This window comes from Crinia signifera, chromosome 6 (assembly GCF_055691185.1).
Source record: "Crinia signifera chromosome 6, ASM5569118v1, whole genome shotgun sequence".
Lineage (NCBI taxonomy): Eukaryota > Metazoa > Chordata > Amphibia > Anura > Myobatrachidae > Crinia > Crinia signifera.
Genome location: NC_139222.1, coordinates 247220376 through 247352869, shown reverse-complemented (window position 1 = coordinate 247352869; position 132494 = coordinate 247220376). Strand labels below are relative to the sequence as shown.

Sequence of the window (132494 nt, the reverse complement as noted above, 5' to 3'; positions counted from 1 at the left end):
GGCTTTGGAGAGTTACACTGCCAACATCTCTGTTGTGCCAGCGTCAATCACATTTGTTATATAAATTCAAATTAAAAAATGTGTTAAAAAAAATGATTTCCCTATTTACAGGGTTTGTATAAAAAGTAATGAGACCAAATTGTGGAAAAAATATTTATTGAAGATATCGCTACAAACAATTAAAATTCTTCAAAATAAGTCCCTTGTGCATCGACACACTTCTGCCAACGAGTTGTCCATACTTGGAAGGCGCCCTGGAAGTCCTTTTCTGGAACGTCCTTCAAGCAGCTCGTCAAAGCCGCTTTGACCTGGAGGTGTCCTTTGAGGGCTGTCTTCACTTGAGGGAACAGACAAGTCCGCTGTAGGGGGGGTTTGGGGAAGCATTGCAATGCCGTTACGGGCTTGGTAGTTGTTGACTACGAAGCTGGTGTGGCTTGGTGCATTGTCATGAAACAGCAGCTTTTGCTATGCTTTTACTCCCGAACACTTTCTGGATTATGGCTAACGTCTCCATGGCAGATATTCTGAGTCCCACACATAGTTTAATGGTGTAGCGCTGTTCTATAGAACCTTGCATTTTTAAGCTTCAACTGAGCCTAGGGACAGGGGACCACTAAACCGCACAGAAATACGTAGGTGACTGACGCTCGGTGAGTGTTGACTCCCCCCCCCCTCCATCGAAACCACCAGGGCGTACAGTCGCGTCAGTAAATAAGGTAAACACTACAGGTCGTTCTAATGAATAACAATGTTTCCTTGCCAATTTTCACACCAATATTGACAAATTAACTTATCATTTAAGGGGTTAAGCAAACCAGGGACCTCTAACAGTAGGATCAGGGCCAGATTAACAATTAGTTAACAGTATTGTATACGATAATTGTAACGTGTATGGGCACCTTGAGTATTAAAATTGTGTTCCTATTTGACACATTTATGCCATTTGTGTACTTTTATATATTTAGGGAAACATTGGTGGTTATAGTGTATGGTCCTACATGCCATTGGCCTCACCTCCTCCATTTCTCATAATAGGCCCTTGAACATTTCCATCTCCGGCCCCATTAGGCCCTTAATCGGGCCCTGAGTGGGACAATTTGTAATGTCTGTTTGTCACAGAGTTGCCCATCATTTGCAGTTTCTTAATTGGAACTTGCAAGACATCAGAACACTTACGAGGGCCTATGCTATAACTATATAACATACAAAAGGTTTTCAGAGCCTTTATTTTTGTTAATTTAAACCGCCTGAAAACAGGAGACTTCCCAACCCTGGAATGTGAAATATGGCAGCTCCCACATTCTCAGCCCTGATAAAATGCCTGTCTCGCCAGAAGGACCTACATCAGTGTATTGCGGAATGTACCCGTGTCAGCCTTGCCAGCTGGATGGAGACAAGGTAGCGGGGATGAGATGTACAGTGCGGAGGTGCTCATCTGGCCACCAATGAAGCTTCACGCTCCAGATGTCGCTGTCCCTTACATTATTTATAGCTGACTTGCAGTTGATTTTACTTGGAGAAATCTTTGGTACAGATGGAGCCCCTTTCATTCACTCTCAGCGCTCACCAGAACTTCCCCGCTGGCGAGTACACGTGCGTCTCACATGCACGTGCGTCCCAGTCACTCGGTGGCTGGGTGGCGTAATCCGGCCGTCTCCGCTTCAGGGAGACGGGCAGGATTAGGGGGGCTCGGGGTGGCGATGGGGACCGACTATGGCGACGGGGAGCTCCATCGGAATGAGGCGCGCGAGCGTCCCCTTCCGACGGCTGGCGATGGCATGCAAGAGGGGCACTACATCTGTTATTGGAACGCAACTGCTATTTCATATAAAATCATCTAAACCTATATGTCTAGTGTGTCTAGGAAACGTTGCCATCTGTTGGCAGGATGCGAAACTACATCGAGTGAAACTATCTCTTTCCCTCTCATACGAGCATAAACACAGAAGGTATCAGACTGGCTTTCGAGTGGGCGTACTAGTAATATATAATGCCCCCCCCAGTAGTGCTGCTTACACACACAATGCCCCCCAGTAGTGCTGCTTGCTCATAATGCTCACGGTAGTGCCACGCACATAATGCCTGTGTAAATGTCTGCGACCGTGAAGCCAAGCCTCATTTTGATGCTGTGGGTGCATGGCCAGCACCCTGATAGCTCCAGGCCATGCGCCCAGCTCCTCCGTCTCCTGTGAATAGATGCTGTGTGTGATTTACTGGTCTGTCGGGGATTCCCAACTACCACCCCTCAACGCAGGACACTGCCGGCCTTGGATGGGATGCTGGTCATATAAAAATTGTGACTATCCCGTGAAAATTGGGACAGTTGAGAGGTATGTCTACCTCTATCATGGTATAGAGCAGGACTGGCCAACCAGTCACTCTCCAGCTGTTGTGCAGATACACTTCCCAGCATGCCCAGCCAAAGTTTTAGCATGCCCTAATAGCAAAACTGCGGCAGGGCATGCTGGGACATGTAGTGTCACAAATCTGGAGAGCTACAGGTTGGCCAGGTCTGGTATAGAGTAATAAGTGTAAGCTACAGCACAAACAATTCTTCATATGGAGCAGCCATTACTCAATTTGGAAAACACATTTTTAGCTTCACGTTGGATTTTGGGTCTAACGCCACGGATGTAATATTCCAGATTTTTGCCACTGTTGTTCAATTGCTTTATTGCTGTATGTATGTATCTGAGAGTTTTACACAGTATGTCCTGCAATTTTATTGCAGAACATATTGTGCTCTGCATAGTAACAATATTGTTATTAACGGTTATCTATGTAGAAGATTATCACATATTCTGATGATACGCGTGGTAATAAAGGCCCTGTGCTTGAACTTTCAAGGCCTTGGACAGCGAGAGATTAGGGTACTTGGTCAAGGTCGTAAGGAGCAGAAGCAGAAATTGGCAGGAGATCACTTGGGCACAGTGCTGTACCACTGGCACACGAAGCCTCTCACACAGAACTTTTTCTAATCCCTGGCTCTAGAGCAGAGTTAAAGTATTGTCTGTAACGGCATTTGTTTGTATGACCCTGAAATCATTGTTCTAATAAGGTCACCACAGAGATCATCTTCCAGCGACAGCTGATGATAGAGTGAAGCTTCCTCACAACCAAATATAGAGGTTTGTGACCATGGTGCAATTGGCTGAAATGCTTCTGCTCTGTGTGTAAACCACTTATGAATGAGCTTTGTCATTTCCATGCTGACTACATCACTAACTGCTTAAGATTGATGGCTTTGAGGTTAGGGTTGGGGTAGCCAACTCCAGTCCTCGAAAGCTACCAACAGTTAATGTTTTCCAGATCTCATCACAGAATCACAAGTGAAGTAATTAGCTGCACCTGTGGATCTTTTGACATGTGATAGTGAGTAATGAGTGCACCTGTGCAGCAGCTAGGTTGTCTGGAAAATGTGAACTGTTGGTAGCTCTCGAGGACTGGAGTTGGCTACCACTGGGCTAGGGTCTGTCGATATGAGATAACAAAAAAAGATGTGGCCCCATCAGTGGCGTAACTATACATTTTACTCCCCCCTGCCAAAAAGTTTTGTGCCCCCCCCCCCCCCCCCCCGGCTCCTCTCCAGCGTGTTTCCCCAGCGCGTGACGTGATGATGTCTCATGCATAATGGAGAAGCTGAAGCAGGATAGAGGAAGAGAGTCCAGCAGACACTGCTGCTTCCCTTGGCTCCGACGCATCCCAGGCCGCCCCAGCACACCCATCCGCCCGCCCATCCTGTACACAGTAGCCAATAGCTGGCTCTGTGTACAATCAATTGAATCATTGGAGGGATTTGTCGTCCCTGCCATGGCCGCACCCGTGCTGCAGCTGACTCGCCTCTGGTGCTCAGCCAGTGGGCAGTGGCAGGCAGCAGCATGTCAGTGCGTCCAGCGGGTGCCGGCGCCCACACAGACCCTGCTGCGGCTTGCTCCCCCAAGCGGCAGCTGGGGCTGCCTTACAGTAGTTACGCCACTGGGCCCCATGGACTCACCCCCGGCCTGACTGACTCTCGTACTGTCTGTACTGTCACTGTTTTAGGTGTTCCACCCTGGCTGTTGCACAGCAATCCCAATCTAATTCCTAGTGTATGCAAGTATACCTGGCCAATAAAGCTGATTCTGATTGTACCACTGGGTTATATATAGATGGTAGCTGAAATGAGTATTTATGCAACTCAGCTGTGGCTCTTACCTCTGCGGAAGAGGGTGAGCTGCCATGATGCGGGGCCCCCCTCCACTGTCGCCGTGCTCCTGGTCCCCGCTGCAGAATGCATCGCAGCATCAATGGCAGAAGACCCATCTGTATTAGCTAGGAAAAACTGTACATAACATGTTTCTGCAGATTACTCACAGTATAATTAAAAAAGTAGTCCGCTGGGGTGATGATAGGGATGCGGCCTATCTCTGGCACCAGCACATTGGCTATCTCTGTCACAGGAACCCTTTTCATCCAGTGGCTGACTTTGAGGTAAGTAGATGAACTGGAGGTACAGTGTCCAGCAATGTCCATGTCTCCTGTCACACTAGAATGCAAACCATGGACATAGTTCAATATTCACCTGGGGCTGCATACCAATACCACACAATGCCACTCCCCTTAGTAGGTGCTCTGCCTGGAAAGTACTGGGGGTGGGGCATTCCAGCAGGTACTGAAAGCTGGCACATGACATCTGGATGAGCTGCATCCACTGATCTTCCTAAAACTCTTCCACAGTGGCCCAGAACGCATTGTGCTTGGCTTGAGGATGAATATACAGAAACACTGACCAAAATAAATGCTCTCCTCCAAGGCAAGTAATGGTGTCCAGTATGGACTCTCTCTGCCATAAGCTGCACCCTCCTCCTTCTGAAATGACAATGTAGCAACCGCATCAGTCTCCTGTGAAACTGCAAATAAACTATATACACCTAGAGCTTACTGAGTAGTAACTCGCCAACCATATCTAACGATGCCTCCCTACCCATTAGCCACCAGCCAAGTCACCATACAGTCTTATTCTCTTATTATTGTCTGCAAAATCCCCAAATTCCTGGGTTTAGTGTGAACGCATCTGACCTGGAAAGTTCCTGGGTCCAAGGTGTAGTGTAAAAGGTCACCTCAGGCTGGGTTGACAGGTCTGGGTTGTAGCTGGCCATTTTCCAGGACGCATGTATGAAAGGGGTATTAGTTACTGTCTATGGCAGAGTCACCTGTGAGGTTCAGGACTTTCACTACTACAAACTGGAAGTTTACTGGTGCCACTAGACACATCCCACAGTCAGACCATTACCAGTGTGACTGCATTATGTTATCACAACTGGTTGTGTGTGGTGCTGGCTATATTGCAATCCACATAAGACTGGCTTAGTAAGCAGCTGTCTTAGCGAGACAGCTGGTTTATATAAAAGATTAATTATACATAACAGGCTGGGCTGGCAATGTATTCAGCATGATACACTAACAATCACAGACCCTACAATGTAAGCTGCAATGGCTCGGCCAGAGGGAGATTTATCCAAGGTCACTAGGATTAAAGAGCAATTGTCCAAACTTGGCTCTGCCAGAAAATGGTTTTGTCACAGGACTACAGATGACCTTGATGCTAAAGCAATTCCCTGTGACATATATGCTGGTAATCTTATTTTAAGTGCTACCATTTACTTGCCATTGTACATGTAACTAATGTGTGTCCACCTAATTATAGATCTCCGGCACATTGTAAACAAAATAATGAGAATATTTTAGTGGCCATGAACTCCAATTTCCCCTACACCCCATGTCACACTCGGAGGAGGATGTGAATTCGATTCTTGGTGTTGGATGGAACCAGGAGCTTGGAAGGTGGCTGGTGCTTCCTCGTAGTGCAGAACTAGACTCCAATGGTTGAAGAGACCAGAAACATGGCCACTGAGTCTAACTCACCGGTGGTCTTCTCCAGGGATCCAACACAAGGAGGTTTGGATTTTATGGCATCTGATAAAATGTTCTCTTGCCCTGGACACCGGGACTAGTTGTGACTAGTGTTCGGTTCTGAAACAGTGGAGGTGAGCTAGACTGCAGAATCACAGTGGGATGGAGGGAACTGGACTAATGAAGATATTAGGGCTGCAGATAATGACAAGTTGACTACTGAGTACTGATCTGATCAGAACCAGATTGGACCAGAGTGATCCTGCTTGGGGCAGGATACTTGATACTGGAACTTGCAGTGTTTGAGGAGATGAGTACTGAATACTGAACCAGCTGTAGCCGGACAGGACCGGGGTGAACCGGACTTGCTGAGCAGATAAAAATTCAGAAGAAGAAGACCGGAGAATAACTAGATAGACTGCACCAGGACTTGCTTTGGAGTTAACAATTCTGAAGATGAAGAAGAAAATTATGGAAATGGAAAATAACCATATGGCCTTGCTGAAAAGATAACACTGAAAAGAACCCAAGGTGTACAGACAAACAGGAAACATGACGTGGGATTCAAATAACACGCACAATCGTGCTTAACATTGTAATGGCAATTTGGCGAACTTGGAAGGCCCCCTAAATACCTGCAGGAGCCTGCTAATTGGCCAGTTAAAGTAAATGGGGAAATCAGGCTCCATGCAGAAGTTGGCACCCAGGACCCCAAAGCACACCCTCAGGGGCGTAACTAAAACTTGGTGGGCCCCATAGCAAAATTTTGAAGAGAGAGGGGAGGAAGATGTGTTCACCATCTGCATTATTACTGTGGGTTTGCAGAAGTTCTGCATTATTATACTTCCCAACTTTTGTGCCTGTGCAGTTGGAACCTAGCAACGCCAGCCCGAAAAAGGCTATAAAGCATACTTGCCTACCTGACCCTCTCCATGAGGGAGAAAATGCTCTGTTCCTGGCCTTTCTGGTAATGTATGATTGCCATCACCTGTGGGGAGCTAGCTAATTGATAAGAAAGGTGTTTGACCACAGGTGATGGCAATCATACATTACCAGGAAAGTCCAGGAACAGAGCATTTTCTCCCTCATGGAGAGGGTCAGGTAGCAAGTACATCTGCAGTGAGCAAATGAAGACTTTAGTTATACACTTGGCGATTTTGCCCAGCGATGATCGCTAGAATTGCTGGACTGAAAATCACTCCGTGCATACACACTTGCCCAGAGATTTTCACTGCAATGGAAAGCCGTTCAATCTGCTGGTAATACCAGCAGATGAGCGGGGGGCGCCGGTGATAATGAGGGATTGTGAATCAGCATTCACCCCTCATCACTCGCCCATACACACTGGGCGGCTTTCAGCTCAAAATCACCCAGTGCGTATGGGCCTTTAGTCATTGGGTGGATCCACTGTATAATTTTGGAAGGCGAAGGGACAAAGGAGCAATAGTATAATAGCAGAAGGGGATGTAAATTTAGAATTAATCAGAGAAAGAGAGGGAAATGATTTAGTTGTGTAATAAAGTATGAGAGGAGACCAGGATTGGGTGGTGAACACAAGACCTGTAACTAGACATTTTGGTGGACTCTGTGCCAGGAAGAGTATTGGTGCCCACCTCCCCTCCTAATATTTAAAATAGGGACAATACATGCCGAAAGCTCACCAAAAATATAGGGGCCTGGCTTAATGGGGGAATGGGCATGGCCACAGAATAGTACTAATTCACATTACAATGCACCGTCGGTGGAATATTTATAATGGGTGCAGTGTGTGTAGTGCACACAGGCCCTTGTGTCCAGGGGGGCCTTCACCACACACGCTGCACCCTTTTTAAAAAAAAAATACTTAATGTCTGTAACGCTTTTTTTCTGGAGATCGGTGGATGCAAATTAAAATCTGAGCCCTCTAGTGCTCAGAAACTATAGCGCTGTTCTGCCAGCAGAGTGGAGGGGGCCCACACAGAGGAGGCTGCACACAAGCCTCTTCCAATCTTAAAATGCCCCTGCAGAAGGTTGTGTCCATTATTCACATTATACCACACAGTAGTGTCTATTATTCACATTATACCACACAGTATTACCCTTTACACAAATGATTCCAAGTAGTGCCAAAACATTATACCAGGTAAGCTTAGCTACCCATATAACCCCAATTCGCTCTTCTACCAAATTACTGCCCCTGATGAAAATTCAGGTACTTATGTATTAGCAGGGCGCCCATTACGTAGTTTGCGTAGTGGTATATTGAGAATACCAATACACCACTATGCTAACTACGTAATTTACATAACTGGAGCTGTACTAATACAGAATGGATCATATCCCCACTATCCACGTCATACCCCCATTATCCACGTGGGCGTGGAGTCAATTTTATAAAGTGTGGCGCGTGCAGCGTGGCCCGCAAGAGGATGCGGATATGCGTCTGCTCGCCACACTTTATAAAATTAACTCCACGCCCACATGGATAATGGGGGTATGACGTGGATAGTGGGGATATGATTGTGTTGTGTGTATGTAGTGCATTAATACTTACCCTCAACGATGTCCCTGGCGCCAGCATTCACACTCCGTCCCCGGCGGCAGCAATGTACGCAATTTGCGTAGTGCCGCTGGGGGAGCCGGGACACCTCTCCTCACCGCCGGCTCTATCCCCCCTCTGCCTGCCCGCCACTCCAGCGCTGGCCGCCCCACCGACCCCGCTGCCTGCCCGAAGTAGGGCACAAAGTAAGTGTAAGATGCCGCCACATATTAGCCGGGCGCCCGGCTAAACTGCATGGTCCCTCAGTCTGCATTGTGAATTGTTTTGTTACTTGGAGCCTGCAACTTCCCCCTTCCACTAATTAGCCTGTTGAGGAATCTGTGCAAACACCAGCCCCTCCCCCTGTACCAGCTGACCCAAACTTTCCTTTAATATTGGAAATGTTTGCAAGCCTGCTTTAAAGGCTTTGCCTGCTCTTAGCCTGCATCGTAAGCATGACAACTGAAGCATGAGTTTGACTGGAGTTTGGACTGGATTTGGACTTACACCCGCACATGGCATCATTTTATTTTTCACCAATTACCATCTCTCTCAGCCTCTAAGCCGATGAAAGCTATGTATTTTCTTTGTTTACTGTCTCTTTACAATGATTTGTACCATGTACCTCCGTAACCACTGTTTGCAAAGCCTGTATGCTGTACCATCACTAGTTGCACACCCGTTGAACAACAAGCTGGCAGGGTGTGCCAGCTTTGGAAGAAAAGTGCTGCATCCGGTTGAACTCATGCTTCCGTTGCCATGAAAATAATATTATTACTGCTGCCTTTGAGCAGCATGATCAAGATGGCGCCGCTGATGGCTGCCTAGGAGCTGTGCAGCTCAGCCAAATATGTTCCATGTGTGATAACTGTACTGTCTCTCTGCTTGTATTGTTACCTACCTGGCTGTTTCTGTGACCAGTGGCGCCGCTGATGGCTGCCTAGGCGCTGTTCAGCTTGGTGGGTATGTGCTCCCTATGTGATAACTGTACTTAATGTTACCTTCCTGGCTGTTGCAGCGACCAGTGGCGCCGCTGATGGCTGCCTAGGCGCTGTGCAGCTCAGTGGGTATGTGCTCCCTATGTGATAACTGTACTTAATGTTACCTTCCTGGCTGTTGGCAGCGACCAGTGGCGCCGCTGATGGCTGCCTAGGCGCTGTGCAGCTCGGAGGGTATGTGCTCCCTATGTGATAACTGTACTTAATGTTACCTTCCTGGCTGTTGCAGCGACCAGTGGCGCCGCTGATGGCTGCCTAGGCGCTGTGCAGCTCGGTGGGTATGTGCTCCCTATGTGATAACTGTACTTAATGTTACCTTCCTGGCTGTTGGCAGCGACCAGTGGCGCCGCTGATGGCTGCCTAGGCGCTGTGCAGCTCGGAGGGTATGTGCTCCCTATGTGATAACTGTACTTAATGTTACCTTCCTGGCTGTTGCAGCGACCAGTGGCGCCGCTGATGGCTGCCTAGGCGCTGTGCAGCTCGGCGGGTATGTGTTCCCCACATGTAATGTCTTAATGTAATGTATGTAATGCCTTCACCCCCCCACCTTCATCCCTGCTTGATGCTGCACTGTAAATCCACAAAAAATTCCTAGTGTGCGCAAGCATACATGGCCAATAAAGTTGATTCTGATTCTGATTCTGATTCTGATTGTCAGCGTAGCCTAGCCGGGCGCCCGGCTAATACATAAGTACCAAAATTCATTGCACGAATTGAAAAGTTAAGCACTGAATATGCATATGTGGTTAATTCTGTGAGTGCCGCCGCCACCACCACCACCACCACTACCAGTTATCTTAACTCTATTGGAGGGCACCCTGAGCCACTCAAATCTTAAAGTGAGTGCCGAGACTTGGGAGTAGGGTCCCTGTCTTTCTGCTGCAACTTTATTACTATTTTGTTCCCAAAACCGTACAATGGAATATTCAGGGTATATATGGTTACATGTAAATAAAAAAAATCATGTTAATACTGTAGTTAATGCAGTTTTGGATCATGAGACAGCCTGGGCAATGCTCTAAAGTTGGTTTACAAAATATTAGCATTTAGCGCCACCTAGCGGGAGTTTGAAGAACTATGCATAGTGAGAACAGGGATTATATAAACCTGGGTGTGGATTATTAGATATGCAGTGTCTAGAGATAGTCAACAAATGATTGACATGTAATAGGCTGTCACGGTTAAAAGGTCGACATGTGAAAAGGTTGACATGTTTTTGGACCCCCAATTAGTGTAACACTTAAGGTCACCACGTTTCGCGCATGGTCCCTCCGTTTCTCAGTTGTAGTCCACGTGGAAGGTAGTGTGAAAAATCCCCCCCCCCCCCAAAAAATAAATAAAAAACTAATCAAACCTTTTCACCACATCGATCTATTGCATTTTCACCTATTGCCTGCCTATTTAGACATTGTAGAACCATACAAGCCTTTTCCGGTGCTTCTGGTGCATTGGACCAGCTAGATGACATTGGCCCATATTCTGGTTCACTCGCAAAGGAAAATTCCTTCTCAAATAGACAAAACCATGTGCACTGCAGGTGGGGCAGATGTAACTGGTGCAGTATAGCTGTCATTGACTATATCTTCAGATTGAGATGCGTGTACAGAAGACAGATGACATCCTTAACGCCACGTGGGAGCGTGCATCATTAATCATATACGACCTTATTCAGGTTGATTCGTTTGCACGCACAATCGCACGCACCCATGCGCGTGGCAAGCGCACACACGCACTATGCAAAGATAAGCCCATTCCACATGCAAAGGTGATGGTAGCCAAATGGGAGTGGTCTGAAAGAACCTGCACATTTGTCTGTACATACGGACATTCTAAGGGTTAATTCATTCGCAACTCTAACACTACGCATGCAGCCAACCCATTCTCAGCCCATTAATTAATGGTGCGATTATTAGTCCCATAAAAAGTTGTTTATTGGAAATCATTTAGTGCTCAATTATAATGAGTGTTAACGTTTGTTTGATTGCATGCCTGCTTAATGTCAAATATCTTAATTCCACAACTAAAATTAAATAGATGTGTCCTACACACGTTTTTGATATGAATGTTAAAAATGGGTTTTTGTTATTTTTTGTTTAGATTTAATTCAAACGTTTCTGTTTTGAATGTGTACTGCCATGCTTTAATGTTTCAATTTTTTATTTTGTTATGTGTAAAATATAATTAACTTATGCATTAATTGCCTTCAAATACTATTTATTTACTATTCGACTTTAGTGTGTTACAGAGCATTGTCATATACTGTACAATGCATTCACGCACTTCAATGCATATACGTTTAGTACATGCACAGGCGTTTACTTAAATATGTGTCTCTGTACATGTGTGTACTCTTTAACATACCTAGGACCACAGTGCATATGACCTTACGGTATGTCATGTTACATTTGTGTTTATGCCTGGTTGTGTTATCCTGTGGATGTTGCCAACGCTGTCAAATGAAAACATTCACCAATATGTCCTTATTTGGGTGCATCTCACACTACCCTAATAATATCTTCTACTATTTCTAATCCATTTGTACATTTCCCCTCATACAGTATATAACAATCTGCAAAAATGACACCCACACATACAGCCTACATGTACTCATAACATTAACCCACATTTTTTAAGGAGACATACACATTTAAATTAACTGAAAGGATTTATTTTGAGGAAAAAAAAACATATTTCAAAGTAAAAGTGAGTTCAGCTGAGCTATGCAATTTACAGCATTTCCAAGGTGGTCCTGGAGGTCCTCCAGATCCATTTCTATGGCCTCTGTCGGGAATAGAAATGTGTGTTCAGATTTACAGCAGGTTTTACTTTTTTACATTTCTACAAAGGATACTGTCGAACGGGTTGGGATCATATGGTCTACAGCACAGGTCTTCAACCTGTGGCCCTCCAGATGTTGTGGAACTACATGTCCCAGCATGCCCTGAGGTTTTTTGGCATGCTCTTATAGGAAAAAATGTGGCAATGCATGTTGGAACATGTAGTTTCACAACATCTGGAGCGCCACAGGTTGAAGACCCATGGTACAGCATGATGGTCGACAGTCATTAGGTCGACACCATTAGCATACCCTCCAACATTTAAGGGACAGAAATCGGTACACAAATGAAAAGGGGGCGTGGTCACTGTGAAAGGGGGCGTGGCCAACCTATACTTTCAATGGTACATGATGATTTAATGGTCGATTCTGCACATCCTGGGGGCACAGCATTAGTCGTGTTGACAATAGCCCAGCGTGCCTCCTCCTCCTGGGCAGCAGCACGTCACACAGCACCCCCTGCTTGCCAATTGCTGATCTCTGTCACCGAATATGCTTAAAATCACCTTACCTGCCCTGCCCCACGTCCCCCGCCCGGCGCCGTTCCTAACTTAATCTTCTGCTGCGCGCCGCGCATCGGGTGATTCATGCACTCCCCACAGGTTCCATTTTATTCCTCTCTCGATGTTGTGCACTTCACCCAAACTATATCACCGGCTAGTCAGTCAGTCAGGCGAGATGACACACCCTGGCAGTACCTGTGCCTGTCACTGCTGAAGCCTCTCCTCCCCCTATCACCACCACTACAGGGGACAGCTAGACAGCAGCGATCCCAATGACTGGAGCTCACACTGAAGCAGCCCGATCATCGCATGTGTGAGACCAGGCACAGCCGTCACGTGACTCCCCACAGGTGCCATTCATCTCGCCGCAGCCCATCCATGAGCAGGGGGAGGCGGGGATTTGTAGTAATGTAGGCGGATCCCCCTCAAGCTCCCGGGGTAACATATGGAGGTGTCGATACTACACCTCCAAGAGTCCCCGCAACTTCCTTGTCTGAGATAGAGGTGAAGATGGGAGGAGGTGCCTGAGAACAAGTGCTGCAGCTCGAAAAACCGGTACAATCGGTACAGGGGGTTTTAGCCGGTACAGGCCGTTAAAAATCGGTACTGTACCGGCTAAATCGGTACTGTTGGAGGGTATGCATTAGGTTAACATGGGAAAGGGTTGACATGGTTATAGGTTGAAAGGTCATTAGTTCGACAGGTCATTAGTTTGACAATGTCTAGGTTAACACTCAAAAGGTTTTTCACCGTTTGTTTACCTGAATGTCAACACAGTCAACATGGACACCGTTTAAAGTGCACAGCTGCGCTCGGGCACACTATTCTCCCACCACGCCCTAGTGGATGGTAGGGCATGAAATACCGCCTGTCGGCACATGTTGGCTCAAAAAACAGTGAAAAACCCCATGTCGACCTTTTAACTGTCGACCTAGACATTGTCGAACTAATGACCTGTCGAACTAATGACCTTTCGACCTAGAACCATGTCGACCTAGAACCATGTCAACCTAATGACTGTCGACCATCATGCTGTAGACCAAATGACCATATCCCCTGTCGTACATAAAAAAGAAAGATATACGTGCACAAGGACGAACAGTGGCGCATAAACATTGTTTTTAAATTAGTAAATTCAATTAGTGCTCAACTGCCACAATAAAGTCACTGATCTGCACGCTCCCCTGCTGGCAAGGTGGTAATGTAGTGATTGGGCCTATGTTGTAAATCAAACATTTATATCCATATTAATGAATATTGTAAATACTGTACACTTACGGAATGAATTCTGATGTCTAAAATGTAAAAAATAATAAATAAATTTACAAGTGTTTACCAATGCCGTATAAAGAAACAGTACAGGGATAAAAAAAAAAACTGACTATGCCCAGTGTGTATGATCGGTATCATCACTGGGGGGGAAAGCCGCTCGGTGCATACACACTGAGCGGCTTTCCCCCTGCCCATCGCCATCAGTGGGGAGAGGACGGCTTTCCCGGCGATGATGCGGGAGAACGCAGCAGCACCGCTCACCGCTTATCGCCGGGGCATACACACTGAGCGGCTTTCCCCCTGCCCATCGCCATTAGTGGGGAGAGGACGGCTTTCCCGGCGGTGATGCGGGAGAACGCAGCAGCAGCAGCAGCACTCACCGCTTATCGCCGGGGCTTACACACTGAGCGGCTTTCCCCCTGCCCATCGCCATCAGTGGGGAGAGGACTGCTTTCCCGGCGATGATGCGGGAGAACGCAGCAGCAGCGCTCACCGCTTATCGCCGGGGCATACACACTGGGCAGCTTTGAGCTGAAAGCCGCACAAACATGGTGTTTTGAGCGACTTTCAGTTCAAAGTTGCCCAGTGTGTATGGGCCTTTACATTACAGTAAAAAGATTACACAAATAGACTACCAGTAAATGAATGTGTAGATTCAATATACATTACAGCTTCTATGTAATTAGTCAAGATTTGAGAATTGTGCTCCTAGGGGTAGGTGATTGTTTCTGTATGGGAGAGGTTTGTTGAAAATGTGAAGAGAAGAGGACTTTCAGAAGGAGGGAAGAGGGCCCTACTCTGAAGAAGTTACAATCTAGTACAGGCCTGGCCAACCTGTGGCTCTCCAGATGTTGTCAAACTACAAATCCCAACATGCCTTGCCACAGTTTTCCCCTAAGGGAGTGTTAAAACTGTGGCAAGGCATGCTGGGATTTGTAGTTTCACATCATCTGGAGAGCCACAGGTTGGCCTGTCCTGATCTAGTAGGAAGGTGAGACAGACACATTAAATGAGGTGCTAGCAGGTTGGAGGTGGCTTAATCGCAGGATCTAAGCAGGTATAGATAGTCAAGGTATGAGACAGGGATTGCCGAAGGCTGAGGAGTAATTTATGCAGTGGAAGGACACGCTTTGATCAATACATGTTTTTTCATAGCCTGTTTCATGGTTTGCAAAGTGTGGGACAGTGTAACCCACTCAAGGGTTGAACCATGGCCAATGTCCACAACTGTATAATGGGAACCAGTGATCATGGAGGATGAGAGACAAGAGTCCTTGGCGGACCGTAGAGGGTGGGAGTACGAATGGAGATGAGGTTGTAGATATATGTTGATTTGTGGAATTACAGATGGCCCTGTATGTGAGTGCAAGGCATTTTAAGACTTCTCTGTTGGGGAATGGGAGCCACTGGTGAATTTGTGGAAGGGGAGTGTTTGAAGTGGAGCAGTGTGAGGAAGATAATGGTGGCTGCGGAATTAATGACAGATTGGAGAGTACAGATTTGGGATAGAGAGAGCACAGTGAGTAGAAAATGCCATACGTACATTAGTAATATGTAATACATACGGTTCTCATCACCTTCCATGGCGTACATGTTGGAGGGGTGCAATGTGGAGGGACTTGGAAGAGGGGGCCAGGATGGGTGGGTTTGGAGGGAATGGGGACTTTGAGGAGGGGGCCAGGATGGGGATTGGAGGGTTTGGGGACTTGGAGGAGAGGGCTAGGATGGGTATTAGGATTAATGGGGTTGGAGGGTATGGGGACTTGGAGGAGGGGGCTGGGATGGAGACTGGAGTTTGCAAATGGTGGGCTTAGGGGAAGGGGGGGGGGTGTTCCTCCTGTTGCTACTGCTGAGGTCTTCTGCAATGTCTTGTGCTGTGGTCTGTCATGGTTGTTTTCCTGTCCGTGCAGAACTGCGGGCTTCCACATAAGCACTGCATTTGGCAGCATTTGAAATGTATGGGGCGACCTGCCCCACCCATCTGTCCAACATTTCTGAGAGGAGCCACAGCTCCCTCCTGGTAAATGCTGCCGCTCTCATATTGGCAATGGCACAGCAAAAAATAGCACTTATATATATCACCTATGCTACACTCTGATTGGTCGTTTACCTGATATTTTTAATAAACATTAACAAAATTCTGCAAATCAACATTCACATGCATATATTCCCCCGTATATATATACGCAAATATCAGACTGCATATACGCTCAATAATACAAGAATATATGTATGCACATATCCTGTTATATGTATGATCGATATATGCATGTGGGATGCGGTCATTTGGTCTACTGCATTATGGTCGACAGTCATTAGGTCGAATCCATTAGGTCGACATGCTAAAAGGTCGACATGACTCTATGTCGACATGGGAAAAGGTCGACATGATTCTAGTTCGAAAGGTCATTAGTTCGACAGGTCATTAGTTCGACAAGGTCATTAGTTCGACATTGTCTATGTCGACATTCACAAGGTCGACATGGAGTTTTTCACTGTTTTTTTCATGCCCTACCATTTCGGTATTTCATGCCCTACCATCCACTAGGGCGTGGTGGGAGAATAAAATAGTGTGCCGAGCGTAGCGAGGCACCGTGCCCGACGCATAGCGAGCGCAGCGAGCGATGCGAGGGGATGCAGTGCACTTTAAACTGTGTCCATGTCGACTGTGTTGACATTCAGGTAAAAAAACAGTGAAAAACCCCATGTCGACCTTGTGACTGTCGACATAGACAATGTCGAACTAATGACCTTGTCGAACTAATGACCTGTCGAACTAATGACCTTTCGACCTAGAATCATGTCGCACTGCGGATGATACGCATGCGTAGTGACAAAAAAAAATGCACTGTGCATGAATTCGCATGGGAAGGAATCAACCATGATAACCTCCATAGTGCGTACACACCAAACAATATTCATGAAAATGTTATGAATCGTTGTTCTCGAGCATTTTGTACGAAATATCATCTAATGTGAGAGCTGCACACCAATTAGACCAGTGGTTCTCAGATTCGGGCCTCAGGACCCCCCCACAGTGCACATTTTTCAGGTCACCTTGCAGGTGCACTCATTATTCGCTGACACATTTTAAAAGATCGACAGGTGGAGCTAATTATTTCACCTGTGATTCTGTGTGGAGACCTGGAAAACGTGCACTGTTGGGGGTCCTGAGGACCGAGGTTGAGGACCACAGCATTAGACAATGGCCCTTATTCAGATCTGATCGCAGTACAAATTTGTTCTCAAAATGAGCAAAACCATGTGCACTGCAGGTGGAGCAGATGTAACATGTGCAGAGAGAGTTAAGTTTGGGTGGGGTGTGTTAAAGCTAAAAATCTAAATTGCAGTGTAAAAATGCAGCCAGTATTTACCCTGCACAGAAACAAAATAACTCCCACAAATCTAACTCTCTTTATACATGTTACATCTGCCCCACCTGCAGTGCACATGGTTTTGCCCATTTTGAGAACAAATTTGTACTGCGATCAGATCAGCACATGCTCGTCGCCATCTTGATACTGTGCTATAGGTAGATACACACTGCACACCCAGGGGCAGATCTAGACTTTCTGGGGGGGGGGGGGGGGGGTCCCAACTTCTACCCTTCCCAGTCCCCTACCAACAATTATATATTAATACCATGTTCTCACTACCCTGTATTGAGGTACTCTGTCTGTTGTGGCGTCCAAGATGTACCTGGGAGTGCCAGCAAGTTGCTTGAGATGCAATATGGATCTGAGCTCCACACGTCATATATGGTGGCCATGCCCTGCCCCCATTCTGGGATGTTATTTTGGATATTGTGGAATTTTATTCTGCCTTGATAATCTGTGTACTCTTGTTGTTTCTACACTGTCATTTTTGGTAATGGTTGCAGGAACGTGTGTCTCAATGTGCAGTTTATATTTTTAATTCATATTCATCTTGTTACACAGAAACTTTGTTACCATGCAAAAAAAACTTTAATATTTCTTGTAAAAATATTTTTTCCCGTGAGCTTCTTTGAGAAGCTGTAACACAACATCCATTATAACCCCTTGTGAATATGGTGGAAACCCCTGTACCAGCCAGGTATTTGAAGTACTTGGTTTAATAGCCATTTCCGCTTCATCAGTACAACTGTCCAACACAACAGCATGTGTCCCAGCATTACATAAATGGTAAGTAGATGGGATGCCAAACCCCACAGTAAGAGGGCAAATGTTTTATAGTTAAGCTTGCCGATCATCAGGAAATTAGCATGCTCAGGTAAACCCCCCCCCCCCCCCCCATTAACACTTCTAACTATGATGAATCAATTGCTCACACCCGCAAAAAGAGGTGCAACCTCACTACAATGCATTGCAATGCTGCAAGGGGCGTAGTCTTGCGGGAAAAGACCATCTTACTGTACACACCCTAATTTTGCAGCTCAACAATAAACTTTTCTCCAACTGTATTGTTGAAACCAAAAGGTACTCCATTTCATATTAATATGTTGACTATTTTAGTTGATTCCACTGTAATAAGTGATCCAAACTTGGGTGCAGGCCAGGCAAAAAAAAAAATAAAAAAAATTAAAAACTGCCCTAATCAAAATGTGAAATTTGTTTTTGGTCTTACAAAGAACAATCAAGTATAATGAAAAATTGAATCTAAGAAAAGAAAACAAACACACAAAAAGGATACCAATCATTGTTTATCTAAAAAGAATAAAAGAATACCAAAACCAAATAAAATACATTAAAAATTGAAATCACAACATATACAAATGATATAAAATAAATAGGATAGATTGTAAATCTACAACACAATTTGAATAATTATAAACTTAATTTGAATAACAATCAGCTCATGAAAACTCGTACACATCATTTGTAGATTTTTGTGCTTAAATTAAAACATATGTACAACACAGTCTTGGAAACAACAATGTGGAATATGCAACTCTGGATAGGAAATATTGTACATTATACTACAATGGTCAATACCGTAACACATAACACTTCTAATAACACAGTATGTTTGAGGGATAACAGTTCAGATCAGGGAAGATTCCTGAACATTTTGTGAAAAAAAAAAAAAAAAAAAACTAGTCCGATACCAAATCACATTTATCATGGATTTGATGAGAGAAAAAAAATAAATAACCAATAACAAAATAAAAGCAAATTGTTACACTTAGGCAATAAATCATGAACTCCATTTTATATATTGGAAACATTATTGCAGCCTTTATATGCTCTTCCGTTATTTTTCTTAGGATACAAACATTCATTAAATGCTGAATTTGCAACATGCCAAGAAAACGTAAAGATACAATAATATAAATATTACTTTATGATAGACCAAGTTATTTCTTGGATTACATTTATATTGCATAAATAGAAATTTTGTAAATAGATCATTTTATTTTAAGAAGAAAACTACTCGTTTTAGAACTCAATCATCTACCTTAATTGCCCTTATTTAATACATAATTGCATATTCAGTTGCAACCAAGGTAGAGAATTTCTTAAAGGCACATACATTATTGATAGCATTGATTAAAGTAAAACTTACCAAGCATAAACTTGCAATTCATTTAAAAAGTTTGAGGAACTAAAATTAAATTGCATCATTATTGGACACAAGTGCTCGATAAGTGCAATGTTGACCTTATGGAAATTTTGTCTGTACTAATGAAATAAAAGGATTAAGTGGCATGTGCCTACAAACAATATACAGTAGGCAGATATTGTGTGGACTGAACTATTAACTACAAGAGGCCAGCCAATGTAGGATCCTATGACATCAAGAGGCACTCAATGTTACCAATCCCTAGTCAATTGCAGCCGAATATTGATATAGCCAACAATATGACTGCCTTCGCTCTTGCAGGTGACTTTAAAAATGCATTTCTTTTCAGATGGGAATTTTTTACATCATAGGTTCACTTCTTCCCTGAACCCAAAACGAAATGACAAAACTACAAAACTCTCTCTACAGGCCAGTAGAACTTTGTTTTTTTTTTTTTTTTTAAATTATACCTTAATACATACCATAAAATGTAAGACTAAAAATGTATAGGGACTTATTAGACAAAATAATATCTTTACCGCCAGCATGGTCACCAACTTTGTCATCAACATTGACAGTGGGTGCAAAAATATATTTGGTCACTGTCTCTGTCTCCTTCATCTGTATGTATATTATAATTATAGCACACTAATATTACCTCAAATATATATTTGTTCCTTTTTGGAAAAACAACAGTCTGAATTCAACAAAATTGTACAAATCATTGTACGCATTAAATTTATATTTTATATGGCTTTGAACACAACTCAATAAGTGGAACTAACAAATGCCCCTCCATAATAAAATTCTACAATTTACATTATATTCAGTTATTAGAACTTTGTTTTAAAGATCTCTTCATTTCAATGGCATGTTATATTTAATCACTGTTTAATAAATAACAATTAAATAAAATATAATCAATAACTGAAATAAAAAGATTTTAATTTAGATGCTAATAAAGACCAAATTTATTGCTAGAAATTTTCTTTGGGCTTTTATGGTAATTTTGCCATGGTCACTTTTAATACATTTCTTAAAAAGGACAAATGCTGGAAATTACTACTTTAAATTGCTACCTTAACTCCCTTTCTTGTCAAGTGTTCCCAACCTATTTTATGCGATTTAATAGCACAAACTTATTTGTGTGTATAACGATACCCGTAAAATACAACATGTAATATGGTAATGTTTTAGAAAAGATAATATTATAACAAGAACGCATGTAATACATTTACGAATGCCACTCTATGAAATCTTTTAGGTATCGGTGTAGTTTTAATAGAAAAATATGGTTAATTGACAGGTGGATATTTAGAAAAAAAATCCAAAAATTTCATTTGGGCCAAAACCTAAACAAAAGACATGTCTTTTAAAGTTGCAATCGGTGGAAACACAGAGGGAGCAGCTATTTTGTAAGCAAAATTATAATTCATATGACTAAAGTCTCTTTATTTACTAACAAATAGCGATTTCACTATGTCTGTGTGGAGCAGTGATGTCACAGTTTCCTAGAAGACCATTTCCGAGAACGGTATGGAAATGCTTGGTACAAGTCATGTCAGGCTTTTATGAAAGATTGTTTGGTGCAGAAAAATAAGTTGTATTTTTCTATTATGACTGGTCTAAATATATATATATATATTTGGCATCTGAATTTTTTTCGCCCATTTTAATTTTTAAAACATGTGCCACTATTCAGCAGCCATACTCCAACAAAACAGTTACATAAAGAAAAAAAAGCAGAAATTCAACTTTTATAAAGAGAAATATAATACAAAGGTAACTTTATTAAATTTACACTCCTTCATAATTAAGTATATTACAATATTTCAATCAGAAAAAAAAACAATAACATAGAAACCTTTGCATAATAAAATTAGCTCCTGCTTCATTACATTCCGGTTGTCCAAAAGACACGTATTTTATTGGTTATATTGACATAGCGAACATCCAGAATAACAAGATCAGACAAGGGTTTTTGTAAGACATGGGATGTGTTCCTTTGAGATATTTCAATCACCTTTATAAGTCATAAGAGGTCTAAAGCATTGAATGTTTTTTTTCTCTCAGTTTCTACCAATATTAGACACAAACGGCATTACAGCATCTCTAACTACTAGTAATTACAGGAATTCTAGAGTACTAAATACTTTGGCAATGTCCAGTGTTCACAAAGTGTGGCTGACCAGCGTTCTAACCCTCACCAAACAGATAAGAAAACAGATCTACATAGTCTCTAGATTCCAAAATGAGCCAGTAGTGTAGAATTCATTCACAGTGGTGACCCTGGCATAACTAGAATATGTATTTTGTGCAAATAACAAAAAAATGAAAAAATAAACCCACAGCATACTGTTTATACATCGTTTGGGAGATCATTGCATGAGGAGAGTACCATATGCTGTAAGACCAAAAAAATATAGATATAATAAAAGAAGAGAAAGAAGTAATGTGTTCTCTTACATGCAAGAGAAAAAAAAAGTACCAAATCTGGCAAGACCACAAAAACTGTCTCAAATACAAGGCAGTTGTTATTTTACTACTTTGTGCCACTGCCTAGCTAAATGTGGACGTAAAATACCATATTAAACAGACTACAATTTAAGTAGGAAACAAAACAATTTTCAATGTTGAATTCTTAGACTGCGGCTAAATATTGTGCATGCTATCTTTGCTTTAATAAGTTAAATATATTTAATAAAATATAAACTCATTATCCCCAACTTGTTGTGGTCAGTCTCCCATTGAATAGTAAGCACAGGTAAGAATGTAAAGAGTCTACTTGTAAATAAAATAAGACTTTTATTGGTAAACCAAGAAGTCTGCTATAGTCAAATATAATTAATTAGTTTAAAATTGTGGTTCTCCTTGGACATGTCAAAGATTCTCCACATATACAGCACGTGTTTGAAAGCATGTTTTCTTTTACGCCCTTTAAGTATTCCTGTCTATTCAGACAGACTATAGTTACTGCTTATTAAACAAATTATAGAAAACACACCACAAATATACTTCAACCAGTATATCTGCAGAATGCATATCTAGGAATTTTGACCTTTAGCACCAATCATATATTAGAATACATTACTAGAAACCTACTTAAGGTTGTGAGAGGTTGTGGTATATTACTACAGCTTTACATTTTTCACCACATTGTGAAGATAAACCTCCATTCACTAACTTTTTGTGAGAATAAAATTAAGTAATGGCTCAGATTTGATTGAATTTTAGCTGCCTTAAGTCTAGAATTAAATTTGTAATTTGAAATGCAAAATGTTATTGAAATGAGCAATGATTTTTTTTTTTAAATAATGTACACAATTTAAAAACAGAAAATTAAATATTTGTAAACCGCTTCCCCCCCCCCCCCCCCATCATAAAAAAATCATTTAAACCTAATTTCTATTAAGGGAAAAGAAATATTAGTAGACTGAGCTGATGAAAGCAAACTTAACCAACCCAGAAGATTTGCTAGGCTCTTATGTGTTAATGGCACATGGAAGCCATTGACTTGTCTAATTGAAAAGTGCAATGGTGTTTTTTATTACACACACAAATACAACACACACATATACATGATGTAGCGCAAGGCTGGACCTGTCTGAATTCTTGTCACCCAAATGATGGGCAACAGGGGGTCCTACGAGCCTTCACCATCAAAGCCCCCCCCCTTCCCAAAGCACACGCACTGCATAAATGAATTTGAGAGTGGACGGTTCACTATATGCATGGCCAGATCATTCCCTCCATGAAATGGTCTTTTTTTAGCAGAGCGGAAAAGATCCATGGCGTGAGAGTGTCATACGAGTGCTGTGAGTGTGCACCTACTAGTTTCAGGGAGGTGTATGGAGAAAAGACACCGGTTTATGGTGGTACGTTTGCATTCAGCATACGTTAGGTCTAAGTGCCAATACTAATCAGAAGCAGGAAAACAAATGCCAGCCTTGGCCATATTCGTACCTGTTTTGTGTCCATGAAAGCGGATTTTACACTACAAGTAACAGCAAAGATATTAAAAAAGCAAGTTTAAGGGAAATCAGTTTCACTTAGTAACTATCGTCTTGCATTTACTATCGATGTCCATTACATCTACTATTGTACTGCTGACTGATGCCATAGTGAATGATAGGTGATTTCAGCAACTGGATAGTATAACGACAGCAACTGCTAGGATTGCTGGAACGGTCAACAGCTTTCATTTATTTTTGCTTTAAATTTAAAAAGGATATCAAAAAAGAAAAGAACTTATACTTTTAAGTTCCACTCCATTTTCAACTAAGATTATTCAAGGAGGTTTGGGACTGCTCTCTGGGCCACTCGTTTTGGTTCTTGTTAGGTGCCCTCAGTTACAAGGGGTAGTATTTTTAACTTTTCTAGGAGGTGGATATCACAGCTATGTTTCTTTCTGAAAAGGTACCAATATAAAATACAGTATATAAAAAAATAAGGTTTACGTTTCCATGACGACATCCACAAACCAAAATATAGGAGGGATTTTAATATAGTGGGCGTTTTTAAAAGTGCAGATTTTTCCATCCACCAATAGCATTCTTCCTAAAAGTCTGGCCTGTGATCCATGAAAGGGATTCTATGAAGTGTGCAATTGCTTTCTAATACAGTGCAATATCAGCTACAATTGCTTAAGCGCATATGTAAACCAGATATTATGAAGCAATGGTGCAGTAAGTGTTTTAAAGGGCATGTCCGCTTTAAGAGAAACCCACACATTCCATTTCTTTGTAACAATATTCATCTGTAACTTGTAAACTAAAGCACTAATATGTACTCTGGACAGCTCATGAGCCACTGACCAGGCACAGCACTCCTGTAAAGTAGCAACAAGTCAATAAGCGGACAACTCCCTCTTCCTGTTTAAATAAAAACACTTCAAATGCACAAACATACGACGTTTTCAAATTACAATATTTATAATGACAAAAGAGATATTTAAAGTGGCAGCAGTAAAGTTACAGTGGCTCTATTTGGAGGAACGTTCTCCATTTGTGAATATCATCCATTACTTTCAACACCAAACTCCCAGGCATTTTTTGTTGTTATTATGCATAGAAGATCCTTATGCAATATTTTTAGGTTTTATTTTTATTGCTTGTTATGTCAACACAGCAATCCCATGAAAGAAATCTATGTCCATAGCAACCAATCAGAATCGATGTATTTATTGAGCACCTTGTAAAAGCAAGACCGTCTGAGTGCTCCTTGTGGACTTAATAAGTTCTACACCTGAGCTATAACTGGAACATACACTATGTTACCTTAGTGGAGCACCCCATATGTTGATAGGGGCTGGCCGTGAGTGCGGATCCTCCCTAAAAATAAAAAAATGTAAAACAAAAATAATGAAAAAAAAAAAATCTATAGATAGATAGATGTAGAGGGAGAGAGAGAATAGAATTTGATTGGTTGCTATGGTAAACATCCCATCTTCAACAGAACTCCCATCTTCGTAAATAACCCCTATGTGCTACATAAATCACATCATAAGAAGAATATTGAGATTTACAAATTTCACTTTGTTTACTTTTTAGGCTACTAATGGTTTATAAATCTACTAATTCTATTATTAATATCATGGCATTGTCACATCCTCTACCTCCTTCCCCATCACATGGCATACTGAGAGCTGTAATGTTGCATCAATGTACCAGCCTGGCTATTTTTGGCAGCCATGCTGGTTATCCTGCTGAGAAATTTAAAAGAACATGATGATTGGGGAACAGTTAAGACAACAGATTAAGGGCCAAATGCACAAAGCTTCAAAAGTGATAAAATGGAGAGTGATAAACAGCCAGCCAATCAGCTCCTACCTGTGTCACAGACTGTGTTTGAAAAATGTCAGGCAGGAGCTGATTGGTTGGTCTTTTATCGCTCTCCATTTTATCACTTTTGAAGCTTAGTGCATCTGACCCTAATTGTTTAATACAAGTACTATGTGTATTGGTGCTTTAAGTGAATATCCTCTTTATATGCCCATATTAATGCACAAATCCCATTTTTTAAAGGTAATACACCATTTAGCACTTGAGTTCACAGATAAAAGGTATTTGATTTTATCATATGAAGTCTTTTTAAGGACTAGTATGTTTTATTAAAGTCTAAAGAAATTAAAATTGTATCCACAATAACCGGGTGGCAAAATAAAGGCTGCATTGGCTCAGGTGAACATATATACTGTACATACACAGATTGGGTGGTTGGGTCTAATTCCAAAAACATCTTGAGTAGGGTCTAATTCCAAAAACATCTTGTGTAATGGAATGGGAAATGAAAAAGGAATAGGTCAAAATTCTAAGCACCATAAAATATAATTGTGAGATATAAAGAATGCAGATTATACATACTGTATCTGTAAGGACAATAATACTGCCGTTTTATTTCACAGTTAGACCACAGAAAGTGTTACTAATTAGTGCGCATTTCTCTATTTCTTTGCCTGCTTTGTAGAAACAAATATGTAGACAATATACCTGTACGTAAAATCTTATTGCAAATCAACAGCATGAATAAATCTGTTGAACATACGCATCATACAACGGTTATCATTGCTGGCACAATCAAGAAATTATATTGGTCCGGGAAATAGGTAATAAAAACAAAATATTATGCCAAACATCTGTACAGTGCCATGAAGTGAATGAGAAGCAGCTGACCGAGTGAACCATCCTATCCGCATCAGTGCATATTAAACATTATTAGGTGTTATATATACATACATACATACAGAGTAAGCACTAGAGCAGAGGGTGCCCCCCTCAGGCGGGGAGGAGGAACTGCACTGGATGTTACAGGTGCATGGTACTAGGATGACAACTATTTATACATATACACGTAGCCAAACTTAAATACACACTGTGGTCTTACCAGGCTATAATAGCATAGGAGTGTCATACAAAGTAAGACAAATGGTTATCATCATTTCGGCATCTTAAGAAAATATTGAACACCATTTATATTTACATTTTTTGAAAGCCTGGCTGAGTTGTAATTTACATAGCAATGAAATGTCACAGCTGGGAAATGGTTAACAATAATTCTAGGCATTATTTAATGGTTAAACTTATGAAATGAGGAGAAAATTCTACAAGGAGACAGGAGGTATAGAAAAATAGCAATCTAGGCACAGGCGTCTGTTTTACCTCTATTACATCAGCATTTCTTCTCTGACATAATACATTATAATGGCATCTAGGAGGAAAGTAAATATAGAACATATCTAAACTGATTAGCGTTCTCTCCTCCTATACACAGTGACTCAGTGAGTCTTTTTATTTTTATAATTTTTTTTTTTTTTTTTTTAAAGGCAAAAATGAATTCACTGGAACACAAGGAAATCTTATGGCTAAAAACTTGCATTGATTTTGCCGTTCACCTAAAAGGCTAAATACATCACTAGTGAAATATTAATGTGTGGGAAGAGTCACCATAAAGATTTTGGGAGGAAAAGATGGATTCATGCTAGGTATACGCATTGGGAGATGCATAACTTTTTTTTCTATTTGTATACTTGCAATAACAGTCAGCACCATTACGCTATTGAAAGGACAACCATCACCTGCACAGTGGAAGCGGCCATCTTGTTAGCTGCATCACTGAGGCACTGGTTCTGACTTAAGTCGATAGGCTGCATCCGGACAAATATTGCTTCAGCCCAAATAATGAAGGCTTCCGGTGTGTGCCGGCAATGGGTGTAATGGAGATGGGGGGGGGGGTCGTTGTGAAAAGATTGCCACAGATCACATCGATATATAGCGTCACTCAAGACAAGTTACTTTTAAAAGGAACGGAAATGACTTCTCATAACTCACAAATGCAGTATATCTTAATGTCAAAAGGAGCCTCGCTTTAATTACTTTGGAAACAACTGTGGCCTTGACTCCATTACATAAGGCTGTCTGGGAGGCATCAAATCCTGCTTGTGTCTATTTTACAGTTAAACAATTAAGCACAGTGATTCAGGTCGTACTTCAGACCACCTAGTGAGTCAACTAGCTTGTGCAACTGTGCAATGCAATCCAATATGTAGGTAGCCATATATTTTAAATGAACAATTACTTTAAGAGTGAGGTGTGTTCTGTAATCTCTAGCCTCACAAAAGATACACACCACACAATAAGGCACTGAGCTACTTGATGAGGCTATCTGATGAGCATATTTAAACTCTTTCTATCACTTAAACATATTGCAGGCCACAATCTTGCAGACTAAGCTAGTATTCATAATTATGCATGCCATAAATGGACTTAAACCCAGTGACATCACAGAGGAAGCCATTATTAGATGATGGTCCTTCAGTGATGTCATCAGTTCTAAGAAAATTGATGGCTGCAATCTCATTGGCTCAGCATACAAGATGGCTGCCAACTGTGTGAAAGTGACCGCTCTTCTTAATCAAGGGCTTCTTATATTGATTCAATTTGAGAACAACATTTGTGGCATCACTTTAAACAACTTAGCAAAGGATTTTGCGTACATGGGGTAACCATATTAAGCAAGCAATTTTTTCTGTAAAGACCACCTCGATTTCTACAAATACTGAGTCTTGGTTGTAGATTCCTTCACTGCCGTACTTGTGGTGGATTATTCAGTACAATGTATAAGTCATTAGTATTTGCTCTAAGCTTGGTGGATCAGAATGTAACAGAAATCTCACTGCTCATATAAGAATAACTATCTTGGGGTAGAGATATTGTTCAACATGTATGTAAACTTGCTGTTTGTGAGGCTAAGGGTGGTTAATAGGACAAATATGGTAATCCTCTAACTCAGAAATGGATAAGCTAGTGGGTTGCAAGTATATTATAAAATACATAGCCTACAGATGTCTATTCTTGGGCTGCATTAATTTACTAAGAGTTTGCTAACACTTGCAATCGTTCCTACGCAGTTGAAGGGGACAATGGGAGATTGAGAAAACGGAGTGACAGAGGACTTCCCTTTAATGACAGTGTAGTAGACAAATCTAAATGATGCCATATGTTCTTTTAACATAGGTATCTACTGTAGCTTGGGCATTTCCCAGAACCTGGGGGTAACAATACAGTGTCCATAGCAGAAACAAATATGTCACACTTGGACTGCACCAATCAAACCAAGTTTTGATTAGCATGAAAAACCTGACACATTTTGAAAGCAGATAATATGGCAAACAGTCTTATCCTTCAAGAATCAATTTCAACCCACTTGGTAATTATGTTGACAATGTTAGAATCCAGGGAAGGGCGTAGGCATCTCCATACTTCTCCATTCAAGGATTACCAACAGCTTCCAAAAACATGTAAAATACACTGAATGGTCAACGTAGGTAAACCTGTGCCGGGAATTCCTACTGGTAATGGCTTATAGATTAGAAAAGCGGAAATGACTCATGCTGGACTCCTAATCAGCATTAACAAGGCTAAAGTTTGGGCCTATCCATTTGTAGTGTAATTATTAAAATTATATATTTAAAAAATAAAAACCAGAGGTCAACTGGAGTGAATGCGGTCTCTACATATAATGTAGATCTTAATTAGGACACAAGGAAGAAAAAAAAAAATATTCCTTTCCAAATTCTCATCTTAAAAGGTTTATCATTTTTGGTCTCATATTTATATATCAATCTCTATCTTATTATATACTTTTTTCTATAAACATCTCTCTCGTACTCTAGTGTTAAGCTCTTCATGTCCTGCCGCCGCTGGGCTCAGAATCTTTGGTCTCAGAATGCTGGATGATACGCGTCAGTTGTTGTACTCGGCGCGTTTCGGTCACACAGACAGGAATCCAGGAATGAAGCTGGAGAATGGAGTGAAGATAAGTCCTGAATTCTAGCAAGCTGCTTGACACTGGCTCAGATGGGCCCTTCATTGTGCATACTGTGATTTGACTTGTTGTGTGAAACACAGTTCTGTTCGTTTAGCAGAATTGCTGTTTCCTCAGCTAAACCGTCATGTAGCTCATTTAGAGTCATTTCAATTTTTGTGTTTTCACTGTCTGAGGATTGGGGGGTTTTGTCCATTCGAGAAGCCATTAGGGCATTTTGGTACTGCTGTCTTGTAATCTATTGAGCAGGCAAAGCAGAAAACACAAATGTTAGCGTTTAAATGTATTATCTATTCTTGTTGCTAAGATCTACTGCTTCACATTGTTTAATGTGGCTAAATCAAAATGTTTTTGAAAACCAAATCATAATAAAAATCAGCAGTTTAAAGCAATTTGCACAAGTGTCATTTAAAACATTCAACAAAGGGTCCAATTCAGACCTGACCGCTACTTAGAGAATTCATAAAATCGTGCAATGAGCGAATGACCGCGCATGCGTTCTGTTCGCATCGCACATGTGTAGAGGAAACAGCGATAGAAAATGCATATGGAGCAGGACTTAACAGACAGGAAGCCGCCCGATGTTTGAGGGTTGCAAAGTGCAGTTTTCTGTCCAGGTGGTTTTGAGAAGAGTCAGTGATGTCACTGATGACCACTTCCACCCTGTCTCAGTCGCAGATTAGTGGAAGCCTCAGAGCTACTCACAATAGCACAGATGGCAAAAACGGTTTGATGGTTTGGGAATTGCGTATGGATTTGTGATACAATCTATTCACAATTCTCTAGCAATTTTACAAGGGGCGTTTTCTCTTTCTGTCTGGGAGGCAGCTTTCGCCTCACAGTCCACGGACAATTCTCACATTAACAGACAGATCGGAATCAGGCCAAATGTTCACAATAATTTGCCCTCCCCTGTCTTTCCATTTCACTCACATCACTGGACCAGTCTTGCACCAGGTGTTAGCTAAGGAAGTTAGCCGGCAGAGTAAGCACCAATCAGGGTGTGACTAATGAGAGCTACATTATCTTTGTTATAGCATCAAACAAACCTTTTGAAAAAACGATGTTCTTTCCAAACTCCTCTTTCCACGTATTGTTGACAAATATCTAATTGAGAACCATTTCTCTTCTTTACCAAAATTCTCTAAAACTGGGAGAGGAATCTTGGCTTGGACATTAGTGCTACAGATTGGAAATCCAACTTTGAAAAGTCTTGGAGTAGGTTCCACCAATGTGCTTACCCTTGAGATCCCAATGGTATTGTTAACCAGGACATATCCTTGGGTATCAGCAGGTTGTTGGAGGTGTGGGGCAGACTCCACTTCATATATGTGGTCTTGCTCGGCTCTGGTGACTTTTTGTGTGACCCAATATTGACTGAACGCAGAATACTAGGCTCCGTTGTATCAGAAGGGACTGGATTCTGGAGGTTAAATGTTGGACCACCTTACCTTAATCAGTCTACAAGTAACTCCTGTCCAAATATTTCAACAGTGCAGCTAAGGCAGTTACACAGTATGTTAGAAAGCAACCTCAGCCCAACCATTGCGGATTGGTTTAGAAGAATAGAAATGTGGAGATCTATGAACAGCGTTCCTAATAGCCGAATGCAGCAATGAGAAAATACTTACCATTAAAAACTGTATTTCTTTTTAGTCAATATATTATGGTAAAGGTTTAAACAGCCAACAACATGAATGTTGTCCGTTTCCATCTTGACCGAATTGAACTAAAGTGACCATGTCTTGATTTATTAATTTGAACATGTTTTAATAAAAAAAAGTTTTATATATTAAGAAGTGTTTTACACTGAAACAATTCATCTATTAAGGTGGCGTTAGCGCACTTTACATCTATCTCTAACAACATGACTGTGCTGAACTGACAATGAAGGAACAATGAAGATATATACCTTGACAAACTGCATGTCTGATATGGCTCTCACAGAGTAATCTGGGATATACACTTGCAAAAACGAAGCATTTAGCTGATTGTTACTGCTCCCCAGTGTTGGAGTGACGGCATCGATCCGGTCACTTCTATTTAGAGAGTCTGAATGATTTAATCCACAAGGACGAGGTGGCGATTTATTCTCAGCTAATAGAATGTAAAGACAGAGTTCAAATTAGTTCCAATTCAAAATATATATATATATAAATATATTCCTTTCATCTAATAACATATTGCAGTTTACAAGGCAGTCAAATATCTACATACAGCACTACATCATGCTTGTAATTATAGCATGGTCTTGTATTTATTCTCTATTCAAGACAAATCAAAATCACCCATAATTTTTTAGAACCACACCTGCGCCTTGCCCATCAGTATCACATGATCTACCAACCATACAGGTGTCATTCTCTCACAGGACTTGCTACTAGCAGGTTTAAAAAAAAATCACATTGTACATAGAGCCTGCCTATGGGCATGATTACAAAGCATAGAAAAACTTTTTTTTTTTTTTATATATATATATAGCACCACCATATTTTGCAGCAATGTACAAATAATGGGGGATATTCAATCCTGGGTCACGAATGTCGGACTGGCACGACAGCCAGACAGCCATGACCCTGTCTCGCTCTTGGCTAGCTTAACATTGAAACGGCAAGCGGGAGTCATTGTCCTGCTGGCGGAATATCGGAAAGGGGGCGTGGTCGCGAGATACGGCTCGACAATCCACGGCCGTTCTCGGCAGAACGGACCCGACTGCTTCTAAAGTCGGGCCCATTCTGCAGATATCCCTGTTCAATGCTGTAGGGAAATATAGCATTGAATAGGGACCCGCCGCTATTTCCCCCGCCAGGAATACGGTAGCGGCGGGAGATTGAATAACCCTCAATGTCTGCTATTCACAGTCTTTATTCCATTGGAGCTTACAGACTAAATTGCCCAACACACAAGCACATACGCAATGCTGTTTCTAGGGCCGTGTGGTTAGTGTCTGCAGCAGTCTAGCCAACCACGTGGACTTCTGTTAAAAAAATGTCCCTCCAAAATGGGCAACATCTCAGAAGACCAATGTAAAAGGACAAGAAGCACCTGTAACAGAGAAAGGCTCAAACAGGGATACCCGTAAGTGCTGGGACTGCTGAGTCAAAGGGGGAGATCCAAGTGACCGCGGGTGCCAAATGGGAGGTGGACTGCAGCATGAACAAACTCCTGATGATGAGCAGAAATATAGTAGATAGCCTTAATGTGGGGCATAATGTGGTGCAAGGGGCCGTACTGTGTGGGCATAATATTGTGAAAGGCGCCTTACTGTGAGGGGCACGGAAATAACGTGGTGTCCTGGGTATTAAGGTGTGGGGCATAATATCTTCAGGGCATAATATGGTGTATGGGGCCTTACTATGTGGGGCATAATATGGTGTCAGGGGGCCTTACTATGTGGGGCATAATATGGTGTAAGGGGAATAAACTGGTGTCATGGGAATTACGGTGTGGGGCATAATCTGGTATCAGAGGGCCTTACTGCGTGGGGCATAATATGAGAAAGGGGCCTTACATAATGTGTAAGGGTCCCCCTCCTTCTAGATCAGGACAGGCCAACCTGTGGCTCTCCAGATGTTGTGAAACTACAAATCCCAGCATGCCTTGCCACAGTTTCAACACTCCCTTATAGCAAAACTGTGGCAAGGCATGATGAGATTTGTAGTTTGACAACATCTAGAGAGCCACAGGTTGGCCAGGCCTGTTCTAGATGGTAAACTCCTTAGAGCAGGGCCCTCTTCCCTCCTGTTCTCACAGCACCCTTCTTGCATTTCAATTACAGCTCTCTTCCATACAACCTACACCTGCATCTCTTCTCCCTCACTTCCCTATAGCTCAGTAGTATTGTGTACTAAGATTTGTGCTCTTAAGTGTGTTCTGTTTTTGTTCTTTGGTCGCTGTTATGTCTAGTATACCCTGTACTGTTCTCATGTGTTCTATTTATACGGCGCTGCGTACCACTTGTGGCACCTTATAAATAAAAATATAATAATCATAATGGTGTACAGCAAATTGTGTAAAGAGCATTACTATAAAAGGAAGAAAAATGACATGTAATGGGCATAAATCAGGAGATTTTTGTTATCCCTGTGGTGGCCAATGTCTAGGAGTGCTGGGTGCAAAACTGTGGCGTAAGTTAGCTTTTCCCTACAAGGACATGCCCCTTGCAGCAATGCAACACCCATTGTAAAAAGGTCATGCCCCTTATTTGGAGTGTGAAAATGTTTTATTTTTAAAATGTCCCTGCGGGAGGAGCGGATATTTTTTACTGTTCGCACTGGGAGCCAGTGTACTGTATAGAACCAGCCCTGCACATATGAACAAACTCTAATGTACATTTAAGTCAGCAGCCAATCACCATACTGCCAGGAGCATAGCCATACTTTAGGGGCTTCACATCAACATTATGCTCCATAGAAGTAGTGACCTACAGTAGTTCATTCTCAGAACCACAGGAGTGCCTTACATAATGTTATGTCTCATAGTATTTTCTTAGTTTATTTTCAGTGCATTAGTAGCGTGTACGTCATGTTATGCCACATTGCAGGGCTGACAGCACACATTATGCAACACAGTATCACTAAGTCCCAGTTATCACCTATAGGGGGGGCATTTAATAAGATGGGAAATCTATTTCACATAGGATGTTGCTATGGGCAACCAAATCAGATACTATTATCTTCTATAATGTGCTAAAGTTGATTTTGATTGGTTGCCCAAAGCAACATTCCATGTCAAAGAACTCCCATTTTACTGAATGTTGGCCATAGTGTACACAGTTCATATTATGGGCCCTTATTCTGATCGGTGCGGATTTTTCCGCATGCGGTCGTACCGCCGATGGTTTTCGACTGCGCATGTGCAGAGGTCACTCTGCGCATGTGCAAGCGGTTTCGCCGCACGTATTCTTTAGACGCCGCACAGGGGGCGGAGAGGGGCGTGAAGGGCTACTTAGCCTCATTACCCTATGCATACGCCCCGCGTTTCATGGGCGTTCCCATGCAAACGCAGGGCGTATGCATGGTAATGAAGCCGTGACGCATGTGTAGGGGGCGGGCATCTGACATCGCCGGATGTCAGCTGCCCGCCCCCATACATGATTTCATACGGACAAGTGTCCGTGTGGTCTAGGGTGGCGGGCGCTGGTGGAGCGTGCGGCCCTGCATTCGATGTTCGGCGACCATCGAATGCAGGGGCTGCTCCCAAGATGGAGGAGGCGTATCCCCGTCCACTTTCATGCGGACCGCCACATATCCGCGTACGGACGGAGGTGGCGATCCGTATGGAAGGCGGGGATTCGCCTGCACGGTCCTGGCCACATATTCTGATCTGGCCGCACAGATCAGAATAAGGGCCATGGGCCGTATTCAATGCGGCCGGGGATCAACGGTGGGGATCGCCGAAAACAAGCGATTCTTGCCGTTTGACCCCTTGCGCCGGCCGATTACCCTATCCAACATGCCAGGGATCCTCGCTGTCAGATGACGCCGAGAATTCCACCAAACAACGAGGCTCGCGGCTAATGCAGAGAAGCCTTGACGTGGATTGGGGGCATATCCTACACCTGCGCAGGTATATGTAACCAATATCTCTGAATTCTATTATCATGTAGAGTTCAAGATTGGTTACTAATACTACTCAGTGTGCCGGGGGAACCAATGTCTTGTTTTACTTACTCAGTATTAAACCCTCCCTCATGCACCTGAGTAATATTACTGAACTAATTGAGCATCTACCACTATCTGTATGTTCGCGGTTAATGCAGGGAGCCTGCTGAATTTAGCCGCGAGGCTCGCTGTTTTAGGCCCATTCGCCGTTTCCCCCTTGCTCTAAAAACCTAGAGAGAGGGAGACGGCGTAAGCAGGGGGTCAGTTGAGTACTTACCCTGCTCACTGTCACAGCTTGAAAAAAGCATTGAATAAACCCCTATGTCACGTTACTGTGTCCCCAGTTCATACTATGCCACACTATTGTGCCTCCACTTCCTATCCTGCCACATTACACTGCCCAAGTTCATCCTATAGATCTTGCTTGTGAGCAGGGCCCTCCTACTATTTGACTGACTGCAACAACTCAGTTTCTTTTACCCCATTTCCAATTGTAAAGCGCAACGGAACTTACTGCGCTGTATAAGAAACTGTTCATAAATAATATTACGTACAGTCACATTCCAATGAGCAGGACCAGGGGCATAACTAAATATATTGTATGCCCCAAGGCAAAACGTTAGCAAGGGACTCTATGTACCACACAAATTTGAGAAATGTAAATAACACATGAAACCAATAGGGAAAGTGGGCCCCTCTCAGCTAGGGGCCCCAAAACAGTGAAACTATCTGCACCTAAGGTAGCTTTGCCCTTACATACTACATTCCAGTATGTTATGGAAGGACATACAACCTACACACAAGTTTGTATGTCCTTCCTAGAGGCAAGCGTATACTTCCAGTGCTGTGAGGTTATCTGAGCTCAAACTGAGTGACAGTAATCTGCATTGGAGCATGAACCATTATGAAGGATTCTATATTCTGGGGAAAGTGCATTATGTACATGCTTATATTAGAAGCGCAGGAATCTTGGAAAGTGGGTTATAGTAGAGTAATAGACTAGTCATGGTTCTGTTTTGCCTCTGTACATTACCGATGGACTATTTCGTCACCCTTCTACGAAACAGGTCACCTAAAATAATCAAACTAGTTTCCTTTTTTTAATTAAAGAGAGATTATAGCATGTTTATGTGTTACAGAAACACACACACAAATCTGGCAAGTTGGTTAACTCCTAGGAGGCCAATATCTTACTGTACATGACGCCTGGAATATGACAATGCTGAAACAATCAGCTACAGACTATGTACAATCACTGTGTAAAGTCCCCTTCTAGCAGGTAACACTTGGAAGTGTGCATGCCATCTTTTAAGGAACTACTCAAGAGTGGGGAAAGTATTTCTCCTTACACATACGAGCGTATTCGTGCCAGAGTTTCCCACAAGCCTGATGCTGTGTACACACGGTGAGATTACCTTGCTATTCAACTTAAGATTGGAGTGCTATGCAATCTTTGCTATCTCTGTACTATTTACATACAATTCATACAATCAGCATTAGATGTGCACTATATAGTCATTGCTGCCCTGTCTATCTGGGTTTTGATTTGTGCTGCCACAGGAGCACGCATCGGGATCGCAAGGTAAAAATCCCGATGCGATTTTTGACTATATAGTCCACCACTCCTCTCATTCCTGTTGCCTTCTCTTGTAGAATAATAAACCCTCTCTTACCCATGATGGAACCCAAAAATTCTGTTTTTTCTTTAATTCCCAAAAATATGAAGTCCATGCTTTACTAATACTGATAGCATCTACAAGATTTCCACTGCTTTGTTCTATGGAATTTCCTATCTGATCAAACTGATGTGAGGAACACACTGCAATTATAGGCCCAATAAGACAATTGTCAGCTGGTTAGTAAGTAACAAACCCACCAGATCATCTCCAGAAATCAGAAACACTACATTTGTTAGCCCAGGGTTGCCTATCTGACCTTCTTCTTCAGGGAGAAAATGCTCTGTTCCTGGACTTCCCTGGTAATGTAGGATTGCCATCACCTGTGGGGAGCTAGGTAATTGATAAGAAAGGTGTTTCACCACAGGTGATGGCAATCATACATTACCAGGGAAGTCCAGGAACAGAGCATTTTCTCCCTCATCGAGAGGGTCAGGTAGGCAACAATGTGTTAGCTCCAATGACCAATGTCATGCAACAAAAGGTAGTGTGTACCGTACAGAGATCGTCTGACAAACTACATGTTAAAAATAATAATGCCATTTCCACTGTCAGCCTACTCCCGCCTCTCTTCTAATACTTTGTAAACACTTTCACAATCAGGGCCCTCCCACCTTTTCTGCATTTTTGCGTTGACCTTATATGACCCTATTTTACTCATGTCTTGGTTTTCCCGCTGACCAGCTCTGCAGGTCACTATAGCGCCTGACAAACAATAATAGGTTTACAGAGGATTGTAGTGAGGTAATTAATAAGGCTACATACACTAAGTTTTTTTTTTGAATTAATGACTAAACTGACTATACAAATGAATCCAATACAGGTTGAGTATCCCTTATCCAAAATGCTCGGGACCAGGAGAATTTTGGATAACGGATTATTCCGTATTTCGGAATATTTTAATATTTCAATGATGTATTTTGAAGTATCTTGCATTTATGCTGTATAAACACATAATATACACACAAATATATTTTATTACCACATAAAATACACACAAATATATTTTATTTGTTCAAAAAACAAGGTTTCAAAACGTGAAACAAAATGTGTGTACTATCTCAGCACTGAATTTGAATGCCAAGAAATCATTGTCTTGCTCATATATAGTGCCAGTTACATATCATGTCCCCAGTGATGCTGTTACAAATGTCCCCAGTGAGTTTTTAGCAAAAAAAATTTTTTTTTTCACTTTCTGGAATGTCTGGTTTTCGGAATAATTTGGATAACGGATATTCGGATACGGGATACTCGACCTGTATGAATAAAATGACTTTTTTCCACATTAAATTCATTTGTATAGTCGGTTTAACCACTTGAGTGGTATGCCCGGGAATTTTCCTGGCATACCACAGCTCTGTGGTGGGTTTTCTGTACTGCCCTGGTAGGTTTCTCCTGCCCCAGCAAAACTCACCACTCAAGGGGTTAATCATTAATATAAAAAAAAAAAACACAAAAACTTGCAAAGTACATATTTGATTTAAAAACCAATCATACAAAAAGCGCTGAACACATGAGCTCAGAAACAAGACACACATACTTCCCAATATTCCTAATTTTGGAGGTTATTCAGACCTGTTTGCATAACTGTGGATTAGCAGGCCGGGTGATAAGGACTGCACATGCGTACAGCTCGTAGTGCACATGCGCAGGGCCATCCTGCGATGAAATTCTGCTCCTTTTTTTATCGCGGGCTGTACGCAAGTTGATTGACAGAAATGTGGTGTTTGGGGGAGGAATGCGCCCATATTCTGGGATTGTCAGTGAAAACACAGGCGTAACCAGGTGTCTGAGGGGAAGTTGTTTAACGTCAGCTCTGAACCCGATCAGTCTATATCACACATGAAGAGTAAGTCCTGGTCCACGCACAGACTGCACACACAGTACAAATCATTAGATGGGGAGCGAGTTGCTAATGGATTTACAGCTATATGCCAATCAGTGTCGTTTTTGCCAGTCATTCCCCAGCCTTGCACAGGGCGGGATTTCACTGTGGCTGGGTGGCGATTACCTGATCACAAGGCACTGCAAATTAGCAGCCATGCGATCAGGTCTGAATAACCCCCTTTGTCAGGACTATTCGATATGCTCGCCTTTACAAAAGTGGCGATAATAGGAATCCAACATGACCTTCGTAAAACAAGGGGCAAGTCAGGGGTGAGATTTGGGCATATCAAAAGTAGGACTTCTTTTGTTTGTTGGGAGGTATATACTGCTTGTCTAAATTATGTTGGAGATTCAGGAGATTATATACACACACACACACACAGGTTGAGTATCCCTTATCCAAATATCCATTATCCAAACTATTCCGAAAACCATAGTCTCCAACATGTACTTTTTTTTTGCTAAAAACCTACTGGATACATCTGTAACTGGCACTACTGGGGAAATAACATGTAACTGGCACTAAATATGTGCAAGGACATGACTGCTTGGCATTCACATTCAGTGCCCGAGATCGTACAGAATTTGTTTCATGTTTTAAAACCTTGTTTCATGCACAAATATATTTATATTTATAATATAATATAAAAATATTCCAAAATACGGAATAATCCATTATCCAAAATTCGGTACTTGTTTCCTAGCACGGCCACACCGATTTTACATCGGGGTGGTCGTGTCGGAAAAATCGGGTCGATCGCATCGCATGCGATTTGGTCGCATGCGATGCGATCGACGCGACCGACCCGATTTTCGACCCGATTTTTTAATTGAATGAAATGTAAATCGGGTCCCTGGGACCCGATTTTACATTGGATTCAATGTAAAATATTCCCTACACCCCCAAATTTAACGACATAAACCCCACCCCACGATAGACGCCAACCCGAAGCGTGGCGGAGGTCGGAGGACGCGCAACGCCGCCCCTCGCGGGCTCGCTGCGCTCGCCACGCTTCGGGTTGGCGTCTATCGTGGGGTGACGACGGGGACATCTATAATGTGAAATGGGTCATATTGGCCCATTTCACATTTTTCACATTTTTTTAAAGGTGAGATGGACTTAATCAAGTCCATCTCATCTTGTGCCATTATAATGGCACAAGACCGACGCGATCCTCACGATTTCAATGTTAAAAAATATTTTAACATTGAAGCCTATGGGGAAATCGGGGGCATCGCGTTGGTCGCGTCGGGACCAATGTTAATGATCCCGACCGACGCGATGCCCCCGATATTGTCCCTTTGCCGGCAAAATGGACCTGATTTCAAAGGAAATCGGGTCCATCGTGTGGATCGTGTACCTTAACTTAAAGGTACACGATCCACAAGATTGTGGCCGTGCTAGGAAACAAGTACCCAAAATTCTTGGGGATACTCAACCTGTACATATATACATACATACACAAGCACACACACACACACACACACACACACACTAGCAAGGGTCCATAAAGTTAAATAGGAAAAATGCATAATAAGTGACCAAAAGTCCATTCATTGACCTACAGTATTTTCCAATTGGTATGTAACCTTTTTGGTCACTTATTACGTATTTTTTCTAATTACCTTTATGGACCCTTGCTAATTTAGCTGTACCGCTCTAATAGATCCCTTTCAGTTTCTAGTGAAACTAGATTCACAGTCTGATCTACACTTATCTGTAAATTCAGTCTGCCTACTGATCCATTTCCAATTGGTATATAGTCCTTCTGGTCATTTATTAAGATTTTTTTTTCATTTGTCAATACCCTAAGGAGTTTTTTTCCCCTTTTAAATACATTTATTTAGATTTGTACCTAATAAGAACATCTATACCGGCTTGTTTTGATTCCAACCGGTCTATAGAGGAGATACGTTCTCTTACTACTAATCGGTATGTAATTCATTCTTCCTCATTAAGTTAATTGTTGAACTATATATATTTAGGACTTCTTTTGTTTGTAGGGAGGTATATACTGCTTGTCTAAATTATGTTGGAGATTCAGGAGATTATATATATACACACACACACACACACACACACAGGTTGAGTATCCCTTATCCAAATATCCATTATCCAAACTATTCCGAAAACCATAGTCTCCAACATGAACTTTTTTTTTTTTTTGCTAAAAACCTACTGGGTACATCTGTAACTGGCACTACTGGGGAAATAACATGTAACTGGCACTAAATATGTGCAAGGACATGACTGCTTGGCATTCACATTCAGTGCCTGAGATCGTACATAATTTGTTTCATGTTTTAAAACCTTGTTTCATGCACAAATATATTTATATGCTCTTCCTTTTTTCACTTCTTAAGGAAATATTATAATAGTCGATTTTAAGGATATTGTATTAGTCACTTCTCTCTGTATCTAACCTGTTCCTTTGCTTTATATGCATTTTATATGTACTTAGATGTATTTTTTATGTTATTACAGTTTTCTGTGTAACAATCAAATGGCTATGTACTTTTACCCCTGATGAATCATTGTTGACGAAACGCGTTGGTTTCACCTTCATGTTGAAGTCTTGTATAAGACTTGAAAACAGTTGCTAATACAACTGAAATGTTGTCAAACCTTATGGTGGTCGTTTGAGTTTGTGTCATCATTGCTCAGAGTGTGAATAGCCTCCTTGCACATTAAACAGCCCTTCTAAATACCTCTGGAGTGACTCTGTATCAACGAACATCTTTGCATGTGATGATTTCTGATCAAATGCTGATTAAAAGGTATATGCGGCATGATTATGGCTGTATCTGCATATGTTTTCTAGTAAAACGTAGCATCTTGTATGCAAATAAAACTGCAGTCAAACACAGAATATAGGCATGCTATAAACTATTTTAATCAGCAGAAGCTGCTTGTGCGTCCTATATGCACAGTTTTAAGATGCACTAGACAGCAAAAAATTGCACGCTAAGATGCTTGGCACTATTGAGTCACACTGAGCTCACGTGTTGTGTAACGTGACTTGTAGTGCACAGAGGATAGATGTATGTGGACACATCTGTACATGAAAACATTAACAATAGTGGAAAAAAATGATAATCTAAAGCCCATGAAACTATAAATGTAACATTGCCTGTAAATAACTTTCCATTAAATTAAGAATTGTATAAAAATAGTTACATCAAGTAGTTACATCTGATAGGAGCTGTACAGGAGAAGGGACCATTTCTCAGGGTAAGTGATAGAACAAGAATGGACTCCTCAGATAGGAGTAGTACAGGGAAACACAAAGATTGGTGGGAGAATAAATGAATTTAAACATGCATGATTTACCTGGAGACCCAGCTAACGATTCTGTTCTGCTGACAACAAAGGTACGAGACAGGGACAAGGGAACTGTAACCAAGGAAAGAAAAGATAAAGGAACCATAACAGGAGTAAAACTAGGGAAACGGTCTACACCAAGAGCTCTTCAACTGAAACCGCATTGAAGCCACTGATTATATAAAGTAGTCAACCTTGTTAGGCCAAAAATGTTTGGAATAGTAAGTTGTGAGCTACAGGTGTAGATGGTCCCCTAAGTAGGAGGAAGAGGAGGAGGAGAAGGAGGAAGAGATTGGTTGTAAAATTACAAAACAACATTATCATTTAATACAGATATTTGTTCACCTTTTGTATGTTTGTTTAGTTTGCACATATTTTATTATTTACTTCAATGACTCAAGAGATTGTGACATTGTCTTATCAAATTAAACAAACCAGTGAGTCTAATAGCTCACATGGAGCGATTTGGTCGCTTGAGCGATTTTTTACTTAACATCGCTAAGCGACTAAATCCCGTTTTCCTTAGTGACCAGCGATGAAATGGAGCAATTTGGTTGTTTGAGCGATATTGACTTAATATCGCTCAGTCACTAAATCGCTGAGTGTGCCGTTTTCATCAGTGACCAGCGATGGTCGCTGATGAAAATAAGAGTCACCGAAGGAGAAAGCCGCTGGTCCCAGGAGCATGCTCCGCCGACCAACAAGCAGTACTGCGCTGGTTGCGGGAGCGCACTCCGTGCGACCGCCGCCCCGTATACACAGGGATATGGTCGCCGGTGATGTAGGCTTAAATCGCCCAGTGTGTGTGGGGCTTAATTTTATTTTATTGTTGTTTTGTGGGTTTTATATACATTAAAATACAAAAAAGGCTAAAAAACAAACATGGGCAAACTATTAACATGCAACATATCACTGGAACAAATATGCACTGTACTAAAAGCACACTGGAATACCAATATGGATTTAGTTAATCAAAGATTATTATTAGTATACTAAAAACTATTGATGATTAAAACAGTGCTTAGCTTCTAAAATGTGCAAATAAACAACATTTATATTATCTGACTGGGAAAGAACAAATCACAAAGTTGTATTAACAGATATAGAAGATTTGACTCTAAACACACAAGAAGAGAGGGAACACTTGTATACATTCAGCAGAAAGGAGAATGCACAATAGGATAAGGACTCAACACATGACCGAGGGTCAGACCTTAGCCTGTCCTTGTTCGACAGGGCATATTTCAGTAGCTAGTAACACTAGAAATCCGTGTTGCATGGGTTTAACATTCTTGCACACAGATTTCTAACCGTGTGCTGGCTGGCTGAAATAGCCATCATTCCCAGCTAAGGCTTGGTTGAAGGATCATTTGATGTTGGAGCACATCTACCATGATCTAATGTTAGATAAGGGGACAGTTGTCACAAGTCCAAAGGATAACATTGACAAAAAAATAAAATCGTGTGAAAATATTTACATAAAGTACGCCAAGCATTGGTCCACCTAACTGTACTTCAGGTGTGAAGACATTATGGCAGTGGTTCCCAAACTGTGTGCCTAGGCACCCTAGAGTGTCGTGAAACTCTTGCAGAGGTGCCACAGGTTGGAAGTCCAGGACCAAATTTAGTTATTTATGGTCAAAGTGATTGGCAAAACCAGTGCTATTTTAGTTCCTGCCAATCATACAACATGTGGACAATCAGAAGCACAACTGTAAAGCACCACACAATGGCATGGAAGGATGACAGGTAGGCACAATTTACTTCTAGATTAATCATTAAAAAAAAATAAGGGGTGCATCGTATACAACGCCGATACTCTGGGGCGCCATGATTCAACAAAGTTTGAGAATCACTGGAGTAAGGTCTCACTATGCAAAGCATACTTCTGGCTAAAGAGTTAACATTACAATATAAATGAATACCCTTGCATGCTACTAAACATGACCTTACTGGTGATTCTGGAAGTTATTTTGTTGAAATTTAGGTTGGTACATTTTTTTTCTACAATTTTAAGATGGATATACACTAAATAACCAATAAAAAGGCTATGATTCTTTTATAGGTAAGGCTATGATTATTCTATAGGTAAGGCAGCTGTCTTGGGCCACTAGCCTCTACTGAGATCAGCAAAATGATCCATGCATGCCCCATTGAGCTCTGGGAAGGTCATAAAACAGTGCCATCCAAAGTGTCAATATATGTTTGTCCACAAGATGTCGCTATTATCACTCCTTAAAAGGGTACTATAAATACTGCAGCTTGCGGGCATGAAAAAGAAGCTGTGCTCAGTTCATTGTTCTTGTGTTACAAATACCTGAAGTAATGTGTGGCTTGTTTATGTAATACATATGGATTTTGTGTCTTTAAGCAATATGCACGCAAGCCTTTCCATAGTATTACAGTATTTATGTAAAGGGAATTTTAGGTGCTTCACTTGACATTGCTGCTAGCAGTTTAAAACACATTAGAAATGTAATGCTATATATTAACATTCATGAGATTCCTATAATTATATCGAACACATTATAAGAAAGGGTCCCAACCGGTCAGCCAGGTAGGGCAGGAAGGCTGAGGATAATACCTGTTGGGGGTGTGATACAGTATAGAAAACCATTGTCTTCATGTTGTCCGAAGGAAGGGAATGCCATTTACAGTAATTATACTTCACTCGGACTGCCATAAACCACCCCATACAGCTATTCTAACAGCCCCTTAGAACAGACTAGTCAGAGACCACCTGTGGAAACCTTCAAAGTGTAAGTATAAAACAAATTAACTGCTCAGAGGATTTAATTCTCTCCTACAGACTTTCAGACTTATTTGGTAAAACACAGGAGGGGGCCTCATGATTAGGTATGCAGTAGGTTATTAATGTTATATATATATATTCCCTGGCTTTCTGAGCACACGAGGGGGGGGGGGGATGAGGGGAGAAAAGCTGAACCTGCATTTGTGTAATAGGGCCCTGCGTGTCATCAGTTGTGTGATACCGGCCTGGCTGACGTTAACCAAATGAGGGTGTGACTCTGCAGAGCTAGAGGAAATCACATGAGCTCTATTTGCAGCATACTATTGGTCCTCGGGGACACACCCCTGATAGGTGCGCACAGCAACTGCACTTAGGCCAAACGCTTGTAGATAACCCTGGTAAATGTAACTGCCAGACAGTTTACAATGACATGCATTAATAGGATCAACTCTCAGAATTATTATATACACACACACATATGTATACATACATACATACATACATACATACATACACACATATATTGTAATCTTGTATAGATTTTGCTGCAACCCATTAATCTCTCCCTACAGGTAGCATACAAGATGTACACCTCTACCTATGTTTGCAGCAGCCTTTAACAAAAACATGTGTGCTACAGTATATGTAAGTGGTTTCTCTCCTATAGGTCACCAATGTCTTACAGTTGTACACTCATTGCATGAGGCTTCTTGCTTCTTTCTTCACTGATCAGCCATGCCTGTAGGAGTACATTGGGAACATAGATGTACAGTAAGGCTGGGCTGTATACCAGGGCAAGGACAATAACCCAGCTACCTGCTATACCAAGTCCTACGAAGGCAGATACGGGTGTAGTCAGGTTGATGCAGACTGACATACAGTACATTCACCAGATGAAAGAGAAACGGACTACCTGGGGACGCTGTGAGTGCCATCACTCCATAGTAGGAAAAGGCACCGGCTTCAAACTTCATCCCTTCCTTCCCGGCTTCCACTTCTGCTTTCCCCTGCAGATAAATATGGTATATGGTCATATTAATGATGTAATGGCTTCCAGCTACGCAGAAACACAGCATTGCATTCTGTGCTGGAGATGGTGCAGGTCAGTGCTTGTATGACAATCACATAAGAACAAGTGTCACACAGGATAACGGACAGAATACGGAGTGTTGGCCCCTTAAAGAGTGAGGTATGGTGCCTGGAAGTGGGGTACCTAGGAGTACAGAGGCATTCTTTACAGATGGTGTAATGGTTAGCATTACTGCCTCTCAGTGCTAAGGTCATGGGTTCCATTCCCACCATGGCTCTAACTGTACGGAGTTTGTATATTCTCCCCGTGCTTGCGTGGGTTTCCTCTGGGTACTCTGGTTTCCTCCCACAATCCAAAAATATACTGGTAGGCTAATTGGCTCCCAACAAATTAACCCTAGAATGTCTGTGTACATGTGGTAGGGAATATAGATTGTAAGCTCCACTGGGGCAGGGACTGATGTGAATGTTCTAATATTCTCTGTAAAGCTTGCGGAATCTGTATGCGCTATATAAGAAACTTAATAAATAATAATATTATATTTTACACATTCACATGCTGGCCAATATTTACATGTACTTAATGCTCCAAGGACACAAATATTCACTTTATATTTTACTTTGTTTATAGCATATTCATCAGACAACGTAAAAGTTTTTTTGCATCTTAATCTAAAGGCAGTAGAGAATCCCTTTCCAAGTGTATAGTATCCCCCATATGTGCACCATTTTTTAGAGACTTATAAGGGTCAGAATGATTGACAGAGCATCTGTTGTATTGTCACTGTATGTTCGCATATGTTGCATTCAATTTGGGAGAGCTGATTTGTATGAGATTAGATCTGAGAGTCCTACAGCATGCGCCTTTACTATACAGATGATATACTGGGCTTTATTCAGAGCGTATCCATGTGAGGAGAACACAAACCTGCCTGAGAAACCACTTTGTGATACAAGTAAGTTGGGCACAAGTAGGGATGCCAATCCCGGGGCATTTTTTCAATCCCGGGATTCGGGATTGAAAAATGCTCAATCCCGGGATTCCCGGGATCCCGGGATTGGCCTCCCTGATACAAAAAAAAAACAAAAAAACACAGCTGTCCCCATCCCCCCAAACTGCCCACACCGTAAATCAATTAAAGGCAGAATAATCCCAAACCACTATCCCCCTGCCTGCACTGCACTGTCACTTACATGGAGGTGGTGACAGGCAGTAGCAGGAACATCTCCAGCAAGCGGGTGGCCAGGTAGGACGAGCTGCACAGCGGGCGGCCAGGTAGGACGAGCTGCACAGCGGGCGGCCAGGTAGGACGAGCTGCACAGCGGACGGCCAGGTAGGACGAGCTGCACAGCGGGCGGCCAGGGAGGATGAGCTGCACAGCGGGCAGCCAGGGAGGATGAGCTGCACAGCGGACGGCCAGGTAGGACGAGCTGCACAGCGGGTGGCCAGGGAGGATGAGCTGCACAGCGGGCAGCCAGGTAGGACGAGCTGCACAGCGGACGGCCAGGTAGGACGAGCTGCACAGCGGACGGCCAGGTAGGACGAGCTGCACAGCGGACGGCCAGGGAGGATGAGCTGCACAGCGGGCGGCCAGGGAGGATGAGCTGCACAGCGGGCGGCCAGGGAGGATGAGCTGCACAGCGGGCAGGTGTGTGGCCAGGCAACCTAGTACAGAACAGTGTGCTATAGCGGTATGACAGTCGCCGGGCTGTGCAGCGTGACGTGATGTCAGGGGTCACGCTGCGCAGCCCGGCCACCGCCATGATGCCGCTACAGCACACTGTTCCTATCAGCCACACTGCTGTCTGTCGGTATTTTACTATCGGGCACTAATCCCGCATTCCCGGGATTGGAAGGCTCAATCCCGGGATTGAAATCCCGCCTTTTTTAGGCCAAAATCCCGGGATCCCGCCGATCCCGATCCCGGGATTGGCCTCCCTAGGCACAAGCACTGGGCAGCTTTATAATAGCATTGTGATTTAGAAGGGAGCTGGAAGTCACCAACCTACTAATACTAAATCCGGACATACAGTCTTGTTTTTTTCCATGCTGTAGAGCAATAGGAAAAGATTGGTTCATCAAACCAACCAATGAGCTTCTGTCATTTAATAGGATGTGCTACATAAATGACAGGCTGGGCAACTTCACGGCTTCATGCATCTCCACCATGATTTTTATGAACATTTATTCAGTCTACCACATGGCTGCCTCCTTTGTGTACACTTAAGGTGCACACACAGTACAACGATTTTTCAGATGATTTTTAACGCAAATCGTTCGCAATCGTGAACCATCATAGTTACATCGTAGATTAGGCTGCGTCCATCGAGTTCAACCTAGGTTTTAATAGTTTATCCCTTGTTATATAGTATATTCTGATATTTTTAAAGACAGATTATGATTCTTATCTGTACCCGTGGATGTTTTTAACCAATAAATGTTTGTCCAACCTTATTTTAAACATATTTATTGTGTCTGCCGACACCACTTCTCCAGGAAGAGAGTTCCACAGTTTGACTGCTCTGACCGTAAAGAAATTTTTCCTTCTAAGGGAACAAAATCTTATTTCTTCTAATCTAAACTCGTGCCCTCGTGTCCTAGATTTCTTTCTTGCAGTAAAAAGGGTGCTTGACAGTTCCTTATATTGGTCCTTGATATATTTGTACATGTTAAGCATGTCCCCCCTTAAATGTCTTTTCTCGAGTGTAAATAGTCCCGAATTGCTCAATCTGTCCTCGTAGCTTAAATTCTCCATTCCCCTAATTAGCTTTGTTGCTCTTCTTTGGGTTTTTTCTAATTCTATTATGTCCCTTTTATAGTGTGGGGCCCAGAATTGTACTCCGTATTCGAGGTGAGGTCTAACCAATGATTTGTACAGAGGCATACCATATATACTCAAGTATAAGCCTAGTTTTCAGAACATTTTTTATGCTGAAAAAGCCCCCCTCGGCTTATAGTCGAGTGAGGGTCCCACTTGAGTCAATACGTTTTCCCAGTTTTTTTGTTGTAAAATTAGGTGCCTCGGCTTATATTCGGGTGGACTTATACTCGAGTATATACGGTAATTACTTTTGAGTCCCTAGTTTCCATGCTCCTTTTAATACATTCTAGAATTCTGTTTGAACACTAAACCCCAGTTTGTTGTCTATTTGGACTCCTAGATCCTTTTCAAGTACTGAATTACCCAATGCCTCCCCACTTAGGTTATAACTAGCACACTGGTTGTGTCTCCCAAGGTGCATAACCTTGCATTCATCCACACTGAACCTCATCTTCCACTTTTTTTCCCACTCCTCTAGATTGTCAAGATCATTTTGAAGCGCGGAGACATCCTCTTTTGATTTAATAACTCTGCTCAATTTTGTGTCATCAGCAAAGATGGATACATTGCTTAGTATTCCCACCCCAATATCGTTAATAAATGTGTTAAATAAAATGTGCCCTAGTACTGAACCCTGCTCACAACCACTCTTTGTTCTCTATTGCACAGCATCATGATCTGATACAACTCCCTCGGATCTGTAACTGGATCTTTTGATCTTACTTGCTGCAGGAAAGATCAGAAGAAGCAGCTAAAGATCTGTGGGACTAACATGCTCGGGTGGTTATGGATTTGGATGTTCGGCGCACTTGGGTGTTTGGGCATGTTTGCATGCTCACGCAGTTGGGTATTTGGGAGTTCAGCTGCTTGGACGTGTTTGCGCTAGCTTAGGTATTCTGGTGACTTCGGATGCTCGGGTATTCGAGCAATTGGGAGCCTTCGGGCAGGTTAGAGCGCTCGGCTGATCGGGCCTCCAAGAGATTGGCTGCAGGGGCAATGTACGGTCAGCGGGGCGCCCAACGTGTGTGTGGGGGAGCAATGATGGCGCACACCTACACGTCCGTGGCATGCACCGGCAGCGCAGCTCAGTCCGGAAAATTTCCCGGTATGCCACCAAAGATTCACATTTTCTAAAATCCTAAGATAAATCTTAGATACTCTTTATATGAAATCTCTTGTCCAGGACTGACTGGGAGTTCAAGGGAAATCTTGAGATGAATCTTAAGATCACAGATCTCTCTAGTATGTGGGTACCTTAAATCTAGTCTGCAAGAAATTAGTCAAGCCCTAAATAATCAAACCCCAAATCCCATAATTCATTACCGTTTACTATTACATCATTTATCACTAAAAGTAAAATGTAAAAGATCTATATTTATGCATATAAAATCATTATTTACAGATGTGTTCTCATATACCTAGTCTCAATATACCATGCAGTGGGAGATGTCTGGCGTGAGTCACCTTTACTAGTGGTGTAGTCGTTTCATGAGACATCGCTAAATTGATACGTGGCACCAGTATAGCTGTGTGCGACTGAGTCTGAATCTGCATACAAAGCACAACGGAAGTTTGTGTGAAAAAAAAAAAGGTACAATCGCTGCATCACAGCACTTTGTATACAGATTCAGACTCACACACACAGGCATACAAGTGGCATGTTTAAAATAGACGGGACCCCTGCACGCCAAGAATGGATGCTTTGCATTCTGCAGCAATACGGTATGTGGACACATCTGTACATAGTCATGAAAACAACCTAGTTACTAAAACGCACATAAACCGGTCTGAATGCAAAACCTACTAATCATCATCAATTAGAACAGGATAGAACCCTAGAATTTGACGGGAGATGAGAACCACTTGGCCCATCTAGTCTACCCTAAAACACACGTCAATATATTCTTGGATTGTGGGAGTTGAGCAGAGTAACTGGAGTAAAACCACATAAGTGTGTGAAGAATATACAAACTTCACAAAACTTGGTGGGATTCGAACCCATGACCTACTGCTATGAGGCGAGTATGCTAGCCATTACACCATCCATATTGCCGACCATAATATAAAAAACATTTTTGTTAAAATGTATATAAAACCACACAATGAGCCTTGATAGGCGATCATTTGACAAAATGATTAGGGGGCATAACATTGGTGAGAGTCTGACCTGTAAAACCAGCACAAAGTAATCTACTGGTTTATTTCTCTGGTAGAGGTAGTATTCAGGAGACTTTTTGTTCTTTTCATCAAACTTTAGCTCCTGAATGACATTGGGGTGCTTCAGCAGCCTCAGGAGAATCTTCTCTGACATCTGAGAAGGACTAAAGGCTTCCACTTCTGCAGGGAAAATACTGCACAGTTACTTACACGTACTTCACATCTAAGTACAACCCGCTGCAAAGTCAGTCATTCATTAATACATTCACAGTTCTAGAACCTCGATTATCAAAGTACTGTGTGAGGAATGTTACCCACTGGTATTAAAACTCATGCTGTAAGCTTGCGAGCAGGGCCCTCCTGTCAGTTTGACTGTTTGTAACTACCCAGTTTGTTTGATCACTGCTTCCAACTGAAAAGCGCATAAAATACATGTATAAAAGGATGGAATCAGACATACAGATGGAACGTATTGGTTCCAATGAATTCATATCAGCTTGCAGTCTGCAACTCACTCACTGCAAGTGAGAACAGAGAGGGCCAGTCATTGTATGTTGTGACACACAGATCAACTGAACAGCAGGAGGGATCAATGAGAGGGGTCTAAAACCAAACCAGCTGCGGAACAGAGGGGTGCTCGTTTCCAAAATTAACTTGAAGCTGGTGTGTAAAATGTGGTCTGTGGACAAATCCACCTTAAATAAAAGGTCTTTGTTTCCGAATTCCTGTTTATCAGGCAGTTTTGTTAGTGTCTCCATTCTTAACTCTCAGACAAGGAGATTTACTATGGAAAAGGTGTTGACCTTGTACACCATTCGGCCTTGCGTAGGAACAGAAAAAGTGTCTCTCAGCCAAACACAGGAAGTGAGGGCACGTGTGTGCACAGGAGGTATATTGGGAATGACTCCAAGCCTCACTACCCTTTCTCCGCCTATCTAGTGTTAGGAGCAAGTGCTGAGGTTGTTAATGATCTCATGCTGTGATAAGCTGAACTCGCCTGTTGCCAGGAAACGGTGCATAGCCAGAAGTAGTTGTGGTGAGATTTTAACCTTCATCTCGTTGTCGGTCTGTTTAAAAGCGGAGAAGTCTTGCTTCCTCTCTCGGTGGGTTATTTTCTTTTTCGTCCGGTTATCAGCTGATTGATTTAAAGAAAACAAAAATGGGAAAAGCTGCTATGCACAGATCTAGTAACGCGTTCGCATAGGCACACAAACGCAGTTTACGTTGATAATGTAAGGAAAACAAACTCTTTAACCCTTTGAGTGCCAGCGTTGCTGGAAGAGCTCCTCAAAATATCCACTACGATCACTCAAAAGGGCCAAAATAAGCGATATTTTGTTTCAAACTATCACTTAGTGTGTATGGGGCTTAATACAATGGGCCAGATGCACTAAGCTTCAAAAGTGATAAAATGGAGAGTGAAAAAACAACCAACCAATCAGCTCCTGACATTTTTTCAAACACAGCTTGTAACATGGCAGGCAGGAGCTGATTGGCTGGCTATTTATCACTCTCCATTTTAGCACTTTTGAAGCTTAGTGCATCTGGCCCAATGACTTTACAAAAGGTACTGGGTTTTAGTAAATTGATTCGCTACATTACAAAATGGGCTCAGTTTACGGTCCCAGAGTCTGTGAGGTCACATATTGCGCATTAAAAGAGCAAGAATTCATATTAAGATTGGTCAATAACTAATAGTGAGCACATGAAATAACAAGCATTGGCATGTCAATACGCACGTTTATCCGGTTTTCTGTTACTATCGCAGATATGGGGCCGATTCAATTACTTGTGGGGATCAGTGATGTACGGCTGTATGTATTTTCAGTACTGCAATATGTAACGCACCATTCATTTTTGCATGTACCTCTGAGATTCATAAGGGCTGTTTCACTACCTTAAAATTAAGCAGTATACCTCTTTCAGTGAGGTTCTGTCCGACTACTGAATCTGCCCTATGAAAAGAGCACTATAAATCAATAAACGCCTCGTATGAGCTGGGAATGAATATTATAATGATTTCTACAAGTAGTTTACAATATGCATTGTTATGGTGCCCATACACTTGTTAGATCTCGGGTACAATCATGTGATTTCGATAAATCGCACCTACAAATTGCATGCCAATCGCATATGTCAGCCAACGCGATTGGTCGGATCTCGAATTTCAAGATATTATGTGCCGCACATAATATTTATCGCAAAAATGTGGTTTTTAATCACGTGCGATTTATCGCAATGTACTGTGCGATCTGCCAGTTTATTTAGCCCAGTCCTTATTCCAACACCTGATTTTAGGTCGCAAGGGGCATGCGATTTATCACATGCAAACCGAATGCCAAAAAAAGCACTTGAGGTGCGATTTATAGCATGGGGAGCTTCAAGGGAAATCGCAGCGCGGTATCGCATACCATCACACAAATGTATTGGCACCATTATAGTAATCTGCTCCTGATAGTAAAGTAGAGTGTAAGAGGCATTATAAGAAAGAACAGACAACAGCGCATTAGGAACCAAATCATGGAGGCTGTCAGCTTACTGTATGATCAATAAAAGATCAATTAATCAACAATAGTAAGTCATTCTTAGTATTAAACAAGTTTTCCTTCTGAATCAAATTGCTGACCTCATGAAAACACAAATAAACTGGATGACATGGGAAATATAAAACACATGAAAAATATTAATGACATCACTGAGAAAATGATGAAATCACTATGTACTGTTCATACAGCTTTATTAAGAAAAGCATTAACGCTGGTGTAAACTAATAGCATCTGTGATTAAGCTTCACAAACTTGTACAAAATCTTTGCATGTCACCTTTTCTAGTTAAACATTATTTCAACAACTTACTGTATAAATCGGTCTCATCTAAGATCTCAGATTTGATGATTTCTTCTATAACATCTTCCAAGGTGACAATTCCGAGCACCTCATAAAACGGGTCCCCTTCCCCTTCATTGTTCACCCTCTGTACTATTGCCAGGTGGGATTTACCTGCAGAGAGAATAACACATTAGGATTTTTCTCTAATTACACCAGGGTGCCAGTATCTGATTGGCTAGTAAAATAAGAAGCAGGTATAAGGCGTGTGGAGCTACAATATTTATTTATTTAATTAACAGTTTCTTATATAGCGCATACATATGACGCAGCGCTTTACAGAGAATATTTGAACATTCACATCAGTCCCTGCCCCAGTGGAGCTTACAATCTATATTCCCTACCACATGTACACGCACACACAGACATTCTAGGGTTAATTTTTTGTTGGAAGCCAATTAACCTATGTGTATATTTTTGGATAGTGGGAGGAAACCGGAGTGCCCGGAGTAAACCCACGCAAGCACGGGGAGAATATACAAACTCCGCACAGTTAGAGCCATGGTGGGGATCAAACCCATGACCTCAGCGCTGTGAGGCAGTAATGCTAACCATTACACCGTCCGTGCTGCCCAATATAAAATACACTGCTATGCATGAGTGCGGACAGCAGCACAGAGGAGGCCTGGGTGGCAAGAAAAGATTCTAAAAAGAAATTGGTATAATGCAGGGTATCAATTCACTAGGAAATGGGAAACCACTAAGGCACCTCTGGATTTATATCCAGGAGGCATAACCTAAAAAGTAGACATGGATTCCTACTGTACATAAAACAAAGGCTTATTTCTAATCACTGAAGTATGAAGCACTATAAAGCATAGGTTTGCAGTATCAAGGAAACAAAGAAAAAGATACCAGCGCTGGCTGAAGACTTTTCCAATTAAGCTAGGCAGCTTTTAATTCCTGATGGAGAACCGCTTGATCCAATCCTGTAGTGCTAAAGGACCAATGCTGCAGTCCCAAGATGGTAGCACATGGTAGCTTTCTCAGGTGGAGCCAAAGTGTGTCAGAAAAGGTGCTGCACAATTGAAGGAGCAAGGTCCCAGAATGGTGTCACCTAGGAAGAGGTGTCACAGTGATGTATAATGGTGCTCAAGTGTCCCAGCAAGTACTTGCTCCTGAAGAAGCTGGAACCTAAAACTAACCAGACAAACGCGTTGAACTATTTACCTACTACTGGGATACTTGAGCACCATTAGACTGGGACACCTCTTCCTAAGTAAATTACCTGACCAGGACACCATTCTGGGTCCTAGCTCCTTCAAATGTGCAGCACCTTTCCTGACACACCATGGTTCCACCTGAGAAAGCTACCTCGTGCTATCATCTTGGGACTAGCTTAATTGAAAAAGGCCAGAGTCCTGGGACATCTGCTCTTATTGTATTCCAATGGTCCTTACAAGCCCTTTGAATACTGATTTTATTTATTATTTCATATATACAGTGGGGATCGAAAGTTTCACACCCCAGGCAAAAATTTATTTTAATGTGTAAAAAGAAGCCAAGGAAAGATGGAAAAACCTCCAAAAGGCATTAAATTACAGATTAGACATTCTTATAACATGTCAAAAAAAGTTATACTTTCAAAATCACAGAAACCAAAAAATGCTGTCTGCAAAAGTTTAGGCACCTTGCAGAGTTAATACCTTGTACTGCCCACTTTGGCAAGTATCACAGCTTGTAAACGCTTTTTGTTGCCAGCCAAGAGTTTCAATTCTTGTTTGAGGTATCTTCGCCCATTCTTCCTTACAAAAGTCTTCCAGTTCTTTGAGATTCCTGGGCTGTCTGTGACGCACTGTTCTTTTAAGGTATATCCATAAATTTTCAATTATGTTGAGGTCAGGAGATTGTGAAGGCCATGGCAAAACCTTCAGTTTACGCCTCTTGATGTAATCAACCGTGGATTTTGAGGTGTGTTTAGGATCATTATCCATTTGTAGAAGCCAGCCTCTCTTTAACTTCAGCTTTTTCACAACTCTATGCCCACTTGGATAGTGGGTAAATGAACAGGACCATTTTAACGTTGAATCCTATTGAAAATCGCGTTGATCGCATCGCATGCGATTTGGTTGCATGCGATGCAATTTTTCTGATCCTATCTCAAAATCGGGCGCCCAGTTATTACACAAGTACCCTGATGACTGCCCTTTTTTTTATTACATTCCGAACAGAGGATATGGGCATCTGATAACACTTTGCGATCTTCTTATAGCCTTCTCCTGCTTTGTGAGCATCAACTATTCTCAGTTTCAGTGTTCTACAAAACTGCTTAGAGGAACCCATGGTGCTGATTGTTGGGTCAAGGTCACATGAGTCTGGGCTTTTAAAACCTTTGAGATTGACAATCATCTGGTCTTTCCAGACAATGATTGAGAACAATGCCAGGTCTCAGCTGTCCAAAGGGGGCGGTGCATGCTATTAACTCTGCAGGGTGCCCAAACTTTTGCAGACCTCATTTTTTGTTTTCTGTTAGTTTGAAAGTGTAAATGATGGAAATAAAATCAAACTTTTTTTGACATGTTATAAGAGTGTCTAATCTGTAATTTGATGCCTTTTGGAGATTTTTCCATCTTTCCTTGGCTTCTTTTTTGCACATTAAAATGAATTTATGCCTGGGGTGCCCAAACATTCGATCCCCACTGTAGATTGCTAATAAATTGTCTAAATTGATAAACCATCTTTTATAACAAAATTTCAGCCAGTACTGGTATAGCTTTTTCTTTGTTTCCATTACCTAGTGGGCTGACTACCCTCTCACCAGGCACTGTTGTTTGCGCACCTCACTTTACAACTTGTTCGCAGCCTTAAACCTGCAGTACGACCAAGTCATGTTTTGTGGATGTCTTTAATGATGCATAGATTTAGTGAAAATTGGTAGATCTATTTAGGACATCATATATTTAATCATCATACATTACATATATAAGTGCCCACATATATCTATTTTCTGACTATCCTACATAATATGCGACTTGAATCCATCAAGGATCAGCAACAGGGGGGATGGTGGTGCGCCTGTGGGTTCACCACTGGAGGAACCACTGGCGCACCCTTTCTTTATAGGAACATGTCCGGAAATGTCTCAGGAGAGACCACTTCTGCAGTGCAGCTCAGCCCGAGAAATTTCCGGACATAACTCCGAAGGGGTTAAAATGTTTATGTCTGTGATTAGCAGTGAATCTGGTTGTTAGATAGTACCGGATAATGCTATAGAGATGAGTAACAACACAGACTCCTATAATACCCATGCCAGTGCCGCAGTATCGTCAACAGCTCCCAGCTAATGGGTAGACTTTTTTGAGAATATTGATTCAGCCCAAACACATGCCTCAGCAACAGAGAAGCAGCCTATAAATTTAGCATGACCCAGTTCCTCCCGAGTACTGGTCATGGAGCAAATCAGTGATGTTACTCTTTACTAGGGATCGGATAGGCTGAATTCTCTTGAATATGGACAAACCAGCTACTTGCTCTGCGGTAGTGACAGTCCATGATTATCGTTGGATAGAAAACCATTATTTAAATGCCAAGTATAAGTGACTAAAGCCAAATGGTCCAAGAGGTCAATCCTATTTAGGGCAATGACCTTGCAGGTGCAAGTCATCACAACAGCGGCCGAGATTTGCACAACAGTGTTCACTGCCTCATGTGGCTCCAATCACTTTTGTGCAAGGTGGGGCTGATTTTAGTCCCCAAAGGAGGCAAATTCTGGTGTTTTAAAAAGCAAACAGCACATCGTACCCTTTGCTCTGAATTGGTGTGACCCCCAAAGTTAAAACAAGCTAATCGATGTCTCCAGTGCAGCGCCAACTACCTCAAGAGCCACATTCCATCCGAGAAGTCCGGCCATTTATGGCATTGCACCAAAATAGCGTGAATTTTCCAACATGTAAGGAATACTAAAATAACACATTAGCCCAAAAATGAGATAAAAATATTTTTTTTTGCGCGGCTAAAATAGCGCTAGAGAGAAATGAGGCCGGGAATGAAGACCTTCTTCCAGCTGATATAAACAATGAAAGCAACTCAATAAATACAATTTTCCCAGGGTCTGTCGTAAGTGGTTAAAAATTCTTGGTGAATGCTGTTTGCTGAAAGTTGGAATTCTTTAGCTATTCTCAGCTTGTGATCATTTAAAAGGAATTTTCCAAAGCAGGGTCTAATATTAGACTTAAAATGAAGTTTCCATTTCGCTCCAGTTATATTCTCACCGAAGTAACTACTTTATAATCTGATTGTCTTGAAGCCACTCATTTAAATGCAGATAGACAGACATACTTTACATACCTACCGAACACCAAAAGACTGGAAATTAGAAGGGACTGGGTTTAATTATTGGGAAAATAAGCACAGCTCAATTTATATAAAGTACAAATAAGGTACATAAAAAATACATATACAGTACATGAAAATACATACATATGCCTTTGGACCCTGAAGGGTTAAATACATTTTATTTTTAAGGTATGTACCTCTGAAACAGAGTATCTGTCTTGAATCTATATTTATATAAAAATAAGTCCTCTTCGTTCTCCTTCATCTGAGTCTCCCCTCCTCTATTTTATGTACCGTATATGTATTTTTATGTATGTATGTATTTTCATGTACTGTATATGTATTTTTAATGTACCTTATTTGTACTTTTATGTAATGTAATGAATATTATTTTATCTGTCATATGTAAATGTAATGTCCAGAAAAATCATGTTTCTTATAAAATGTATGTTACGGTTTTAGATCATGAACCCCTGATAAAGTCTCTAACGAGACGAAACGCGTTGGGTATTGGTCACATGTACTGAAAATAAAAAGAGAAAAGCTTCTCACAAAAAGAACCACTACAACGGTGTTAATATTTTTTACATATTTGTATTATATATTGAAATGTTTGATGGACATTACTGATTGAGGGCGCTGAGGACACTATTGTAGGTGTAGTTAGGTGTTTTCTATGCCAACTAGTAGGGGATAGTGTCAGCAGCGACCACCAAAAATTGTATTTTAATAGCGCAATTTTGGAGAATTGTTGTTATATATATATATATATATATATATATATATATATGTATATATATATATCAATACAAAGTTATTATATTCTACTGTTCTTCCCCAACCTCAGTAAAACAAATGATATAACACTGTCGGAGAATTGTTAAACGGTCTTCTCAGGGTACTATGAAAGCTCTGGAATGTCAGGGTGGGAACCACTGTATCATTTTAATAGTAATATGAGATATCTGCAAAGGCAGCAGTCACATACAATTCTCAGGCTAACTAAAATAAAGCATTAATATGAAAAGAAACAATGCCTTGTATTACTGGCATAATCCAGATACAGACACCATTACTTGTTAGAGAGGCATACAATACAAATGTAAGTTGTGCTTGGAAAGGAATTCCACAGCTTAAACAGCTTTATAGTACAGAACTCCATCTATGCCCATGAGTGAAATACGCTCATTACATTAGCCATTGAGCACCACTTCATCAACACATTTTTCTTCATGTCCGGTATGAGATGCCGTCGGTTGGAATCCCGGCGGTTGAAATCCCGACTCCCCCCCTTTCGGGCTTGCTGCGCTCGCCAAGCAGTGGGCCCGGTGCCTCACTACACTCTGTCATGGACACCCATAGAGGGACAAAGTGCCGGCATTGCGGCGGTCGGGGTTCCAGCGTCGGTATCAACACTGGGATTGAATATGGAGAGTCGAATTTGCCCAAAAAATGGTCAGAAATTGCAGGTTTTTCATTTTTTGCCAGACATTGAATACCCCCTTAGTTCAAAACTCATCACATGCAGTTCACATCGCAATGTTGTAGTGCATCACATTCCATTTGAACTACTGTAGATGCGATGTGATCTAGTACAAAATGCTTGAAGCACAAAACATACCATATGTGGGCACCTTTAGTCAAGGATGACACCCAGTGAATTGGGAGACAGGAGAGGGAGGTATTGACAATGGAGAAAAGGGGAGATTGGGGACCTCACAGATGGAAATACAATGACCTTCATTTTAAAGATGGCAACAACAAACAGCTGGGATCAATGGCATACAGATGGTATTGAAGGCTGAATGATCTGAAATGTGAAGTAATGAAGGTGGTGCAAAGAGAGGGCTTATTAAAAATGGGCATGTATGAAGCATGAGGAGAGTGTATAGGAGGAAGAGAAATAAGGACATGGGTGCTGTAGGAACAAGGAGGGTCACAGAGGCACAAGGAGTGGAGGAAAAAGCGCACGCACACTTCAACCACAGAAAACCCAGAGAGATAGGTGTTGGAAGGCCTGGGGGGGGGGGGGGGGGGAGCGATAGGGGCAATTGGGGTTTAAAAGGGAGATGTCACAGGGGATAATTTATATTTTGAATGTAAAGTGGGTGGAGGAGTCAAGTGTCCAGAGGGAGAGGAGGAAAATGAAGGTGGCTAAGTGTGTCAAGGCTTTGAGAACTGGTAGCAAATAAAAGACTTAAATTAGTACTGTTTAGAAGGTGAAATGGCAGAGCTACAGGAAAAAGTGTCATTTTATTTTTGAGACAGTCATAGTCTAATAGTAATAGCCAGGGGTCTAGGGCAGAGTTGAGAGAATGGTCGTAGAAGGAGGCAGTGGAGAGGGGAAGGATCTAAAAGCAGGATCGACCATACACGCGACTGTCCACAAACACCAGCCGATACGCGCGTACACACCTGTACAATTTTACTTGCGACTTCCGATCTACTCCCTTCCAAACAGTCAAAAAAAGATTGTACCACCGTGCACACTCTCTCGATTTGGGCTATTGACACGTCATATATAAACAAAATTATCATAATGGGCTGGGTTAAGGGCATACCAAAACACTTTGAAAAGGCTTATAGCAAACCACTATAAAGACGGGTACGCTTGCCGGCTGACTCATTTTTAGACGCGTACCCCGTATATATAGAAGTTTAGTCAGCCGGCAGGGTGACTAAACTTCTATATAGATAGATAACAGATTATAGCAGATATACTTATACATATTTTATATATACTCCCTATTGAAATGCTATAAAGTATAATGGGAATGAAGCCATAGATATTTCAACGATTATTCCTTTAAATACACATGGGGAGAGGTGAACGCTTCTTTTGCTGTAGGAGAAATCATGCAGCTATGGAACGACCACATGGGTGTTCCAGCTTTGCCAGTATAGTCACAAGAACGGCCAGCATATCGATCGAACGTGCGCACACACGGCACTTTTGTTCTGATATGGGCCCGTCCGGTCGGATGAATATTAAACAGCACTGAACCTTCGAACGACCGAGTATGGACGGACAAGACCGTTTTTGGCCGTTTATCGATCGTACAGAGGGAATCGGGACAGCGTACACACCTATATAATTGAATGGCCGTTCGTCCCAGAACGGAAGAACGGCCCGACGATTGTATATATGTGTACTCAGCTTAAGAACCAGAAAGAAGTTTACTCGTTTGAGCTTCTTTCAGCTCGAAAGCTGCCCAGTGTGTACAGGGCAGTGATGAGCAGTGAATGCTAATACGCACTCCAGCATCATCGCTGGCCCCACCACTTATCTGCTGGTATTACCAGCAGATGAGCGACAGGGCAGATGGGTTTCCATAGCATCCTGCTATGGAAAGCCGCCCACCCCCAGAGAAAATCGCTAGAATGTGCGAATAAACGCTCAGTGTCAGCTGAGTGTTTATCAGCCCAGCGATTTTCCCATCATTGGTCTTTTTATCTTTCATATATAGGGGCAGATGTATTAAGCCTGGCAAAGAGATAAACTGGGAGGAGATAACGCACCAGCCAATCAACTCCTAACTGTCATATTTCAAACACAGCTGATTGGCTGGTGCATTATCTCCTTCCACTTTATCTCTTCACCAGGCTTAATACATCTATACCATAGTTAGTCTGATACAATCTTCAAGATTGTCATCTGCTTTAGTGCCATAATAAATTAAACAAGAGATGGGCCAATGTGTCATTTTGGGACACAGATGTCGCACTCCTAAAATAACTCACTTTATTCCTAAATTTAATGGTAACTACTCCTAAAAGGTTATCTTTTGAGGTATGGACTCAGAAACAAGGCGCCTTGGTGATGTAATGGACACTAAGAAATCTATTTTCTAAAAACATTGAAGCATTTTCACTGGAGCACATGGGAAAGCTTTCAAAACTAACTGACGTCAGTGCTTAACTATGATGAGGCAGATTCCACACAAATGACTCAGGAGAGAGCGATTCCTGCAGACAAAATCTAAACAATAAATGCATATTTTTCCAGGAAAAGTAAAACATTAAACCAAAGGAAATTTATTTAAACCCCATCAATACAGTTGTCAGTCCCTGAGGGGGACAATTAGTATAATTTTACTATAATAATAATCATCAGCCAACCTCTTGTTCCAATAGCCACAACTGACAAATGACAGAAACCACTGTTGATAAGGAACAGAGCGGTAGATGCATGAAGCAGTCATTAGGGAGAAGAAGGGAGCCAGAGGAGAAGTGGCCCTTGGCAACCAATCAGTTGCTCTGTATAATTTTATATTATGCAAAATTATAGATGTTACTTCAGTGCTGATTGGTTGCCATGGGCCGATTGGTTGCCATGGGCCACTTCTCCTCTGGCTCACTTCTACTACCTTATCACTGCTTCATACATCTACCCTGAAATCATTAAGGATCCATAATCACCATAGTTGCCTGCTCAAAAAGTCTGAGGAGTTCTCCTAGAGAAGAGACTATCCACCCTGATCTCAACCATTACCCCAGTAAAGTAGGCTGTCCATGGGCTTCGTAGCACAAGTTCCAATAACAAACCTGTGCATCACCCCCAAGGATCTTCCAGAGAAGAGACCTAGAACTTTGGCAAACAATCTACACAATTAGGTGCAGAGACCCTTGGTGCCAAATGTCCTGTGGGGTATATGGAAAATTGGAATCTGGGCTCAAACCTCCCAAGACCTCCAGGTTTTTTTCCCAAGACCTGTTATGTCAAAAGAAGAGCCAGACTACAATAAGGGTGTTTAGTGTCTTCGTCCAGGGGGATAAGGAGACACAACCATCTCCATTCAGTGGTGGGCCAAGTTCAAAATATTACTATATGTCACTCACTAAGGACGTCTTTGATGATTATTGCTAAATATTTCAAAAATATGACGACTGCCCTGTGTACTAATACACATGGATGAGGAGACTGCTTAGTGTCTACATAAAAATGTTACTTGAATAAAGACTCACCCAAAAAAAAATCCTTTAGCACTGGAGTGGGAAAATCGGTAGTCGAGATCTAACCAACAGTTAATGTGGATCAGTAGAATGTGTCAGTTAGGAATGATTGCAGCGTGTTTGAAAATGTGACAGTTAGTAATGACTGCATCTGTACACCAGTTGGGTGGTCTGGAAAATGAGATGCGTTGGTAGGGCTCAAGGACTGGTTGGCCAGCCCTGCTTTATCACATATAAACATAGTACATGGGTGATGGCCATATTTTGAGTACGACTAAAATATTCCAAACCGGGGTACTTGTGTATTTTGGCGGCGCCCATCGCATCGCATACCATAAGGCATATGATGGTATGCGATGCGACGCGATATCGCGCGATGCTGTACAATGTCATACAATTTAAAAATTGTATGAAATTGTACATGGCATACAATGCCATACAATGCGATGCGACGCGATTAAACATTGTATAAGCACCCTAATGGGTGCTTACAATGTGAAATGCACCCCCACTATAAACGTGAACCCAAAGCGTGGCGAGCGCAGCGAGCCCACGAGGGGCGGCGGTACGCGTCCTCCGACCTTTTCATACCCCCACTATCCACGTCGGCGTGGAGTTGAGAATAGAAAGTGTGGCGAGCGCAGCGAGCCACTGAGCCCGAAGCGTGGCGAGCGCAGCGAGCCCCGCGCGGGGACGCGGATACCTGTGAAACCCGCGAGGGGACTCCGATACCTGTGAAGGTATCCGCGTCCTCTCGCTGTGCTCGCCACACTTTCTATTCTCAACTCCACGCCGACGTGGATAGTGGGGGTATGAAAAGGTCGGAGGACGCGTACCGCCGCCCCTCGCGGACTTGCTCGCCACGCTTTGGGTTCACGTTTATAGTGGGGGGGGGGGGTGGCGTGGGGGTGCATTTCACATTGTAAGCACCTATTAGGGTGCTTAAAAGCACCCTTTATGGTGCTTATACGATCTTTCATCGCATAGGGGGCAAAAATCGCGTCGCATCGCATGGCATGCGATGCATGCCTTGCGATGCGATTAAAACATTGCGTGATGCACACCGGGGGCGTGGCTATAATACACAAGTACCCAAACCGGTTCTAAATTGCTGGATGCCCCGTTCTCTTCATCCCGGTAATGTAGTTTACAAAATAAAAGTCCGCCGAGGCAATGAACTCTGTTTTACCTGACAGTCAGAAAGCCAATAAGCAAAGACAGAAAACATTGATAGTGCCGTTTAAGGTTTAGGGCACTTATCCTAGAGCAGGTGAGCTTGTCTCATATTCCAGTGTCAGATCTCACTCGGAACTCACAAGTAATGTTATCTCCGTCTTCCATACAGCACAGCCACAGAGCTACATCACTCAAACAGACACTGGAAGAAGACTTTTATAGCTTTACAGTATAAACAAACCATAATACCACTAGAGTGGTTCTAGCTTTTGCCTTTGCAATTGCAAATAAAAAGTTAATGGGCAGATTTAAGAACAAGTGATATATTCATTGTCACTCATTAAAAATGATAAATGGTGCTCCAGCCAATCAGCTCAATATCAATTTGAAAAATAACAGGTGATTGGATAGCAACCCATTTATCACTACGTCGTCACCGGCGCATCCGCGCAATGCATCCTTGGGACCGGGATGCCTCTAAAGAGGATTCCGATGGCCGCCGGGGGACCATCGGAGTAGGGGACAGGTAAGTATGAAAAAAAAAAAAATCAGAAATCAGAAAAAATCCCTTATCCAAAATGCTCATGGTCCCGAGCATTTCAGATAAGGGATACTCAACCTGTATAAACAGATTTTAAACTGCTGCAGTAAAATTTCCAGATGAAGTACAAATTAATTTGTGGGCACAAAGAAAAGAAGTAAAACACTAGCACACATAGCCCTAGTCTAAAGCAGACCATACACTGAGGTGACTTCTCCCAGCGTAGAAGTCACCCGAACGCCCCTTGAGCCCCTCCCGGGCAGCAGGATTGCATGCAATATATTTTATGCGGTCCTTTTGCATACAATATATCACATGCAATCCCTGCCAAGCCTGCCTGGTGGTGCAACTCGCAGGCTCCAATGCGAAGTGCACTGGACCCAGCACTTTATCGGACCTGCTGTCAAATGCTTGCAATTTGGACACTTTTTGTGCGATTGATCACCACAGTCACATAAAAAGTGAACAAACTGCATGTATATCACCCTAGGATCGGCAGGATCCCGGGACTGGCTCCAAAATTGCTGGAGTTTCCAATCCCGGGATTTCAGGAATAGACTTTGGGAACAGCATGTCAACCTTGTTCATGTCCACCTTTTGACTCTAGACACTATCTAATAATCCACACTCAAGCTCATTATAGATTGAACTTCATGAGGTTTTCTGCACTCCTTAATTGGGGTTCTGCACACCCTCAATGGGTTCCAAGAAAAAAATAGCATTGTGGCAGGTCACAAAGTGCCATTCCAAAACAGCAATTTTCCGGCCATTGCCCCATAAAGCCTCTGCCAGGAAACCGAAGGGAAGAGTTACTGAAACAGAAGTCCACAAATCCCATGGTCAAAGGTGTGATGATCAAGAATGTAACTCATGTTGAAATATATCATGAGAAAATTTGCAACAACACAGCGGACATTGAGAAAAAGACCCTTTTTTCCATCACTGTATGATTATTTTAAGACCACATTTTTTATGTCATGTCTGTTCCCATAATTAGCAGAACAAGCTCTCTGGCCATGTCTTCATTTTAAGGGTGGTCTGTCCAGATAGGATGTTTGCACAAGGAGTAAGCAGTGGAAACTATCGTAACCCAAGACATGGAGAACATCGAAGAGATAAAACAAATGGAAAACTGCTCTCCCATGAGACAGGTACCAGGGAAAATGACTGCACACTGTTCACAGTCACTTCATCCTAAATAAAGTTCAGCTGCAGACCGCAGTCTCAGAAGGTCATTGTGCCCATTCTTTCCATTCATCTTTCATAATTCAAGACAGATATAGAGACACAGATGTAATATATGTTACAGATAACATATTATACATTATAGCTAAAATGCGCTAATACTGTATCACATAAGATCAATATGGTTATACCCCACAGGCGAGTTCCCCTAGGAGTCATCCTTTGCCAGCACAGGACCAATTAGGGCAGAAATCAATTGTGGATGTAGATCGCGCCAAATGGAGCTATTCAATTGTTTCTCCGTTTGGGCATGATTACTCAGGGGTGGCGATCTGAAACGAGCAAAAAGTGCTCAAATGGGACTTGTCACACCCATTACATTGCTGCGTAAAGCCTAAGAAGCTATCTAACAAAATGGCTGCCTCTAGAACGCTCATTTTTTTTGTCTGCAAAAGTGTTTTTAAAAAAGGAGCCAAAACAGTAAAAGTAATGGCATCATTTAGGGTTTTAAATTGTTAACATGAATATATTTTGCATACAATAGCTGCATATAATTAGTGTATATATATTATATATGATATTATATATGATAGGAATGTACAAATGTACAAATTAATTACTAGCACAAATTACACCCTATACCACAAAGACTGCAAAACCTTAAACCATAGCATTTGTGGTGCGATAAATACTAAAGAGAAAACAAAATGGCTAAACATTCTACACGTTTAGAAAAGTTTATGAAAAAAAAGAGGAATTTGGTACCTACCGGTAATTCCGTTTCTCTGAATCCGCAGGGGACACTGGCGTTCACGCTGGGTAATAGAGGTGGATGGCTGGGAACTGGCACACTGTAACTTTAAACAGCCGGCTCCTCCCCTCTAGTACCCACAATCCCCAGTTAGGAAAATTGGAACAAGAGGAAGGACACCAGACTATTACTGACAAATAACTACATATTTACAACATATATGCATATATACAGACAACAACAACTGTACACACATGACCACAATGACCGGCAGGCGACCAGAGTAGGGAGGGAGGCCAGTGTCCCCTGCGGATTCAGAGAAACGGAATTACCGGTAGGTACCAAATTCCTCTTTTCTCTAACATCCGGCAGGGGACACTGGCGTTCACGCTGGGGAGGTTCCAAAGATTCCCCCTTGGGCGGGAGAACTCTGAGGAGCCTGCAAAACCAAACGACCAAAATCCGCCGCTGAAGAGGCGAACGTGTCGAACTTATAAAACCTAATGAAGGTGTGAGAGGACGACCATGTAGCCGCTCTACATAATTGAACTGAAGACGCGCCTCGTCGCGCCGCCCACGAAGTGCCTACCGATCGGGTGGAGTGAGCTGTGATAGAGGAAGGCGGAGCCCTACCCTCCGCCAAATAGGCCTGCCGAATAGTGAGTTTTATCCAGCGCGCTATGGTCTGCTTAGAGGCCGGCCAACCCCGTTTTATGGCGTCGTACAGGACAAATAGGCCATCTGATTTTCTCAAAGATGCTGTTCTGGACACATAAACACGCAACGCTCGTACCACATCAAGGGAGACCGACTGCGGATCAGAGTCCGTAAAAGTAGGGATGACAATCGGTTGATTTACGTGAAATGGCGTAACCACCTTAGGTAGGAAGGAGGCCCTTGTACGAAGCTCCGCCCTGTCCGAATGAAAAACAAGAAAAGGTGCCCGGCAAGACAGAGCACCCAACTCTGAGACTCTTCTTGCCGAAGCCAAAGCCAACAGCGTGACTGTCTTCCATGTCAGGAACTTCAAATCTACCTGCTCCAAGGGCTCAAAAGTATCGGACTGTAGAAACCGTAGAACTAAAGGCAGATCCCACGGCGGAGTAGGCGGAACGAAGGGGGGCTGGACTCTAGCCACCCCTTGCAAAAACGTCTTGATTTCTGGTAATGAAGCCAGCTTCTTCTGAAACAGGATGGACAGTGAAGAAACTTGCACCTTTAGGGAAGCTAGACGAAGTCCTGAATCCAATCCCGACTGCAGAAACCGAAGTAGCCTAGGCAGATGAAAACTCCTAAACGGGTAACCCCGAGTAGAACACCAAGTGGAATATGCTCGCCATATCCGGTGATAATGTTTTGCCGAGACCGGCTTACGGGCCGCCATCATCGTGGGAATTACCGAGTCCGGTATCCCTTTCCTCCTTAAGATGTCTTCTTCAATAGCCACGCCGTTAAACGGAGTGGCTTCAGTGCCGGGTGCAGAAATGGTCCCTGCTTGAGGAGATCCGGCCTGTCCGGGAGTGTCCAAGGCCGGTCTATGAGTAGAGACTGAATCTCCGCGAACCAAGTGCGTCTGGGCCAGAACGGGGCAATCAACACTGCTCGGACCTCTTCCCTTCTTATCTTTTTGAGAATCCTTCCTAGAAGCGGAATCGGGGGAAACAGGTAGACGAACTGGAATGGCCACCGAACCTCCAGAGCGTCCACTGCCCAAGCACCGGCGTCTCTTGTTCGTGAGACGTAACGGGGAAGTTGATGGTTCTGCCTGGAGGCCATGAGGTCTACCTGCGGCAGACCCCATCTCCTGACTAGCTCTTGAAACACGTCGGGATGCAGAGACCATTCCCCCGGATGGAACTTCTGTCTGCTCAGGAAGTCGGCCTCCCAATTGTCGACTCCTGGAAGGTATACTGCCGACAGAATCACCTCGTGTCTTTCTGCCCAGTCTAGAATCCTTGCGGCCTCCTTCATGGCGCCCCTGCTTTTGGTGCCTCCTTGTCTGTTGAGGTACGCGACAGCCGTCGCGTTGTCCGACTGGACCTTGACGGCCTTCCCCTGAACAATGTCTGGAACCGCCAGTAGAGCATTGAGAATCGCCCTGAGCTCCAGTACGTTTATGGGCAGACTTGTTTCCCACTGACTCCAGAGACCCTGTAGTCGACGATCTAGGATGACCGCGCCCCAACCTGTGAGACTGGCGTCTGTTGTCAGAACAACCCAATCCCATATGGCGAACCGCCGGCCCTGATCCAAATTCTGTCTGTGTAGCCACCACAGCAGTGACGACCTTGCCCGGCTGGATAGCCGTACCGTCCGGTGGATGAACAGGTGAGAGCCTGACCATTGACGAAGCAAGTCCAACTGAAAGATTCGAGAGTGGAACCTCCCGAACTGAAGCGCCGGGAAAGCTGCCACCATCTTTCCTATCAGCCGAATGCAAAGCAGGATCTGAACTCTCTTGTGGAGTAGAATCTGACGCACCAACAACCTGATGGAGGCGATCTTGTTCTCTGGTAGGAATATTCTCTGTGCTCTGGTATCCAGCAACAGGCCCAGGAATTGTAAGCGTTGGGACGGTACCAACGAGGACTTCGGATAGTTCATTATCCACCCGTGCTGCGTCAGGAACAGAATTGTTCTGTGAGCATGCTCCTGCAGAATCGAAGGAGATGGTGCCTTTATCAGTAGGTCGTCCAAGTACGGCACGATATTGATGCCCTGAAGCCTCAGACAGGCTAGTAGGACTGACAACAGCTTCGTAAAAACGCGAGGGGCTGAGGACAGCCCGAACGGAAGGGCGCGGAACTGGAAATGCTCCTGTCCAACAGCGAACCTGAGAAAAGATTGATGGTGAACCCATATTGGGACGTGAAGGTATGCATCCTTTATATCTAAAGAAAGCAAGAACTCCTGAGGCTCCAGAGAGGCTATGACAGAGTGTATTGACTCCATCTTGAAAGGATGGTACTGGACGTACAAGTTGAGTGCCTTGAGGTTTAAAATGGGTCTCGCGGATCCATCTGGTTTGGGAACTGTGAACAGGTTTGAGTAAAACCCTCTCTCCCTCTCCTCGAACGGCACCGGCATGATCACTCTGGATTTCAAAAGCTTCTCCATAGCCCCTTGCAGCTTTACTCTTTTCTCCTGCTCGCGTGGCAGAGCAGTTGTGAAAAATCTTGAAGGTGGGGGACCAGCAAACTGAATCTTGTATCCGTCCAAAATGAGCAGACGGACCCAAGGATCCGACGTGGTGGCAAGCCACTGTTGTCGAAATTCCAGAAGACGGGCCCCAACCTGGGAATCCCCCAGCATGGCTGGAGGATAGTCACGCTGCAGGTTTTTCCTGGGGCTTGGGCAGCTGGGCCCTGGCCGCAGGCTGTCCTCTTGTCTTACCACGGGACCCACGAAAGGAAGAGGAAGCGCCTCTTCCCCTGCCGCGAAAGGACTGTTGCGGCCGAAAAGAATTGAACGAAGGCCCCGTGTACTGCCGTCTCGCTGGTGGAGGAGCAGATGGCAGAAAAGCCGACTTACCTCCCGTGGCCTGGGAGATCCATTTATCCAGCTCCGGGCCGAACAGCATGTCTCCAGTAAACGGCAAAGCTTCTACCGCCTTCTTTGACTCCATGTCCGCTTGCCAGGACCGCAACCACAAGGCTCTTCTGGCGGCGATAGAGTTAGCCGATACCCTGGTAGCGACCGTCGTGATGTCCTTGGACGCGTCCGTAAGGAAATCCGCCGATTCCCGGATATGTTCTGCCAGAACCCTTAAATCCTGGCGGGGAACCCCTTCCTCCAGGCCCTGGATTAACTGTTCCGCCCATTTAGAAACAGCCTTACTTACCCAGGCTGAAACCACTGCTGGACGCAGCTGCGTCCCAGACGCCACATAGATAGCTTTGAGTGTATTCTCCAGCTTCCTATCTGCAGGGTCCTTTAAGGTGGTAGCCCCCGGGACCGGCAGGGTAGTCTTCTTGGATAGCCGCGAGAAAGACGCATCCACAGGTGGCGGCGTCACCCACTGCGCAAGTGCAGACGGCTGAAAAGGATATAATGAAAGGAACTTCTTCGGAACCTGGAACCTCTTATCCGGGTTCAACCATGCGGAATTCAGCTGCTCCTGCTTGGGAAAAGGAAAAACAACCAGCTGTTTTGGACGTACCTCAAAGAGCTCTATACCCTGGGACACAGGCTCTGGCTCCTCAGGAAAATTAAGGACCCGCTTCACAGCAACTATCAGAGCCTCCACCCCAGCCGGGGCTGGTTCTGTATCCGTTGCCTGCGGAACCCCCTGGTCATCATCCAAATCCGGGTCCAGGTCGTCACCCAAAAACACCGGATCATCTCCCGAATCATCAGAGTCGTGGTAATGTACCAACGGCCGTTTCGGACGCCTTTGCTGAATGGCAGGGGCAGACACCGAAGAAACAAACGAATCCATGGATCTGGTTAAAGAAGAGACCCACGCTGGCTGAGCCACCCTGGACTCCGCCAGTTCAGAGGACAACTGAGACATAGCGCCCACCAATGAGGAAGCCCAAGCAGGAGGCGCGCTAGAAGACTCAGGCTGAGGGCCAGCTATACCCCGGCATGCCTCACATTTAGTAGCCTTGCCCTCCGCAGATGTCTGCGAGAATTTTACACCACAGGAGATGCAGCAAAAAGCCTTTTGAGAGGCTTTTGTGGAAGCCTTGCCAGTCATTTTGCAACAAATGAACCCACACACACACACACACTACAGATACACAGGAGGTGTAGGGGCAAAGGGACTGTGGGCACCAGAGGGAAGCACAGCCTCCTTGTAAGCAAAACACCCTCCCCCTTACTCAAAGCTATACAGCTATATCAAGGGGAACCAAGGGTTAACAGTCCCACTGCTGTGTGCACCTAAGGGAAAAAGGTGACAAGCAGAAACAGCGCTTTTAGAATAAAGCTGTAAACAGCAATATTCAGCACAGCATAATACATTACAGCATTATCATTTTACACTGCCCCCAAAGCCCCCCTCACCCGCGGCATTGATTTTAAATATGGCGCCCGCCGCGTGCGGTACCGCGTCTGCACTGCTCCCGGCAGCGCTACCAGCGTGTCTCCCCGCAGCCGCCTCCCGCCCAGAGAGGGTTAAAACCCTCAGCACTCGGCGGTAGCCGCGCCACCGGTACACACGCGCGCACTGCCTGAGCTAACACAGAACGCCCCGCTGAAGGGGTACTTACAATTGGACGTCTTCACCGCGGGACAGACAGGCAGGCAGGTAGTGTCTGACGGTCCCTTTGGAGGGGGACCGCAGGAACACAGAAGTTCTGGCAGGCGTCTTTGACGAGACCCTGACAGAGCGCTGGACTAGCCAGCGGCGCCAAGCTCCCTTGCAGGGAGAGAAATGTATATATAACTCAAAGCTGCAGCAGCAGAACCTTTGAGCACAAGCTAGAAACAACACTAAGGAGATGCTATAACGGAGACAAACTCCTGCGTGGCCAGCTCCCAGTGCACAATTTTTCTAACTGGGGATTGTGGGTACTAGAGGGGAGGAGCCGGCTGTTTAAAGTTACAGTGTGCCAGTTCCCAGCCATCCACCTCTATTACCCAGCGTGAACGCCAGTGTCCCCTGCCGGATGTTAGAGAAATACTCTGTATTGTCATGCATGATTCTAAAATAATAAAGAATGCTTGACAAGCTAAAATATTACTTCATTCACATTGAAACAAGCCTGCAATGAGCAGTGCTGAACCCAGCTGTGCAATTCTGTGGTGAGCAATGACAGTGGAAACAGAAGAGATTGGCTACAGTTCCTGTCCAATCAGGAACCAGATTCATTAAACACCTCCAGCCCAGATCAATTTAAATGACAAGCAATGAGCTGGGCACCAGAATAATGCTGCTCTCTGCTTCTGTTCCGGATACTCACAGCTATTATTTAGAAGGGAATGTAACGTTGGGGTCACCCATAGGTGGACAAGCTCATATACAGCAACGTGTGAAAAACCTCTAGAGGAGTAGTTTGTTGGTTTGAGTACTAGTTGGTTTGCAATACTGTCATTTCCATATCAATTCTAGAAAAATATTTGAACAAGTATGTTTAAAACAGCAGGACCCAGGATTTATGACGTAGGAAGTAGGTTGGTGCTATTAAACAAAACAGTCGGTTGCTGATTAAAATTCAACTCAAATTATATCCAAAAAATAGCACAGGGGTGAGGCACTGATAGCTAAGAAAATTGAATTGTCTGGGTCCCCACCATTCTGCTCTTTCAGGAATAAAAATGTCACAGCAGAATCCAGGTGGGGAGTGCTTTCAGCACAAGATACAGAAACTATATAGTAGGGCAAATAAGCCACTTGGAACACTGGGGCAATAGGAAAGGGCAAGCTACAAAACATTAAGGTTAGGTTCTATGAAGTTATAAGGGAAATTGAATTGTTAACCATGTAAAGTGACTGGTAGCAATACAATCGCTTTGGGGTGTCCATTACTTGTTGTCGATGTTTGTTTAATGTGCGAGCAGCAATAGACCCAAAATAGGGCCTTCGGGTACCTTAAATCGCATCATGCTTGATCTCTGGCGATCCACTAACACTTTTGATGGGAAAAGTTGCTGTAAAAGGCTAAGTTACAGCATGTTGGGTACGGCAATTGCGACGGACCAACAAAACCACTTCAGATGGGAACTGTGGCCACGTGAAAAACAATTGAATTTGGAACAGAATATCTGAATATAGCTAAATACAGTGTGCAGATCCGCAAGCTATGCACAAGAAGAGGTAAGGAGAGTGAGTGTTTGGAGAGGTTTTTGCAGAGGACACGTAGTATTATGTACAGACTAGCTAAAGGAGTGTCAACGGACGGCTTCTGCAGTGTACTTTCACTTTGAGCTGTGACCGTTTTTAATCCACAAACTCTCCAACCCACCCCCAGTCCCTAACCTCTCCTACCTCCAATATGTCATCACAGCACCCTACCTCCATTCTCAGCAAGTTTAAAACCGATTAGTGTCCCTGCAAACATTGCTTTCACTTTATGTTGATATCTTTGAGCACACAAAAGACGTAATTTGGCCTGTCGAGTGGCCTCTAGTGGTCAATGGCGGTACTGAGGTGTAATTAATATATATCAGCCACACAGCTCGATATCCAGCGGTACAAGGTGCGTCACACAGGCCATGCCCCTACGCCTTTCGTCATAGGATTTCATCACTGACGAAGTCCTATGACGAAACGCGTAGGGGCGTGGCCTGTGTGACGCACCTTGTACCGCTGGATATCGAGCTGTGTGGCCTCTATTGTTGGAGACGCTGAAGCGCTGGTAATACAACCCTGCCTGTGGAACTATAAGAGAGGTCCCGTGAGTGATTCAATACACGTGCCTGCAGTTTGTGCCAGTGGTTTTTTGATACATATCTTGTGGTAGCCAGCCCACATCGGAGGAACGCCTCGGTACGGGTTCTACCTTCCTTTTAGGAGAATTGCTGTTAGCATTGTCCACTTGTTTTAATAAACGATATTACACTATGAGGCGCCCCCTCTATTTGTTTTAGGTCGAAATATATATATAGAACTGTGATTACGGCTCTCCCTGTAAATAATTATCTGCTCTGGGTGCCCGCATCAGGTAAATAAGGCAATGTTTCAATGCCCAGCTTAATTGTGGCACAAATGTTGCGTTAGTCGAGCCACATGTAGTGTTTATTCATTAAGTCCCTTGGAGTGTGGCTACCTTTGTATGTCATATATATATATATATATATATATATATATATATATATATATATATATATTATAGTAAGACTGCAAATGCTGCTCCATATATCGTAAACCCTGGTGCTGTTTTGGGTATTTGTTGGGCCTGTGGTTAATAAATTAAAGAACAATAAAAGTTTTAACATTTGATGATAAAAGGTAGGATCTGTGCATTCTGTAGTGACAATTAGAAAATAATTTACATAGTGTTGGAAGAATTTCATAATTACAGGATGCTTTTTTTTTTTTTTAAATAAACTTAATCCCCTCAGACTTGATTTAGCTAATGAGATTTACCAGTTACACTAAAGGAATGTTAACCATTTAGCCGCCAATGGAATGAAATAACTTGGTCAGCTGGCCACGGCATCTACAGATTTAGGGGATATTCAATCCCTGCCGTTATTTTCAATGGGGGAAATAGTGGCGGGCGCCTATTCAATGCCGTCTTTCCCGACATCATTGAAGAGGCACATCGACAGAACGAGCCCGACTTTAAAAGCAGTCAGGCCCATTTTGCCGAGAACGGCTGTGGATTGACGCAATCACAGCCGTATCTCGATAATCCACGGCCGTTTACGACGATCGGCCAGTAGGACATTGAATCCCGCCTGCCGATATGAGGTTGACCGAAAGGAAGACAGGCCAGGTTTATTGCTGTTCTATCTCCATTCGATGTCTATGCAATCCCAAATTTGATTTTTGACTATATAGTTAAAATCGAGTTACAAATTGTGCCGTGTGTATACAGCATCAGTCATATTAGTGAAATCAATGTCATAAATGTCAATATTCACATTCTTTGGCATTTCCATAAACATATACTGTAGATGGTAACGACTGTAAAGATTTAATGACATTAAATAGATTAGCATTGATGCAGCCAACACTAGTTATGGAGCAACATCAGACCAATGAGCCAAAAAGAGGGTCCTGCTTCAGATGTTTTCTATGTGCAAAAAGATTTAGGGCTTCACAAAATGTTTGTAAAGCCAATAAAATGGGAAGTAGTGATATAACTGCGGAACTCAAAGCCAAAAGCAAGTCAGTGTTTCCGGCTTCCTTCAGATCGATTTTCACATTTTTTTTTGAGTTTGTAAAAATTAAAAGTGCTGTTAATAGCGCTGGTAAGGAGATCCCAGAGCTATTCAATTCAGCACACTATTAAGCCCGACCAGATGATTTCTGGTTGTACTCCTACTGATGTGCGAGGAGACATATGAATAAACAAGTGCCACAGTGCTATTGTGTGCCGTAGTGTGGTGCAAACTGCATTGCGGCAGTGACTAAACATCCTGTTTAAGGCAGGAGAACCTGCATCTCCCGACTAGCGATGTGGACAATTGAATAGCTCCCGGACCTTCTTCTTGGTGCTATTAACAGAAAAAAAAGACAATGGAATGGGTCGATTGTCAACATAAAACAAAAGTGGTGAAAGTGTAAAGGGGACTAAATATTCCTCTATAGCAGGGATGAGGAACCTTTGGCCCTCTAGCTATTGTTGAACTACACATCACAGCATGCCCTACTACAGTTACAGCATGGCCAAATAACCAAACAGCAGCAGGGAATGCTGGGATGTGTAGTTCAACAATAGCTGGATGGAAAAAGGTTGCCCCTCCCCTGCTCTACATTTTGAGGCTTCCCAATGACCAATAATCGAATGTTCCGATAAGCAGCAGATTTTTGTGTATTGGCGGTTTTAATACATTTGCCATGCACTTTCTGCAATATAATCTAATTTCCTAGCGATGTGCATTGAAATTGTAACTAGTGGGACTTGTTCTCAGCACTGCAGGAGTTCAAATTGTAGAGGAAGGATGACCTACTGTATAACCGCCACTGGATAGACGGCCACCACTACACAAGTTTCGAAAGCCTGGAAATGGACTAGTGAGCCTTCGTGATGCTTAGTCTCTCCCATTCTGACATTCACTGACAGTGTCCTCTCATTTGAAAGTGGGGAGACCTGCTTTCCTCTCTGCTGATCATGTGTTGTCACAAGAGAACCTCGCTACCATGCGTTAATGTGAAGTTCCAAAGCACACCCTCATTTGAAAGCTAGTAATGCTGCGTTCTCATTGCCGCCCCTGCAAAATCCAAGATTTTTCTTGCCGGATTTTGGCGGGGCACAGAGCTTCTCAGCTCAACAGACCCCCTTCACACTGCACCTCAGACCCGGGAATTTCCTGTGTCTGCCCCTTTCACACTGCTTTCCATGGTCACAAGTGTGTGGAATTTGATTGGGTGTTGGGAAATTTGTACAAATTGCTGTGATTGGCTGTTTAAAAACCAGCTTTTATTGGCTGGCTTTCACATATCACATCCCCCAATGAACTTGCTTTTTTGCACACTGAGACAGGACACGGGAAATTACTGCTTGCCCTGGCAAATACCCGGGTTTTTTCGGCAGTGAGAACGGGGTATAATCCTCCCAATTGCTGTTATCCATTAGGGCAAAGTTTACCAAACTCTGACATTACAGTGCAGGTTTTAATGATATCTATGCTTAAGCACAGGGGACTAAATTAGTACCTTAGACCAGGGGTTCCTAAACTTTTTTGAATCATGGCACAATGAAACATCATACATTTGTTCATGGCACCCCAGGGTTAAAGGTTATTCATTGAGAAAGTCAGAAACAAATATTAAGTTAAATAAATTGTGTTTATATCTCATCCTTAGGATCAGTTATGTGGTGACGGACAGGATTCACTTTTTGTCCACATTGTCACTATTATATTGGACGTAAATAACTGGACTACCAACCAAGGGCAGCCATCCAAGTCCCCCAAGACACCCCAAGCTGCCACGGGACACAGTTTGGGAACCACTGCCTTAGACAATACATTTGAGCAGCTCCATCCCCCAGCAGTCCCCCTATTGGCTTCCCCCAGCGACAGGCAGCGGTGGGAGGGGGGGGCCACCCAGCAGCTCCGTCCCCAGCAGTCCCCCTAGCGGCATCCCCCACCACCCGGCCAGCGTCATTCAAGCAGGTGAGTAGCTTGTACACCAGCCAGTAACCCGTGAAGGTCCTAGCTAGCAGGGTAGAAATCTGTGCCGCGATTTCGACCGAGGAGCCTTTCACATCAGCGCAAGTGCCAGGTTGTTTACGGGGCCAACCGGGGAATTTTGCCTGCTGTGAAAGGGGTATAATGTAAGAGAGTTGAACTATACTTTGCACCATTCTACCTACCTACATTAATTGTACTTATAACAAGTAACACTTACCACACTTAATCATTTTATTAAGCTGAAGACACAATAAGGCACCTTAAAAAATATGTAATAGAAATAAACAGCATTGCAGAAATACTAATGGAGTTGCTAAATGGGGAGGGCATTTGATACAGATATTGATGTTATAAGTAAACAACTCAATGGGGCAAAACAGGCTCAGACGCAAAGGGGGGGGGGGGGGGGGGATGTCCCGGCAGTCAAAAATCCGGTCCGTTTTCCTTTGATCCAACAGTAACTCGATAGTTGGAATTCAACGGTCGACTAACTCGATAGTTGGAATGCAACGGTCGACTGTCGGAAAGTCCTGGATCTGCGAAAACAGCCGCGGTTTGCCGAAAAACTGCTGTGAATTTGACAATCCGCTACAGTTTCTGACAAAACAGATGAGACTTTTATAAAAGTCGGATCTGACAGCCTTCAATGCTGTCCTTAACGGCAGCATCAAATAGGTGAGTGCTGATATTTCCCCTGTCGGATTGAATAAGGTGTTAAAACTGAGTGGGGAGAATGACACTTGACTTATTTAAGCTACACTTACTGTATACAGACACACAACCGCTGATTCTCCATATTCATAAACTGTCTGTTATTTGTCACATGAGCATAGACTTGGCAAACTGAAGGACTTGGTGTAGAAAAGAGGATTCCTCAGCCAGCATGTTAAAATCACATCCTTTTTGCAAAATATCCGCAAAAAATACCAACAGCTCTGTGAGAGATGAGCAAAATATCAGCTAAGAAATGCAGTCATCGCTCACATTTGTTATATAAATTCAAACAAAAAATGTGCAAAAAAAAAAAAAATTATTATATTTCCTATATAAATTAAACATTACAAGTCATTTTATGAATAGTTTGCTTTGCAATATTCACACCAATTTAGACAAAATTTCACTTGGCACTCAAAGGGTTAAAAGACACACACTATATTATAGTCCTGGTGTGACGAAATGCGTAGGTTCATGGCCTGACACATGCTTACTCATTTTCTGCTGAAAACCCTGGTATTGCATGTTTCTGGCTCCTGTAATGCTGTTTGTGACCGCCAGGAATTATCATGGCACAGTGCGGCAGATGTAATAAGCCTTAACAAGAGATAAATGCAAGGATGATAAGGAGAGATAAACATCCAGCCAATCACCTGCTAACTGCCATGTTACAGGCTGTGTTTGAAAAAGAGTCAGTAAGGAGCTGATTGGCTGGACGTTTATCTCTCCTTATCACCCTTGCATTTATCTCTTGTTAAGGCTTAATACATCTGCCCCAATGTGCTTTATGGTAAGAATAATTGCGTTTTTTTCTGCTGTAACAATTCAATTATTTTAACACACAATACCGCACCCTCTGCTTGATTTTATCTAGCTTGATGTGTTTAAGCCAGTAAGGATTCGGGTAACCTCAGGGACACTGCAGACTGTTCTGGAAAAGTCTTAGGGGCTTATTTATATTTAAAGCATTGGCTTAAAAAAGCCGCCGCTTCCTTCTCGGGGAGGTGGCATTCAAGCTGGAAATCTAAGCAAATACTTTAGAAGGGGGTTTTGTGACCCTCACAAATAATTATCTATATGCAGTCATTGTTTCCTTATTCTTTTCTCTGTCAGTGACAAACCAGTATTTTCAAACCAATAATACAAAGCAGGGGAAAAACGTCCCTAAATATAAAGTCACGTTTCTAGCGGCTCTGGGTGTTCTTGTAGTACCACAACACATTTACTGCAACATTATTTGTTCCTTTGAGCTCCAAGGATTAAATCTAATCCCTTCACTATTAGAAAATGACGTTAACCCTTTTCTGGCTAGTAGTAGATGTCAAGATGCCAAATTTTAACAAAGTAAAACAAAAGAACTACCTCCAGTATTACTTGTTCTTATTAGCAGGCATAGTTCCCATTAAGCATCAATGTTTTTATCAAGTTGTGTGTGTGTGGAGGGATACAGATTAAAAGGTCCATACACACTGAGCGATTATGCCCAGCGTGTATGGACAGCGATGATCGCTGTCATCGCTGGGGGGAAAGCCGCTCAGTGCTTTCCGACCTGCCGGGCGCTGTCAGCGGGGCGGGTGACTTTCGATAGCGCAGCGCTATGGGGGGCTATGCAAAGCAATGAGTGGCTTTCCTGGCGATGATGCGGAAGTGTGCATCACTGCTCACCGTCGGGCCATACACACTGGGCGGCTTTGAGCTGAAAGCCACTCAAACTTTATGTTTTGAGCGTCTCTCAGCTCAAAATCGCCCAGTGTGTATGGGCCTTTACATAGTATCAAATCAGTCTGTGTACTATAGGAGCATCCTGTCTATATATCAGGGGTTTCCAAATCAATGTCCTCAAGGCACACTTATACCCTTTCAGACATACTCCAAAATCCTGGGTTTTTGCACATGAACGCACATCAACCCGGGTCTGATAGGCACCTACATAGGACTGTGTTCGTGGGTCCCTGACCCTGCAATTGAGCTGGGTTTTTCCCAGGTCTTTCTTCACTGGCTGGTGACCTACGTTGTGTAAATGACTGGGAATTTGCTCTCTGGCTGCTTGGAAATTGTTGTAATTGACCAGGAAGGGCCACATGATGCCTGCTGATATCAGTGATAGCTGGAGGGACAGATGCCACACATGAGAGGAACACAGCGCAGAGAAGTGTGCCAGTGCCAGAGGGTATAGAGGGAACAGCCTTGTTAACAAGATTTATGTTAAAGACTTTCACGCGTTTTTTTATTACTTGTAAAAAAAAAACGTTTTCCTTGAATAAAAAGTGTTTGAAAAGGAAATCTGGAATGGTATTTTTATTAGTACATGATACATTGCATGTAAATGTTTTACGATTGTATATCACCCACAGTCCCATTTAGGACTGTCTATACATTTGCATGACCGCATTATTGTGTGTCTGCAAACCTTGAGCACAGGTGAATTATTTAGTACCTCAAGCATCCGAGTTGAGGTTTGGAAGGAAAGGGTCAAATAAAAATCACCCAGATTGCACTACCCAGGAATCTGACCCTGGTAGCTATTTATCTATGTTAAAACTAGCACAGCCATCGGATGCGAATGGCGAAAACCGGGTCACACTAAACGTATAGAGAAAGCCGTATCACTGGTGCTTGGAGATGATGTCATCTCCTAATGCCAGGAAACCGTGTGGAGTCTGAAAGGGGTCGACCCAGCAATATGCCAGGCCCATCCTGCGGTGCGAATGGGGTATGAAATGGCTGTAACATGGGTTAGAACAGTGTTAGAAAACCCAAGATGGATCAGTCAAGGAAAGCCATGTAAACAGGAGGAGACACAAACTCCACACAGATAGTGCCTGGTTGGAGTCAAATCCATTGCACCTGCATTAAGTATACAATCAGAGAAAATCTTCACAGCTATTTCGAACGGGAACAAGTACACAGCAAAAATGTGCAACACACACTCTGAGGCGGTCACTGAAATATGCCTCAGTTTATCACACATACTGTACAAAAGATAAATACCTGGAGAAAACAAAAACGTGGACATAAATACATAGACAAAGCGCCAACAACTTGCAGCTGGTAAGACAAAACGTCACAGGGATATTTAGAAGTCAGACAACGGTGTAGAAGAAAGCACCGCAAGGCAGCTGAAACACAACGGCAATAAAACACAACTGCAAAACAAAATCTGCTTTCTAAATATCTGGTTTTATTTTGTCATTTAACTACTTTTATATTCTTGCTCGTCTTGCTGACCTATATTGTGAGTAAATCTTCCAAAATTAAAACAGTTGGCATTAATTTTGAACAACTGCCTTGATTGTTTGCAGCGATTAAAGAGGCTTTAGGTTGCCTGAGGGATTGCTACTAAAACTGTCCTGCTCGCTGGAAATTAATCCTCGTTCCCAGAACCCCATTGAAATGTGATCCATAGTAGCGTCTAAGAATGAGGATGAATGCAGGCACCTCACAAGCCTGAGTGTGCAATGCATAAAACACACCTCTAGGAATAATTATTTACAGTTATAAAGACAAGGGATCTAAACGTAATCATACTACATCAGCAAAGGCACAAGGAAGTTGTCCAGGGGAAAAAATTGGCAGAGATACAAAGGATCATAAACACTACTCTAGAATAGTGTAGTGTTTAGTGGAATATTATGCAGTCAACCATAAAATGAGTTGAGAATACAAGTGGTCGAAGTAGAGGAATAAAAAGTGGGCTGAATACGGGATACCGGCAGTTAGGATGCCGCCGATCGGAATGCAGACACCGGCAACCGACTGCTGTAATCTTAGCAGATACCAGCAACTAAACAACTACATATCTGGAAACTAAATGGAATGTGAAAGTTTTCCAAACAAAGAATAGGATAAGTGGCATTAGGGCAAGCCTTTGTATATCTGCCCATTAGACCACTATATATATTATATTATGCTCTACCTCCCAAAATTGAGACATGCACATTTGGGGAAAAATAAGCCCCACCCTGATCCACCTAAACTCTAAAATCCTCCGCAAAAATGTACTTTTGGTGAAACGCAGTATTTTTTTGTGCAAACTATGTGAAGGGCCACCATTCTGCTCTAATCCACCACAATCTGGATAAAATTAGCCCTGCATGTGAGGCAACAAAAAACCTATCTGCCCTGAAATATCCAATTGTGTGTCTTACGCCTCAGTGATTTCACCAGTTATTATGCGGTAACATATGTATTACAAGCAATATTTGACCTAAGAACACACTGGATGCACAGAATTTCATAGCAACACATTTCTTACATGGCAGTCCCTGAAAGACATAGCATACCAATGGTTAGAATCCCAACACTTTTTCATAGAAAAAAACTAACCCTAGCTCTTACCCGCTACCTACCCTAACCCTTCCATCTGCCCCTTCAGCCTAACCCTAACCCTCCTCTCTAGAGCCCTAACCATAACCAACACCCCAACCCATAGCCTTACTCTAACCCTCCCTGGCATTCATAAGTGTGAGATTCTGGCTGTTGGGATTTCAGACAGTGATGGTCTTATATTTTATATGTTGTATCATATATTTTAACAAAATCCGTGAAGGAACAGGAAGCTGTCACATCCTGTTCCTCCCAATTACTCATCTCTGCACACCTTGATAAAGATCCTCAAGATCAAAATTTGTTGGTGAACTGATGACCATCCGATGTGTGATTGAAAAGATACTTTTATGGGAGTCTACCAGCATCGATTGCAGTGAGTTGAGGTACGCTATATTCACATTTAGGGTGAATGAAGTGCCCAAGTTACCACTAAAAGAAACCTTTACATACACTGCATAATCCATTTCCCCGAGAGTTGGGGTACGATCCTTTATTGATGAAAAGATGCCTTTATAAGCACCAATTATCACTCACAGAGGTTGAGTACAGTACGCCTACAATATATATATATATATATATATATTGGAAGAAACTATGAAGGGGTCCTTACATTAAACCCTAGAATAGTTCCTAAAAATGTGGGAACTGCTGTTGTAGACATACTACACTATTGCACATCTTCTCTTCTTTTTCATACCATCATCTTTATAAGGAGGCTGGCTTGACACTGGCCACAGGCAACACCTTGGAGATTGATCTACTGACTACAACCAATAATAAGTGGATGAATTGTATGATATTTATTGTATGATCATTTATTGGTAGCGTTTTGGTGTATCCGTCTATTCCTACTCACATCACTTGTTACCGAGGGGTAGTGACCCCTCTATAGATGTTGACACATAGCAGCAGCTGTGCTTGAGGATGATGTACGCTTCTCTTGGCTAATCAGTCAATAGCGGTCTACCCCTAGAACGCCAGCAGAGATGTGGGCGGCACTGCTGTCACCAATTTGGGTGGGATAGTGCCACTGAAGTTACATGTGGGGGATGCCTGGCCGCTGCGACAATGATGGTTATCTGGTTAACGTGAATAGATGTTGTGCACATGCACACGGCATCTATTCACATGGTGGAGGTGAAGGCACACGCATGCCTTTTTATTTTTAAGCAGGGCTCTGCTACCAGGGCAAAGTGCATTGGACAATTTCAAAATCGGGCAGTGAGTGGCACCCTCTAGAACAGCTTAGTGTGAATACTACCAGCGCCACAATTCCGTCAGGTCTCGCTTACTTGAAACTGTGCATTGTGCACTGCATGACGTGTTGGGGCTAGGTGTAGAAGGACACATCTGCACTAAAGATGTATAGATCATTTTGTTTATTCACAGATTAAAAGGAAGATTATACTTCATATATTCTGGAAACGTTTCTTTTTTTGTGAGAATCTAATCATTGTTCAGGGCCCAGGAGTGATGCAAACGAGCCAGGGGGTCCCAATATAGCATGCTGCTATACGCATCAAAGCTGTAGCGGGACACATCTGTAGTAAAAAGGTTGACTGTTGATATTCATAATGTCGACAGTAGTGTCAACATGTGGGGGGAGGGTTATGGGAGGAATACTCAGCGGAACACTGAAGGATCACAGTTCTGACCCAGAAGTCACATGACCACCAGGACTAGTAAACCGCTGCAGGCAAGTCACCACTGGGTCTGAATAAGACGCAGGTTATATTTTTGTACCACTTTTTAATTTTAAAACGATGGGAGCCCTAATTTGGGTCTCCAGCTGTTGTGAAACTACACATCCCAGCATGCCTTGCCATAAGTATATCATACCCTAATAGCAAAACTGTGGTAAGGCATGATGGGACTTGTTGTTTCACATGGAGGGCCATAGTTTGGACATCCTTGCTCTACAGCCTTGGATCCAACAAATTCTAGTGTCTTGTGTCAATGTCCGGTCAGAGAACACTTGTGTAGTTCCAGTGTGTACTTCATAATGTCCTATTACCACATTCTGCAGTAATACCATGCAGTTGTGGTCACTAGGGAGCGGAATGGACTACTGGTTACGGAGAATTGCCTGTGTGTAGGCCCTTAATATATGCAACGACTGGAGAACTGGAAGGGTAAAGTATTAGATGAAGTGCTGAAAAGAGTCATCTGAGAAGCAAATGCAATTACTACACTTCACTAATTGTGTTTTGGAAAAAATTGCAAGAGGAGATTTTCCAGTATTACTGGAAGACTCAACGTCACCTACAGAACACATTACAATATTTTCAAGTTACCCAAACTGCTCAAAGAACCGTCAATTGCTAAATAAAGGTCAAATACAAACAGTATATACTAGGACAGGTTCTACCTGGTATGTGGCTGAGACTGCACATTGGTGATACTCATGTTGTCCTAGACTGGAGTAAACATGATTAATCCTACAATTATCCAAACTAAATAGAATCTATTTTCTTCATTAACTGGCCATAGTCCCTTTACCTACGCTGAAGTCATTGCGGTTTTTTTTCCTCTACTCCCTACCCCTTTGCTAACCTTCAGAACTGAATTCAAAATGTTGACTTTGCAGAGATTGACAGACCGAATCTCAGTGTATTAGAGCCTGATAATACATATAGCAATATATGGACTCAAAGGGATAATTCAACTGTTTTTGCTGGCTGCTGTCTGAGCAATGCAATTGTTGCTCTGTTCGGGCGCCGGCTCTGGCATTACAGCTCACAACGCGAGGAGGTGGCAGGCAGAAATGTGCAGACAGACAGCTTTTGGGCACCCACACAGCACTTTCCACGGCACCAAGAATTTTAGCCAGGTCTAGACATTTTATTCAGCTGTTACAGTAGGTATGATTAAAAAAACAAACAAAAATAACCCACCATACATTTAGATCCTTTAGACAGAGTTTGGGCTCAAATTGAATTGCCCCCACCGAATTCTAAACGTAATTCAAAAAAGTGTAGATTAAAGACTACAGTAGTTACAGGAAACTAGCTGACCCGAGAGGAGACAAAACCTGCGCACAAACACTAGATAGGAAAAAATATAAATAGAATTTAGCACTTATTTCTACAGCCCTATCACATCCATCCAGTTAGAAGTTCATCTTTCAGACATGTATTGTGACTATAATTGTTCAGGCAAAATTCAAGGACTTTAGAAACTCGACCAAAATGAAAAATGTACTTTTGAGTGTTTTTAAAGTTGCTGCTTCTGCAGTTATTTCATGACAGATAGCAAAACCGCTTAATAACGCACTCATAAAATGAAATGATAGCTATCCGTACACCTGTGATAACCTGCCAGCAGAACAAATGTTGTGAGATAGAAAAGCCAAATTTCACAAAAATCAAGTTTTACTGTAAAACAATATGTTTCAGACCTATGTTCATGCACCATATTTGTCAAACTTTGGTACCTACAGTAGAAAAACAGGGTCCAAATTTGCCGCCGCCCCCCAACCCCCCCCACCCCCCCAAAAAAAGCAAAAAGTGACTTGCCGAGGCATAAATTCAGTACCAATTGAAAAACACCCATTTATTATTTATTTAACAGTTTCTTATATAGCGCATACATATTCCACAGCACTTTACAGTATTGAACATACACATCAGTCCCTGCCCCAGTGGTGCTTACACTCTATATTCCCTACCACATGTACACGCACACACAGACATTCTAGGGTTAATTGAAGATGGAAGCCAATTGACCTACCAGTATATTTTTGGAATGTGGGAGGAAACCGGAGTACCCGGAGGAAACACACACAAGCATGGGGAGAGTATACAAACTCAGCACAGCTAGGGCCACAAAGAAGAACAACTGTTGCTGCTAATGGCCAGTGTAGCTACTATAGGCATCAGCATGATCAGCCATGAATTACAATGCAAACGTTGGCGTCCGCTCTTTCTGTATACCGTATTTTCCGGCGTATAAGACGACTTTTTACCCCATAAAAATTTGCCTTCTAGTGGGGGGTCGTCTTATACGCCGGGTATTCATTAAAGGGTACCTCTCCTTGGCCAGGGGCGGGGCGTGGCTTGGATGCTGGGAAAGCAGGACACTCCTGCAAAAAGCCTGCTTTCACTGCCCAAAAGAGCCTCCTCGGAGACAAGAAACACACGGCGACATCCCCTGGGGTGCACTCCAACCACCGGGCACCACCGAGACTTCATGCGGTGACCGTGCAGCCTGCTTAGTATCGGGGCCTACCAAGAGGAGGAAGCCGCGGTCTCAGGTAGAGGACGGAGCCCAGGACTCGCACCACAAGCGGCGCAAACTGCTGCACATACCTGCAGTGGTTTCAGGTACATGGAGAATCCCTCCCTCAGCTCCGAACTAGACTCCCGTGCACCCCACCAGCCCCGCCGTTCCTCCGCTAGCTGGTCTGCGGTCGGGACAGGGCCGGGACGGGGGGTAGCCATCTTGAGACTGGCGCAGACTTGTTACAGGTCCCGGCGGCTGAACTTTTGTGCCCTCACACCCATATTCGAGACTCATACCATCTGATGAGTCTCCTGTAGTTTTGGAGCTCTGCTGTAACGAACCTAACAGGGAAGCCGGGCAAACTGAACTCTCAGAATACTGAGGGGAAAGGCTCACCAGCCACCATCTTGGGAACCATAGAGTGGCTGGAGTCACCTTGCAAGAGCCACTCATATCAGTTTGGCAATTTGATGTCGGCGGCAGGCTCGGGTGTGCTATCTTTTATTATTAAGGTACCGTATGCATAAGAAGGGGGGGGGGGCCCGAGGCCGATGAATATATGCTCAATACTTTGTGACTGGGGGGAGGACAGCGACATCACTGCAGGGAAGCTGCAGATGAGGGGGGTCTTAAAACTTTATGTGGTGGGTTTTGCTGGGGCAGGACAAACCTGCCCTTATAGGTTTGTCCTGCCCCAGCAAAACCCACCACTCAAGGGACCAGACAGCTGCTAGTGACAGGGAGGTGTGCGGAAGAGGGGGTAGTCTTATATGGCAAGTATATAACAAACTCTACATTTTGAGTGGAAATGTTGGGGGGTCGTCCTATACGCCCAGTCGTCTTATACGCCGGCAAATACGGTAAGTAACAGTGATGCAGCACAGTTCGGATTTGTGGAAATAGTGAAAAACATAAGGCAGCAATCTTACAAAGCAGCTGATGTCAGACAGAAATGTCATGCATTATTTTTCCCAACTGAACACCCTTCCGCTTCCGGTTCTAGAAAATGGTTTTGCACAGACACGGCACAAGTGCAGCCTTCGCCCAGTTTGGCGTAGCTGTGCCTGGTGTTTTTCTTTACCATCACTCTTGCTGCCAGGGTGTACAGAAGCACAGGATGCCACCATCGAGGCAGCAAAGATCACAATAGGAAGAACAAGGAGCGCAACAATTATGAGATTTAAAATATATTTGTTTTGTGGCTGGACATAATTTTCCCAATATGGCAACAATAGTCAATTAATCAAAATGCTGGAAATGGCATGAGCATGATGCCCACTTATTATATAAATTGAGAGAGGATTATGGTGATTATTTATACATGAGACAATGTCAACCTTTTGTGTGGTCATCCTCCAATAGCAATGACAGGTGCAATTTTGGAATTGACCTGGAGGATACTACTTGGCACCACAGAGAAGACTCATTAAGCTTGGTGATCACCGGATGTGCAAATCAGAACCATGAAAAGAAGGTGTCAGATGTCCTAATTCACAACAGATTTACTTTTTAATCATATCAGAACTAGATTTCAAAGAAGCTCCAAACTGTTGGTTTTCACGTTCCGGTATTCTTCCATAAACTCCCCAGTGACCAAATTTCAGTGGTGTAATAAATATTGCTTGTTCGGTTTACAGTAAGACTATAGAACCTACAGTTGGGTACACAATCTCAATCCTAAATGCATATCAAGTCCAACATGTAATAGGGTGCTATTTTTTAGAACGCTAGAAAAAAAAAGTCATAGCAAATGGCACGTCACATGTTGTTGATTAGAATAATATGAAATGCTTTTTCACAAGATGGCGGACTACCATCAGAAATTGTGGGTCCCACGACTGACAAAATAGGCAGGGCCCCCTTTCCCCTTCTTGGACAACCTGTGGTGAGACCTCCGCTACTCAACCGCTGTACACTATATTGCTTCAAGGGAAATGTGAACTCTGTTTATGACAAATTATACATGACAGACTCCAGACCTGGGCCCCCATTCTGCCTGGGCCTGGAGTCCCCCCCCCCCCTCCCCTCCTCATTCCTACCCTCATGATGGTAACAGGTGGAAATTATCCCCCCCCCCCACCCAAAAAAAAAAAAATTTACTGAACACATTTCTAACATATACAAGATTTTGTTGTAGATACTTAAAAAAAAAAAAAAAACATTTTACTTGATTCAAAATTAAAAAATAAATACAAATAAATAAAAAAGGCCCATACACATTGGACGATATAGAGCAAAACACCCTTATACAAGGGTGGCTGCCTTCTGGGAGAGGGTTGCCGCCCTCAATACAAGAGATACCAGAAACAAGAACCAGTAGGTGCCTCCTGTATATCAGTATAAATTTATTACACAATTAACAATCACTAAATAACAAACATAGAATAAAATAAAATAAAGGATAAAAGGTATTGGATAAATTGCATGCATGCACTATTCAATTAAAAGAAGGCCATATCAATGCGTTAGCATAAATGTGTAACAGATAGTTACCAAGTCCTGGATTGGACCAAATGGGACAGTAGTAGCAGTCACTCCATGGGGGGTAATCCCAAATACAGTTTGTGTTGGTCGAATATTTTTGTAATCCTCCCGGCAAGGGTAAATGCTGGAAAAAATGGAGTGGATACATTGGACGATATAGGTCACAATATTGATCAGAAAGGGCTTTCTGAGCGATATTGTGGACAATATCGCTTAGTGTGTGCGCTCCCTGTCATTAAGGATGCACACTCACGCGCATCGTCCACGAACCCCTCCCTCGTCCACGCATGTCCGGGGAGTACATAGTTAACAATGGCAATGCTGCTGGAGCAGAAGGGCCTTAGTTCCTCCCGTCATCCCCCTGGAGTAGCAACCCCATGCTGAGAAGGTCAGGGACTCACAGTTTGAGAACCACAGCCCCAAACTAACCCTAAAGCTGGCCAAACACTTGTCTAGTTTTGATCAACAGGCTTTGAGCGCTAGGGACAAGTGTGTGTGTGTGCTGTGTGCAAATGGCTGCCTTCTGGTAGAGGGATGCTGCCCCCAACAAGGGACAAAAATAGAAAGAGAAACCAGTAGGCACCTTATGTACACAAAACTTAAATTTAATTAATAAATAACATACATAATAACTTGCATGCATGCAATAAACAATTTAAAACAAAAACATCAATGCAATTACATTTAAAAGTAACATATAGTTACCAAGTCCTGATTGGGTACTCAGATTGTGCGCAAAATTGGACAGATGTTTATCGTCCTAAATTAGAGGGTGGAATTCCCAGCGCTTTATTGGGGGAAGAAGGTTTGTCCTCCCAAATGAGCCAAGTTGGTTGGCTGGTGAGTTTCCTTCTCACTCCTCGACCACGGAGATTGTGAATGCAGCGGGCACTTGGTGATTACCATAGAAGGTTGTGTGGAGCAACTGGCAGACGTCTCCCAGATCCTATTATTTTGGCTTTGAACAGATGCCAAGTGGGGTGCGTGGGTGCACGCTCCGCCGTGCGCCTTGCAGTGTAAGATGATGACAGCAGCTGCACCGACCAGCGAGCCAAGTGTAAGCTGCTATACACTGCGGCGGGTGGAAGCGTCCTCTCTGTGTGGTTCAATACACGTTCCTGCAACAGGCCACCGGGTAGAAGGTAAATCTTCTATGTGAACGTCCAGTGGCAAGAAGCACTCTGTGCCGTAGCCGATCAGCTCTGCCGGGGACCAATAAGTGGGGGGATTTGTATGGCAAATACAAATACATGGCTCTGTATGGCAAATAACTCCTTAAGTCCTCGGTCTCAGATAGCACGGAATTCCTCTCAAAAAGACGCGTTTCGCCGCGCTCAGGCGGCTTTGTCAATTGGCTCATTTGGGAGGACAAACCTTCTTCCCCCAATAAAGCGCTGGGAATTCCACCCTCAATTTTGAGCACAATCTGAGTACCCAATCAGGACTTGGTAACTATATGTTACTTTTAAATGTAATTGCATTGATGTTTTTGTTTTAAATTGTTTATTGCATGCATGCAAGTTATTATTTATGTTATTTATTAATTAAATTGTAAGTTTTGTGTACATAAGGCGCCTACTGATTTCTCTTTCTACTTGTCCAGTTTTCACCACATTCAGACGAATCAGGATGTAAAAAGTGGCAAAATCGATTGTGTGCTTATCCGATCCGATGCGTGGTCCCATGGGCCTTGGATCAGAGTTGGAGATTGGACGTGGCTGCATGTCCGACCTCTGACTGACTGAGTATGGTGCACCCTGACTGACTGACTGAAAGAGATTGCATGCTATATATGATATCGTGATATATCAAGGAGGATCTGTTGCAACTTGTCCCCTCGGGGGAAGTTGCAGTAAGGTATGGGAACCTTTACCCATAATCCTCTAACCCCTAACCCCCGAGGGCACCGGATGGGCAATATTAAAAAATTCTATGTTTCAGATTAAGGCTCAGCCTTTCTTACCAAAATATGGAAACTAGTAAATTGCATTTCCAATAATTATGCCAGTAAAAGTAACAAATTTAGCTCCTAATTAAGGTCTTAAGGTGCCCATAGACGGTCCGTTCCCGGACCGTCCGTTCTGTACTATGAGATGCGCGCTCCCGCGCATCTCATCGTACGGTACAAAAAGTATGTGCTGCACATACTTTTTGTACTAGGTACACATCGGATCGGATCACAGTGCATGCACACTGCATGCACTAGGGATCCGATCCGATGTGTGCTAATTAAGTCCCAAACGGATCCGTTAAACGGACCGTGTATGGGCCCCTTTACAGTCACCAGATTTTCTGTATCACAAAACATGATAAATGTCTAAGTGTAGACCATTGGTCATAGTATAAAAGTCCCATAAACTAAACTCCCACAGTAAGCTCTCAAAGGCTTCCCTGTGTGCTATCAGGAACATATTTCTGATATAAACCCCAGACTGTTGTGCTTGATAAAAACAATTGTGTTATGTCTTTGTTTTTTATCAAGAATAAGAAAGTCAGACTCGTCCTCCCACAAGTGTATTCCCTGCTGTCTGCCGCAGACACTGGCGGCCAGGCCAATCCCAAATCATCACATCGATGTAGCAAAATATTTCCCGGATTCCATGGACGTTTCAACACTTTGTAACATTACATATATCGTCAAAGGAAAACCACATTTGTTGCAGTTTGGTAGGAACATTAGTGACCCTGATGTGGATTGGTGACAGTCTGGGGCGCCCATATTTCAAGCAGACGTGGAGATAACAGAGTTTGTTTCTGGACCCTGCCCGGAATAATACAGACAGAATAGGCAGCTAGCCCAGACTTTTATCATCCTAGAAATGACTGTTCTACCGACACATTGTCATTATAAATTAAAGAGCAACGCCACTGAAAAACATATTAGCCTTTTAAAATCTTTATGCCAAGTGCTACAACATTCAAATAATGTGCTCAAACCTCAGAAGGAGGGGTGGGGGGGTGGGGTGTAGGTGGGGGCTCTATAGCTCCCAACATAAACACATGCCAAGTTGGGACATTTATGGCTTAAGTTGGACACACATCTTCCAAAGGTGTAACCCAGCAACAACGTGAATGTGTTGTAAAGATACATTGCACACGGAACACACTACATGATCCGCAGTAGGATGACAATGCAATGTTATCATTACAGGCTACATGTATCACAGTGGCTGCATCCCCGAGCCTGCCGTCTGTGTGATGACTGACAGGTGTCAGGAGGAAGCGGCGGCAGGGGAGCTCCGGCGTACTAACGCCAGAGCGGAGGTGGGGGGGGGAGTGGCGGCTTCCTACTATCTGTGGTGGGTTTTGCCACCTGTCAGTCACCACACAGGTGGCAGGCTCGGGGATGTTTTGCGGCGGCTCGGGAGGACTCAGGTGCCTGAACTCTCCAGAGTCCCCCCCCCTCCCGAGCCACGCGGACCATCCCAGTGCCTGCCGCCTACGTCACTGATGCAAACAGGGGAGCTCCGGCGTATGATCGCCGGAGGGGGGGGCGGCAACGGGAGGGGGGGGGTGACCCTCTTCCATCATGTGCTGTTCTGTATCTTACTTAAGCCCCGTACACACGGGGGAGATATATTGCTCAGTTTCTCCTTTTCATCAGCGACCAGAGATGGTCGCTGATGGAAGGGAACCTCTGCTGGGCGGTGCCGCAGAGGTAAGCAAGCTCCTGCGACCAGCGATTATAACAGGGCTGAAAACGGGAGCGTGCACCCGGCGATTTATCGCTGGGGCACACTCCCATCACTGGCAATATGGCCACCAGCGACCATATTGCCAGTGATTTCAGCCCCTATCGCCCCATGTGTACACAGCTTTACTGTCCTTTACTCCATACACCTTAGTTTATATACCATTTACTTGTCCTACATGGTCTTGTCTTTGTGCTCTTTTCTCAGCAATCTGACTAGAATGCTTAGAACAGTGGTGTCAAACTCATGGCCCTCCAGCTGTCATGGACAGCTGAAGGACCATGAGTTTGACACCACTGGCTTTGAAAGTAAGCACAGATCTCTCCGTGTATGCCCTGAGTGATGGTTATGCGATGTCCCACGAATTAAGTCAGTGCATGCAGCAAATAGCATAGCAAGTGACTGCAAATCGCTTTATGTGTACAGAATGAGCGATAACTATCTGCATTCTGAACCACTACCCTGCCTTGTTTTGGCTTAAGTAAAATCGATTTGCACACATCGCTGCATGTGTATGGGCTCTCTATTGGCAATATAGACACCGGGAAAATCGCCTACCCTAAACAGCTTAGCAAAAACGCTTAGCACACATTGGCGTTGCTAATAAAACACTGGAATTACAACTAATGGGGCGCACACACGGGGACATTTGTGCTGGTTTTCTTAGCGATCTGGCTAGATCAATTAGAAATAAAGCACAAATTGCTCTGTGTGTATGCCCCAATAGCTTGCTTATTTGCTTATGTACTTTGTTGTGGCACCTTATAAATACAAAAAGATAATAAAATAATAATAACCACCAAGTGTATGTCTAGAAGTACCTTTCGGAAGCGGGTTATAAAACCAGCGCAAATTAAATATCACACAGGGCGCAAAGAGGCAACATTGTGTGCTTGAAAATATCTGAAGACAGCCAACCACAGTCCAAATCGGACAGACCTTGGGGGGGGGGGGGGGAGAGAAATAATTTGTTTCTGATGCAATTCAGTCTAAGGGGGTATACAATCCCAGATGAGTTTTTTACCAAGCAGAAAAAAAAAATACAAAGAAATCGCCTATTCGTATTCAATCACGGGCGGTTTCGCACATTTTACATAGTACATTTTTACCATGCCATTTCACTTTTTTTTAGCAGAAGCAGCATGGGTGAAAATGGTTGCAAATTCACCAAGACACACGTGAATATGCGTGAATTTAGCTGATTTATGCTTTTTTCGCGTAAAACCAGGCGAAGTGCAGATTTTTCGCCTGGTGAAAAATTCAGCCATGATTGAACAACAACCCCCCCCCCATAATGCCCACGACAAGCTCATGCTTATTGCAAATGTCCCGTTGCCATAAAAATCCCCGAATTTAGTGGTTACAAGAGATACTGTACCACAGACTTCCTTGTTACTCTGAATCGCCCTATAGAGCTTTAAAGATGCAAATAGTCAAATGGACAGGAAAAAAACAAAACAAATCAAGAAGTATGGTTGAGTATCTCCCTGGGGCATTAGGCCACAATATTCTTTATAACCTATGTTTAACACAATCATACTAAATCAGATTATAATAATAGGTATTATTATTCTCACGCAGAGTGTTTTTAGCTATTTCGCATCTTTGACCCAAATGACTTACAAATCGGATAAATCTACATCAACAAGGAATCCAGGCCAAAGCTCTACGAAGAAAAATAAAACAACCATCGTTCTTAAAACATCTTTACTGGCATAAAAGTGACCAAATAAAAACACCCAACCCACACAAAAGATTAAAAACATGTTTCTCCACAATTTCCGTGAAACAACAATGAGGCAGTGTCCACGCTGCCCGGAGCCGTGATATCTGCAGACGTGCACATTCTTAGCTGCGGTTGTTTACAAGTGTGAATCATAATTAATGCCACAATGAAAACAATTACTTGTGTCAGAAACCCCCAAAGCTACACCAAGCTAATTACTACCAAGCTCCACAGCCAGTCTCCTGTTAAACTGTGGGAATCTCACTGAGGAAAGTGAAAATACTGTAAGCTGGGAACAACTAATCAACTGGCCGGAACCGGAGTACGCAATTTTGCTAAATGTGCAAATAGATTCCACTGAAAGGTCAACAACCTAAAATAGACCACATTCAATTTACACGAATACCTATTTTTTTTCCAATATAACCAATGCCATTGTCTTTCCGTGATCAGTTGAGGGGTGCGCCTCACAGTGACTGCGATACACGCTGATCATGTGGATAAAGCGGTTAGATTAGTACGGTGTAGAAAGTAGTGACACTTCCCCAGTAACCAGAAGCGACTTTGTTCCTCATCTGTGGGAACCCTGGGAACAAGGTAAATTACTGTGGGCTGAAAAACTCACCAAAATGTAAAAACATTATAATTGGGTGGGTTGAGGGGGGGGGGGGAGAGAGAACACAGCAGTAGGGACCCGTGTCAGTCACCTGTCTGTGGCGAAATAACTGACTCTATCGCACGGTATTAATGTGTTAATGGAGCATACAGTTTGGAACCTCATAAGAGAGGATGGGAAGGGGCCCGTTTGCGGACAGTCGGACCCTGGTTGACAAAGCACAACAGAGGGCTTAATAATTATTGTGTGACAAGTTGTGTGGCAGATCTCCTAATTTCACACATGGCGTATGCTCCTTAGCCAAATATAAGCATCAGTTAATTTATAGTGTCCCTTCTAGCACCCTGCAACTTTCAAAATCCGTGCAGTTTCTCTTTTCTGCCTGGTGTGTCACTCTCTGCTGTGGTGTTTCTAGCACAGTTTGGTTTGCATCTCCCTACTGAAATACAGGTCAGTCTGTGCTAGAAGTGCAAGGTGTTAGAATGAACACTAAATTCGGAGTTGTAGATCTAAGCTGCAGAACTGTGCAGCAGATAGGCATAGTGTGCTGAGGAACTACCTGATCGTAAGGCAGTTCCACTTAATGTGGCTATGCGCACTCAGGACTGTAAATTGTGGTCGCTCTGTACTTTTTTATGATATAAGCTGCAAAATGTACAAATTTGGGGTGCTTACAATGCTGATGTCGAAAACAAATAGCCAGAATTCCGATTGGTGATTATACCGGGAGGGTTGGGGTCAGCCAAATGACAGGGGGTTAGGTTTAGGTACGAATGGGTGTACTAAGGGAAAGGGTAGGTTTAGGCAGGTGTAGGATTATTCTGCAGGGCAGGTTTAGGCAGCACTACTTAGAGATTTCCTCCTTTAAGATGCCATTGCCAGCAATGGTATTTTGACACCTGCAAGTCTAAAAATACCTGTACCGTCAAAATAACCACCACATATACCTGTCCAACATCAATTAACTCATTATTCTGCACTTTGCAGGTCACCCCAAACAATGGCTTGTCATAATTAGTCAAAGTGAATTAAAATCTAAGTGCCGAATTATTAGACGAGGTGTACCAGGAGTTCTGAACAAAATTCCAACATTTTTACAGCTACTGAGTGCCATATTCAGAGGAGGACAACTTATGCTGGGTACACACCAGGACGACTAGGGCCCGATCCCCTCAATCTAGATCCAATTCCGACCAATTGGATGTAGATTGTGTGGTGATTGGGCCCTTTTCTGTCCTGGTGTGGACCGATACCGATCCGATGCGCGGTCCCGCGGGTCGGTCGGTCATTATTGAGATCCTACCTGCTGCAGGTAGGATCTGAATGACGACCATACAGCCGGGTGCGGGTCGCCATCGGATCGGACCCGCTCACGGTGCACATCGTGAGCGGGTCGTGCCCCCCCGCGTCACCGTGAGCGGGGCGGTCGAGCCACTGACAACCCGCTCACGATGTGCATCGTAAGCGGGTCGTCCTGGTGTGTACCCTACATTAGAAGTCGCATACTGCGCATTTACGCTATTGTTGTTGCCTATATCGCTCGCTGACCATATCGCACAGTGTACTGTTTTCCCAGCAACTTTTCAGTTCTGACTGACAAGTCACCACTGAAAAGTCAAATTCACCAGTGACCATTAAGGACTGGCTGTGGGAGCGAACTCCTAGCGATTAATTGCCTTGTACAAGACTAAAGGGGCATACACACGGAGCAAATTTGTGCTATTTTCTAAGCAATCTGACTAGATTGCTTAGAAAGTAAGCACAGATCTATCCGTGTATATGCTCCAAGAGATTAATTACCTCCTGCTAACTAAAGTGCATGCAGTCAAAATCTAGTCAGATTGCTTAGCAAAATTGCTTAGCACAGATCCCTACGTGTGTATGCCCCTTTAAGGCTCATACACACTGGGCGATTTTGAACTGAAAGCAGCTCAGTTTTGTCGCTTGAGCTGCTTTCAGCTCAAAAGCGGCCCAGTGTGTACAGGGCAGCGATGAACAGTTAGCGCTGATGCGCGTTCATTGCATCATTACTGGCCACCAGAGCTCCTCTGCTAGTATTACCAGCAAATGAGTAAAGGGGTGGACATATCTTCATAGCGTCCGGCTATGGAAAGTCGTGGACCCCCTATGAAAAAAAAAAAAAAAAAAATCGCTGGCCAGGGGCAAAAAAAAATAAACAAAAACACTCAGTGACCCTTATTCTGGTTCACTCGCAAAGGAAAATTCCTTCTCAAATGGACAAAACCATGTGCACTGCAGTGGGGGGGGGGCAGATGTAAGATGTGCAGATAGAATTAGATTTGGGTGAGCTATTTAGTTTCTGTGCATGGAAAATAAGGATGGCTTTATTTTTACACTGCAATATAGGTTTCACTTTGATGAAAAAACCCAACACAAATCTAATTCTCTCTGCACAAGTTACATCTGCCCCACCTGCAGTGCACATGGTTTTGTTTATTTGAGAAGGAATTTACCTTTATGTAGTCAGAGAAAATACTCAATAAAGGATATAGGTGCTAATTCATCATACTGTGTTTCCCTGATAAGACCTACCCCGAAAATAAGCCCTACCCTTATTTCTGGCCAACGGTCCAAAATAAGCCCTACCCCGAAAATAAACCCTACCAAAAATCCCCATTTCCTGAGTCCCTGCGCTAAACTACCAGTACAATACACCCAGCTCCGCACCGCTATCCCCCGCACCCCCACCCTGCATGAAATGGAGAAATGGATGCTGCTGCGGTACGGTAGCAGTCCTGGTACAGCTGAAGCCTCCCGGGCCCAGGGATGCATTGCGCATGACGTCACCACGCACCATCCAAGCGGCGTCTGTACAGTACACAGGCGGGAGAGGAGTGACAGCAGCGGCAGAAAGGCTGAAAAACGCGGAAAGGAAAGCGAGAGTTTTGCTGAAAGTATAAGGTGAGGGGCAGGACTGAGGGGCAGGACTGAGGGGCAGGACTGAGGGGCATAATGTGGATTCGGTAAAAGCAGGAATGGGGGGCATGATGGGGATAAAAGCAGGCTTTATGCTAATTAAAAGAAGTGCTAGCCTGAAAATAAGCCCTATGGTGGTTTTTGATCCCTCCCAAAAAAAAAATAAGTGTCTTATTATCGGGGAAACACGGTAGATCGCTAATCAGAGAATTCGCAGTGGATTGGGAGGAGAAAGCCACAGCCTAGTCTGTGATTGAATTGAAAATGTATCACTAACCTCTATCCATTCACAATTCCCAAAACAAAGAGACTTTGCCATACATGCAAAAATGAGCAAGCCTGAGGCTTCTACTAATCTGCGACAAACAGGCTGGAAATGGTCACCACTGACATCACAGAACCTCCTCAAAAATGTCTGGGCACGCCTGGGTTTTTCTGTCACACACAGAAAATAAGGGTGGCAAGTGACCTCCTAACATTAGGGATTACAACGGTCAGTATACAGACATCGGAATCCCGATTTACAGGGATATTCTCAGTCATGGGGGTCCACGACCCCCATACAGGTTTAATAGAACCTGTGGCAAGCACAGCCAATCACAGAGTGGCGAGCGCACCGAGCCCGCAAGGCTCTTCGATGCGCTCGCCCCCGTACCGGCAGTCAGGAATCCGATGTCGATATATTGACCGTCAGAATCAGTTGGGCCGTCATACCATACCTGAAAATACCAGGCTTCCACCCCCACGTCAGCTTCCTGTCAAACGGCGGCTTCATTGCGGTTACGGTCCATGTGCATTGTCAGTTGCTATTTCCCCTCATGCACGCGCAATCCTTGGATAATCAATCTATTTGCAAATTCTCTAATAAGGGATCCATGCTGAATTAAGCCGATGGCTTCCATTTACATTGGCATTCTCAGTCAGTAGAATTATTCCCTTTGCTCTGTAATTAAACCGCACAGATCACAAATATGGGAGTGCTATTTTAAATAAAATAGTCAGGAAAAAATATTTATTCTGGGTGTAAAATCGCAATCTCTTTAGATCCCAGACTGAAATGAAGGGACTGGAAAACACGCAGAGATTGTAGTATCGGACACTGCAGAGATTGTCATTCCGGAACCCTCTGTTTTGTAAACACGTATGAGGAGGTTATTATTGTTACTCTCTCCCCCGAAAACCACAGATCTAACGAGGCAATTAATACAGATTGCCTTCTAGTAATTCTCTAATTCCCAGAATACGGATACAGTGAACAGAGGAAAACAAAATAGTTTCAAGTGTTTTGAAAATCTGTGATCAGTAGTATTCACTTCCATCCGCTCCTGCGGTACTTACACATGACATGCATGAATCACTTGTAGAACAAGACTTACACAGTTTCGCAGCAGTTTATCACCAACAAGTGCTCTCTAGTGACTCCTCATAGCTCTCTCATGCCAATAGTAGCAATGTATACAGCTAGACTGTCTATTTAGGGGTGTGGTATATGATCCCAACAGTCATTAGCCTGACGTCGGGATCCCGACTGGCCGGACTCAGACAGCGGGGCAAGCGCAACAAAGCCCCTTGTGGGATCGCTATGCTCACCACCTATTCTATTCTCCCTCTTGGGGGTCGTGGACCCCCACGAGGGAGAATAGCCGGTGACCGTCGAGACCCCGAGTGTCGAGGTAATGACGGTCGGGCTCCCGACTGTCGGAAAACTGTCCAGCACCCCTATTTAGAAGATCCCTGAAGTCTATTGAAAACTGAATGAGGAAAACTGTTTTCCACTGCTATTTATTATGTTGGCAAGAGATCGGTGATGCTTTTGTTTATCACGTTACTGGTTGTATAAACACGGGCGCACATCTGCAGTAGATTGCTTGGGCCTGCGGATGGCTACCTGCGACACTGACAGAGCTGCTTCTCACCAGCTCCTGGCCTCTCAATGCAGCTACCCAGAGGTTCCTACTGGATTGTTCCGCCAGGATTGGACCTACACCACCAACCCCTGCAAACCCTCAGTGACCCTGTGGCTCTACCCATCACTACATACAACGAAGCTCCTGGCATCCCTTGGAGCTGTAAGCAAGTGAGAAGAAAACCAGGGTCAATTTACGAAGATGGAAGTTCTTTTCAAGATGGGATAGGACCAATCAGATTCTCTCCATTATCTTCTAGAACAGTGGTTCCCAACCGTGGTCCTCAAGTACCCCCAACAGTGCACGTTTTCCAGGTCACCCGGCAGGTGCACAGATTATTCATGCACATTTTAAAAGATCCACAGGTGGAGTTAATTATGTCACTTATGATTCTGTGTGGAGACCAGGGTTGGGAACCACTGTTCTAGAAGGTGCTAAGAAGTGAAATCTGATTGGTTGTTATGGGCAACATCCCATCTACAATAGAACTCCCATCTTAGTAATTTTACCCCACCATGTCTGCCCCCTGAACATGGGGGTGGGGGCAAGGTCTGCGCTCAATCTCCCACCATACCATATTTACCATATGTGGAGGATGACAGTCATATCAGAACACATTTATGTTCATTGCATCAGTAACATGATTCATATTATCCCAGCTCTCATTGTATATGCACAAATGGACTTCACTTCTAAGATTGTCTGCAGAACTGGTCCCCTGCTTGCAAATCTGCCCTACCCCCCCTCGCAGAAACTGCCACCTATTGCCTGTCCGATCTACTGCCCCATGGACCCCATCATGTACCTATCATTATACACCACAGTTTTCCCTCATATGCCTTGAATACTTGTAAGACTTATCTCACACGTAACCTTCATTTTGTGCCCAACACGGCTGCCTAACCCGCTATCTTTGGTTTGTGGAACATTGGATTCATGCACGTTCTCTTTGAATTGACCCTACATTATACTTATTGTGAGCTCATGGTTTTGTTTTCTTACTTTGAGTGCTAAGTGAATTTGTCAAATAGGTGTGAAAATTGCCAAGCAAACATTTTATATTCACCATAATGACCGGTCATGGTTACCTGATATAGGAAATAGCTTTTTTTTTTCACAAAACATTTTTTTATTTGAATCGATATAACAAATGTGAGCGACGCTTTTAGAAGATATTTTGCACATCTCTCACAGAGGATGTTGGGACTCAAAGGGTTTAAGTTTTGCATTTGTTTTTTTTTTTTTTTTTTAATACCTGTAAAGCATCTTGAGTCCCATTGGAGAAAAGGAGCTTGTGGATCGCTCAGGTCTGTGGCTAGCTTATAAAAAAAAAAAAACCACAACAAACCAACGCAAGCAACTTCGACTGATTTCAAAAACATTGCTTGCTAAAGTTTGGCACGTATCTCAAAACATCCGGAGTGCGTGTAATGTGACATTTCTCCAGTGTGAACTGGCCCAGGAACCTGTATTTATGGCAGGTCACCCTCCCCTTCTAACCAGTACAGGACATTACTGCATATGACCTAACCTATAATTTCCTGGTTAATCATTTTATAAGTAAATGAGTGCGGTTAGTGTTTTATACGGTGCAGCCAGAAATTGGCAGTGTGACCCACTATCTCAGTACAGGATATTACAGCCACCTTCAAAAGATCCAACTCATTCCCCTCATGAATCATTCCAGAACAAATCTTTATTAGCCAGTCACACCAACATAATGTTCTTTTTATTTTGTTTATATTCAGGAGGACATTCACCTGTGACAGCCAACGTCAGCCAGAAAGGTGGCTGCTTATTGACGTGCTTAGAACATTCGGTTTCCAGTCCTCTCGGTGTTCCCTAACTGATCTGCCCAAGTACCAGCTGACAACCACTAGAACTGGTAAACTGTACACATTTACACCAACAAAACCATGATGCAAGAAGTGAGCCAGAGGAGAAGTGGCTCATGGCAACCAATCAGCACTGAAGTAACATCTATCATTTGCATAATATAAAACTATAGAGAGCAGCTGATTGGTTGCCATGGGCCACTTCTCCTCCCTTATAACTGCTTAATACATCTACCCCACCCTTACTTCTAGCACCCTGCACCGGTCACATCCTGTTGAGTTTCATCTTCCCTGCCTGGGGCATCACTCTCTGGTGTGGTGATTCTAGCACACTCTGATCGCTATCTCAGTGCTGAGATACAGACCAGAAAGTGACAGAAGCACCAAAGCAGAGAGCAACGCTTCAGGCAGGAACAGAAACTCCACAGGCTGTACCCACAACAGGAAATATACAGTCTGCTCCTTATCTATCCAAAGACATAACCCTCCAACACCCAGTTCTGCACAACATGGTGTTGCCAATGTGTGGTTGTGTTAATGCATTCCTAGAGGCCTGTATCATGCAGCTATGCAAAATATTAAGGGCAAATGTATTTAACCTTCAAAACTGGATAGAAGCAGACAAGTGGAGAAGTTGTCCATGGCTAGCTAGCATTTATAAAGTACATTCCCAAAAACCATAGGTAGAAGTGGATTGGTTGCTAGGCAACTCTGCATTTTGGAAGGTTTAATAAATCTTCCCCATTATAGCTATTGCCATAGGTAGAATGGTTCGCAAGGTCAGTGGAATATCCAGGAGCCGAAACTTTCCGCAGCATCACAGACAAAATGACTGGTCTAAATGCAGTAGTGTCAATGTATTATTACAGTTCTCTGTGCAATCCTGATGCTACTGGGCTTGTGACACAACAGGGAAAGTGTTTACATTGGGGGATTTTCCGATGCAGAAAACTGCAATAAACACTCTCCCAGAGTAGTGAACTGTAGAAGAACGACACAGATGTATGAACCCAAAATGAAAAAAAAAAACTCCACAAAACTAAAGTGAACATAACCAGAGTTTTTGCATGTTTAACGTGCACGTTAGCAGAAACCATATTGAGCTGCACAGGGGATAAATCTTAAATGTATGGAAGGAATTACAGCTTGGAGAGGTGTACATCCTAGCACAACTGTAAATCAGTGTGAAACGCTGACTAAGCAGTTTTGTGCTACAGTATATGCAGGCAGCATTTTCCACAGGTGCAGACAATGCCCCTACCAGTCAACCGACAATCAATCCTCACTGTGACCCCAGAATGTACCTTCATCTTCATCATCCAAATGTTTCACTTCAGAGAAAACATGCATAAGCAATTAAGATAAGTGCAGGGTGCTGGTCACTGGGCAGAGGGAATGCTCGGCCACGTTACCGCACACAAGGACTTTGCCACCCATTCGGAGAGGACTCTTCTAGGGATGGATGTTGTGGCTCCCCACTCATCTTCAAGGCCTGGCTTAGAGACTCCGATGGATACAGTTTGTCCCAGGCTCCTACTTTTTTGGGAACATTGCCCATATTAGCCATAAGAACCGGCTCTCAGCGGTGACATTTAGAACCAACATTCCCAATAATGAATTTTCAAGAGAATAGATTGGGCGAAATGTAAGAATTTACAATGGCAAAACCAGCCATAACAAGATATTTGTGCTCATTGTTTAGTGTGTATGCACGACGTCGCTGACTGAGTACACTCCTACGCCTAGTCAGCAACTTCCTCCATCCGTCCTAGAGTACAACGTTAGCAAGAGCCATGCAGCATGACCCCCCCCCATCGCTCTGCATCGACAAGAGTGTATCCACTTGCAGATGCCGGAACCCCATCGCACACAATCTTGCTGGATACATACTATCTTATATGTACCCAGCTTCAGTTTTAGACCATGCAACGGTTGATATCAACCGCAGTGCTGCCACATTTTTGGCGTGCTGCAGTCCCCTAATCAGCCAATTTACTTAATATGTATGAACTAGAGGCGTTTGTATGGTAAACAGTTGTTGCGACAGGATAAATGTCAATCACTACAGAGAAGGGGCGTACAAACCGTCTTATTAGCGCCATAAACAGAACTGAACTTTAGCAATGTTAGCAATTTAAGCTGCTAGAAATAGACATAGGTTACCAAGGTTTAAAGTTTAGTACCCATTGTATAGAGATTGAACGTGAGATACTCGACCTTGTCCAATAAACTATATTCTGGTTGATTCGCAAGGCTGTGAATTCGCAGCCGTTCGAGTCCACCAAACCCCACCTTGCAAATGGGTGGCTGGGGTGATTCACTCGCAGGGGCTTGCGAATAGATGTTACACAGTAATATCCATTCGCAGAGCAGTGGGAACCTCCCACATCTTCCGATGGTCGCCGACCATCGAAAAATGTGGAAAGTGCACGCATATAAAAGTAACTCTCAAGTCATTTACATATGCGTGGCCACCCCCCGCACCAGTGTCATGGCCTTATTCGCATGGGAACGCCCATGAAACACCGCCCACAACCACTCTCCGCTGTCCTGGGTGCGTGCACCAGGTGAACAGTCTGTTCGCGTGGGTGCCCGCACCCTGTGTATGCACCTGCGCAGAAATGTGCAGTACAAAAACATTGGTCCCTGTGCGAACGGACCAGAATAAGGACCTTAAAGTGTGCAAACCTGCAATATAAATATAAATATATATATATATATATATATATATATATATATATATATATATAGAGATTAGGACGGCGGCGGCACTCACAGGTCACGAAAATAAATAGTCAGCAGACCAGGGTATTCCCAACGTTTCAAACCTCTGTGGGTTTTTTATCAAGGTGCATTGAATGCACCTTGATAAAAAACCCACAGAGGTTTGAAACGTTGGGAATACCCTGGTCTGCTGACTATTTATTTTCGTGACCTGTGAGTGCCGCCGCCGTCCTAATCTCTGCAAATACGCACCTGCAGGACAGGTGTACATCGGCGGGCACCCCCTTCCCATTTGCACATCGTTGGAGTGCCGCACCTATGCAATTAGATATATATATATATATATATATATATATATATATATATATATATATATATATATATTCTCATATAGGGCCTTATTCTGGTTCACTCCTTCTGTCAAATTCCTTCTTAGATGGACAAAACCATGTGCACTGCAGGTGGGGCAGATGTAAAATGTGCAGAGAGTTAGATTTGGGTGAGTTATTTTGTTTCTGTGCAGGGTAAATACTGGCTGCTTTAATTTTACACTGCAATATAGATCTCACTTTGAAGTAAAACCCCACCCAAATCTAATTCTCTCTGCACAAGTAACATCTGCCCCACCTGCAGTGCACATGGTTTTGTCCAAGAAGGAATTTGCCAGAAAGCGTGAACCAGAATAAAGCCCTGAATGAGAACAAGTAAGCAGCAGCGGAATTATTCCCTACAGCTACATTCTCACACACACACTGGGTCCGTTACAGAGCACCACATCGGTTGGTATAGCGTTGCCTGCACTGAGCATGCCCATACAGAGAATACATACTAGGCACATCATGCCCTATAAGAGGAGAGGCAGAACGGGCTAGGGAAGGGGCGTGCTCACATTGGGCATGTACATGAGCAATTACATGCCTGATAGATGATGACTACGCACATACCCTGCTTCCATACAGAATTACATCTCTCAAGATGCATATAGCCGTTATGTGTGCAAATGTTCCTATGTTGCATGCACTTTGCTTTACTACTACATGCCGATCCTACTCAGAGCCACATAAATGTAAACTAACCCTTCCCTGCTAAGGATGAGGTGGACATGTCCCACTTACTGCTTGGGTTCTATTAGGGGTGGAAACTAGCCTTAAAAGTCTTGCTTTTTATAGACATGTGACTGTTCCCATCCCTACCATGTAAAACACAGCATCCACTTTCACAAGGCATTAAAAAAAAGTGTTTTATCTGCAATATCCGGTCACCCAGACTCAGAGGTCTCCTCATTAAAATGATGTGACTTGAGTACACACCTACATTGATATCCAGTGATGTGGGAATATCTCCCATATACAGTATGAGAGGAGAGTTACTGGTGTCACATAATGTGGCCTCTGTGTGGTTATTGCGTTATGAGCACCTGACAATCTCAGCCCTCACTGCAGAAATACTTGCTGACCAATGACCGGGGACTCACCCGTCTTGGCACGTACACACTGGGTCCCACTCAGTTCTTTCATGTTTTGAAAGGGTGATAATGCATATTCAAACACAGATACACCTACTTGTGTTAATGCTTTTAGTGGTGCAATACAGAATCATAATAATTTATTGCAAATTAGATTATAACCGGAATAGACAATTAAAACAATCTTCTGATGGTTATTCCTCCTCATTTAGCAACTGCATTAAATATGTATAACCCTGAAGATACAAGATAAAATACTAATCAACAATAATTTAAACAACCTCACTGCGTCCAATAGATGGAATTAATTTGTTACAAAATCATAAAGGTGTCAGATGACCAACTTGAAAGCTTACTTCAATGGCGCAACTACAAAGAGTGCAGGGGATGCAATTGCTGTGGGGCCCGGCAACTTAGCCCCAGGTAATCCCCTGCACCCTTTAAAAAAAATTCTCATTATTAGAATTTTTAAAAACGAGCCTGTTATCGGGCGCCCAGAGAGGTGGAGCCTGTGACCAGGCGCCCTCTACCCCACCCCCGACCTCTATGCCCCTCTCGTCCTCTAAACCTCCCCATCCTTTTTTTTCCTCTCTCTTCACACTGCCCCCTCTATTTCTTATTCCTCCTCCATCTCAGTTTTACCTTTCACTTTATCTCTCTCCCTCTTTCTCCACTACCACTCCTTTCCACACATCCTCTCTCTTTCCTCCCTCCCTCTCTGACAGTATCTAACTGCCACTCTCGATCTCTCTCCCTGGACGGGATTCACTAATAATCCCCGGTGCACATCGCCGGCATTCGCATAGTTAATAATCGCATATGAACATATGCAATTATTAACGCAAAAGCGATGCCCGGCGATGTGCACCGGGTCTCCCCCTCCCTGCCGGAACCCTTACACAGCTGTAAGGGCTCCGGTTCCTCCTCCCTGCACTCAGAAGTGGTGCAGGCAGGAGGAAATCACTGGTCCGTGCAGCACAGCAGGAGGCTGCCCGGACACAGGTGAGGGAGGTGCGCCACCGATCGGCGGGGGGCGCGCGGGGCGGCGGGGGACACAAAGGGAAGCCCATAGGCTTACATGGGGTTACACCAAATAGGAACTGGCGTAACCACCCTCAGCGAAGCCCCAGCAATGGGGCTTTGCTGCATATGGAAATGCGGTAAAAACCCCGAAAACTGGGTTTTTACAGCATTTTTAGCTTGCTGAATCTCGCCCCCTGACACCCTCTGTCACTTCTCCTCACTCCCTAACACACGCTGCCTCTCAGGCTAGTGGAGTTCTGCGAGCAGAAATCTAATAAAACTGTCTCTGCAATGCAGTTTTGTGGTCTAGCCTGGTGCATACAGTACTGTGGTAATACACTATAGGCTGAGAGGGATACGGTCATTAGGTCTGCAAGAACTAGGTCGACATGGGTCTAGGTCGACATGGGGGTTTTCACTGTTTTTTGAGCCAACATGTGCCGACAGGTGGAATTTCATGCCCTACCATCCACTAGGGCATGGTGGGAGAATAAAATAGTGTGCCGAGCGCAGCGAGGGGACGCGTTGCATGTCAAACTGTGTCCATGTCGACATTCAGGTAAAAAAACAGCGAAAAACTCCATGTCAACCTTTTGACTGTCGACCTAGCCCATGTAGACCTAATGTCATGTCGACCTAGACCCATGTCGACCTAGTGGTGTCGACCCAATGCTTGTCGACCTAGTTGTTGTAGACCAAATAATCCACACCCGTCTGAGAATGCCGTTATTTGCAACTACTGTAAAAACCAGTATCGGCATTCTCCATAATCGACCTTTTTGCCTCATATTCCCCTCACTCTCTCTTCTGTCCAAGAGATATTGTAGTGACAAAAGGTAAGGGCCCTTTGAAGATTGTGCTATGGGGCCCACAAAGTACTAGTTACGCCCCTGGCTTACATTATTTCTGTACCTTAAAATCAGTACTGCAAATGTTTCGGAGAAGAGAAATAAAAGCCAAGAGAACTGAGCCAGCAGCCATTGTCCGGCAAAGAGAACCACACACAGCTGGAGTAAACACAACGGCCTCCTGATCGCTACAGTGTTTATCTGAGAGCTGGAATACTACTAAACACACAGCAAATATTTATGAGGGGAATGATTTAGTACAAAAGAAAAACCTACCAGTGGCAATAAATGCATTAAGGCTGCATAGCTTGTCATGTTGTCCGGATACATGGGGCCTTATTCTGGTTTACGTTAGCACAGCGACGGATGTTGTTGCTGCGGGGTGCGTGCACCCACAGCAGCGGGGGCCAGCGGGTGGCTCCATTAGCATATGGGAATGTCCCAGCGTTTCATGGGCGTTCTTATGAGAACGCAGGATGTCAGCGTTCTCATATATTTCCTTCCCAGCATGCACGCATTGGTAAGTGACTTGAAAGTCACTTTTATATGCGTGCACGCACCACATCTTTCGATGGCTGGCGACCATTGAAAGATGTGGGCTTTTCTCCCTGGCCTGTGAATGGCTGTTACTGTGTAACATCCACTCACATGCTCTGTGAATTGCACTTGCGAATGGGTGGTGCCAGCCTACCATTCGCAAGGAGGGGAATCAACCAGAATAACCCCCATGATGTCTATTATTACAGTCAGACTAAAAGCTGCATGGACTATTTGTGGCACTTGTTAAATATATGGGCATCACTCTGCCATTCAATCTCATTTATTTCTCACTTAGGGCCCCAATTATTAAGTAATATGCGATCCTATCATGTGGCTTTATCATCCTGAAAGGAGCCCGGCATCTCAGAACGATACTACCCGATGTTGATATATCGGACAGCTTTGCATGCTGTCACTTAAATACCGGTTTCTTCTTAATTCTGTTTTATAACCGGGAGGACAGATAACTACATGCAGGTTTCCTGAGCTGTAAGGAGACACAACCTAGTATTACATCTAGTGCTTTATAGGTGCCAATGATGGAACAGGAGAGAACAGAAAATCTCTCCACAGAGGGCCACAGTATTAACCCAAGCATCCATGAATCCTCAGTTGCAAACAGAAGGGGCACCAATATAGAAGTAATCGTGGGCACTTTGTACTGTACCAGCCACAGTTTATAGCCAATTACTGTAGTGACTATGGGTAACTGCAAAGTTACAAAATACACAAAGAATATTCGGTACTTGTGTAGTTTCACGGCGCTGCTACTTCCGGGTTCTACGCTCGCCACAAACTATCTAAAATAAACTAACTTAACGCCATGCCAACATGGATAGTTCATACCCCCACTATCCATGTTGGCATGGAGTTGATTTTAGATAGCGTGGCGAGCGTAGCGAGCCACCGAGCCCGCAGCGTGGGCAAGCGAAGCGAGCCCAGCAAGGGGACTCAGACGCACGGAGCCATGGTTGAGCCAACAGACAATGCTTTAGGAAACAGTTACTGTACGTAGCTTTTTCTCTTACCGTACTTCTTTATTAGCAGTTGCATATATGGTGCAGACATACAGTATTACACAGTGTTGTACAGAGAATATTCATTCACTAGTCCCTGAACCATTGTAGCTTGAACCCTTTCCTGATCAATATCTGAGGTCTGACCTGGATTCTGAACGTAAATCAAACCAGGATCTGATCTGACTCAGACCCCTTATACACCAACAGCTATTCCCGGGCACAGCCAATCACACCGTGTATGGGTCTTACGTGACCCAGGTCGATCTGGCCTTACAGTGGATGCTTGGAGATGATATTACCAAGCACTACTGCAGGCAGCCAATCCAGTGGCATGAAGCACAATCTGGGTCATTATGACCAGAGTTGGTTGTATCGGCTGGGTCGGATTACACTGTAATTTTACCTGGAGTGAGGAGGTACCGGCTGCCACCACATTCAGATGTGTTTAAAGTCCAACTCCTGCTGCTGCAATTGTATATATCACCCTACTCCACAATCACAGTGACAGCAGTGTTTGGGGAGGGGGGCAGCAAGGGGGAAGCTTGCTCCCATAACATGCAGAGTGGAGGAGGTCAGCAGCGGGAGCCCAAGCATCTCCTGTCCTTGCAGTGCTTGCTTTGCCTCTCCTTCCTCTGGCTCACACAAGGGGCTGGGAAACATACAGAGAAGGGAGGGGGGCAGAGTGGGGGACATACAGTAAAGGAGGGTCAGGCTGGGGGACATACAGTGAATGGAGGCAGTGATGGCCATTCAGAGAAGGGGGGAGCAGGCTGGGGGACATACAGTGAATGGGGGAAGAGTGGGGTTCATAGGGAATGGGGGTCATACAGTGAATGGGAGTCATACAGTGAAGGAGGGTCAGGCTTGGGTGTCATACAATGAATGGAGGTACTTATGGACATTAAGAGAAGGGAGGCAGGTTGGGGGGACAGAGTGAATGGGTGCAGAGTGGGGAACACACAGTGAATGGGGGACAGGCAGTGAAGGAGGGGCAGGCTGGGGGACATACAGTGAATGGGGGCAGGCTGGCGGACATACAGTGAATGGGGGCAGGCTGGGGGACATAGAGTGAATGGGTACAGAGTGGGGACCATTCTGATGTGATTAATGATTCAAAGAATGTCAGGCTGAATGGTCGGCCCCCACAGTGTTACACTTCACCAAATCTGGCCCTCGTCGCTAAAAGTTTGGACAACCCTGCTATAGACACTCACATGGCCACAAACTAGCAACATGTTTTGCCATTAGCCAACTAACCTACCAGTATGTTTTTGGATGGTGGGAGGAAACCAGAGCACCCAGAGGAGAAGCAGAGAGAGAGGATATACAAACTCTACACAGATGGGCCTTGATTAAAAGCAAGCACATGGCAGCAGCAATGCTATTCACAGTGCTGCCAATGGAGGTCCAATTACAAAATATGAAATTATCTTTCAGATAAGAAATCATGGATGAACTGTAGTTAAATGCGGTGATTTTTATCTACAATAACATTTATTTTCCATGCAACAGAGCAGATTATTTACTGCTCATGCATTGTAAACTTGCTGAACTTGTCATTTCATTGGCCTTGTACACAAGTCTTGGTCCCGTCTAAGGGAGGTACACATACACATAGGTCATGTTGGAATTTTTATGTTGGCCCAATAAAAAAACATGGAAGCTAAAGATAACTTACAATAACGTATAATAACTTACAGTACAAACATGTTTTTTTTTTTACTGAAACGTGACCAGTAAATACAAGCGCGTTATCTGCCAATATAATTATATCCATCAAATTGTAGCATAGAGGAATGCAAGAATATGACAGTATATAAGGACATTTAAACAGTCCACTAAAGGCAAAATATAGCTTTAAAGATGAACAAATATTATACAACTTATTCTTGAAGAACCCAACATTCAGGAACAATCAGGGCCGGCTCTACCATTAGGCAGCTTTAGGCATCTGCCTAGGGCGCCGGGATCTGGGTGGGGGGGGGGGGGGCGCCTCCAAGTCTGCAAATCAAAAAAATCAAGGATGTCTATGAGAATCCTTGTTGTATTTAATGCAGGTGGCGACTGTGGAACTTCTAAGACCTCACCTCCATACTTTCCCTTGAGACATACTTCACTACATTGCTGCCCCCTCCGCCTTGTACTCTGTTGTGGGTGACAAAGGGGAGGGTGCAGAGGGCCTCCAGGAAAAGCAGGGTACTTCCTGGGGGGGCTGGGAGGACAACATGATTTCTTTTTGGGTGGGAGTAGGTTGAAGTTTTGCCTAGGGTGCTGAGAAGCCTTACACCGGCCCTGGGAACAATCCCAGTTTGCAGAACTAGCACAAGTATCTCAAACAGGATTTACATGCGAATTCATACAGTAACAGATTATCATACCTCCCAACTTTGGCCGGTCAGCAGGCGGTACGACGCTGCTGCTGCTGCGCGCCGTAGGCCCCCCGAAATTTTCGGGGGGGGGGGGGGGGGGGGGGGGGGGGGGGCGTGGCCTAATTTGGGGGCGTGGCCTATACTCGCTGCTCCATTTTGCCGCTATGGGGGCATGACCCAGAGGCTCTGTGAGCCTCTAGCCATGCCCCCAGCCCCCTGGCTGCGGGAATAGACGCTGTGCGCATGCGCACAGCGTTTATTCCCCGCTGCTTAGCATCTGACGGGGGGACTCCAAACAGCCCCCCCACACCGCGGGACACTGCCGCCCGCGGGTGGGACAGCGGGACAGGCCCTGACAATCGGGACTGTCCCGATTAAATCGGGACTGTTGGGAGGTATGGATTATGGATAGAGTAACCATGCGAGACACCTCTGTGCGATGAAATCCTGCAAATCCTTGCGAGGTGATTGACAGGAAGCCAGCGTTTGAGTTGTGGTTACAGGACATTTTATGGGCGTGTCTAGGAAAAACGCAGGTGTGCCTAGGCGGTTGGAGGGAGGGTGTGTGAAGTCAGCTCCAGCATCAGTCAAGCGGATTCCATTGCAGCCGCTGAGAAAGTCCAGGGCTACGCACAAACTGCACACAGTGGTGAGATCGTTCGATGGTAAGTGATCAGGGAATGGATTTGTAGCTTTTTGATACTGGCCATTCACAGGTTTTGGAACAGCCCAACATTTCTTTTAGTCAACCATGTTGACACCTCAATATTGGCATCTAAATGCAACAGGGTTAAAACGGTTGACAATCACCAAGTCAACATCCACACGTTGACAGGTTCACAATGTAAAAAGTTGAAAATTCAGAGGATGCCGAGATTAGGGCCAGGAGTCAGCAGGAGGCTTAGAGATAGGTGGAGAAGTACTCCACGGAATGCTGCTGCTGCTTCTCAGATGCCGGTACTGATTTTCATGTGACAGCCAGTATCTAATAGATGCATCCGAAGATTATTAACACAATCTATCAAAAGTTCAACACGCCGACAAATCATCCAGGTAGACAGGATGTCGACCGTTTGACCATGTTGATATTACCGTGTCGGCATGATAATTGAAGATTAAAAAAAAAAAACCAGGGGGGACGGGAAGACGTTGGTTTAGTAGCTTTCTTAGCAAAATAAAAAAAGCAACAAATAAATTTTAAAAAGTTAAGTATTTCTGCTTGATAGTCAGATAAACTTCTAAACTTCCCATGTAAAGGGCTTGGTCAGCAAGAGATTTCATTTTGCCACTAAATACCCAAGTCATGGACAATATTATTTGAAATGGTGTACCGGAGGTGAGAAACGCGTCACTATGTAAAATGTCACACATTAAATATTGATGGCATTAATCCTCGATCTCATTTTCAGCCTGACAATGCCAATTAAAAATGTATAAACAGTTTACAGTCTGTATAAAGTTCACACATAACCACCCATAATTAACTCCAGGATAAAGCCTTAAATTCTGTTACCATGCCTTATTAACTGTGGACGTTTAATACAAAGCAAACAATTGCAGAGATGAGAGGCGCGCACTACATTGCTGGAAAGAGAGTTCTCTTATATACTACATAGGAATTCAGGTCTTAGCTGTACATATCCACAATTCCTGTTTTTGAACCAGCACCATTACATTCCATATTAAAAGCACTGCTAATTTATACAGTAAATTCGTCTAAACTGTGTTTTTCCTCTTTGGGCGAGAATCTTAATATACATCGCCGCCCTTTGCCGCGCCCCCCGCCGCAATGCCAGCGCATATGTAGTAACATATGTGTCTGGCATCATGGTGTGGTGACTGAGACCAACCGCGATACCTGTACTGTGTCCGTCACCTCCCAGCTGCCTACTGCTCCCCTGCAGCCGGGTCAGCTCAGCGTGGCTGTCCCGGCGCCGCCTCCTCCCCCCTGCAGCCAGAAGGACGTCTGGCTGCCTTGCTAGGGGGAGGAGGGGTTTACCTTCTGGGGTTCAGGAGGACCTGCAGGAAGGTAAGCCTGAGGGTGGGGGAGAGGCGGAGATGGCGGGTGGCAAAAAGAACCCCATAGGCTTCTATAGGGTATGGCCACCCAAAGGTGGCCATACCCTAATATGCGGTATCGGTGCGGCCTGGTTTTAATACATAGGAAAATGCGGTAAAACGGGGGTTTTACCGCATTTTCAGCTTAGTACATCTCGCCCTCTGTCTGTTATGAACCGGTCTTGTTATTTCCCGTTTTGTTTGCAAGTGTAAAGCGCACTGGAATATGTTGCCACTGTAGAAGCAGCGTAACATTTAGGTGTAAAATGTTCGGATTAAATAGAGAACATGGCATAACAGAAACCTAGACCCAATATCAGTGGATATCGCTAAAGAGGTTCACGACTAGGTGAAAAGTCTCCACTCACACTAGGCACTGACACTGAAGAATGTGTGTAAATGAGCTTAGCATGCAGAGTTGTCAGTCACCTTTATGGAATGCTCCTGTGACAATGCAGAATATGAGGCATCGTTAAGCTACGTACACACGGTTACTATATGCCGCTTGGTCATGCGGATCGGAGCTGCATATCGCCTATATCGCTGGTCATGCGGATCGGAGCTGCATATTGCCTATATCGCTTGGTGTGTACCGGTGATATACGCCTTCCCATGCAACATGTTTTATGTGCTGAACACCAAAGCAGAGGATATCGCGAATGTCCTAATACATGCTACTGGCGTAACTGTTATCGTTCCTCCCTTCATTGGGCAGTATTCAATGCTTTTTGCGAGCTGTGACAGCATGCACGTTCAGTATTCATCTCCACCCCCCTGCACACACTGCTTCCACCTCGCTGGGTTTTTACTGCGACCTGGGAACGGCATGTGTACGGCCTCTAAAACAGCGAGGCTCGCGGCTAGATACAGCGGACTCCCCGGTACGTTGATTACAGTTAGCTGGCCGGCATTGGGGGTTAAACGGCGAGGGACGCTTGTTTTGGCAATTCTCGCCGTTTAACCCCCTCACCAGACGCATTGAATATAGCCATTAACTTTGTGCCAGTGTGTACTGCAAATGTCCGCTGATGACGACTCGTTCCGTGTTGGAACAAATCCCCGGCACGGATCATAGGGTTGACAGTTATTAGGTAAACGGGATCTAGGTGGACCCCAAAGGTCAAAATGGAAGTCATTGACACATGTGAAAAGGTTGACATGATTTTTTTTTTTTACTTTTTTATGTAAATTTGTAGATTTCAGTACACGGACCACAAATTTGTGCACCGCTTCGCTCGCCATGCTTCGCCGTTCCCAATCCAAGTTCACATAGATGGTAAAGTTTAAAAAATGGCGACCATATGGTAATGATTTATTAAAAGTCAACCTAGACACTGTTGGCCTATTATGCAGATTCTATGTCTACACCAGTTTTTTACACTGGGGGTGGATAATCCTGGGATTTCAGGACTAGTGAAATGGAGGCAAAAGGCATTAAAGAGTGCCTTGTGCTTAGTTGTGCAATGGTCAGTGGCAGTAAAAATTTTTACTGCCCTTCCTGCATGTTGACATAATGTTTGTCGACCTAGTGACGGTACCCCGATTTCATGCACTCAAAGTGTAGTTGTAGCCATGTTGTGAGCACCTCTAATCGTTCCCTTAGTACATCCACTGAAGGATTCAGTATGAAATCCCGGCGGTCGGGATCCCGGCGTTCAAAATCCCGACCGCCGAAATCCCGACAAGGGATAGCCCCCCCTTGCGGGCTCGCTGCGCTCGCCACGCAGCGAGCCCAGTGCCTCGCTACGCTCGGCACGCTACTTTATTCTCCCTCCAGGGGTATCGTGGACACCCACGGAGGGAGAAAGTGTCGGCATTTCGGCGGTCGGGATTCCAGTGTCAGGATTCTGAACACCGGGATCCCGACCACCGGGATTTAAACTGCATCCCCCACTGAAAACTAACTAACATACAAAGAAACAGACCTGTTGTTTTTAAACACTGAGCGCTGCTGTAAGATTATGCACTTAGAAGCGACCCACATAAATCCTCCCAGCTATGTATACTCCTGGCCAAAACAGAATGGATGTAATCAGTGAATGGGGTGGGGAAACGCTGGCGGCTTGCTCTCACAGCAATACAGCAGGACCGGGGCTGGTGGGACGGACAGAACTTTGATCTAACACATGCTCAAGCACGCTGCATTAGTGATTATAATAGCCCGGGTTATGGAAAGTCTTATTTTATCCGAGGGATTTGTTCTATCACTTTCCCTGCTTAGGATTTGACTGGTGCTAGGATCTAATGGGCAGTGACACTCCCAGCTGCGGGAGTTGCTCGACAAAAGGGAGACCATTTACAGAAGGCAATTACACTCTGCCTTGATCTCTAACGCTCCTTAAGTACTCTTAAAAGCCACGTTTTAAGGATAGCTTTAAGAGTACTGAACTATATTACTGTAACTGACCGAGACACACTGGTACTCAGACAGGAATCCCATTAAAAACTGGCACATGGCTCCACTCTTCCCATTAAAACCAATTCAACATTTACTTTACAACAGCATAATAGACAAAACAATGATGCCTTATGAAGGAGTCTACAAATAATTAGAGCCCTCAGTCATGTGCACCTTCATGCAACTTTGTGCAAAATACATTCGCAAGATGTTTTAATACAATAAAATAATCTAGACAGAAGGGGTGAGAAATGGTGCTCATGGAATATTAATAGAGTGTTTTATTGGATCAGAGAGAAAAAACAACAACCCACTATACATTAAAATAATTGCCTCTACCAAAGATGTACTCACTGGAGGCTGGTCAGGTTCATAAATATTGGGACAGCGACCCAATTCTCATATTTGGGTTCTATACACCACTACAATGGATTTGAAATGAGCCAAACAAGATGTGCATTAACTGCAGACATTCCGCTTTAATTTGAGGGTATTTACATCCAAATCAGGTGAACGGCGTAGGAATTACAACAGTTTCTATATGTGCCTCCCAAAAGTTACTAAACAATCCTAAATGAAACTTTCACTTTTTAATACTTTGTTGCAAATCCTTTGCAGTCAATTATAGGCTGAAGTCTGGAACGCATAGACATCACCAGACGCTGGGTTTCATCCCTGGTGATGCTCTGCCAGGCCTCTACTGCAAATGTCTTCAGTTCCTTCTTGTTCTTGGCACATTTTTCCTCCAGTTGTGTCTTCATCAAGTGAAATGCATGCTCAATGGGATTCAGGTCAGGTGACTAACATGGCCATTTTATAACATTCCACTGATTTGCCTTAAAAAATGCTTTGGTTGCTTTCGTAGCATGCTTTGGGTTATTGTCCATCAGCACTGGGAAGCTTTGTCCAATGAGTTCTGAAGCATTTGATTGAATATGAGCAGATAATATTGCCTGAACACTTCAGAATTCATCCTTCTGCTTTTGTCAGCAGTCACATTATCAATAATACAAGGGAACCAGTTACATTGCCAGTCCTACATGCCCACGCCATGACAATACCACCACCATGCTTCTCTGATGAGGTGGTATGTTTGGAATCATGAGCAGTTCCTTTCCTTCTCTATACTCTTCTCTTCCCATCACCTTGGTACAAGCAGATATTTGTCTCATCTGTCCATAGGATGTTGTTCCAGAACTGTAAAGGATTTTTTAGATGTTGTATGGCAAACTCTAATCTGGTCTTCCTGTTTTTGAGGCTCACCAATGGTTTACATTTTATGGTAAATCCTCTATATTCACTCTTGTGAAGTCTTCTCTTGATTGTTGACTTTGACACATATACACCTAACTCCTGGAGAGTGTTCTTGATCTGGCCAACTGCTGTGAAGGGGTATTTATTCACCAGGGAAGTAATTCTTCTGTCATCCACCACAGTTGTTTTCCGTGGTCTTCCGGGTAATTTTGGTGATGCGGAGCTCTCTGGTGCGTTCTTTCTTTTTAAGAATGTTTCAAAACAGTTGATCTCTCTACACCTTATGCTTTTGCTATCTCTCTGATGGGTTTATTTTATTTTTTTCAGCCTAATGATGGCTTACTTTACCGATAGTAAAAGCTCTTTGGATCTTACATTGAGAGTCGACATTAACAGATTCCAAATGCAAATGTCACACCTGAAATAAACTGCAGACCTTCTACCTGCTTAATTTATGATGAAATAGCAAAGGAATAGCCCACACCTGTCCATGAAATAGCTTTTGAGTCGATTGTCCTATTACTTTTGGTCCCTTAAATCAGGGGTGAGGAACCTTTTTTGTGCCAAGGGCCATTTGTATGGGGAAAAAAATCCTTCGGGGGCCATATGTAAAAATTTCTCTTACAAATTGTCCTGCTGCAGCCGTCCCACGCTCCGGCGGCTGCCACTGAATAGGACTGACAGTCTCCAGCTGCTGTTAATTAAGAGGAATCTCGCAAGAACTACCAACTTCTTGCGAGAATTCCCCTGTACTTGACTCCTGGCAAAGGGTGGGAGGGCCACTCAAACCGGCTACGGGGGCCGCATATGGCCCCAGGGCTTAAGGTTCCCCACCCCTGCCTTAAATAGTGGGAGGCACATATATAAACAGTTGTAATTCCTACACCGTTCACCTGATTTGGAAGTACATTCCCTCAAATTGAAAAGCTGAAAGTCTGCTGTTAAGGCACATTTTGTTTGGTTCATTTCAAACCCATTGTGGTGATGTATAGAGCCCAAAATATGAGAATTGTGTCGATGACCTAATACCTATGGAACTGATTGTATGTATATGTACCAGGCAAATCAGCTACCAAATCCTGGAGGACGATGCCGAAGAAACCAGGTCCAAGCAACCAAAAGACAACGGCGTGCACTAGATCAGCCGCTGCCCGGCCCTGCCCCCGGCAACTCGGCTTTGTGCAGCGGGTTGCCGGGGGCCGGTCAGCAGGAGCACAGACAGTGGCACTCCTGAGGATTTTCCTGGTTTGCCAGTCTGGGCACTGGCGCATAGCCCAGAAAATACTCTGGAGTTCCAGGGAAGGGGTTAATACGCTCATATGTAAAATTTTCACGATCTTCCCTTGTAAACCTGTGGATTTGTGTAGAAAGACAGAAGGACACATTTTCGCTTTTATATATTAGATGTTTTGTTGCACTCATATTGTTATTTTTTATTTCAATGTTCATTGTTGTTCTTTTTGTTTCCAGCATTTATCTTTAACATTACATTATCAATTAGAATTGGGAGCAATCTCGTAATATCTGGGGTACTTATAAAAACTGCTTAGCCGTGGATCGTAGTGCGATCGTATGTGCTTTAAAAGCACATATGACCTGCTTACGACAGATCAGACGTGCAACTCGTGTGATCTGATGGCTGACCTCTCGACCCGCAGGAACGCGCATAGTAACAACATTCCTCGCGATGTGCCCACGATTCGTCGCACGACCCATCAAAATCGTGTGGATCGTCCAGACATCGTTCGGGTGTATGGCCAGCTTTACAATAACAGCTCACTCGCAGGCCATAGAATTCAGTATAGTCTCCTACAAACAAGACTATATTTACTTTACACAGATACAAGTAAACAGGTGTCCTTTACATTGAATAGCCCATTGTATATATTTGCACGTTGTAGGAGTGGGAGGTGTCATGCTCTATAGCAAAGTTACAGGGAAACGTCTTTTTCCAACAGCTGAATATGTAGCGAGTCAGGAAAACAATTAGCTCCACATTTGCAACCGACGGCCTGTACTGTGCAACAACCCAACAGGGAAATAAGCCTCTTAATTACGTAACCATTAAAACCATGCAGGCTTTGTTTGTGCCTTTCTAACGAAAATCCTGCCTTCTCTGCCAGCTCGGTTTCAAGGGAACGGCATCTTTCTACGCAGTACAGTGATATCCCAACCAGCGTTCCTTATCAGGAACGTAGGCACGCTGGTACAAAGGGATGTATGCAGTGCGCTACAAAAATTAAACAATGATTATCTTTAGGGCAACAACCAATGATGAACAGGGACTTCACAATCCAAATATTGATAACTGGGGGTGGGTGGGGGAGAAAGGAACAAGAACTTTGGAACTTTCAAATGTCAAATCTATCATACCATGTAACACAAATCCTAAATAATACCAGGAGCCATAATGACAGTTGGTAAAGAGATACCCATCATTTGGTGACGGGACCTACAGACACCCCGGTAGTTATATAATACTCCCTTTGCAACACAAACACACGGTAACGGATACAGTTGCAAGTGTTACATTATAAATTGTATAGACTATCTATCCACAGCACTGGAACATAAGGCTGCCAAAATACGCCGTTGAACAAGCTGCCCATAAGCATCGATAGGTCATAGCTTTCTACGTTCCAACAAAAATGTCCAAAAACCACTGCATGGGTGGAACAGAACCAATTGGATCTGACCAATGGAATTGTGATTGGATAGGTCTGAAAATCCGGTATGTCACCAACTGCATCTATAGTGTATGTAAAGTCTGTGTGATCGGTACTTTTACCAGTCTGCCATATAGCCACTCAGTCGACAGCCAGATAGAACAAGCCTACCATAGTAAGACTATATTATTACCGTACTTAGTATTAATTCTAGCGCCTGGGGTGTACATGTATAAACTCAGAACGCTACAGCTATACATGCACGTATTAATGTATTGCTGTAATGATTTGCTCTGTAAAACTGGGGAAAGTAAAAAAATAAAAAAGTTGGGAAAAAAAGTAGCAGGACTAGTTTGCAATGGGTAAGTGATTAATACTGTAAAGTTGTAAAGATTTATTATGTACTTGTCCCACTAGGTGTTAGGCACCAAATAGGAGGAGATTAAGTTGGCAAGGAATCTGTGCTCAGTAATTAATATATATAATGCTATGGCATTCACTGCTACAGACCTGTGTGTGCCACATTGTACTAACTGCACATATTGTGACATCACAGCTCGGAGTTTATGGAAATATAATCTGCTGTTTATATCTATTTGTGCAACATCTTTATCAGACTTCTGTTACATCTAACGGCAGAAATCTGCCAGACATAAGTTATATATATTTTATAGCAGCAAACACTGACAGTCACATCCCCAGCACCACAATTATACAGCACTTAATTACAGTTTCTCTAGGATAGTATACAGCATATTGTGGGAAAGACTTCTTTGTACTCCAAAGCAATACAAATGGAAAGCCACATCTGCTGGCAACAGTTCAAATAATTATTTATACGTATTTAATGAGCAGAGATTGACAATTAAACAATCCTATCCTAGAAAAACGATGGTTAAGCTGGGTACACATTATAGACGATATTTTAAACGATATGCACAATAACGACCATGAACATGTTCAGGCATATGGACTAGTGTGTGCGCACTATATCGTTAATGATGCGCACTCCCGTGGGTCATAAGCCAGGCATGCCCAAAACAATGACCCTCCAGCTGTTCTGAAACTACAAGTTCCATCATGCTTTTCTATAAGAGAATACTAAAACTATGGCAAGGCATGCTGGGATGTGTAGTTTCACATCAGCTGGAGGGCCACAGTTTGGACATGCCTGTCATAAGCAATCCTCTGTCATCTGTATGTGAAGCTCAATCTGGACTATGGGGCAGCTGTATTCAGCCTGGTCAAGAGAAAAATTGGAAGGTGATAATGCAGGTGCCAATCAACTCCCATTTGTCATTTTAAAAACACAGCTGATTGGCTGGAGCGTTATCACCTTCCATTTTATTTCTTCACCAGGATTAATAGATCTGCCCCTATATCTTCAATGACAGCTATACTCCTAGATGTGGTCACTGATCAATATCACTTGCAAAATCATTTGGCAGGGAGCTCCAGGCAAGGGAAATCCGTGACGAAATTGCATCATTTGCGTTGTGTCTAATGCAGAGATGGGGAACCTTCGGCCCTCCCGCTGTTGTTGAACTACATATCCCAGCATGCCCCCAACAGTTTTAGCATGGCCAAATAGCAAAACTGTAGCAGGGCATACTGGAATATGTAGTTCAACAACAGCTGGATGGGCAAAGGTTCCTCATCCCTGGTCTTATGTGTACCCAGCTTTTGGCCTCTGACACACTACCCCATACACTTCTGACCGACATCTTTCTTAAAAAAAAGGAACAAAACAAACATTGGTTAACCTTCCCCCAACACACACACGTCATAGGCAGGTCGATTATGGCCATGTTAAACAGGGCCCAGATGCACAGCACTGCCGATATGCTTTACTACAGTTTGTCTACTGTGTATATGGGGCTTTGGAAACAGAAGCACATGAAGCAAAACACACAAAATGCTGAATTTCAACATCTTACCGACTCTCATTGTGACCGTAACTCACAGGTTAAAACAATTTACGAGGAGACGACCCTGTGTTATGCTAACATTGGAGGAAGGGGGGTTTCTTAAGGGCAAAGGGCAAAAATCCAACGTGAAGGCTTACGATACAAAGGCAATTGGAACAACCAGAAACACTGTACTGCACCCAATGAAAGAACTGGCTATCAAGGTGTTAAAAAAAACCACACACACATAAAAGATGAGACACGTGTGAGAGAACTGGGACTATAGGAACGCTCTACCAGGCTGACACTACAAATGTGCTGGACAGCGCTAAGAGTTCCTGTTCTGTTCCGGATTCAACTTAGATGAACAAGCTACAATATATAAAAAATCATAATGTAATTTAAACAAATGACATGGTAAATGCAAACTGCTATGGGTGGCTTATTAAATGTGATTGTAATGGTTTAGGGCATTGCTCAGTAGCTACTGTAACATAAGGGATCAAATGATCAGAAATATTGTTATATCAGGCACAAATACTATTCATTTGTTGTAGGTATAAGGAGGCTATTACCGCACTAACTGGTGGACAAGAAGACTCCCGTGGAGCAGAAGGGCACAAGAATATGTATAAAGTCACTCTGCATTTGTTGTTAACCACAATGTCACAACCCGGGAGACCACTGATCGGGTAATGGTGAGTACACACAATGCGAGTACCATGCAATGCGATCAGATTGCATCGCACAGCATGCATGCGATCTGCACTATATAGTCAATGCAGCCAAGACTTTCTGCATTGTGATACGACCGCGCATCGAGATCTACTTTTTCCATCTATTCTGCTCTAAGCACACCAATATATTTTTGGATTGCGGGAGCAAACTGAAGTACCCAAGGGAAAACCATGCAGGCACCAGGAGAATGTACTCCATGAGGCAGGAATGCTAACCAATACACCATACGTACTTCCCTTGCTTGTCCTGTAAGTCCAAAATAACTGATGTACAAGGTATATTAGAGCTTGGCTATTATTCCCTGTTCTGGTTCAGTAGCAAAACTTCCCCACGTCATCTAGGAACACAGGCAAGCTACTGTATGGTACTCAACCTGTTATCAAACATGACCTATCATTTGTAGTTAGACAGCAGCTAAAATGCCAAACTGGTTTAAAATTGAAATAGCTACTTGAAATTAGGAGATGCTGGACACTGTATTAGAGAACCTACAAGATGCCAGACATTCTCTGCCACAGAACCAAGAACAGTAATGGCTAACCTTGACACTCCAGCTGTTGTTGAACTACACATCCCAGCATGCCCTGCTACAGTTTTACTATTTGGCCATGCTATAACTGATGCAGGGCATGCTGGGATGTGTAGTTCAACAACAGCTGTAGTGCCAAGGTTAGCATCACTGACCTAGAAGATGGTGTGTTCCTGTATCACAGAACCTAGGAGAAGCCAGGCATTCTGTACCCACATTCTGTACTCCAGGTGCCACGAGATGCCAGTCATTCTGTACCTCAGAATTAAGGCGATGCCAGGCATTCTATAGTTCAAAATTAAGGAAATGTAGTGTTTCTCTAGTTGCTGTGGAACTACACATCCCGATATGCCCAAAGTGTTAGCTACCAAAACTGTGGCATACTGGAATAAGTTGTTTCACATCAGCAGGAGGGCTACAGGTTGCCTACCCTTGACCTAGAAGATGCTGCTCATTAGGTACCGCAGATGCTACATGCTGCACATAAGGTACATCAGATGCTAGGAAATGCTGCGCATTAGGTACCACTGATACTAGGAGATGCTGTGCATTAGGTACCATTGATACTAGAAGATGCAGCGCATTAGGTACCACGGATGCTAGGAGATGCTGCGCATTAGGTACCACAGATGTTAGGAGATGCAGCGCATTAGGTACCACAGATGCTAGGAGATGCAGCGCCTTAGGTACCACAGATGCTAGGAGATGCAGCTCATTAGGTACCACAGATGCTAGGAGATGCAGCTCATTAGGTACCACAGATGCTAGGAGATGCAGCGCATTAGGTACCACAGATGCTAGGAGATGCAGCGCATTAGGTACCACAGATGCTAGGAGATGCAGCACAGTAGGTACCACAGATGCTAGGAGATGCAGCACAGTAGGTACCACAGATGCTAGGAGATGCAGCACAGTAGGTACCACAGATGCTAGGAGATGCAGCACATTAGGTACCACAGATGCTAGGAGATGCAGCACATTAGGTACCACAGATGCTAGGAGATGCAGCACATTAGGTACCACAGATGCTAGGAGATGCAGCACATTAGGTACCACAGATGCTAGGAGACCCTGGATACTCTCTATCATAGTAGCTAGTTGATACTGGGCAGACATTACCACAGAACCTAGGAGGCTTTGGGTATTTCCTACCACAGAACTTACAGAGATGCTATGCATTCTCTTCCGTCACATACTAAATAATACATAATCTGTAACATAGAACTCAGGAGGTTCTAAGCATTATGCACCAGAGATAATAACAGATACTAGCCAAACACTACCACAGAACCTAGGAAACGTGGCCCACCCTCTACAACCAGGTGCATGGACACCTGTGCAGCGCCTCTCTCCCCAACACATTGCATGGCTCCCACCTTTCTTAAACTCTTCCAGCATGGCATCCAGCTTGGTGTCATTGAAGACAAAGTGCAGGGGGTGGTTGTAGAACTTGGTGATGGTCTTCAGCGGCGTGCAGTCGTCAGGGTCCACAAAGGCCAGGTCCTTGACGAATAGCAGGTCCACGATGTTGGACCTCTCCCCCTCGAAGACTGGGATGCGGGTGTAGCCGCTCTCCATGATCTCGGACATGGTGTTAAAGTCCAGGGTGGCATCCCCGGCCATCATGAAGCAGTCCCTGAGCGGGGTCATCACGTCCTCCACCGTCTTGGTCCTGAGCTCTAGGGCCCCTTGGATGATGTTGAGCTCCTCCTTGACCAGGTCATTGTAAGGGTCGGTGACCCTGAGCATCTCCAGGAGCTTCTCCCGGTTGTAGACGGTGCCTATCTCCTGGCCCAGGACACAGTCCAGGAGCTTGCTGACCGGGAAGGAGGCTGGGAAGGTCATCATCATGAAGAACTTGGTGAGGAAGATAGTGTTGGCCCCCACGGCCAGGCCGTGCCGAGAGCAGATGGCCTGGGGCACAATCTCGCCGAAGATAACGATGCCGATGGTGGAGACCACCACGGCCACCAGCCCAGAGCCGGCGATGTCGTCCAGCAGGATGGTGAGGGTGGTGTTGACCAGCACGTTGCCCAGCAGCAGCGAGCAGAGCAGGTAGTTGCCCTGGCGGCGGACCGGTTCGATGCGCTTGGCGTAGTTCTTCTCCTTGTCCGTGCCGCAGTTCTGCACGATGCGCAGCTCCATGGGGTCCAGGGCCATCAGGCCGAGGTTCAGGCCGCTGAACATTCCGGACAGGCAGAGCAGCAGCGCGATGAAGATGACCTGCAGCCAGAAGGGGAGCAGGAACTTCTTCTCCTCTTCCACGATCACCCGGGTGTCCTCTCCGGCGTGGTAGACCCAGGTGGTCTCGGTCCAGGGCTGGTGGCCCCCGGGGGAAGGCGGCGGGGGGCTGGAGACGGACGTGCACAGGTAGTACGCCTTGCTCTTCTCCGTCTTGCGCAGGGGCTTCATCTGGATCTGTACCGTGCCGGAGCTGCGGCGGCTCAGGCGGATGCTGGGCAGGATGATGATGTCCGACGTGCGGATCCCGCACGGGTGGAAGCCCCCCTCCTGCCCGCTGGGCTCGGGGCCCCAGGGAGGGGGGTGCTCGGTGAAGGCGATCTTGGACCAGGTCTCGTTGTCTATGTTCTGCCCGTACACCCGCAGCTCCACACGGCTCCGCTCGCTCACCCGCAGCGCCCCGGCTTTCATGAACGAGACGTCGTCCGTGTCCTCCAGCCGCAGCCCGATGATCACGGTCTCCGCGCCCCCCTCCTCTTCCTCCTCGGCTCCGGGGCTAGGGGGTGGCGAGTCGGCCGAGCAGCCGCGGAGAGCCAACAGCAGCAGCAGCATCACTGCGGGCAGGAGCCGGCGGCGGGGAGTGCGCGCCGGCATGTTGAGAGTGGGCAGTGTAATGCTGATGGAGCCGCCCGCCATCTTTGGTCCGGGTAGGTGACTGGAAAGGGGGGGTAGGGGAGGAGGGGACCGGGAGAGGAAAGGAGGGGGGGTGAGAACGCAGGGGCTCACACCCAATCACGGACTGCCTTCATCCTGACTCCCGGACCGGCGGCGGCAGCAGCAGCCCCTGCCTAGCCCGGCACCCTGTCCGGGTTCTTTTCTGACAGGAGGCGGCGAGCGCGTCCCGAGCTGAACCAGTCTGCGCTGACATCCCGAGCGGCCCAATCACGGGGCGACGATCCGGCCCGGGGGTTGGGCTTAGTGACAGTTAGCAAGGGTGGGCGGTTTCCCTGGGGGGGCTCGTGCATGCTGGGGGGCGTGGTCGCTGTGTGGGCGTGGCTACGGTGGGTTATTGACTCGGATATCTGAATGACATGTGGGGTCTGTGTACAGTTATCTGTTGCCAGCGGCGGCTGCGCTGTGACAGAGGCGCCCAGTAATGTCAGAGGGTGCAGCCATTGTGCCGAAGCCATGCTGACGGTATGCAGAGTACTACTGCATACTGCTGATATACCTACTTTTATTGAGTGCATTTTTCAGTACCGTTATCATTCATATATATAACTGTATGTTATGCAACATTACATATATTATGCATCACTCATTCAGCCATTGTTACTATTCATCACTTATAATGCAACATACATACATTGTTGTGCATTACTGTCATTTAGTAACCGTTATAGTAGTCGGCGCTGTTATAAGGTATGGATTAATGTAAGGGTATGGATCATTAGGTCAACATGAATGGTCGACAGTAAAACGGTTCACACACAAAAAAATATGGACGTGCAGTAGGTCAACATTGACAAATGGTTGACACAAACTTTAGGTTGACATGGAAAAGGTCGACACTGAAAAGGTGTATATGTTGACATGACAATTAGGTGTCTATGTTGACATAACTGTTACCCGAAAGCAGTTGACATGGATTTTATGTCTTAACAAGTTCTTTGAAAGAAAAAAATCATGAAAAACTAATTTCAACCTTCTAATGTGTCGACCATTGGCATGACTTTTTGCTTGTTGACCTTTTGTCAATGCTGGCCTAATGCATCAACCTTTTAACTGTCGACCAATAGTGGTCGACCTATTGACTGTTGAACAAGACTCTGTAGACCTAAAAAACGAAACCAATAAAATAAATACATTATTATGCATTACTGTTTTTGGGCCTCATTCAGACGTAATTGCTCATCTGCAAATTTGCAGATGGTTGCGAGTACATAGCTGCCTCCAAAAGTGAAAACCCTCTGCAATTTCACAATCCGCTATCCTGTCGCACATCCATACCCAATTCCCCCACTATCGAATGAATTTCCTATTCTGCGCAAGTGTGACCCTTCCACAACTCTGCGACAGATACAGGCCGAGCTAGGCCAGCACTGACATCGTATGCCCTTCCGATGTTTAGAGGACTACGGATTCATATCGTCTGTTGTGCCCCATTGCTTCTGTGACTTGCATATTCACAGAGCCTTTCGCAAACATCGGGCAGGTCGGAGGCGGACGGGGACTGGGATCATCCAAGGATGACCATCGAATGATTTCTCATTGCAGCGTAGGCATGCTAGGGGATTAGTTTTTGTTACACATGCCGGGCAATTACTGATAGACTGCACGTGTGTACGGTTCGTAATATGCATGCACAAGACCTTCCTGAGATGAAAGCCAGTGTCTTTTTTAATTGCTGGCCGAACGAAAATTGATTGACATACAGCCGGCATTTGTGGGTTATAACCTCCCGTTTTCTGGGAGTGTCAGGGATAATGCAGGTATGCCCAGGTGATTGAAGGGAAGGCATGTGAAGACAGCTCCAGCCCCGGGTGCCAGACAGGGTCCCGACAGTCATTTACCCAACGTCGGGATCCAACCGGCTATTCTCCTTCGTGAGGGTGCACGACCCCCATAGAGGGAGAATAGAATAGGTGGAGAGCGTAGCGAGCCCACAAGGGGCTTTGTTGCGCTCACCATGCTGTCTGAGTCCGGCCAGTCGGGATCCCGGAGCCGGGCTAATGACTGTCGGGATCCCGACTGTCGGAACCCTATACCACACCCCTGGCCCCGAACAGCCTGTTTCTGTTGCAGCTGCCGGGTAAGTCCTGGCCTTTGCACAGACTGCACACACTGGGAGAATCATGTGAAGATGAGAGTCTTACGTATGGATTTTCTGCTAATCAGCATCATTTGCACAAACAGGGCACATCGATTTGCAGGCTTGCACAGAGCGGAATTCACTCCGGCTGGGCGGCTATTACCTGATTGCAGGGCTCAGCTAATTATCAGCCCGGCAATCAGAGAGTCCCCATGAGTCAAAATGCATTGGCCCAAGATTGCAAGTGACCACAAAGTACCTATCCCAGCCCAGAAACTTGTGGAGCCTACAGGGTGAGCCCATTTTTGGAAACACTCTGTTCATACCATCCCTGACTCCACCATTCCAGCTGGGTAAGGAGGGATTCATTTTAATCATTTTATGTCCGGTGTTTTTTACATTGTTTTTCATATCGTTTGTCTATGGAATAAATATTTTTAAGTGTCACCCAGTGCGCTGAAGGTTTCTTTCTACCTACTCCATTAGGTCTGAATATCTCCTGCGGCAATCCTTCCATTTACACTAGCAGTCATAGCGGGATTAGTATGAAATCCCGGCGGTCGGAATCCCGGCGTTCGAAATACCGACGCTGGAATCCCAACCACCCTAATGCCGACATGGGGGGGCCGTGGATCGCCCCCCATTGTGGGCTCACTGTGCTCACCACGCAGCGGGCCCAGTGCCTCGCTGCGCTTGGCACACTATTTAATACTCCCTCTATGGGTGTCATGGACACCCATAGAAGGACAAAGTGCCGGCATTGCGGCGGTCGGGATTCCGGCATCGGTTTTTTGACTGTTGGGATTCCAACCGCCGGGATTTTGACCACATCCCGTCATAGCCCCCTTAGGATTCTATGGGGATGAGATGCTATGAGATCTACCCACGCCCTGGAATGCAAAGAATTCCCAGCTTGGCCCCTACAGGTAACATCATTGGAAGATGCCGGTCCCATTTTTGGAGGGGTCGGCAGAGGGGTGGGGGAACAGTGGGGAGTCCAACTCATTTGGTAGTGATAACTAGATCCCAGTTATTATATGTAGGCAGCCGCTCCTATCAGGGCTGGATTAAGGTCTGTGGGGGTGCTGGACAACAAAAGGTCTGCGGCCCCCCGGACGGAGGCAGGTCGTGGTCCCCCCTGGTACCTGGGCAGCGCGAGGATCTGGGCAGTGGGGTCCATGCAGCTCTGAGGAGGCAGTGGGGACCCTGCGGCAGATGGAAAGTCAGCGGTGGGGTCCCTGCGGCGGATGGGAACTAGTAGTGCTCTTACCCGAATGTTGACACAGTCAACATGGACACTGGATAAAGTGCACCGCGTCCCCTTGCATGGCTCGCTTTTGCTCCTCACTGCGATCGGCACACTATTTTATTCTCCCACCACGCCCTAGTGGATGGTAGGGCATGAAATACTGCCTGTCGGCACATGTCGAGTCAGCAAAACAGTGAAAAACCCCATATCGACCTTTTGTTTGTCGGCCTAGCCCATGTCGACCTAATGCTTGTGTCGGCCTAATGACCTGTTGACCTTGACCCAAGTCGACCTTTCAGCATGTCGACCTAGTGGTGTCGACCTAATGACTGTTGACCTTATGCTTGTCGACCAAATGACAGTATCCCCTTCAGGGCCGGATTATAATGGAGGCACAAGGGGTCAGTGCCCCTGGGCCCCCCTCTAGCTTGGGGCCCCCTGTGGTTGGCATGTATTTAAAAAATATATTTTTTTTTTTAGCTAAAGGTTTTGTGCATGGGAGTGGGGTAGTGCTGCAGCTTCACCTATCTGCCAATGTGACAATGATTAATGGTGCTGAGCATCGGGAGACAAGGCACACTGATTGCACAAGTGTGCAGTACATTACTGGGAGTTGACTAAGGGCGAGATGTACTAAAGGGAAAATGCGGTAAAACCCCCGTTTTACCGCATTTTCCTATGTACTATTACCCGACCGCACCGTCACCGCAGTGTAATGTATCGCCACCTTTGGGTGGCGATACCCTATAGAAGCCTATGGGCTTCTTTTCGCCGCCCGACGCCTCCGCCGAAAAACCCGCCCCTTGCATGGCTCTCCCCCTCCCTCTCTTACCTGGTCCAGGTCCTCCTGGACCCAGAAGGTAACACCTTCCTCCCCCTAGTGACGCAGCCGGACGTCCTTCCGGCTGCAGGGGGGAGGAAGAGGCGCCGGGGACAGCTTGCATAGCTGTCCCCGGCGTGAGGGATGCAGAAGGGGGCAGAGAGGTGACGGAGACCCCCCGCACACCACATTCCAGGTATCGCGGGGGGCCTCCGTCACCGCATCGCGATGCCAGCCGCATATGTTAGTACATATGCGGCGGCATCGCGGCGGGGGGGCCGCGATGGGCGGCGATGTATTTTAATACATCCCGCCCTAAGTCCCATGACATTTTGCACCAGAGGGCAGAGGCTGAGAGGTTTGTGCTGAGCTCTGATTGGTGGAGCTCATTACATGCTTCTCAGGCCCATGGAGAACAGCAGCAGCAGCTTGGTCATGGGAGGGTTTTTAATTAGAGGCAGCACTAGGACTGTGAGGTCTCCTACAGAGTAAGGTGCAGAGGGACAAACACAGGCTTTTCATATGGTATGTATGTATATGTGTGTGTATGTATGTGTGTATATATATATATATATATATATATATATATATATATATATCCCCTGCAGTTAACCATTGACCAAGTTTATTCTGCCTTTATTCTGTGTTTTGACAGTGTAATATTCTCCCATGCAGTTTGCGGCCAGTAATGACAAGTGCAAGGGGGCCCCCCTGTCTAAAGTACCCCGGGCCCTCCGAAGGTTTAATCTGGCACTGATCCCCTTCACATCCACCACAGGGACCCCCTGCCCGCCTGACCGACCCCGCTGCCTGACACCCACCCGCCACCGCCGCAGCAGTGGGATGGCGGGTGTGGGGGCCCCAGGGTGACCGCCCCTGTCACCCTGTGGATTATCCGCCACTTGCTCCTATTACCCTTTCCTTTCGGTATTCTTGTACGTCTTCTATATTCTCCAATACATACTATAAAAATTAATGAGACAATACAATATATACTCTTGATGTTCTTTCTATTTTTTTTTTTCACTGAATAATGAATATTTTATAGGTAAAACATTTTTTTATACAGGTGTTGCAGGTTGCTACAGTATAGGCACAAGCCTGGTTGTACAACTGCTTGTAACTTGCTTAACAAAGATACATTAACAAGGATATATTAACAAGGATACATTTAAAATACATTTGTGCCCCTTTCAGGCCACACTTATTGCCCAGTATTTTGCTGTTTTTTTACCGTTTCAAAATGGTAATATGTGCAGTCTGAAAGGTCCAGAATGAATTTACCGTTTTAAAATAACCGGTATTTTAAATGGTAAAAAAGCAGGGTCCTACCTGTTTCAGACCCGTTTTTTTGCAGTCTGAGCCGGTCTGAAACAGTAACCAGGCAGCAGTGAGCACTATTCATCCGGCTCTGTGCATATTTAATGAGCGGGGCCCAGCGCAGTGCATATTTAATGAGCGGGACCCACTGATTACATATGCGCATATGTAATGAGTGGGACCCGCTCATTACATATGCATGACGCGGAACAGGATAAGTTCATCAGGGATCTGTAGTGAGCAGGGTAGTGTACGGGTAATGCCACCTGCCTGTAGCCATGCCAGGGATGCTGCTTCCTGTCTGCTGTATTCTATCGTGCTCCTCTCAGCCTGTCACTGTGGTGACACCAGCAGCATAGCTACTGTGTGTCCTGTTCTCCAGCTGCTTTCACACCGCAAACCTGCTTGAGACCCGGTATTTACGTGCAGTGTGAAAGGGGTTTTAACTTGCTCTGACCCGTTTTAAGAAAGTTTTAAATACGGGGTCTAAGCAGGTTTTGCGGTATGAAAGCAGCATTAGTGGATTCAGAGATAGACACTATGCAGATAGCAGATAGGCAGGGCTGCCATCAGCAATTTTGGGGCCCGGGACTCATTTCCAGTCTAGGCCCTGCCCCCCATCTCCTCTTCCGCTGAGCTGCAGCCCGGAGGTTCCGGAGCGTAGGCTTCTTTAACTCAGGATGCCGGCGGCCAATTCAAATGCAGCACCGGCTGGTGAGCCAATCAGAGCTCACGTACCAGCAGCTGCTCTGGTGCAGCATTTTATGTGGCCCCTGGCGTCCTGGGTTGAATAAGCCTGCGCTCTGGGACCTGCTTTGATAAGCGTATTGAGTGCAGCGCAGCAGAGGCAGTCAGGGGATTGCGGTGGGCAGAATTAGCTTTCAGAGGCTCGGGGTCGGGACATCTGTACCCACAGCACCCCCCTATTGGCGGCCTTTAAGATAGTTGTGACCTCTGCTACTGTGTCA

The 132494-nt window shown here is 44.1% G+C and overlaps 2 protein-coding genes across 5 annotated transcripts; both read right to left on the bottom strand.

Moving 5' to 3' along the window:
- Window positions 1-19984: 19984 nt before the first annotated feature.
- On the bottom strand, window positions 19985-126293 carry CNNM2 (cyclin and CBS domain divalent metal cation transport mediator 2). 4 transcript variants are annotated; one of them, XM_083149252.1, is made up of 8 exons: window positions 124521-126293; window positions 53486-53629; window positions 51628-51765; window positions 50641-50810; window positions 45533-45629; window positions 41880-41942; window positions 31295-31479; window positions 19985-29620 (listed from the first exon to the last, which is right to left on the bottom strand). In XM_083149252.1, the coding sequence occupies exons 1-8, from the start codon at window positions 126019-126021 to the stop codon at window positions 29411-29413; spliced, it is 2508 nt and encodes an 835-aa protein (XP_083005378.1). In that variant the 5' UTR covers window positions 126022-126293; the 3' UTR covers window positions 19985-29410. The 4 variants fall into 4 exon arrangements, with proteins under 4 accessions (XP_083005378.1, XP_083005379.1, XP_083005380.1 ...); XM_083149253.1 differs by having other exon boundaries at window positions 45536-45629; XM_083149254.1 differs by lacking the exon at window positions 41880-41942.
- Window positions 67713-71865, bottom strand: LOC146009163 (uncharacterized). Its single transcript, XM_083149256.1, has 2 exons — window positions 71610-71865; window positions 67713-71280 (listed from the first exon to the last, which is right to left on the bottom strand). Exon 2 carries the CDS (start codon window positions 69706-69708, stop codon window positions 67819-67821), a length of 1890 nt encoding a protein of 629 aa, XP_083005382.1. The 5' UTR covers window positions 69709-71280; window positions 71610-71865; the 3' UTR covers window positions 67713-67818.
- Window positions 126294-132494: the final 6201 nt, after the last annotated feature.

Excerpts from the sequence above, each read along its gene's own strand:
- LOC146009163 (XM_083149256.1), bottom strand. The coding sequence starts at position 69,708 with ATGCTGGGGGATTCCCAGGTTGGGGCCCGTCTTCTGGAATTTCGACAA.
- CNNM2 (XM_083149252.1), bottom strand. The coding sequence starts at position 126,021 with ATGGCGGGCGGCTCCATCAGCATTACACTGCCCACTCTCAACATGCCG. Across the intron at positions 45,630-50,640 it reads ACTTTGTGCTGGTTTTACAG|GGGAAAGCAGAAGTGGAAGC; the intron begins GTCAGACTCTCA and ends ATTTATCTGCAG. Across the intron at positions 29,621-31,294 it reads CAGACATGCAGTTTGTCAAG|ATTACAAGACAGCAGTACCA; the intron begins GTATATATCTTC and ends CCTGCTCAATAG.